Below are 144,179 nucleotides of genomic sequence, written 5' to 3'. Positions count from 1 at the left end.
TAATGCAGCTATTAATTAACAATTTCGCAGAGGGTAATTTTTCGGCAAATTTTCAATATAACGCAGACAATTATTTGGGTTTCCGGCACAGTATTTTGTCGGCTCCCTCAATGAAATCCATGAAATTTCAACAAATGGAAACGCTATTTTTAAATTAATCAGGAACTGTTTGGAAAATTTTAAATTATCCCGTAACCACCTAGCAAGTGTAACAACACTGACGGAGCACCAAATTTAAGAGGGGGAGACATTGTAATGTTGAGAAAATTTAAAGTTGACAACGTCATTTAAATTATAACTAATATTGTTAATTTTATTCGTTCAAGAGGATGATTATCGTGCATTTAGCATTCTTGGTAGAGTTACAAACAGAACATCCTGATGTCTTATTTATACCACAAACATCTTCGTTGGTTAAGTTTAGAAAAGGTCCTTAAAATATGTTATGAATTAGGAGAGGAAATTGCTTTATTTTTAGAAAGGAAAAACTGCTAGTAATTTGCTAAATTTACAAGTTTTGAACGCAAAATGAAACTTATAAAATGAAACTCAAACTATTCATTGATCATATAAAAAAGAAAGAATTAAATTATTTCCCTTATTAAACCATTAAATAATGTACCAGAAAATAAGTTTAAAATTGATGAAGAAAGAATTTGTAATTTGTTAACGGAAGTTGAAAATCTTATTATTTTCCTTATCACTTCTAATAAATAATTTTCAGTTCAAATTGATTGCATACCAGTTTATATTCAACTGGAAATTATAGGTTAATTTGCATATTTTTGCAATATTTTTGCATTTTACAAATCTTTGTATTTAATTCTTTCAAAGAAAACAAAAACAATGAAGAGAATCAAGATGAATCGAAGGGAAATCGAAACGTCAAATAACTTTAATTTCACACTTGTCTTAAATTGTGGCATATTCCCAAATAAAATAGTAAATTGCATAAAATAGCACAAGGAAATAGCTTGAGAACCATATTAGCGAAAAAAGGTTCCTAGATAAACTAAAAATAAATAAATATATAGGTACATATCGTCGGTATACTACGAAAACCAGATAAATGTCGAAATACCGAAATCGAGAAAAAACGGTTTTAAAGTTTAGTGCTTTATTTTGAATTAAGCGTACCAGTTGTGTTTGATATTCGATGTGCTAGTGAAAGATGCATATATCAGAAATAATATTCTATCATTAGTTTGAAATAGTTAAGAGACCTAGCTGATTAAACCTAAATTTAAGATCGAGGTGCGATCACTTACCTGGTTTTACCTGTAAATAAAAATAAATCACACTGTATTAAAGACAAGACACTTATCACCTTTTTACCGAATATGGTAGATTTAAAGCAGTAGAAATATATTGTTGTCCGGCAAATATATATGTGCGCTTAGTTGGTTTTACATACAACAGAACACTGATTTTATGGAAGTAAGTAGCGATATATTGTTTTATTTGAAAATGAAAAGTTGGTTAAGTGTAACTTAATTGTTTATTACACAAATTATCTGCTGAATGACAAGTTGTATCATTTATTGGGTTTTACCTGTATGTAGAGCGTAAAAAGCTGAGAATTTTGGTATACTTAACTCAATATTTTAAAATTTGTCATTTATCTGATTTTCGCAGTATACCGACGATAATAATAATAATAATAATACTTTATTCATCCTTACAGATTATTTACATAATATAGGACATGTCAAAGTAAAGAATATAGACATTTAAAAAATAGAAAAGTTAAAGACTACCTATACAATATAAACATACACATAAACATAGAAACAACATACTAAGACATAAATTCCGAGACACTATAAAAACATGACTCAATGAGATAAGTCTTCAATTTATTCTTAAATATTCTAACATCATCTGCCTCACTTTTTATTTTGGATGGGAGCTGATTAAAAAACCTTATGCCGCTATATTCAGGGCTTTTTTCAAACATGGAAGTGTTATGTTTAGGAGCCCTAAAGAAATATTATATCTATCATATATTTGAGGAAAATAGCATGCTTAAATAAGGGCGAATGTCATTTAGGGGAGAGAGATATGGTTTGAAAATTTCGATTTTTTTTATTATTTTAAATGAAAGTACATAACTTCAGGAACAGTCTCTGAAAATTTTAGTTACCGAAGTAAAATTACCGCAAAAACAGCATGTTTAATATCCCTTCCTTCGACTCGCTTTGCAGCAGCTTGAGCGTAGTGAGAAAGGTTCAACAGATTTCCCTTCTCTTTTGTAAATTACTCCGCGATTCAAAAACATATTCCGATGTGCATCAATTTACGATTTGACACACAAAAAAAATTGAAAATAAAAGTTGTCAAAACTTGAAAGGCGTTTTTCTCAAAACTGCTTTTTTCAAAGGCGGTGGACATTGTAACTCAAAAGCTACTTGACAGATCCACCTGAAATTTTTCATAGATTTCCTTTAGACACTTCGTAAGGTAACTCTGCTGAGATATTTTTTGTTTTAGGCTTATTTTTTGTTTAACGATAATAAATACGTTGATTTTCACCCCTTTTACAAAAAAAATCGTTATTTTGACTTCTGGGTGATATAAATAACTCAAAAATCGTTAAAACTAAAGAACTCGGGAGCGTTACCTCAAGAAAAAACTCATGCTAATAAAATATTTTTGAATTTTTTGTTTCATATGATCCCATTACAAGTTCTGATGTTTACTGCAAAAATATTTTTCTTTTGAGGTGTCTGTAAAAATTTGCCGTTGGGTTATTTGTCAATATTTAGTCTTGAATTTTTTTATGAATAGTCTTTGAATTGTACTAAATAAAAGTTTATTTAATTTAAAAACAAAATTTAAAAAATGGTACATGAAATATTGATTTCAAGCCATACTCCTCCTTAAACAAAACTAGCAGAAAGTTCAAAATTCGAACATTTTAAGGTAACAAATATTGCGGCCCTCGGTAGTAGACGAAAAACATTTTGTGGCCCTTTCTAGAAAAAGTTTGCCCATCCCTGCAATAGACGAAGGAAAGGAACAAGTGGATACCCTTTCTGCAAATTTGCAGGTACTCTACAATTTAAAAATAGTTCTAGTTTTTACAACTTTATATTGGAAAAGATAGAGATTTTAAAATTCTGGATTCCCTTTAGCTGGAGAGTATCGCTCTCAAACCCTCCTTGGATATGTCCTGTTCTTTCAAGTTTATGATTTGGTCACCCTAATCTAGAACTGCTTCAGTGACCTCTATTCACCATTAACCCGCCAGTGGTCGCTATATGAGATTTTCTCTCACGGTTTCAGAAAATTGCGCACAACTTTTTTTCTGGGAAATTATATGCGCTGTAGTTCCTTGCTAGTCTCCTAACTATTCTCCCTCGACAATCTAATAGACTCGTCCACTCAGATAGTGACTCAGTTTACTTAGTATCACCATATTGTTGAGTCAGTGCGCTTCATGTGAGAGATTCTCTCATCGAGCGACCACCAGCGTCACCAACTATGTATAAAAATTAATTTTATTTTTCCCCTTAAAACCTAAAATAATATCCTTTTATGATGTAATAAAAGGCGCCGTGGATGTGGTCAATGATATGAAAATCCTATATTCTGTTTCACGGGTTAGTTGTAGATGGTCACTTACCATTATATTTTTCAATGTTAAATATTGGCGGTATCAATAGTCACATTTTATATAAAGATAATAATAATAAAACAAAAGAATGTCGTGTTTTTTTAAAGCAAATGGCTTTATCGTTGATGAAACCTTATCTTTTTTGTAAAATTTTGTAAAGAAAGGCAAAAGTTGGATATGTGAGAGAAAATCTCACGCGCGACCACTCGCGTAACAACCTACCTAGCGACCAATGCCGGGTTAAAGGATTTCCATTTCCCTATGAAACACCCTGTATAAAGTAGAACCATGCTTTACTATTTTTTTTTTCTTCTTTCATGGCCTTTGGGAACTGCGCCCATTTAGCCAGCAATACTTCTTGAAATCGACGCCTCACCATACACCAAGACCATTACGAATCCATCTCCGAATCCATTACAAAAACAATCCAGGGTAGGTAAGGGAAAAAATACTTTTCGCACCCAGATCATTCAGGGTGACTAATCATAGACTAAGTAGGGATAATATGGGGTATTATTAATTTACACGACTAATTTTGTAATCTAAAGTTTCAATTTACACGACTTAACATAATCTAGAAGGATCCTAAAGATTGACGGTTTGTTTAGTGTTGGAAAATTCTTGAGAATGAAAAATCGGAGAATATTCCTGAGAATATTGTCGATATGGAGAATTTTCTGAGAATGAACCCTATGACATGCTTAGGGATATTGTTAAAGATGAAATAGGGTATTAAGAATCATGAAATTATATGAGACGAAACAACAGTGTTCTTTATATATAAAAAAAAATACAAAACCAAGAGAAAACACAAATTTTATTTGATAAAAAAATGAAATTTTCTTCTTAACAGCAAATAATGGAAGTGGTGATCTAATCTGAAAAAGATTAGCCTCAGATTCAGAATCTGTTTCTATCATTAGCTCATCCTGGTCATCTACATGCTGCATTTCAATGTACATACTGATGAGAAGTTGTGGGATTTTGATTTTCACGACACGCCAGCTCAGTCATGGCTTGGTCTACGTCTAACAATTTCAAATTGTGAGCAATAAAAGTTTCCTTACCAGCCTGTTCAGCAGTAAGCCGGTTTCTTTTAGAGGAGTGGATAAAACCATAAGCACTGAAACTTATTTTAGTTGCTGCACTGGATGAAGGCATATTTAATATATCAACTGCTATTTTGGTTAATTTTGTTCCGAAACATGTACCTGTTCATCATATATGATTTGATTGGGTCTAGTTTTTCAACTGATTTTACAACGTATGGTTTTCCAAAAAAATTTCTCCTTAGATCAATAAAGTGCCAAATCTGCCATTATTTCAGCTGAGTCATCACCATATTTTAAAGTTGCTAAAATTGTCTATAAACTCAGTTATCTCAACTTGTTCCTCTCTGCTTGAATGAACACCATTCTAAATATTTGCACGTTAATACGGTTAATATAGCACCAAAACAATAAAATACTGACACTGTAAACACCTTAGCTAGTGGTTCATGGGATTCTCCAGCCCCGGCTACTTCGATTTTTGGGAATTTCATCTAAAATCGCGTGATTCCCGGGCCGGCCAAAGCGAAAAAGTATTTCATGAGCGGAGCGGCAAGTAGGTGTTTGGCCTTCAAGAACAATAATGTTTGAGATGCAAAAATATACTAGGTGAATTGGCAAAAACAATTAATATACAAACATCTTTTTTAAATTATAATAATTTGACCCATATCTAGTTTTTATTTTTATTTCGGTTTTTGTAAACATAGAAAATTCTCGCCGAGAATTTTCTAGCCAAGAATATTCTCGTTCTCCAGAATATTCTCTTCTTACATTACTAGGTTTGTTCAAAGATAGTAAGTTCATCAGGTTATATTATGGAGGATAAACGTTTTCTTGCAATAGCTGCATCTGCATATTCAATAGATTTCTTTTTGTCACATATTTGTCACATGCAAAAATATATGATCCAAGTCACCTACTGTATTGCAATTTTCACACAAATCCGACTGTATTACATTGATTTTATATAGATGTGCAAGATAACAGGCACGGCCAAATTTTGGTCGAGAGATAGTATCAATATCGTGTCCTGAAAAATCTAAATTTTTATGCCAATAATCTGTCGGGATTTTCGGATGTAAAAGAGTATACTTTGTCTGACAATTTATACAGTATTGATTCCATTGAAGTTTCCAGTTATCATGCAGTCTGGTTTTACTTATGGTTATACATTCTTGAAGTCCAATATCATTCAATGTTTCCTCTCCACTGAAAATGCTGTCTTTTGCCAACGGATCTACTTTTTCATTATTTTCAAGACCAATATGAGCTTTTATCCACGTGAATACTATATTAAACTGCATAGTTGTTAGATTAGATAATAGTATTTTTAATTCTTTGATGTAGGGATTTACGTTAACAGAATTTTCGTCTAGTTGACTAGAGAAACTTTTTAAAACTGATAATGAGTCGGATAATATGTTTATTTGTTTGAGATTTTTATTTTCGGCGTATTGGCATGCTTTTATGATAGCTACGGTTTCTGCAGAAAATATTGGTGTATTCGAATTAAGTTTAAATTTTTCTTTGAAATCTAGTGATGATATATAAAAGGCACAGCCCACACCATCACTTTGTTTTGTTTGAAGCATCGGTATATAGTTGCAGGTAATTAGGGTATTTTGCAGTATAACCATTAATGGTAGTTTTGCCAAGTGTGTGAAGTTCAGAATATGAGGGAATTAGAATTATTGATGTTTCTAAAGCCTGCAAGAAATCCGCTTGAGGTGGCTTTTTAATAATTTTGCTAATATTGCAAGTATTACGAAATGCTGAACATAAGGTGGGAGAGGTTTTTTTTAGAAAAGAGGTTTTGTTTACGCTTTACTATGTTTATCACATTTATTTCTTTTACACTTTGGTTACTTTTTGTTCCTGTTCTACATAAAATTTTCTCTGTAGTAAAATGTTTATAGTTGGTTTATATTTTAGGTTGCCTGCAGAAAAACAACATTCATTCATCTCGCAATGAAGAAGATGTGGGTAGACATGATCAAGAAACAATTAAAAATAAAAATATAAAAGTTAAGATTGGAAAAGGATCTCACAAATGTGAAATTTGTTTCAAGCAATTTTCTCAAACAAATCATTTGAGAAATCATATGATGAGTCACAATAGAAAAAAATCTTACAAGTGCGAACTTTGTTTTAAGCAGTTTACTCTAGCCGGTAGTTTGAAAGTACACATGATGATTCACACTGGTGAAAAGCCTTACAAGTGTGATATTTGTTTGAAGCAGTTTATTGCACGAAGTAATCTGAAATCACATATTATGACCCACACTAGAGAGAAGCCTTATAAGTGCGAGATATGTCTTAAGCAGTTTAAGCAAGCAAGTAATTTAAAAACACATTTGATGGCTCACACTGGAGTATATCCTCACAAATGTGAAATTTGTTTGAAAAAGTTTACTTCAGCTGCTACTCTAAAACAACATACGATGATTCACACTGGAGAAAAACCTCACAAGTGTGAAATTTGTTTGCAACAGTTCGCTGCATCAAATACTCTGAAATTACATATGAGGACTCACACTGGATACAAGCCTTACAAATGTGAATTTTGTTTCAAGCAGTTTACTCAATCAAGTGTATTCAAATACCATTTGAGAAGACACACTAGAGAAAATCTGTACAAGTGTGAAGTTTGTTTTAAGGAGTTTACTCAAGCCGGTTTGTTGAAATCACACATGATGACTCACACTTGTGAAAAACCTAATAAATGTGAAATTTGTTTCAAACAGTTTGCTAAAACATTTCAGGTGAAAAGGCATATGTTGACTCACACTGGAGAAAAACCTTACAAGTGCGAAGTTTGTTTGAAACAATTCACTACAGCACTTAATCTGAAAACACATACGATGACTCACACTGGAGAAAAGCCATACAAATGCAAAATTTGTCAAAAGCAGTTTATTCAAGCCCATCATTTGAAAGCACATATGATGACTCACACTGGAGTAAAACTTCACAAGTGCAAAATTTGTTTGAAACAGTTTACTACAGCAAGTTCTGTGAAAACACATATGATGATTCACACTGGAGGGAAGCCGTTTAAGTGTGAAGTTTGTTTCAAGCAGTTTTCTGTACCAAGTCAATTGAAATTACATATGATGACTCACACCGGAGAAAAACCTCACAAATGTGAAATTTGTTTGAAACAGTTTATTGTACCAAGGGTTCTGAAACTACATATGATGACTCACACTGGAGAAAGAAATTATAAGTGTGATATTTGTTTGAAGCAGTTTACTGCTTCAAGTGGTTTGACAAGACATTTGAGAATACACACTGGAGAAAAGCCTTATAAGTGCGAGATTTGTTTGAAACAGTTTAATGAAAGCGGCCATTTGAAATCACATATGATGACTCACACTGGAGAAAAGCCCTACACCTGCGATATTTGTCTTAAGCAGTTTGTTCAATCTGGTACTTTGAAATCACATGTGAAGACACACCGAAGTAAATCCTCACAAATGAAGACATAAATGGATAAAGGTCATATGCCACTAAATAATGTTTTTGAGTAATGAGCATTCTAGTATCTTTTGTTCCAAATTAATTATTTGTTTTATAAATTTGAATTGCTACACTTTTTTAAACAGAAATCTGTAGGTACTTTTTTACACTTTAAATTTAATTTAAAAAAAGTTACCTTAAGCCAAATATTTCAAAGTTTGTGGACATATTACCTTTATCCACATAGTAAAAATAATTAAAAAATGTTAGGGTTAAGTGGATAAAAGAGTTAAGTATCAAAAATAATCATTTATTTTCAAAAAAATTACAATCCAAGATGTAAAATTAATAAAAATATATTTTTTAGTAGGTTTTCTTTTTTCTTGGATTTTCTTTATTTTCCTTTATCACGTTTTCATAAAACTCTTCGGTAACAAATTTTATTTGGTCTCTTAAATTTTCCAGTTTTTCCAAACTGAAACTACCAGTTTTATCCAGTATTCTTGGTCTATATTAGCCCATATCAATATTTCAATCAACGATATTAGTCAGTTCTTGTCAGATGTGCTGTCCTTTTTTTCTTAAATCTACTTGCTGAAATGGCATGTAGTCATTAATGTATGTCTTATAGAGATAGAAGCCAAATTTGTCCACTCTGATCCATTTTACATTAACATGAAAATTAACCTTTTCATTTGAAGTGTTTTTTTGCTTTTTACATAGAGGTTCGTCAGCAGATCTTTAAAGTCATAGAAAATATCATCCATATTTACACATTTTACATGGATAAAGGTATTATGTCCAAACGCGATTTTGGACATAATATCTTTAATAATGCAACATCCGTAGAACAATTAAAAAAGCATTTCCCTCTATAGAATTAAGATTTGCTTTCACGACTTTGGAAAGGATAGGATCTCGTTTCCATGTGAAAGACATGATTCCTAGTGATCTCGCATCTAACATTATATACCAGTTCAAATGTAGTAGCTGTGCAGCTACGTACGTCGGGAAGACTCGACGTCACTTTAATGTCAGATGTTGCGAATACTTAGGTGTCACTCCTCACTTAGGAAGACGATCAAGAACAGTTCCAAATTCAGCGGTATTCCAACATATGACTGATTCTGACCACCCTATTAGTCGTAAGGACTTCTCAATCATTGGTCATGCAAGTTGTCCAACGGAACTCAGCATCAAGGAGGCATTATCCATATTTCTTTTGAAGCCACCCTTAAACACGCAACAAGACATGGCGTGTTTAAAATTATTGACTTAACCCAATGATTGTCAATGTCATTTTTTACGTTTTCATTAATTATTGTTTGTTCCTTTAAAATTATTTTAAAGCATCCGCTCAAGAAACTTATTATTCTGACGATGATTAAAGTAATAATTAAAACGTCACCATGAATTTTAATTTAGTTATGGGTTTTATCTTTAAGTTTATTATTTTTATCATAATATCTTTATCCACTAGAATTAAAAAATCTATATTGCTTTAATACCTTCCTGTTGTGTTTATTTAGCTAAAAATAGGTAATTTTAAAAGGTTAAACAGCACATTAGAAGAATAAAAACCCAATAAAACAATTTTCTCAAAAAATGTGACATGACCTTTGTTCATTTATGCCTTCAAATGTGAAATTTGTTTGAAACAGTTCACTGCAGCTGCTGCTCTGAAACAACATAATGGCTCACACTGGATATAAGCCTTATAAATGTGAAATTTGTTTCAGGCAGTTTACTCAATCAAGTCTATGCAAATACCATTTGAGAGTACACACTAGAGAAAATCTGTACAAGTGTGAAATTTGTTTTAAGGAGTTGATTCAAGTCGGTTTGTTGAAATCACATATGGTGACTCCCACGTGAAAAACCTCATAAATGTGAAATTTGTTTCAAGCAGTTTGCTAAAACATTTCAAGTGAAAAGGCATATGTTGACTCACACTGGAGGAAAACCTTACAAGTGCGAAGTTTGTTTGGAACAATTCACTACAGCACTTACTCTGAAAACACATACTATGACTCACACGGGAGAAAAGCCATACAAATGCAAAATTTGTCAAAAGCAGTTTATTCAAGCCCATGATTTGAAAGCACATATGATGACTCACACTGGAGTAATACCTCACAAGTGCAAAATTTGTTTGAAACAGTTTACTACAGCAAGTTATTTGATAACACATATGATGATTCACACTGGAGTAAAGCCGTTTAAGTGTGAAGTTTGTTTCAGGCAGTTTTCTGTAACAAGTCAACTGAAATTACATATGATGACTCACACCGGAGAAAAACCTCACAAATGTAAAATTTGTTTGAAACAGTTTATTGTACCAAGGGTTCTGAAACTGCATATGATGACTCACACTGGAGAAAGGCCTCATAAGTGTGATATTTGTTTGAAGCAATTTACTGCTTCAAGTGGTTTGACAAGACATCTGAGAACACACACTTGAGAAAAGCCTTACAAGTGCGAGATTTGTTTGAAACAGTTTACTGAAGACAGTCATTTGAAATCACATATGATGACTCACACTGGAGAAAAGCTCTACACCTGCGATATTTATTGTCTTAAGCAGTTTGTTCAATCTGGTACTTTGAAATCACATGTGAGGACACACCGGAGTTAATCCTCACAAATGTGAAATTTGTTAAAGCTGTTTAGATCTTCGTCGGCTTTTCTTCATTATGGCTTCACTGTATTCGTACTCCACAGCGCTCTATTCTCCTAGTAGTCCAGGGCGCATCTGTGTTGAGATGGACGTTGAGAGGTGACTCATATTTTTTTGCAGAAATTGCTTGGAATTAACTCATATAATAATAATTAAGTTATCCTCCCACTCAAAAAGGTCCGGAACATTGTTTAAATAATCAAAATGTCAAAAAATGAAGGAAAAATTCGATTATTTTCTTCGTTTTTTGATTATAACTTTCAAAGTATTCACTTTCGAGAGAAGTTGTACCAATATAAAAGTTGCGTAATTAAATTTGCTACAATATAGGATTGGTTACAAATTTTAAAAATTGTCACCCTTGTTGCAAAATAGCAATAATTGCGAAAAAAACCATAAAAAAACAAGTATTTGCATTTTACGTTTTTCAACCATTTATGCTAAACTTAGGACCTTCATATTTTACCCAGAAAATCTATATAATATAGTAACACAATACTGTAAATATCATTAATATCGGTGCAATAGATTTTACATAATAAATTTTGCAATCTAGCTTTCGCAAAAAAATCATTTTTTCAAAATTTTGCAGGACTGAAAATAAAGCGGATAGCAAGTTGAAATTTTTTTTACGTATAGAAGAATACCGTACCTTTCATTTGCAATTTTTAAAATTAAAAGCCATTTCACGGCGCCGGCGTCAGGAATTTTTTTAAATAAACATTAATTTTTGGTGCTACGCGCAGGACAGCGGTGTTCGATTCACACAAGTTGATTTCCACCAAAATTTCTTCCAATCTTTATCTAATATATTATTTTCTTACACTAAATTTTGTTGTATTTTAATATTTTAATTCCACAAAAATCAAACCAATTTGATTATTGTTTGTGAAATATTGTTTAAACAGTTGCATATGTTTAAAAATAATAAACTTGTATTCTCTAAGTTAAAATATATGAACAAAGAAAGTTTTTGCCAAAAAAAGTGTTATTTCAAAGGACAGAGCATGTGTTTTTATTTTGCAATAAACAAATTTATTTATTTATCGAAATGTACTAAAAATTAAAATTTGTCAATCATTATCAAAGGTCATTTGAATGTCCAATCAGAGCAAACTATCCGCTGTCCTGCGCGTAGCACCAAAAAAAAATGTGTATTTAAAAAAATTCCTGACGCCGTAGTGGTTAACCGATTTTATTATTGCAAATTGCAAATAAAAGGTACGGTATTCTTCTATATGTAAAAAAAATTAAACTTGCTGTCTGCTTTATATTCAGTCCTGCAAGATTTTGAAAAAATTATTTTTTTTTGTGATAGCTGAATTGCAAAATCTATTCAACCGATCTTAATGAAATTCACAGTATCGTTTTCTTATATCATAAAGTTTTTCTTGGTAAAATATGAAGGTCCTAAGTGTAGCATAAATGGTTGAAAAACGTAAAATGCGAATACTTGTTTTTTTATCTTTTTTTTCGCAATTATTGCTATTTTGCAACAAATGTGACAATTTTTAACGAATTCCATACTGTAGGAAATTTAATTGCGCAACTTTTATGTCAGTACAACTTTCCTCAGAAATGAATACTTTCAAAGTTATTATCAAAAAACGAAGGAAAAAATCGAATTTTTCCTTCATTTTTTGACATTTTGATTATTTAAACAATGTTCCGGATGTTTTTAAGTGGGAGGATAACTCAAATATTATTATATAAGTTATTTTCAAGAAATTTCTGCAAAAAAATATGAGTTACCTCTCAACGTCCAAATGTACTAAATATTTTTACAAATGCGCCCTGGTCTATAGTCACCTTCTCCGAGGTATCTATCTATCTGTCTGAAATTGCTGTTTAATTCTCTGGTTAGGTCATATCTAAAGTACTGTTCTCTTTGGTCATCTTACACTTTGGTTCGTACTGAAATACTTGAGAGAGTTCAGCATAGGTTCGTCTTGTATTGTTCTTTTAAGCTATCCATTCCTTATTCTTACACAGATAAGCTTTTGTTAACTGATTACTGTTCTTTGTCATTCCGTAGAGAAATATTAGATTTTATGTTTGTGTTTTAACTTTTGAAAAACTTAATGGATTGTCCTGAACTCCTTTAAGAGTTAGCGATTTATGTTCCACCTAGATGTCTTGGAGATCATTCCACTTTTGCTGTACAAGCACACCGAACCAATTATGGATCTGGTATTGGCTTGGTGCTTGGTCAGATTGCTTAGGAACACTAACAGTGTAGTGAGATGTAATGTAGATTTTTTAATTCGTCCTTATATTAAGGTTAGCAGTTAGGAGGTTATTTTATAATGTCCTTAGGTATGATACTTTGTGTAATTTGTATTGGTATTTTATGTATTGCTTTTTTTGTAAATGGTTGTAAACGTAAATAAAAAAAAATATCATAGCATTTTCTATGTAGGTTTCCCATCTCATAGTAGGTCTCTGTTTTCCAACTTTTTTGTAATAATTGAGCATTCTGTTCCATATTTCCTCTATTCTTATTCTATCCTCTCTGATGGTTTGTAGACATCTTCTCATAAAGTCTATAATTCAAGTGTTCGTATTTTATCTCATACTAGTGATTTTGCCCGTCGCTATGCGACAGGGAATACAATCAATTGCAGTTTACTCTAGCATTTACTCTGAAATCACATATGATGACTCACACTAGAGAAAAATCTCACAAGTGCGCAATTTGTTTGAAACAGTTCACTATAGCAATAGACCTGGATCCCGCGTACCAAAAAAAGTTGATTAATAGCAAGCTGAACATTTGTTAATAGCTTAACGGTGTCTAGTCGGACAAAAATTTTGATGTATGGGAACACTGGAACAGGGGAAGTTTTAATTGTGGAACAGGCTAAAAATTTGGAACCTCAGACTACGAAAACGTTCCATGTATTTTGTCGGACCGAACTTTCAATTGATTTGTTACCGTTTCATTAAACTCTCATGCAAAAATCAGACTGCTGTTTATCACCAACTGGGCATTTTAATGAGTGGAAGACGAAGAACATATCAAATGACAGGAATCATGTTGGTTAGTAATAGCAGTCTGATTTTTGCATGGGAGTTGACGAGAGGATAACAAATCAATTGGACAAAATACATGGGACGTTTTCGTAATCTGACCTTCCAAATTTTTAAACTGTTCCACAATTAAAACTTCCCATGTTCCAGTGTTCCCGTACATCAAAGTTTGTCCGACTAGACACCGTTAAGCTAGTAACAAATTTTCAGCTTGCTATTAATAAACTTTCTTTTGGTACGCTGGATCCAGACCTATAATCTGAAAACACATATGATGACTCACACTGGAGTAAAACCTCACAAGTGTAAAATTTGTTTGAAACAGTTTACTACAGCAAGTTCTGTGACAACACATATGACGATTCGCACTGGAGGGATGACATTTAAGTGTGAAGTTTGTTTCAAGCAGTTTTCCGTAACATAACAAGTCAAATGAAATTACATATGATGACTCGCACCGAAGAAAAACCTCATAAATGTGAAATTTGTTTGAAACAGTTTATTGTACCAAGGGTTCTGAGGATACATATGATGACTCACACTGGAGAAAGACCTTATAAGTGTGATATTATTGTTTGAAGCAGTTTACTGCTTCAAGTGGTTTGACAAGACATTTGAGAATACACACTGGAGAAAAGATTTACAAGTGTGAGATTTGTTTGAAACAATTTATTCAATCTGGTACTTTGAAATCACATGTGACGACACACCGGATTAAATCCTCACAAATGAAGACATAAGTGGATAAAGGTCATGTTACAAAATATTGTTTTTGAGTAATGAACATTTTAGTGTCTTTTGTTCCAAGTTAATTATTTGTTTTATAAATTTGCATTGCTACACTTTTTTAAACAGGTACCTATCTGAAGGTAATTTTTTACATTTTAAATTGAATTTAAAAAAAGTTATCTTATGCCAAATATTTCAAATTTTGTGGACATATTACCTTTATCCACATAGTAAAAATAATTTAAAAACTTTAGGGATAAATGGATAAAAGAGTTAAGTATCAAAAAAAGGCATTTATTTTCAAAAAAGTCTCAATACAAAATGTAAAATTAATAAAAGCATATTTTTTAGTAGGTTATTCTTTTTTTTTATCACGTTTTCACAAAACTCTTCGGGAACAAATTTTATTTAGTCTCTTAAATTTTCCACTTTTTTCAAACTCAGATCACCAGTTTCAAAGTTGTTGAGAAAATTCTTCATATTTGCACCTTTCACGTGGATAAAAGGTATTATGTCCAAACGCAATTTTGGACATAACACCTTTATCCACTAGAATTAAAAAATCTAGTGTGACATATTGCTTTAATACCTCTCTGTTGTTTTTATTTAGCTAAAAATGGGTAATTTTAAAAGGTTAAACAGCATATTAGAAGAATAAAAACCTAATAAAACAATTTTCTCAAAAAATGTGACATATGACCTTTATTCACTTATGTCTTCAAATGTGAAATTTGTTTGAAACAGTTTACTGAAACTTCATAAGTGTCAAATTTGTTTGAGGCAGTTTGCTCCATCAAATACTCTGAAATTACATATGAGGACTCACCCTGGATATAAGCCTCATAAATGTAAAATTTGTTTCAAGCAGTTTATTCAAACAAGTCTATTCAAATTCCATTTGAGAATACACACTAGAGAAAATATGTACAAGTGCGAACTTTGTTTTAAGCAGTTTATTCAAGCCAGTATGTTGAAATCACATATCGTCCCTTAGCTTACAACACCGCTAAAGTCGAAAATTAACGGTTTTCAGATTTTAATACCATTGGATAGATCTGCTCATTGCGCATCTAACCATTTGTCACATGATTTAGATTTCAGTCAATCAGATGCCGTAATTCAAAAAGTAGTGACACCGCGCAAGTCGTCAACACCTGTATCATGGTCAACACCGCACAAGTCGCTCTGTGATTATTATGTTTGTACGTGAGTTTTACTGCTGAAAAGTCTAGTATCCAAGAAGTTTTTATAGAAGATTAAGAGGTAAGCTATATAATAAAGTAATGTTTATTCATTTACGCGTATTAATATAGAAAGAAATTATAATAAAATAACTTAAGCGGTATTTACTAACGGTATTTTTTTTTAACTTAGGCGGTGTTTCAAAAAGTAGTTTTTTTCGTCTCCTGTAAAGTTGGTAAAAATGACTTATGCGGTGTTGTTAGCTAAGAGACGATATGATGACTCACACTGGTGAAAAACCTCATAAATGTGAAATTTGTTTCAAGCAGTTTGCTAAAACATTTCAGATGAAAAGGCATAATATGCCATATTATGTTGACTCACACTGGAGAAAAACCTCACAAGTGCGAAATTTGTTTGAAACAATTCAGTACAGCACTTAATCTGAAAACACATACGATGACTCACACTGGAGAAAAACCATACAAATGTAAAATTTGTCTAAAGCAACTTATTCAAGCCTGTCATTTGAAACCACATATGATGACTCACATTGTAGTAAAACCTCACAAGTGCGAAATTTGTTTGAAACAGTTTACTACAGCAAGTTATGTGAAAACACATATGATGATTCACACTGGAGGGAAGCCGTTTAAGTGTGAAGATTGTTTCAAGCAGTTTTCCGTAATAAGTCAATTGAAATTACATATGATGACTCACACCGGAGAAAGACCTCACAAATGTAAAATTTGTTTGAAACAGTTGATTGTACCTACCAAGGGTTCTGTAACTACATATGATGACTCACACTGGAGAAAGGCTCTACACCTGCGAAATTTGTTTTAAGCAGTTTATTCAATCTGGTACTTTGAAATCACATGTGAGGACACACCGGTTTAAATCCTTACAAACGTGAAATTTGTTTAAGCAGTTTATTTCTTCTTCGGCTTTTCCCCATTATAAGTTCGCCGTGTTCGTTCTCCACAGCTCTCTATTATCCTAGTCACTTATGGGATAGTAGAGCCGATGTACTTCACTACCATCAGCACTCATTACCGCATTGGATCGAGTTTCAAATGTGGAGCCCCATCATGCTTTCATGCCTTCATTGCACCTAAAAATAAGTTTCATGAAGCAGTTAGTAAAGGGTCTTCGTCAAAGTTCTGTGACTTTCAATTTTTACAACAATTTTTCCTAAACTGTAGATTACAAAGAGCTGATTTCTAATATGCTTGACAGCTTCAAAGTCATCGGATGCGGGATGTCTCTTAAAGTACAAACATGCTCACTGGGATCAATTTAACGACAACTTGGGTGCATATTCAGAATAGCAAGGGGAACGATTTCACCAAAATCTAATGAACTTCATGACAACGATACCAAGGAGAATGTAATAATTATGAGAACATGATGGGTAACTACGTTTGGGGGCTCCTACGAGACACCGAGACAGTCCTTGTTTACACGAAAGAAATACCAAAACCGTTTTTTTGTCTTATTTTTTTATTTAAAGGTTTTATAACGAGCGATCCACAATTATTGGGATCAAAGCTATCCGTGCAAAATATTACGTATGTCTTGTTTTATTCTGAAAGACCGCCGGAATGTGACGTCACGGCTAACTGCGGCTATCCGCTGTGAGCTCGTACGTAGAGGGGATATTTACAAATTTGCGAGCGCCAGTAGTGGCAAGTCTGTAAACGTTTACCGGAAATTTGACATAAATGTCAAAGTGATTAATTTAAAATTAAAATTAAAAACATTAATTATAATAAATATTAGTTGGTCAAAACTGTGGTATATATTTTTACCTTAAATATACTTACGTTTTAAATGCTGAATTTAAGTTTTTTTAATGTTCCGTAATATGTACTTATAAATTAATCTGCGCCATCTACACGATAATTGTGAAAGTATCCGAAGTAAGAAATTCATATTTTATCAATAGAACGTCAAAATGATTAGCAAAATCTTAAAAAAATCGATTACAATTTAATTACTATTTTGCGTTGTAAATATTAAGCGATAACAATTAAATAATAAATTTAAAAATTACCAGTGAAAGTTGAATTAGAAATCCGCCAGGAGCGACACCAGCGAAGCTCAGAGCGTATATTCAGTGATGTTATGATCACTTTTCCAAACAAAGAATTAAGATTAAAAACACGTTGAAAAGATACCCAATCTCAAGGCCTTTTAATTCGTATAAAGTTAAAATTTTGCTTCCTCTGCTACTTTTTATGTTCAATTATAGTGTTTTTTAAGTTGACGTACGTACACTGACAAGTATCTGTCAAAGTTGATGTAAATTGGAAATTATATCTGAATTAATAATATACATGCACTGTATAGCTCTGTCGTTCAAAGTCACCTATGGTGACAATAATTTTGGATCACACGTTATAATATGCCGTGTTTTATAATTCAAGTTAATAAAAATATATAAAACAAAAAGTTGTTTACTTTTAAAAATAATTTAAATTAAAAAATAGAACTTTTTCTTTAAAATTTGAAATTTTTTCTGGTAAGTACAAAAGCAAACTTTATTAGATAAAAATATTTCTTCTTTTAGGCATAAGTAGGTACCTAATCAAAATCAGAGATACAGGACTCAGACTCAAAATTTATGTTGACCTGTGTTATTTGTGACATTGCAATAAAAATTACTTCTATTCACAATACTTTACTTCTAATTTTATACATATCCGCTGTGAGCTCGTACTTAAGTAGAGGGGATATTTAAAAGTTCGTGAGCGCCAGTAGTGACAAATCAGTGAACTTCGGTTGGAAATTTGACATAAATGTCAAAGTGACTATAGTCCGTCCCACCTTGACTTTGCAGTATGGGAGACATAGGCAATGTAGACGTAGACCTTATGAGAGTTTTTAGTGCGGTGATGCCGATTATATCAAAAATAATTTGTAATCGAACATTAGAGAGATTAAATTAAGACTGTTTTAGAAAGACAGTCTGCAATTTTAGGATTCGTATGGTACCTATGCGTTTAAGCTTATTTGATATACTATAGTTATTACGCATATAAATACTAAAATGGTAGATTGCCTTTCTAAAACAGTTTTAATTTAATCTCTCTAGTGTTCGATTACAAATTCTTTTCAATAAAATCGGCATCACAGCGCTAAAAATTCTCATAAGGACTGCATTGCTTATGCGTTCCCTGGACATTAACTTAAATTAAAGACATTAATCGGAAAAAATATTAGTTGGCCAAAGCTGTGGTAGGTATATATTTTTACCTTAAATATACTTACGTTTTAAATACTGAAATTTGGTATTTTATCGTATAATTAATCTGGGTCGCCCATGTTTCTCCTGTCATAAATACGACTAACTTCACGGGTAACTTTGATACGAGAATTATAAAAAAATATGCATTGAAATCCAGATCCCGTAATTTTTTGAGCGTTATAAAGTACAAAGATATACATATTTCTTTTTTTGTAATTACAGCTTCAATTTACCTTACACTTATCGTAGACTCTGTCGATAAGGTAGAGTCGTGTTGGGAAAACCTGGCGCGCCCAATTTATCTATTAATCTAAGCGTCATCTACACGATAATTGTGAAAGTATCAGAAAAAGGAAACAGTCAATAAACGTCAAAACGATAAACAAAATCTTAAAAAAATAATCATAATGAATCAAAAAAGTACTTACTGATATTAACCATTGATTACGATATTATACACGATTACATTTCCAACTGAAGTTGCACTAGAATCCGGTAGTTGGCGATACCAGCGAAGCTCACAGCGTATAGGGCTTTTCATCGATTGTCATTTGTTTCGAGCTTCTGTCAAATGTCGTATAATCCGTGTATAATAAAAATATACACGGAATATACAACATATGACAGAAGCTCGAAACAAATGACCGAATGAAAAGCCCTATACCTACCAATCTATGTGGATAGACACTTTGCCAAACAGCGTAGTCAAAAAATAGAACTTAATTTTCTTTTAGAGTCTATTTTTTGCTCGTGAGAGTATTGTATATTTAATTATAAAATCATGTCAACTTTGAAAAGGGCTTTAATTTAAATTAGACTTAATTTAAAGGAATTTAAAAGGAATATTGGCGATATCATTTTAAAGTCTTCTACTTTAAAATGTATAATATACGTCTGAATTGCCAATATAAATGAGTCAGATTAAATAAATTATTAGAAGAATTTTTTTACTTAGCAACAACATTTTTGTTTATTTTAGTAGTATTTTGTATTTTGACAACGAAACCCGATTTGGGCTTCGAAACGTTAATAATAGTTATTTATGATTTTAACACTTTTTAACACGCATATCATACAATATTTTTTCTACAAACGTAATTACAGGACAATATCTACAAAAACTTTTACTTGAACTTGACTGACATTCCATTTTTATATTTTTTTGACATTACATCAAAATGGCCTACACGGTCAATACGAACTGTAGTGCCTTAAAATTTTTTTAAAGCACTAGTGCCTTAAAGTAGAATTTTTAACGCCTAATTTTTTTAAGTAGAATAGAGCGCCTCACGCTGGCCTGCATTGTTCGGGGTAGGATTTCATATGGGAGTCCGTGTACCCAAGACTCCCATATGATAAGCACTTTGCTGATTGAGAGCCTCTATAGCGCATCAGAGTGCTATCGGGGGGTAAGTGGATGGTCTGGAGCATTGAAGCGGGGTGGAGTGATTCCTGCTTACGGGAGTTAATCCTCCTCGCCCCAATGAATTGTATCACCCGAATGTCATTCTCTAGGGGTGAGCAAGTCTCTCAGGCTGGGTTAAATCACTATGCTTGCTTGCTTGCACGCATGGAGTGCTAAAAATTGCATTTTTAACACGGTTGTAGAAAAAATTATTTTTTCAATTTAATTGTGGCTTATTTCCCACTAAATAGTTAATCATAAAAATGCCACAGTTCAGAACAACATTAGACTTAATAAGTATACAAACGTACATTGTAATATTAGCCATTTTCTTAATTCTTATAACGGACGTACGTTTGGCTCACATATTTTTGGTTTATAGGGCTTTTCATTCACAGTAACTTGTTTCAAGCTTCTGTCATATGTCGTATAATCCGTGTATATTAATAAGATTATACAACATATGACAGAAGCTCGAAACAAATGACAATTGATGAAAAGCCCTATTTCGAAAACACGAATGATGACGATGTGCAAAGATACAGTGGAAGAACTATATCATTTTTTCTAGAGGCAGATTGAACAGTATACAGGTGAGGGACTCTCTGGGAAAGGAATATGTAAATAAAAATGAAAAAAGAAAAAATATTGATGCAATAACTTTAATGAAATTTTACATTTAGTATGTGTTAAAGAGCAAATTGTTTAGAACAAAGGACCCCGCATAAACCTTATGGAAAATGGCTCTCTGTCAAATGCTCTGAAACTTTGGGTTCTGGTAGTCCTTGATGTGTCGTAGAACAAAATACTCAATGGGCGCGTAGCTTCAAAAAATCATGGTTTTAAGATATAAGCATCTGAAGTTATAGGTGCAGTGACGACGCACATACGTTGATTTTAAATAATTAGCCGGCCAAAAGTCAAATTTCAAAAGTGACGTAAAAAATTCAAAACACCTATCCCCGCTCCAGAACTATTCACCGCGCACGTGTGCGCATGTAGCTGTTAGTGAATTTTTGTTCTCTTAGCTTAGTAGTCAACTTTTTAAAAATTGTGACATTTTGTAATATTCACCTTATTTTTCAAAGTGATTGTGATGGAATCGAATAATTCAGGTAAGAATGAATATTTTTGAAATATTTATAGAAAGTTTACTGTTATTTTATATTATTTTTAGAAAGTCAAAAACAAGCCATTTTATAGTGACATTTCTGTTTAGTTTTTATGTTTATATATAAGACATTTAGTTATATCACAGATTAACCCAACATTATCGGTTATATTATCGCCTCCGATCGAGCAATACCATTTATTTTATAGCATACTGCATATATTTGGCTAATTAATAGCGTACAATTTACCTGTGGATGCCCGAAATACGGGGGTTTTTAATTTTGCTATATAGGATGACGTCACAAAAATAAAAGTACCTACTTATTTGTTTTAAGGAGGGGGTATGGTTTGAAATCAACATATCAAGCACATTTTTGTGAATTTTTTTCGAAGCTATGGTACAAATATTTTATTTTTAAATTAAATAAACATATTAAGTACAATTCAAAGAATGATTAGAAAAAAATACAATCCAAAATATTGGAAAATAAGCCATTGGTGACAAATTTTGACAGACAGCTCACAAAAGAATGGATTTTGCGGTGGACATCAGAACTCGTCACTCGATCATACGAAACAAAAAATTCAAAAAAATTTAATAAGCTTATGAGTTTCACGAGGTCACAACGTCGAGTTTTTTTATTTTTAATGATTTTTGAATTTTTGGTATCACTCAGAAATCAAAAAAATGAAATTTTTGGTAAAAATTTTGTGAAAATCAACAGACTTATTGTTGAACAAAAAATAAGCAAAAAAAGAAAAATATCTCGACGTTGTTACCTCATGAAATGTCTAAAGAAAATATTTGCAAAATATCAGATAGATCGGCCCAGTAGTTTTTCAGTTACAATGTCCACCGCATTTGAAAAAGCAGTTTTGAGAAAAATGCGTTTAAAGTTTTGACAACTGCATCTTCATCTTCTTATTTGTCTGCCAGATCGTAAAGTGATGCACATTGGAATATGTTTTTTAAATCGAGGAGTAATCTACAAAAGAGAAGGCGAACAGTTGCTTAACGTTTCTCACTACGCTCAAGCGTGCTGGCGCGAAGCCGCGGCAACGCGAGTCGAAGGTAGGGATATTCAACACCCTGTATCTCTGGTAATTTTACTCCGATTATTTTGAAATTTTCAGAGAGTATTTTGGAAGTATGCACTTTTATTTGAAATAATAAAAAAAAATTAAATATTTCAAACCATACCCCCTCCTTAATTATAATAAGTTACGATTTTTTTTGTTTTAGCTACATCTGGTGACTGCTCTGGCCTAAACATAGTGTTACGTAAATATCTTTGCGACCAAATGGAGCTACAAGATTTTCCTAATCTAGAGGACAAATTAAAATATTTGGAAATTCACTTATTGAACTGTTATATCTGATAATTTAATTATTTTAAAACAAAGATTTCGAGATTTTAAAACGGCGATGATAGAGAAATGGTTAAAGACTCACGAAAATATGCTGTATTTCTACAAGCAAATAAAGATTGGTTAGATGGAACATTTAAAACTGGTAGAAAACAAATAAATGGAGCCAAGTCGGCTTTCCAAATTATTTGAGCACTCCAGTGAAAGGACAAAAAGAAGAAAAACGGAAGAAAAAATACGTTCTTTGCTTGATGGTGAAGTTATCGTTCATGCAGCACAGCCATTACAGGCTCGTGGAAAAAGGAATGCTACAAAAATACCAAAAGAGATCTCAGAGATCCCAGCTAGTGCAAGGAAATACAGAGATGCGTACAGGAAATTAAACTTCTTTTAACTTCTGACCCACTATTGACAATTTTAAGCAGCAAAAAACGTGTACAGAAAAGGATCAAACCAGGCTCATTTTGTTCTGAAATGAGCCCAAATGGGGTGACCCCAAATACCGAGTCCGATATGTCAGATACCAGATGAGGTATAAGTAAAAACCTGCATATTTTGTATTAATTTTAAATTTTGATTTTTTCTATGAAAAATACAAGTCAATTTTTAAAAACAATATTTTTCTTTGATTTGTACCAGTTTTAGTAGAAATATGCTGTAAAATAATTTTGGCCGCGTAAATCCATTAAATCGACGTAGTATGTGCGACGTTTGAGGTGGAATAAATTCATTTTCTCGTGAATGGGCGACTCTGGAGATATTATTACGAATCAGGTCCATTTTTATTTTTAAATTATAATTTTTTGGCATATATATCATACTAGTGACGTCGTCCATCTGGGCGTGATGACACAATCGATGATTTTTTTTTAAATAAGAATAGGGGTCGTGTGATAACTCATTTGAAAGGTTATTCAATTCTCTATTCAATAAACATTAACATAATTATTTATACAGGGTGCCTAAAAGTTTTTTTTGAATTAAATCAATTGAGACAAAAAGAAGAATGTATATAATTTATTTAATTCGAAATACATTTTACTGTTGTCCGAAAACAGGAAAAAATATTTATTTGATAAACAAATATTGTTTTTCGCTTCAAACTGCTTCAGTAAACTGCTTAAAACAAATATCACACTTAAAAGGCTTTTCTCCAGTATTAGTCATCATATGCAATTTTAAATGACTGGTTTGAGTAAACTGCTTGGAACAAATATCACACTTATAAGGCTTTTCTCCAGTATGAGTCATCATGTGTGATTTCAAACTACTAGCTCAAGGATACTGTGTCAAACAAATATGACACGTGTAGATCTGGATTTATAGTTTGACGGTAGATGTAAACGGACTGGAAGAAGATCAATACAGAATTTTGTGTACTTTTGTTTATAAATGAACGTAAACGCATGCATGACGGAACGTAAGAGAAACGTACTGGAACGGAAGAGTTGGCGAACTTTCATCTTTTACAGTGCGTTTCTTACGTTTGACCAATCAAAAGGAAGAATTCTGCTTTCCATTTTGTAAAGTTGTTTATCAACATTTCGAATTTTGTTAATTATTTGTTACAATGGATGTTACGTTAATAATTAATAAAAAGATATCATAATAATGTAATTTCAATATTTCAGTTAAATATGAGTTGCTAATTAGCCTAATTCGGGGTTATCCACACATATACGATAAATCCAATAAACATTTTAAAGACCAAGTAATGAAACAAAATAGTTAGAAATCCCACAGCACCAAGGAGCATACCTTCGTGTATTTCATAATCCATTGTAACACGCAAAATGGATAAATATTTTAAATAATAGTATAAATAAACACAGTTTGTTTATTGTTCCTATAACTTACAGGTTATGAGGTTATGTTGAATTAAACTCTAGCTTAGCTAGTCCAGAGCCACTGTTTCTACTCTCTACTCATGCGTAAAAATTCCACTCCGTCGATTTATAAATTGACATAATAGTTACAGTCCGTTCCTTACGTCGGCGTCGCCAGCGCGTCTACGTCCACAGTCCGTCAAACTATAAATCTAGCTTTTCTCCAGTGTGTGTTCTTAAATAATGTGTTTTCAAATTAATTGCCTGAGTAAAGTGCTTCAAACAAATATCACACTTATAAGGCTTTTCTCCAGTGTGAGTCATCATATGTCGTTTCAAATGACCGGCTCTAATAAACTGCTTAAAACAAATATCACACGTATAAGGCTTTTCTCCAGTGTGTATTCTCAAGTGGTTTTTCAAAGAACCTGCCTCAATAAACTGCTTCAAACAAATTTTACACTTATAAGGCATTTCTCCAGTGTGAGTCATCATGTGTGATTTCAAACTACTGGCTTGAGTAACCTGTTTCAAACAAATATGACACTTGTAAGGCTTTTCTCCAGTGTGAGTTCTCAAATGTCTTCTCAAGTTACCTGCCTCAGTAAACTGCTTCAAACAAATATCACACTTGTAAGGACTTTCTCCAGCGTGAGTGATCATGTGTGATTTCAAACTACTGGATCGAGTAAACTGCTTAAAACAAATTTCACACTTGTAAAGCTTTTCTCCAGTGTGGGTTATCAAATGTTTTTTCAAACTATTTGCCTCAGTAAACTGCTTCAAACAAATTTCACATTTATGAGGATTGATGTGAGCCATCATATGTGATTTAAAATGAGTAGCTTTAGTAAACCGCTTTAAACAAATCTCGCACTTGTAAGGCTTTTCTCCAGTGTGAGTCATCATGTGTGATTTCAAATGACTGGTTTTAGTAAACTGCTTAAAACAAATATCACACTTGTACGGGTTTTCTATAGTGTGAGTCATCATGTGCGACTTCAAACTACTGGCTTGAGTAAACAGCTTCAAACAAATTTCACATTTGTGAGCATTTACTCCAGTATGTATTAACGAATGTTTTTTCAGATTAAATCGACGGGAAAATTGTTTTAAACAAATTGCACACGTGTATGGTATATGTCCAGCTTGAATTTTCATATTTTTACTTAATGTTCTTTCTTCAATGTATCTACCCAAACCTTCTTCCTCACGAAATGAATGTTCAGTTGTTTTCATCATTTTTATTCTGTTCTTATCGCCTGAACAACCTAAAATATAAACCAAATGTACACATTTTCGTATAAATACAAATTTATGCAGAAACTATATTATATAAAACAAGAATAAAACGTGAAAAAAGTGTAGAAGAAGTAAATGTAATAAACAAATTAAATCATTAAAGCAGACTTCCAGTGCTTATGTGGTTATTTAGATTTAAGCCTCGGTTTTTAAAATATTTAATATTTGGTACACTTCGCGTCAAAAAAAAAACTGGTACAACTCTTATAACCGAAAATCGAGTTTTTCAAGTTGTGTAAGTTGATCTTTCCAAATGTGTCATTCTAATTTCTAGGGCAACGTTGCCAGTCATCTCAATTAAGTAAGTCAATTTAATGATAGTTAATAAATCTAGACATAACTTTAAATTCTTATGTTTAATTTAAAATCGAGAAGCGTGATTGGTTTCTCGTAAATTGTACCTACTGTAAATAAAAACTCTATTGAGTTGTGGAATACTAGACTAAACACATGGGAAAAAAATTGATCTGAAATTAATACAATATGAATAACTTTTATAGTTAAGTGTGGAATTTAAATATATGTATTACAATTCGAAACTGCTGAAATATTAATATTTTGTCATAGCTCCATTATTATTAATCACTTCCTGTAATCTTCTGCACACTGAGAAATAAATTTCGTTATAAATTTTCATCTTCGTCCAAGCTTTCCCAGGTTTCTTCAATGATGGTTAATTGCTAGTGATAAAAATAATACCTATCTAAAACCTATATACATTTTTAAACGTCATTTTTTTTGTATTTAGATTTAGTGCAATTCCGTTATCTGTTATGGCAACAACGAAGTGATTCACGAACTATTGTATCCAGTCTGAACACAGGTTTACATTGGGAAAAAAAGTGTACCATTTTTTTATGACGGGAAGTGTACCAAACTTTTCGCGTCTACAAAAATTGCAGAACTTTTATTAATAACATCTTTATATTGAGGTGAAGGAAAATGTAAATAAAGAGGAGAAAAAAATTGATTTAATATCTTTATTGAAATTGTATACTGAATATGAGAGAAACAGCAAATTATTTAGAATAAATTTCACAATTATAAATAGTCGAGGAAATGAAGCATTTTGACTCGCAATTTTTTCATCCAGCATGGATTTACTTGAAATTTTCACAGGAGGTAGGGAATAGTCCAAGGATCATTTTCTATATCATGCCGCTGTACGCTAAAACTTTGGGGGTGGTTGCCACCCCATCTCGTGTGCGGGAATTATTTATTACACTTTAACCATATAATTCGATGTAAAAAGTAATTCTAAGAAAAAAATGTTTTTTACATTTTCTTCGTAAAACTAATATTTTTCGAGTTATTCGCGCTTGAAAGTAACAGTTTTTAGACTAAAAAATCGACTTTTTCACAGGGTTTTTTGAGAATACCTCGAACAATATGCATTTAATCAAAAAAACTGTAGATATGTAAATTGTATCTTTTAGTAACACAAACCAAATTCTTTTTCTGTGATATCTTTAAGACCAATACGAACCGAGATACAGCATGTTAAAAATTAGCTTTTTTCGTCAAATACATAATTTGAAATATTCAAAGCCAAATAACGGAAAAACTTTGCATTTTTCGAGAAAAACTTAAATACTATTTTTTCAAGTATACAGTTAGTCCTTTCAAAAAATAATAATAAAAGTTTCTAGCCCAAAAATTAAGCGACTTATGATCAAAAAAAGGTCGGTACCTGCTTTCCTCTATGAAAAAATCAGTGAAAACAACCACCTAACTATCCTCCTAATTAAAAATTTGTCTTCACCTTTATGTAATTCCTTTTATATTTGTATTATCAATACAACCAAGAAGTTTGACCTATCTAAAAGGCCTAATTTTAGAAAAATTGGAGTTTAAGAAAAATTATTTTTTTGCAATTTCCCATTTTTCACCTTTTACTTAAAAATGTATCCGAAAATACTGGAGATACGAAAAAAATGGCGGACTACTAAATTGTAGCTTTTTTAATAACTAAAATTCCCTTGTACATGGATTTTCATTACAGTGAACAGTTAGCGAGATATAGCTGTTTAAAACCTCTATTTACGAGCAAACACACCCTTATTCAAGCCATTTAAACCCACCCTAATTAAAAACTAAGGGATCTTACGGAATCTAGTTTACAGTCTTATAACTCTTTAAAAATCCTATGAAGTCATTTTTGAAAAAAACTTTTTATCGCCAAAAATGAAGGAGCTATGTTTATAAAACAATTTTTTTTTCGAAAAATTCGAATAGTCCGCTTATGGATAATTTTCAATGTATGTACAGTACCACAGAACCGGTTTGTATACTGGAAGATGACTAAAAAACTATTTGTATTTGTACATATTTGTAAATTCGTATTTTTGTGTAAATAAATGTTTTTGTAATTCTTTAAATCTATTTTATTTCTGTATAAATCTATTAAAATATCTACTTATAAAAACTGTAATGTCATTAAGGGTGGTTTTTAAGGGTTGAAATATTATGATATTATGTATATCCTAAAGTATAAAACAATCATTATTTAAAAAATCAAAACCAAATTTTACTCATATTAAAGTTTACAATATTTTTATATAATTTTTGACAGTAAGGGATAGTTTACACCCCTAAAAATAATCAACGCCCTTAAGCATGATACAGAATATGAAGTAGAGGGTGAGATGATCCTAATCCCAAATTTTTATGTAAATCGATGCAAGCCGAAATTATTCTTTTAGGATAAGTAAATTTTTTATATATAGCTCCAACAAGGGTGGTTTTAAGGGTTGAAATATTATGATAGTATATCTTAAAGCATAAAACAATCATTATGTAAATAATAAGAACCAAATGTTGACAATATTAAAGTTTAAAATGTTATTTTATAATTTTTTACAATTAGGGGTAGTTTTCACCCTTAAAAACCAAAAGCGTACAACGGCTCAATATAGAAAATGATCTAGAGGGTGTAATGAGCCTAATTCCAAATTTTTGTACAAATCGATGCTGGACGAAAAAATTGCGAGGTTTTGCCATTTTTTCAGCTTCATTTCCTCGACTAAAAGGCTATTTACTATTTTTGTTGGGAATAAGTCACAATTTTACTTTAAAATTAAGTTAATTTGAAGAGTACAGGAAAACAAGGAATGTCACTTTTTCGTTAATTTGGACTTTTCTCGCCATGTGGTAGCAAAAACTGAGTGATGGCTATCGATTCAAGACAATAACATAAAGAATAAAGATCAGTCTATATAAAATTTCTAAGAATTTTTATCCATTCGAAGTTTTCGAAGGAACATGATTGTCCGCACGCCACTGAACAAAAATAACGAATGTTAGCAGTTTTTTGGCGCATCATTATAGTTATTAAGGTACCAAGGATATTATAAGGATAATAACGCTCGCGGTCAATGGTGTATAGACCGAGGGCCTTCGGCCCGAGGTATATACGTTGACCGAAAGCGTTATTATTATAATACCCGTGGTGCCTTCAACGTTTAATGTCCGACTAAATTATTCTTTATATGCGAAAAATTTGAATGAATGTTGAATTAATTAGTTTTCAAATAAGTACATTTACCAGAAATAGTCGTAACGTAATTGTGGCAACCATAGTTTTACTTAAAGTTTTATTTGTCAACTTGACAGTATTTAACTCGTTATTTAAATTTAATATGCCCTAGGGCGTTATTTTTCAATAACACGCCCTTGGGCATTATATCGTACTTAACAGACTTCGAAATAATGTCATTATTTGTCAAATAATAGACCAGTCGGACATTAAATTAATAAGTTAATATAGATTCATATTATATTGAGATTATAGAATAAAAATTGCTAGAATTCTGCTAAGAATCTCACCTTAAGTACTTTTTAGGTATCATAAGAATTAAACCTTTATTAGTATTTATCTCAATATGTATAAAATGTGACATTCCTTGTTTTTCCCCTGTACTCTTCATTTGGCGTTTCGATTTCCACTTCTGAGATCGTTCTTAAAATACAAAGCATTAATAAATTACATTAAACAAACACACCAACGTATGTCTTTTCAAACGTGATGTCAAATTTACGTAAATTGATTAAAAGTATCAAACTTGTGAAGCTTATTCCCAGTGTGTTCTCAAATTTCTTGCACCAAGAAGGCCTGGCGCAAATTGAACCCAACCGAGACACAAGCTGCGCCGGCGGGACGGGCGACCTGTGTATTTATTTTTCTAGCGGAGCGCATATTAAACCCAACCGCTGGCTGTCACAAGTAGAAGTAGAGACGAGTAAAATCAGTGCGGACTTGGAACTGTTCCTTTTGATACCGGTTCTCAGCGGTACTGAGTATAAATACTGATGTATTTGATCCTTGCACTAAATTGAGTAGGCAACTTTAAATCGGTATTTCATATTGAATTTGATCACAAGCGGGCGCATAAAAACATATCTTACACCGAGTATTTTATTTCTGCCCATAATACATATTTAAAATAATATCAGAGTTATTTAATAATCCCTCTGCTACTGATCCTCATAAAATAACATTATCTACATATTTTGATTTTAAGCATAAACAAAAATGTAATATGGCGACAAGTTGAATTTGAGGTTCACGATCATACGATGTTCACAGATAATCACTCACGGTTTTAAGTAACATGAATCATTTTTAATGATAATCTGTAGATTTAAGAAATTATACATTTTTATACCTACAGAAAGGGGATATTTCTAATAAAAAATAAAATAAAATTTATTTATCTAATAACGTGTTTTTGGTATCGCCGCATATTTAGTCTACTAGTAATAAGGTTATCAGAATTTAATGACAAAGAAGTGTTTACTCGGGGTTTTGACTATACTAAAATGTTTACTTATCACAATAAATTACTTAAGAGCACACAGTAGTGATCAACAGGTAGCAACAAACGCGGTCCAAGATGGCGAAAGTTCTGTGAACTTTCAAAAGTGAGGCAACAGTGCGTCGGTAATTCGACACTGACAGTGACGTTTATACTATCAAAAACAATAATTTTTATACACATAGGCGCGAAATGTTGCCAAGTCAGTGACGTTCGATTTCTTGTTACAAAAAAATCGATTTTTAGTAGTTCCAATGTGACACAAAATCTAAGCACGGGATAAAAAATTTTATTTGAAAAAAGTGAATTTTTTGTCTTTTTCAATGGCGGTACAGGCTCCTTTTTGCAATATTCTATTTAGTTACACAGTAATTTCCACATACTAACATATTTCTGAAATTGGGCTCTGTACCGCCATTCTTTATTATATTAAAAATTAAGTGTGCCAAATATCTCGACAAAATATTCAAAATTAAAGCCACAATCTTGGAACGCGTTTGTTGCTACCTGTTGATAGCTACTGTTTCTTCTTAAGGTACCATCCGTATTCATTTCATTTCCTATTAGGGCATCAATAAGGGTATTTGGCAAAGGGCCTAGCCGGGTAAGATGATGAAAAGTGCCCCCAACTCGATTCGAATTCCATATAGGTCACCATTTAGCATATATAGTGAAACTAACTTTCTGAAATTTTTAGCCCCCTAGGTGGTCATGTGACCCACCTAGAGCCTAATTAGGCTTTTTATGTTTTTATTTTTTATCTCAACCGCATCGAGAACTAGCGAAAAACTTGAAATAAAAAAGTTGTAAGCTTTAAAAAGTTCTGTCCGATTTTTTTTTTAATTTTTGGCGGGAAATTTAAATTTTAGAACGATTTTAAAATTTTAAATGAGTATAAAAAATAACTAAGACATTCGTTTTCACGAAAAAAATATATAACGTGTATTTTTGCATAATATTTCACCTTGAATTTTTTCAAATTTTTAAAACTGGTGAAACGCACCTTTAAAAATAAAAAACCGCATTTTTTCGGTCGTTTTTTGATACAATTTTATACATATTTTTCAAAAAAGGTAATACTGTCACTAGAGTAGGTAAAAAACTGAAAAATAATTGGGGTTTGCTTAATAAAAATGTTTTGTAATGCCATCCGTTTTCAAGATACAAAAGAAGTTGAAGCGGTTGAAGAAAACAAAATTTTACACATTTTTTACGATTTTGCCGAAACTGCTGGCAACATTGTAATAAAATTTGGCGAGTTTTAAGAGGTAGTTGTGCATTTTTTGACATACAATTAAGAATTTTATATGTATCATTGGCGCGCATACGGGTAATTGTCTGAACTTTTTAAAGAAAAAAGATAGTACGCCACTGACATATTTCAATTTAACAATCCTTTTTAAATTCCTCTTTCAATTTGTGACAAAAAGTCTTTCTTCCTATTTTTTCATACGACGCGCCTTTTTTATTCAAAAAATAAAACATCTTATCCCTTACAAAGTATTCGAACTTCTATTAGTAGTTTCTACATCTACATACATAAACTCGTACATCCATTATAAAAACTATTTCGAACACTTTGGAAGCGTTAAGATATTTTATTTTTTGCAGCAAAACAGCGCCTCGGATGAAAAAATGAGAACATAGTTTTTTATCGCAAATTGAATGAGGAATTCAAAAATGATTGTTAATTTGAAATATATCAATGGCGTACTATCTTTTTTTCTTTGAAAAGTTCAGACCATTACCCCTTTTTTTATTAAGCAAACCCCAATTATTTTTCAGTTTTTTACCTACTCCTGTGACGGCGTTAGCTTTTTTGAAAAATATGTATAAACTTATATCAAAAAACGAAAAAAAAACCGAAAAATTGCGGTTTTTTATTATTAAAGGTGCGTTTCACTAATTTTAAAAATTTGAAAAAATTTAGGGTGAAACATTATGCAAAAATACACGTTATATATTTTTTTCGTGAAAACGAATGTCTTAGTTATTTTTTTATACTCATTTAAAATTTTAAAATCGTTCTAAAATTTAAATTTAAAAAAATATTTTTTTCGCACAGAACTTTTTAAATCTTACAAATTTTTTATTTAAAGTTTTTCGCTAGTTCTCGATGCGGCTGAGATAAAAAATAAAAACATAAAAAGCCTAATTAGGGGCTGTCCATTAATCATGTGAGGCTCGAAAAAGGGGGGAGGGTTCCATAAAAAATCACGAAACATCACAAGGGGAGAGGGGGTCTAGTAATAATATCACGTGTATTTATTTTTTAAGGAAAATCCCCGAAACTCAACTGAAAAGTGGCGTTACATGTATTTATTTTTTCGTCAAATGCACACAAAAATCGAAAGTGGCATTGGTGTGACTGCACGTGTGACTGATAAAAAAAATCATTTCTCATTCGAATATTATATAAACCAACAACACATTAACTTTCTTTGGTTCCACCCAAATTTCTGTAGCGACACGGTATACTTTACATGGTAATTTTTCTAAGTGCTTTATACCTACTATCTGATAAATTGGTAAAATGGTGGGAGTTATTCTGTTGTTTTGGCACTGAATATCTACGAATCTATGTAAGAATCGGAGGCACATTTCTTCTTGGATCTCAACAATAGAGTATTTGACATATTCAAACATAATATGTTTATTGTTACACAATTTTGTACAGGGTGATCAAAATATTATACTATTCTATTGACAAACTCAATATTTTAGCTCATGTATCATCAATACTTCAAAAGTATTGCTCATGCCCTACACAACTTTGTCAAGCATGATCTAGAGCAATATTTATCTTTACAAATGCACTTGGTATAAGCGCGTTCAATCGCGTTGAGAGAAGAATGGCGCCTTTCAGCCCGGAATTATCTGGACTTACACTTCCACATGATTCTTATGGAACCCATTTGGATGAACAAGGGAGAACAAAAGATCATGACCTTGAAAAAAGAACTTTTATTATCACGGTCTATCATTATATAGAATACGGTTATTGACGGTCATGGCGTCGTAGCAGAGAGCAGAGTATGTCAAGCCAGATAACATTGTCAAAAGTTTTATTCCAGATCTGTCTTCCCAGCAGTGGTATAGCAAGCATGTGTGAGAAAGTCAATATTTGCTTTAGGTATATAATATGCGGAGTTCTATAAGATTCATTCTTTCGGAACGATTCGTTATACCTCCTTACCCGATTTTGCACTCGTTCGGTGGCCTATATTATATTCCAGTGCCTCAAGAGCATGATGACAAGATCCATCATGCTCCATTTCTTCTGCGACGTTCTCTCGAAATTACTCCAACGTATGAAGGCTTCGGCAAATTGATTTATGACGTGTATTGCCCTAGCCTGCAGAAGGATCATCAGATACTTTTGAAAGGACATGTCAGCGGTGTGCACTGGACTTCTGTTCAAAGAAAAAAGCTAAAGCGCATGTGAATACTTGTCACAAGCAACTGAATCTGAGCAATAATACTCTACAGATGCACAATGTTCATCCTTCCTGCATCCTCACGAGACGATCGAACAGTAGATCGAGAGAGATTATCTGTGCGCGAAAATACATAATGACGCCGAATGGCTTGATGAAACTGATGTTGATCTTCAACAAAGCACTGTGCCAACAACTGACTTGCTAGATGCTTATCCAGTTATTGGTGTCGTGTTGAAGAAGGTCTTGCTCATTAGTGATCCGAGGATACCGTACATTAAATAATGTTTATGTATAATACATTTAGTATTTAATACTAATTTAGTACAAAAATGTTTTTCGCATTTTTTTCATTATTTTTGTCAGTCAAAAACAACCTGCAACCTTTCTGTCTACCTCTAAACGTTATTATTGTAGTCTTTAATTTTTTATAAAAAAATTTGATGATACTTATCTACCTACTATACGTGTATTTTATAGATATTAAAAAATAGATTTTTTGTAGATCCTAAAAAATACACGTGATATAGGGGGTAGGGGGGGGTAAGTCTTAAACCTCACCATGTATCACCAATGGGGAGGGGGGTTAAAAAATGCCAAAAAAAATATCACGTGATCAATGGACGGCCCCTTAGGCTCTAGGTAGGTCACATGACCACCTAGGGGGCTAAAAATTACAGAAAGTTAGTTTCACTATATATGCTAAACGGTGACCTATATGGAATTCGAATCGAGTTGGGGGCACTTTTCATCATCTTACCCGGCTAGGCCCTTTGGCTCCGAAGTTCATCCTACTACATCGATTTACTATATACATACTTATATACTACATACATATTTTGATAGTAAGTAGAGAATAGCTCAAGAAACAAAGTCTACCCTATGCCAATGTGCGCTGTTATCTTGGGGGGTGGTTCCTACCCCTTCTCGGGGGTGGAGAATTTTTTGGTTAAAATAACCACGGAAATGGCTAAGGAATCCAATTTTAAGGAAAAACTTCTAAAAATTTTTTTTGAAAACTTCTAGAATTTTTTCGAACGATTTTTTGCGAATATCTTAAAAACTATTCATCTAACGAAAAAACTATATAAAAAAACTAGTTCCTTCATAAATCTTCTAGTTATAATAGAAACAGAGATATGGTAGGTGAAAAGAGTTTGTTTTTTTTGGTGAATGCTCAAATCGGTGTATTAAATTTGAAATAAAAGAGAAACGGTCTAATTTAGGTGTATAATGCTACCAATACCTTTTGTAGTGCTTAAAAAGACCTTTAAAATAAGCAACGTTAAATTTCGATTACATTCAAACTAAGCGAGATATGCTGTGAAAAAAATTGATTTTAAGAAAGAATGAGAAGTATCATCCATCAGAATTTAAACGCATCATTTTTCTTCTACAATACTTTTTATTATAGTGTTATTTTTATGTTCAAAAAGTGGGACAGGTTTAAAATGAACGGTTTTTGAAAAAAATAAGACTAATTTATAGATCGCATTTTTAAATTTTCTTAAAAATCTTCCTTTTTCTCCATGTAACTCGAAAATGATGAGATACGAAAAAAAGACACCTCACAAAAATGTGGGGTTTTGTTAGATAAAAATTTTGTTTTTGTTTTTCATTATTGTATCTCTATCTATTATCATTTTCAAGTTACATGTAGAAAAAGGAAGATTTTTAAGAAAGTTTAAAAATGCGTTCTATAAATTAATCTGATTTTTTTTAAAAACCATTTATTTTAAACCCGTCCAACTTTTTGAACATAGAAATAATACTACATATAATCAAAGGTATTGTAGAAGTAAAATGATAAATTTAAAATTCTGGTGCATGAGGGGTTAAATATACTTCTCATTTTTTCTTCAAATACATTAGTCATAAACTTTTTTGCAGCATATCTCGCTTTGTTTGAATGTAATCTACCTTCAACATTTTAAAGGTCTTTTCAAGCACGACAATATGTATTGGCAGCATTATACACCTAAAATCGACCGTTTCTCTGTTATTTTAAGTTGAATACACCGATTTGAGCATTCACCAAAAAAAAAAAACTCTTTTCACCTACCATATCTCTTTTTCTATTATAACTAGATTTATGAAGGATCTAGTTTCTTTGTATTTTTATAAGCTACAAAAATGTTTTATATAATTTTTTTAGTCAGATGCATAGTTTGTAAGATATTCGCAAAAAACCGTTCGAAAAGGTGTTAGGTTTCAATGAAAATGACCAAGTTTCAACCACGAACATCTCAAAAGGTATTGAGTTTTCAAAAAAAAATTGTAAAACAGGTTTTGCTAAGAATTAGGTTCTCTAGCCACTACCGTTTTTACTTTAACCAAGAAATTTTCCACCCCCGAGAAGGGGTGGAAACCACCCCCAAGATAAAAGCGCACATCGGCATAGGGTAGACTTTGAATTAGGAGATAAGTAGAGGCTAGGCCCAAAATTTCATTAAAATCCATGCAGTAGGATAGAATTCGGAGGTAATATCCTATTCTTGCTCCCATTGACAGGCGTACATACTTTCAATTTCGTCCTCATATAGCCCTCGTGGTTGGTATTATACCCAGGGATAATCCCGAACGAGTTAAATTAGTTTCTATATGCCCACCTCGCAAACAAAAACACGTAAAAATAAGCAACTGGCAGTGAGTCACGGGCCACGAAAACTGTACGCCGATGGCAAACGTTCCCAAGTGAGACCTACGAGTGCATGCACTAATCGCAGGGTGGGTTCAATTTGCGGTATCTCGTTTACAAGCGTGTTTCACAAAACTGTCCACGCATATCGTCGACGCAGGTTGTTTCTCGCTTTAAGTTCAATTTGCGCCAGGGCTGAACTGTTTCACACAAATTTCACATCTGCGAGGCTTTTTCCAGTGTAAGTCATCATGTGTGACTTCAAATTACTGCATTTAGTAAACTGCTTCAAACTGCTCTCCAGTGTGTGTTCTTAAATAATGTGTTTTCAAATGAATTGCCTGAGTAAACTGCTTCAAACAAATATCACACTTATAGGGCTTTTGTCCAGTGTGAGTCATCATATGTGATTTCAAATTACCGGCTTGAGTAAATTGCTTAAGACAAATCTCGCACTTGTAAGGCTTTTCTCCAGTGTGTATTCTCAAGTGTTTTTTCAAAGCACTTGCCTCAGTAAACTGCTTCAAACAAATTTTACACTTATAAGACTTTTCTCCAGCGTGAGTCATCATGTGTGATTTTAAACTACAGGCTTGAGTAAACTGTTTCAAACAAATATGACACTTGTAATACTTTTCTCCAGTGTGTACTCTCAAATGTGCTTTCAGATTACTTGCCTGAGTAAAGTGCTTCAAACAAATATCACACCTATAAGGCTTTTGTCCAGTGTGAGTCATCATATGTGGTTTCAAATGACTAGTCTGAGTAAATTGCTTAAGACAAATCTCGCACTTGTAAGGCTTTTTTCCAGTGTGAGTCATCATATGTATTTTCAGACGACTTGGTACAATAAACTGTTTCAAACAAATTTCACATTTATGAGGTTTTTCTCCAGCGTGAGTCATCATATGCAATTTTAAATGACCGGCTTGAATAAACGGCTTTAGACAAATCTCGCATTTATAGCGCTTTTCTTCAGTGTGAGTCATCACGTGTAATTTTAAACTGCTTACTCGAGGAAACTGCTTAAGACAAATCTCGCACTTATAAAGCTTTTCTCCAGTGTGAATCACTATATGTGATTTCAGAGCACTTGGTGCAGTAAACTGTTTCAAACAAGTATCACACTTATAAGGCTTTTCTCCAGTGTGAGTCACCATATGTGATTTCAGAGTACATGCTGCAGTAAATGGTGTTAAAAAAATTGCACATGTGTATGGTTCATTTTCAGCTTGAACTTTCATATTTTTACTTAATGTTCTTTCTTCAATGTTACTACCCAAATCTTCTTCTTCATGAGATGAATGTTCAGGTGTTTTCTTCCTCATTTTTATTCTGTTCTTATTGCCTGAACCACCTAAAATATAAACCAAATGTACACATTTTAGTATAAAGATAAATTTATGCAGGAACTATATTATATAAAACAAGAATAAAACGTGACAAAAGTGTAGAAGAAATAAATGTAATAAACAAACTAAATCATTAAAGCAAACTTCCAGTGTGTGGTTATTTAGATTTGAGCTTCGGTTTTTTAAAATAATTGTAATATTAAAATGTAAAACTGTAATATTAAAATGATTTATGGAAATCGCCATTTATTTTCAATTCATATGAAAAAACAGCTTTGTGAAACACTTGTATTATCATTATTTAATTACGCGGATGTATTGTATGGACCAAATTTAACTCTAGTATATAAAAATAAGATCCAAAAAGTTCAAAATTCGTGTCTTCGTTTAATTTTTGGTATAAGAAAGTGACAAAGAGTATTGCATAAATTAAAAGAAATTAAATGGCTAAATATGGAGAATAGAAGAAAACATCATTTTCTCACTCTTTGTCATAAAGTAATTGTAAATAAAAAACCATCTTACCTACATCGCAAAATAAAATATCGCTCTGATGTTCATAATATAAATATAAGAAATAGGGGATTGTTGACTATTCCTCCTTTTTCAAGTGAGCTTTATCGACGCTCTTATAGTTATCAAATCAGCAGTTTATACAATAAAATTCCATCTACATTAAAAACATGTAACATACCAAAATTTAAATTCTTGCTTAAACGCCATCTCTTAAACATTTAGAATTAAGGTGCCGTGATTTTTTTTCTCTTTCTCATAGTAATCAAAAAGTAAGTGGGTCCGTCTTCCTTGTGAGATGCATTTTTTACTATCTTACTGTTCAATATTATATTCTTTACTACTACTTAGTTAGAGCCATAAAATTACTATTACATTGGGGTTAAGTGGAAGAATATTTTTGTTGTGTCTTAGAACACAGCAAAAATAAACTTCGCTCTCTACTTTAGAGAATGTACAGTTTATTATACTTATTATTTTTTGGAAATAAAGTCGGTTTATAATCATGTTATTTCTAATCCGCAGGATATACCAAAGTCGGTTTATTATTATCCAGATTTAGCCATACGGCTCACACTCCCTCTAAGGGGAAATTTGACTCATCCCAGATAGCTACGGTATCAAAAGGATTGAGCTCTGATGGGACTCTTTCCGTGTTATCGAGCCCTAGGTGATTTGGTATTATTATTATAATCAGATTTAGCCAAACGGCTCACACTCCCTCTAAGGGGAAATTTGACTCATCCCAGATACCTACGGTATCAAAAGGATTGAGCTCTGGTGGGACTCTTTCCGTGTTATCGAGCCCTAGGTGACTTGGTATGCAGGTGTATCTCCCAAAAATTTTCGTACACATCTGGCCGTTGCGAGTAGAACTGCTTTCTGCATGGTCTTATAAAGATGTTCATTAAGACCCAGCTTTGTTATGCTTTCGAGGAGGGTCTTCGGAATGACTCCAGTAGTAGACATAATAATCGGTATCGTCTGGGTACTTTGCATTCTCCATTATCTCCGTATTTGAATTTCCAGATCTCTGTACTTGGCGATCTTTTCAGTAAATTTAGTACGTAGATTATTGTTGTTAGGAATCGCCACATCAATGAGGGTGGTTTGTCTCGTTAATTTATTGACTAATACGAGATCTGGTCTATTATGCGCCACTGTTTGGTCTGTGAGCACAGTGCGGTCCCAGTATAGCTTGTAGTTGCCATCCTCAAGCATACTCTCAGGGAAGTATTGATAATATGGGAGATGGTCGGTTTGGAGAAGTCCCAGCTTGATAGCTATCTCCTGATGAAGGATTTTTCCCACTGCGTCATGTCGTTCCTTGTACTCAGTTGCAGCAAATGCCTGGCAGCACCCTGTAAGATGTTGGATGGTTTCTTGGGCTTGACATCCATATCGGCATCTGTCGTTTTGAACTTGAGGGTCTTTGATGATATATTTCAGGTAATTTCTGGTTGGTATAACCTGATCCTGAATGGCCAATAATGAACCCTCCGTTTCAGGGAACATCTTTCCTGATGTCAACCAGTAGGTCGACGCTATATTGTCGACATAATCTTGCCTGACCTCATTGGGATGTCGCCCGTGCAGAGGTTTACCCATCCAAGCGCGCACTTTTTCGTCAGTGAGGTGGTTTATGCGCAGTTCTGCTTCCCTCAGTTTTATCGGTGTTGTGTCATCTACTGCGCAGATAGCGCGATGTAGAGTAGATGTTTCAACCTGCATCTGAAAATAAGATCTTAAATTAGGAATTTGTTTGTCTAATTGCTCACCTATATCCACAAGTCCTCTTCCTCCTAAATTCCGTGGTAATGTCGTTCTCTCTACTGCACTTTTTGGATGGTGTTTTTGTGCCTTTGTGAGGTGCGTTCTTACTTTTCGCTGAAGATTTTCTATGTCCGTTTTTGTCCACTTAACAATGCCAAATGAATAATGAAATTTCTACTATTAAGGTGTGAGCGAAGCAGCTGTTTTACAGTATTCGATGAAGATTTTCTATGTCCGTTTTTGTCCACTTAACAATGCCAAATGAATAATGAAATTTCTACTATTAAGGTGTGAGCGAAGCAGCTGTTTTACAGTATTCGATGTTATTTTCACCAGGTATTTGAAGGTGAATTCGAGTCTTCCACTCCGTCATTATATGCTCTAAAAAGGTCACTATATTATCATCTACTTTATATATTCTCAATATATCTATAAGCCATTCATGCGGCACTGAATCAAAGGCCTTCTTGTAATCAATGAAGGCAGTAAAAAGATTCCTCTTTTTGGAATATGCCTGGTTAGAAATAACTGAGTCGATGATGAGTTGTTCTTTGCAACCCATGGAACCCTTAGCGCATCCTTTCTGTTGAGGCTCTATGATATTGTTCAGAGCACAGTGTTGGTAGATACGCCGGGCTACACAGGATGTGACCAATTTATACAAAGTTGGAAGACAAGTAATTGGGCGGTATTTGGCTGGATCTTGGGTGTTATTTTGATCCTTCGGAATTAAATAAGTGGTTCCCTGAGTTAGGAATGATGGTATATCCTGCGGATTAGAAATAACATGATTAATTAGCGTTGATAAGCATTCATGAACACTCCAAAACTTCTCGAGCCAAAAGTTTTGAACTCCGTCTGGTCCAGGAGATTTCCAGTTATGAAGCTCTTTGATGGTATTTGAGACTTCTTCAGTAGTGAAGGGTTCGTAAAGGATGGTAATGTAGTGTTGGCAGTTCTGTGTCGTATCTTCTATCCATCCAGCATTGTTGTTAAGAGCAGCTGGCGTGGAAAGTTGATTTCCCCAAAACTCATGAATTTCTTCTTGGCTTGGGTAAGTCTTATCGACACGTTCTACAGTGGAATTGAGTTTTCGATAGAACGCCTTTTCAGAACTTTCAAAAAGAGCATTGTCGCTTTTGCGGTTGTTACTAACTTTGTACCTCCTTAGTCGTCCTGAATAAACGGAGAGCTTTTGTTTTAATGTATCCAGACACTGATAGGCTGTGTTGTTTTCTGGATCATATCTTGAGTGTCTTGCGGTAGTCAACACTATTTCTTCAGCTTTTCTACTTGTTACACCTCGTATGTATTCTGTGACTATACCAATATCCCTACGTAATAATTCGATCTTTCCGAGCAGTCTTTTTTCCCAGGGTGCAATTCTGTTACCAGTTCTTTCGTTATTAGTAACCCGTCGTGTTCTGATCTTAACGCCCATTACATTAGCAATTGCTGTTGCTGCACAGTAGATTAGCATATGCAAATATTCTAACGTATGAGCTTCTACGACATAGTTGGGTAGGACTTCAGTGTTCACAATTTGTAACAGCGCACCTAGTTTCTTACAAGAGTTTATTCGTGGTAGCGGTGGTCTGCTAAGTGGGTTTGTTCCATTAAACTCTTGTACGGCACGAGCCATTTCGTTTGCTAGACTATCGCGCAACTCGTTGTTTTCCTGCTGTGTATTATCAGGTTGAGTTTCTGGCATGGGAATTTCAGGAGTCTGCTCATCGAGGATTTCATTAGGGACTTGATCTAAAACTTGTTCTTGGTTATTAATCTCCCGTTCGACTTCGCTTTTGATCGAATTGCGTCTAGTCTCTGGGATAAGGTTGTTCCTTATGATTACCCGGTATTGATCTGATACTCTTTGCTCCGATACTTGAATATCTGGGTACGTCCTACAAAATTCGGCATACAGCTGTTGTCGGTAGCCGATTGTTTCTTGACCGAGGTTTGTCACCTTGTAATAGAAGCGCAAAATGTTTTCATTAATGGTCACAGTCCATTTCATGCGCTGCCTCAGTCGTCCCGCTTGAGTGAGCGCCGGCTGATGATCCAGCGCAGCACCTTCGGCGGGTGGAGCTCTAGTTGTTGTTTGGCTCGCTTGTGGTTGTAGTTGGGCTGTAGCTGATTGTATGACAGGGGCCCGCCTCCTCAACACCCTGCCACCGACGTCCCGCATGCTGTCACGTCCAGCACCGGCTCCAGACGTGCCCTGGCGATCCCCAGGCAGCGATCCTAAACATAAATTATTTATCTCCATTCTCATGGGTGTGCATTTTATACCTACTGCCAGGTGTCAGTTTTTGTTCCACGGCAAGTATCCCTGCTACTCTCTGGGTATTGGCGCTACGAATACCCAGAAAGCATCCCCCATTCGCAGAAGGCCGCGCCTGATAGAAGAACTGACAAAAAACTCTCACAGGAGAGACCTATTATTATTATTATGTATTTGATCCTTGTACTAAATCGAGTAGGCAACTTTAATATCGGTATTTCCGTACTTGTAACGTTTTAAAAAACGGCGGATCCAGGAACCTTGCAAGGTGGGGGCAATGAAATAAAAATTTTCTCGTGACTGGCGTAAGCAGGATTCTTTTTCGGGATGAGCTGTTATTTTCTTATTCTTCATGTACCATGTCCTTTCAGAACGTTGGTTACCATCATAGATATCTTAATGAAGTTCTTCTTCGTCCTGGACTGCGTTTGCCTGCTATTTTCACTTGAATAATATTTTGTAGCATTCTATATTTGGGACCTCTCATTAAATGTCAGAAATAATCCAGCTATCTCTTCTTGATGCTTTTTATAATCGCAGTAGTCTTGCTGAGACATTCTAGTATTGTGGAGTTTGGTATCTTCTCCCTCCAATAAACTCTTAAAATTCTTCTATTGCACCACATTTCGAGAGCCTCAAGGCGATTTAGATCGATTTTATTCACAATAAAAGACTCGACACCATACAGTAAGACCGAGAGCACATAGCAGCGAAGTAGTCGGATCCTTAATACCAATTTTAGGTCTCTGTTACATAATACTTTGGACATCCTTCTAAAAGCGGCTCTTAGTCGGGGTGTTTTATTAAATGATCAAATTACCATAACATAGCACCGACAATCACTATTTTAATATAACTATAAACAGATAACAGATTGTTAATAATAACAATAAACAAATTTATTGTGGGACTTTTTCATTTATTGCGTTCCAAAGACTATTAATAATTTTCGATTCCAAGGAATTCTGCCATATTTATGTTTCAGTTATTTAGTTATCAACAGGGCACAAAATTCACTATTTATGTTCAATAGTAATCTCTTTCTTAAAAACAGTGTCAGTATCATACCAGGCGAGGTCTGAAGGAGGGGGCAATTGATTCCATTGATCCCCCTTTGGATCCGCGCCTGGTTTTAAATACCTAACACCTCCCTAGTACTCATAGCAGCATGACTTTCGAAAACATTGAATTTGATCATAAGGGGGGGCATAAAAACATATCTTACACTGAGTGTTTTATTTCTGCACATAATACATATTTAAAATAATATCAGTTATTTAATAATCCCTCCGCTACTGATCCTCACAAAATAACATTATCTATAGTCGGAAAAATGAAAGAATACCCATGAACGATCATATCAAGCACATATTTTGGATTTGCTGCCTTTTTCAATAAATAACAAACGAGAGAGATAGATTATTAAGTGTTGTCTACAAAGCAAAAACGTTATCCAAGACATACGCAGTTACATATTTATAATTGACAGAGTGAGACGGCGATACAATTGTTCAACGTAGTTATATTAATTTAGTAGAAAATTTAAACTCACACTTGACTATTTCTGTACTTCTAATGTCATTCTTAGAAAAACACTCAAAATGAGTAGATATAATGATTGTTTAAACTACTATTCGAGTAATCGTGCTTGTCAACTATAATCTGACTGATTCGATTTCTGTCACTTTGACAGTGAAACTGGGTTGGGTTCGGTAGAGTTTATAAATTTTAATAATCAGTCGTATTTACTTGAATTAATTCAGTTCTTTTAAGAGCTATTTTGATATTATATTGTATTTTTGGTTTGGTAAGTATTTATTTAATTAAAATACGTCAATAAAATTTGTAAGTAATCATCTGTCAATATGGTTAACTTCTGTCTATGAGTTCGGCAAACGTGTACATATTACTTTTCAATCATAGTGTATGAAATTACAGATTAGTATATTTTTTCGAATGTACATTTATTTGCAGATAATGTCTGGAAAATGATCTGGATACCTAATGATCTGAATTCATTAAGTTTATTTTCATTTTAATCACTTAATGCAGCTGACATAAACGACATTTTTTAAATTCCTGTTACTATTTATGTCCACTGGCAACTTTAACATGGAGAAATTCATAATATGGTTCTTTTCATGAGCATTTTTCAGTGCGTCACAAATGATAGAAAAAAGGTTAGTCCGTGATAAATACACATTTATGACATTTATTCTAACATGACATTTTAGTTAAATCTGACAGTTGTCACATTTTATTTGCAATTTGGCATACAAACAAATCAATTGTGTTTATTGCTTTTATAAAATGGTATTTTCTTTGATTTGTATAGTCTTATAAATTTTTTTCATATAGAATAATATATTATTTAATATTATATTATTAGCGCCATCTATTGACAACAAGATTAAATGTTATAATGTCACCGACGAAATGTAATCTGCGACGTGCGTTTTTCTCTGTCACATACTTACTGCGTTAGAGAGAAATCGAAAAACTGTGACGCACTGAAAAATGCTCATGAAAAGAACCATACTATATCTGCTTACTCATTATTTTTGTATTATTAATCTATATCAAATAATTAATTACGGTAGTAATAGTAACATTTATCACCAATAAATATATATTATCAGAAAATGAATAACATCACAAAAACTTTTTGACACATTCTTACGTAGCAAAAAATCGTATGGTGGGGTAGTAGTCACATCCGTTTATTTTCAGTATTAACTTAGTTTAGACTTTCTTTTAACTAATAGAAATTTTTGATTTGATTCGTATGCATATCATCGATGACGCATGGGTATTCTTTCATTTTTCCGACTGTACATATTTTGATTTTAAGCATAAACACAAATATAATATGGCGACAAGTTGAATTTGAGGGTAATACTACGATCTTCACAGATAATCACTCAAATAATTTTTTAGTGATAATCTGTAGATTTAAGATATTGGAAAGGGGATATTTCTAATAAACAATAAACTAAAATTTATTTTTCTAATAATGTGTTCTTGTAAAGGCATAACTTTGATTATTAATTTGATATCGCCGCTTATTTAGACTACTAGTAATAAAGTTATCAGAATTTAATGACACAGCAGTGTTTACTCGGGGTTTTGACTATACTAAACTATACTAATATTTTTATTTATCACAATAAATTACTTAAGGTAATTACCATCCGTATTTACTTCATTTTCTATTTTCTCCCATACTTTGTCTTTAAATTTCGTCCTCGTGGTTGGTATTATATCCAGGGATGATCCCGAATGAGTTAAATTAGTTTCTATATGCCCATCTCTCAAACAAAAACACGTAAAAATAAACAACTGTTTATTTTAAATAAACAACTGTTAAAAATAAACAAACGTTCCCAAGTGAGACCTGCGAGAGCATGCACTGATCGCAGTGTGGGTCCAATTTGCGGTATCTAGTTTACAAGCGTGTTTCACAAAACTGTCCACGCATATCGTCGACGCAGATTGATTCTCGCTGTTCAATTTGCGCTAGGGCTAACTATTTCACACAAATTTCACATCTGCGAGGCTTTTTCCAGTGTGAGTCATCATGTGTGACTTCAAATTACTGGAATGAGTAAACTGCTTCAAACAAATATCACACTTATGAGGCTTTTCTCCAGTGTGAGTCATCATGTGTGATTTTAAACTACTGGCTTGAGTAAACTGTTTCAAACAAATATGACACTTGTAAGGCTTTTCTCCAGTGTGAGTCATCATGTGTGATTTTAAACTACTGGCTTGAGTAAACTGTTTCAAACAAATATGACACTTGTAAGGCTTTTCTCCAGTGTGAGTCATCATGTGTGATTTCAAATTACCGGCTTGAGCAAACTGTTTAAAACAAATATCACATTTGTGAGCACTTACTCCGGTGTGAGCCATAATATGTGATTTCAAACTACTGGCTTCAGTAAACTGCTTCAAACAAATATCACACTTATAAGGCTTCTCTCCAGTGTGAGTCATCATGTGTGACTTCAAAATATTGGCATGAGTAAACTTGTTAAGACAAATCTCGCACTTATAAGGCCTTTCTCCAGTGTGTATTCTTAAGTGTCTTTTCAAAGAACTTCCCTTAGTAAACTGATTCAAACAAATTTTACACTTGTACGGCTTTTCTCCAGTATGAGTCATCATGTGTGGTTTTAAATTACTGGCTTGAGTAAACTGTTTAAAACAAATTTCACATTTGTAAGGCTTATCTCCAGTGTGAGTCATCATGTGTGATTTTAAACTACTGGCTTGAGTAAACTGGTTAAGACAAATCTAGCACTTATAAGGCTTTTCTCCAGTGTGTACTCTCAAGTGTCTTTTCAAAGCACTTGCCTCAGTAAACTGCTTAAAACAAATTTTACACTTATAAGGCTTTTCTCCAGTGTGATTCATCATGTGTGATTTTAAACTATTGGCTTGAGTAAACTGTTTCAAACAAATATGACACTTGTAAGGCTTTTCTCCAGTGTGAGTCATCATGTGTGATTTCAAATTAGTAGCATGAGTAAACTGCTTAAGACAAATTTCACATTTGTAAGACTTCTCTCCAGTGTGAGCCATAATATGTGATTTCAAACTACTGGCTATAGTAAACTGCTTCAAACAAATATCCCACTTATAAGGCTTCTCTCCAGTGTGAGTCATCATGTGTGACTTCAAACTATTGGCTTGAGTAAACTTGTTAAGACAAATCTCGCACTTATAAGGCATTTCTCCAGTGTGTATTCTTAAGTGTATTTTCAAAGAACTTCCCTCAGTAAACTGCTTCAAACAAATTTTACACTTGTACGGCTTTTCTCCAGTATGAGTCCTCATGTGTGGTTTTAAACTACTGGCTTGAGTAAACTGTTTAAAACAAATTTCACATTTGTAAGGCTTATCTCCAGTGTGAGTCATTATATGTGATTTCAAATGACCAGAGTGAGTAAACTGCTTAAAACAAATTTGGCACTTATAAGGATTTTCTTGAGTGTGTATTCTTAAGTGTTTTTTCAAAGCACGTGCCTCAATAAACTGCTTCAAACAAATTTTACACTTGTAAGGCTTTTCTCCAGTATGAGTCATCATGTGTGATTTCAAACTACTGGCTTGAGTTAACTGCTTAAAACAAATATCACACTTATACGGACTTTCTCCTGTGTGAGTCATCATATGTGATTTCAAATTACTAGCTTGAGTAAACTGCTTAAAACAAATTTTGCACTTGTAAGGCTTTTCTCCAGTGTGTATTCTCGAGTGTCTATTCAAAGCACTTGCCGCAGTAAACTGCTTCAAACAAATTTCACATCTGTGAAGATTTACTAAAGCGTGAGTCATGATATGTGATTTAAAATGACCGGCTTGAGTAAATGGCTTAAGACAAATCTCGCACTTGTAAGGATTTTCTCCAGTGTGAGTCATCATATGTAATTTCAGAGTACATGCTGCTGTAAATTGTTTTAAACAAATTGCACATTTGTAAGGTCCACTTCCAGTTTGAACTTTCATGTTTTTGCTTAATGTTCTTTCTTCAATGCTACTACCCAAATCTTCTTCTTCATGAGATGAATGTTCAGGTGTTTTCATAATTTTTATTCTGGTGTTATTCACCGAACAACCTAAAATATAAACCAAATGTACACATTTTGGTATACAGACAAATTTATGCAGTAACTACACTAATCACAAAAAGTATCGCGTAATTTTTAAAACAGAAAAAAATCTTAATTTTTTTTTGAATTTTTAGCAGATGTTATAGCAATGACATGTACTCGGATATCTATCGTCTCCTTTAGGTGTCTACAAACCAGAGCTGGGTAGTATCCGGATACTTCTGTATCCGGATACAATATCCGGAAACTTTTTATGTATCCGAAAGCTGTATCCGGATACTTTTTAAATTTTGTATGCGGTATCCGTATCCGTGATCAAATTTTAAAGTATCCGTCATCCGGATACTTTTTTTGATATTCGGATACTTTTAAATATTTATCAAGTGGACAACAGCTGTACTATTAATTATACACAGAATGAACAGGGTTCCAGCATCAATAATAAAACTTCAAAAGTACAGTTGGAGTTGCTAAGATATTTGGAGGACAAAAGAACCAATTTGAACATCTTAAATGAATACCCAATCTTAAAAAGGGTGTCAATAAAGTACAACACATGCTTACCTTCGTCAGCACCAGTTGAAAGACTTTTTTCTTTTGCAACTATGATGGATACGCCTAAAAGAAAAGCTTTAAGCGATGAACACTTTTGAGGTATTGGTACTTTCAAAGGCACTTCACTTCTGACTTCGTCAGCAATTGGAATACTTTCTGTATTAGTACGTTTTTATTTTAATTTAATGTTTCCTTATAAGTTTATGTTCTAGTTTTATTATTCATAAGCAATAAACAATTTTTTGAGTACTTTCTGATTTCTTTCTCACTTTGTCCATCATTTAATGTATTTTTATTATTATATATTACATTAAAAATACATGCATATCACATAGTTCTAATACTAATAATTTATGTCCTTAAAAAAAGTATCCTAGGAAGTACCCGAAAAAAACATCCGGATACTATCCGAATACATTTTTAAATGAAAGTATTCGTACTTTTTTAAAAAGTATCCGGATACATTTTGAGTATCCGTATCCGGTAACCGGATACTTTTTTTCAGTATCCGACCCAACTCTGCTACAAACCCATAACATTTCAAGTTGAAGCGTGTTTTTGCCGAAAAAAAAAAACAATAAACAAAATGATGTCAAAGAAGAATATCTATTTTGTACAGTTGTGTTCGAGAATTTGATCTGTGCACTATGTCTGCTTGAGTTTTCAAAGAGGAAGTGCGGTTTTTTACAAAAAATGAGTAAAATAACGTCAGAACAAGCAGTCCAAATTGTAGCTTTAATTTGAGATGGACGGTTGCGGCGATATCTATGTGAATCCACCAATCCAGTATTTTAAGTACTTTAAGAAGGTATAGAGAAGGTGGAGGATACACAAGAAGACCAGTTCCAAGACTTCCCTGGTTCACGAACCCAGCAGATAAACGCTATTTACATCTTAAGACTTTGCGTACACATCATATTATAGCTAGACAACTGCAAAATGAGCTTTCCATAGCCTGTGGCTCGTAATGTTCGGTTCGTAAAGTGCCAATTTGGTTATAAACAGATTAAGGGAATTTGGAATCAGAGCCAGAATGGCTGCTGCTTCTCTACTGTTAACGAGTCCACACCGTATAACACGTTTAAGTTTTGAACCAGAACATGTCGATTGGGATATTAACGACTGGGCTAATATTCTTTTTATTGATGAGGTCAAGACTTGCACTTTGTGGATCCGACAGTGCAGTGTCTGTCGGATCCACAAAGGATCTTGACTCATCAGTAAAAAGAATACTAGTCCAGTCGATAATATCACAGGTAAAAGGCCAAATAATTAAAGCCAGTAGAACGGCTGGATGCCTAAACGACACAATTTGGAAAAACAAACACCTATGAGTGGAAACAAAGGCCCGAATAACGGCCGAAACAAGACCAGATACAAGCAAAACACGAAGACCTCTGGAAACAAACGAAATGAAGATCTTAAGAAGGATTGCTGGAAAAGGACTACAGGATAGGGTAAGAAGTGAGGAAATCAGATGCATATGTGGTGTAGACAATATAAATATCTGGGAAAAGAACAGAAAAGAAGAGTGGAATCAACACATAAGCAGGATGTCTGAATCAAGAATTGTAAGAATAGCCAGGGACAAGTCACCGTTAGGCAGAAGTATGGGACGCCCAAGGAAAAGATGGAATGACAATTTAGGGACAGAATGAAAGGCACCGTTGAAGAAAAACAGGCAGTACTGCCTATATAAAAGAAAAAGAATAAACTGTTTCACACAAATATCACATCTGTGAGGCTTATCCAGTGTGAGTCATCATGTGTGATTTCAAAAGGTCGGCTCCAGTAAGCTGCTTAAAACAAATTTTGCACTTGCAAGGCTTTTCTCCAGTGTGTATTCTCAAGTGTCTTTTCAAAGTACTTGCCGCAGTAAACTGCTTCATACAAATTTCACATCTGAAAATGTACTCCAGTGTGAGTCAAGATATGTGATTTAAAATGACCGGCTTGAGTAAATTGCTTAAGACAAATTTTGCACTTGTAAGGCTGTAAGCTCCAGTGTGAGTCATCATATCTGATTTCAGAGCACTTGCCGCAGTAAACTGTTACAAACAAATTTCACATCTGTGAGGATTTATCCCAGTGTGAGTCATGATTTGTGATTTAAAAGGACCGGCTTGAGACATTGAGAAATTGCTTAAGACGAATCTCGCACTTGTAAGGATTTATTTTCTCCAGAGTGAATCCTCATATGTGATTTTAAATGACTGGTTTTATTAAACTGCTTAGAACAAATATCACACTTATAAGGCTTTTCTCCAGTATGAGTCATCATGTGTGATTTTAAACTACTGGCTTGAGTAAACTGGTTAAGACAAATCTCGCACTTATAAGGCTTTTCTCCAGTGTGTATTCTCAAGTGTCTTTTCAAAGCACTTGCCTCAGTAAACTGCTTCAAACAAATTTTACACTTATAAGGCTTTTCTCCAGTGTGATTCATCATGTGTGATTTTAAACTACTGGCTTGTGTAAACTGTTTCAAACAAATATGACACTGGTAAGGCTTTTCTCCAGTGTGTGTTCTCAAATGTCTTCTAAAATTACTTGCATCAGTAAAGTGCTTCAAACAAATATCACACTTGTAAGGACTTTCTCCAGTGTGAGTCATCATCATATGTAATTTCAAATGACTGGTTTGAGTAAACTGCTTCAAACAAATTTCACATCTGTGAAGATTTACTAAAGTGTGAGTCATGATATGTGATTTAAAATGACCGGCTTGAGTAAATGGCTTAAGACAAATCTCGCACTTGTAAGGCTTTTCTCCAGGGTGAGTCATCATATGTGATTTCAGAGTACATGCTGCAGTAAATTGTTTTAAACAAATTGCACATTTGTAAGGTCCACTTCCAGTTTGAACTTTCATGTTTTTGCTTAATGTTCTTTCTTCAATTGTACTACCCAAATCTTCTTCTTCATGAGATGAATGTTCAGGTGTTTTCATAATTTTTATTCTGGTGTTATTCACTGAACAACCTAAAATATAAACCAAATGTACACATTTTGGTATACAGACAAATTTATGCAGTAACTACACTAATCACAAAAAGTATCGCATAATTTTTAAAACAGAAAAAAATCTTAATTTTTTTTTTAATTTTTAGCAGATGTTATAGCAATGACATGTACTCGGATATCTATCGTCTCCTTTAGGTGTCTACAAACCCATAACATTTCAAGTTGAAGCGTGTTTTTGCCGAAAAAAAAAAACAATAAACAAAATGTTGTCAAAGAAGAATATCTATTTTGTACAGTTGTGTTCGAGAATTTGATCTGTGCACTATGTCTGCTTGAGTTTTCAAAGAGGAAGTGCGGTTTTTTATAAAAAATGAGTAAAATAACGTCAGAAAAAGCAGTCCAAATTGTAGCTTTAATTTGAGATATACGGTTGCGGCGATATCTATGTGAATCCACCAATCCAGTATTTTAAGTACTTTAAGAAGGTATAGAGAAGGTGGAGGATACACAAGAAGACCAGTTCCAAGACTTCCCTGGTTCACGAACCCAGCAGATAAACGCTATTTACATCTTAAGACTTTGCGTACACATCATATTATAGCTAGACAACTGCAAAATAAGCGTTCCATAGCCTGTGGCTCGTAATGTTCGGTTCGTAAAGTGCCAATTTGGTTATAAACAGATTAAGGGAATTTGGAATCAGAGCCAGAATGGCTGCTACTTCTCTACTGTTAACGAGTCCACACCGTATAACACGTTTAAGTTTTGAACCAGAACATGTCGATTGGGATCTTAACGACTGGGCTAATTTTCTTTTTATTGATGAGGTCAAGATTTGCACTTTGTGTATCCGACAGTGCAAAGTGACTGTCGGATCCACAAAGTGCACATCTTGACTCATCAGTAAAAAGAATATTACAATATTAGTCCAGTGGATAAAATCACAGGTAAAAAGCCAAATAATTAAAGCGAGTAGAACGGCCGGATGCCTAAACGACACAATTTGGAAAAACAAACACCTATGAGTAGAAACAAAGGCTCGAATATAAGTCAGTTATTAGACCAGTTATGACTTACACGGCCGAAACAAGACCAGATACAAGCAAAACACAAAGACATCTGGAAACCAACGAAATGAAGATCTTAAGAAGGATTGCTGGAAAGGGACTACAGGATAGGGTAAGAAGTGAGGAAATCAGCTGCATATGTGATGTAGACAATATAAATATCTGGGAAAAGAACAGAAAAGAAGAGTGGAATCAACACATAAGCAGGATGTCTGAATCAAGAATTGTAAGAATAGCCAGGGACAAGTCACCGTTAGGCAGAAGTATGGGACGCCCAAGGAAAAGATGGAATGACAATTTAGGGACAGAATGAAAGGCACCGTTGAAGAAAAACAGGCAGTACTGCCTATATAAAAGAAAAAGAATAAACTGTTTCACACAAATATCACATCTGTGAGGCTTTTTCCAGTATGAGTCATCATGTGTGATTTCAAAAGGTCGGCTCCAGTAAGCTGCTTAAAACAAACTTTGCACTTGTAAGGCTTTTCTCCAGTGTGTATTCTCAAGTGTCTTTTAAAAGTACTTGCCGCAGTAAACTGCTTCATACAAATTTCACATCTGAAAATTTACTCCAGTGTGAGTCAAGATATGTGATTTAAAATGACCGGCTTGAGTAAATTGCTTAAGACAAATTTTGCACTTATAAGGCTTTTCTCCAGTGTGAGTCATCATATCTGATTTCAGAGCACTTGCGTTGCAGTAAACTGTTTCACAAATTTCACATATGTGAGGATTTATCCCAGTGTGAGTCATGATTTGTGATTTAAAAGGACCGGCTTGAGACATTGAGAAATTGCTTAAGACGAATCTCGCACTTGCAAGGATTTATTTTCTCCAGAGTGAATCATCATATGTGATTTTAAATGACTGGTTTTATTAAACTGCTTAGAACAAATATCACACTTATAAGGCTTTTCTCCAGTATGAGTCATTATGTGTGATTTTAAACTACTGGCTTGAGTAAACTGGTTAAGACAAATCTCGCACTTATAAGGCTTTTCTCCAGTGTGTATTCTCAAGTGTCTTTTCAAAGCACTTGCCTCAGTAAACTGCTTCAAACAAATTTTACACTTATAAGGCTTTTCTCCAGTGTGATTCATCATGTGTGATTTTAAACTACTGGCTTGTGTAAACTGTTTCAAACAAATATGACACTGGTAAGGCTTTTCTCCAGTGTGTGTTCTCAAATGTCTTCTAGAATTACTTGCATCAGGAAAGTGCTTCAAACAAATATCACACTTGTAAGGACTTTCTCCAGTGTGAGTCATCATCATATGTAATTTCAAATGACTGGTTTGAGTAAACTGCTTAGGACAAATGTCACACTTATAGGATTTTTCTCCAGTGTGGGTCATCATGTGTGATTTCAGAGTACATGCTGCAGTAAATGGTGTTAAACAAATTGCACATGTGTAAGGTCCATTTCCAGCTTGAACTTTCATATTTTTACTTAATGTTCTTTCTTCAATGTTACTACCCAAACCTTCTTCTTCATGAGATGACTGTTCAGGTGTTTTCATCATCTTTATTATGTTCTTATTGCCTGAACAACCTAAAATATAAACCAAATGTACACGTTTCAGTATGCAGACAAAATGCAGAAACTATAAAAAAAATAATAAAAAGTAAAAAAGTGTAGAAGAAATTTAATGTTTCCAGTTTATGGTTATTTACACTACACCAAGAAATTGACACACCACCTTCAAAATAGGTCATTTTTGATGTCTCAAATTTCCTAAACCTGTTGTCCGATTTAAGTGATTTTTTTAACATGTACACCGAGAGAAAAAAATTCTTGACATAAAGAAACTTTATTAATATTTAAGAAAGATCGACTTGGCATATTGCCTAAGAAATATATCTTTGTATGTAAGATATAATTTTCTAAAATATTTCAAATAAATTCTACTATAGCCAAAGAAATATATCTTAAACATGATTGAACTATCACTTTCTGGCAAACTTCAAACCCATTCATCAGAAAGAAATTACACTTGATGTTAATTAATTTTATTAGTCATAAAAATATATTTTCTACACATTAGAAAACTATTCTTTCTGAGCAATAATATTTCTTAGTAAGGAATATTATTATTTTACTATTAATAATTAATTTATTTAATATTAAGAAATATATTTCGCAGAGATAAACGTATATTTAGAGTTAAGTTAATATTTCTTGAAAATAAAGTGATATTACATACGGCGAAATAAATCATTGTGTTAAGGTAAAATCGTTATTTATTAATAAAACAAGATATAAAACGTTATTATTACATACAAATATTTTCTCCACTCTTAAACCACTGGCTTCTACACAACAATAAAAGGATGGAGAGGCAAATCCAACTTCCTCAATTTTTTCTTCTTGTGTTAATAGCACTTTGTATATCAGCAATTCACTAAAACAAAATCGTTAGGTATGTAGAAAGAGTAAACTTACTTTAATAAAATTTTTTTATAAAGATATAGATATTTATTTTGACAAATTTACTCTACACATCTTTGTTTATTTTTTTCTTTTTGTTAATGACATATTAATTATTTATCTGTATAATATTAAGTCACACACTAAACATTATTTAGCTAAAACAAGAGAGAAAATACAACCAATGTAAAACATTGAAGCAGACATAATAATATGTAATTTTCTTAATTTTTATAATCTAAAAGAGACAGCATACCTAATCATTAAGAAATTTTATTACGGGAAGGTATTATTAGTTTACATCTAAGTCATTTAATACATATTAACTAATTCACGGTTGTCGGCAATAACATTTCTTAACCACAAACATATATTTCTTTTAGACTAACTGATTTCTTTATCTCAAATAAATTAACAGAAAAAATCCTCAGCGTTGCACCCGCCATGTTTGATATAGCGTTGTATTGTATATTTTTATAGAATACGATACATTCAAGAAACCTATTATAGTTGATACATAAGTATACACATTTTTAAAAAGGTACTTACATATATGAAGTTCTACCATTTCTGGAAGGCCCCGCAGTTGGTTAATAACTCCTTTCTTAATATTGTTCTGAAGCTATATATTATATCATTCTGTCCCAGCTTTAAATTGTGGCATATTTCCCAGTTAGAATAATAAGCTCCTTTATTTCAGAGTCGTCCATCATTATACCTAAAAAGCATATAAAGATACTATTATGTTTCTTTTTTAACCATTCGGATACGCAACAATATTATTATTACATGTTAAATTACTCAATTTACTTTTATTTAATACCTATATGTACGTACCTTCAAAATATCCGTTAATTTTTAAAGTACACCAATAAATCCAACATCATCCATCTATATGAACATGAACATATCACGCCATCTTGACAAACCCTGACGACTAAATCATAAATAGTTAATCTGCGCAATTCTTTTGTGGAAGAAAATCTCTTTGCAAGTAACATTTCGGCATGAATGACAAAGTTTTTATTTTATAACCACAGTTACTACAGAGGGTATTTCTGAAGAATTATTTCTTGTGGTTTAAAATATTTATTTGATTGCAAGAAAATTTCTTGTTCACAAATATAAATATGGATTAACTTAACATTATATTTCTTATACTGCAAAATACTTGTAGTTTTCGATTTAAGAAATAAAAACTTTAGGATAAGAAAATTAAATGTAACCATTAATGCATTTCTTAGTATTGAAGAAATTATCTGTAAGAAATTATTGAGTTGTGTTTAAAAAACTCGTTTCTTTATATGTGAACCGGTATGTTTAAGTTAATAGGATATGTTAACTTTTAAGAAATATTGCTCAAAGAAATCGGTGTTTTAGGAGAAAAGAAATTGTTCTCTCGGTGTAGCTTTATTCTTTACTAATATAGCTGTAATAAAACTGTTGCTAGACAGGTAAATCGTCACTGTATACCGGGTGTACCAATCAAACTGTGTTTCACCTTTTCTCAAAGTTCACCACACCTCATGAAATATTCTAGCATTGATAAAATACTGAAATTAAAACCCAACCATAGCCTCAGGTTTTAAAAACATTCTGATTTTTTAATCATTCGCTTATGTTGGATAATAAAAAAGTTAGGTACTTTAACCTTTTCACTGCGGGAACCGGATATATACGTAAAATGATTTCGTGCCCGTACAACGGGAACCGGATAAATACGCGTAACCTTTTTCGGCATTCGCTGCGGCAAGCGTATGAATCAGATATTGTTTGCGTATTGTACGTTGCCTATAGAAGAGAGTTAGACATATTATATCAAAATTTACAATACTTTTAAAAATTTTATACTTTACTGCGGGAGCCGTATAAATCCGCACCTTTTTATACTAGTCCAGTAAATGAACGGGGAATACGGCGATACCGTGTAATTTTCAGGGGCAGCTCCGAATTGCATGAAAATTTGGATTTAGGTTCTACTTACCCTCCACTTCAAAGTTGAAATTGTGCCGTTGGTTGCTTTTACTTGGGGGGTGACAGTCGCCCCTTCTCGGGGGTGAAAAAACATAGGTTCAAGATCCGACCGGAAATGGATGAATTGACTGATTTTAAGCATTTTTTGTTCTATATAGTTTTTTATGTTAGTCAGTATTTTTCGAGTTATTTGCGATTGAAAATGTTTAGTTTTCGACAAAAAAACTACGTTTTCAGACGGTTTTTTGCAAATAACTCAAAAAGTAAATATCTGATCGAAAAAAATATTCTTAGTAAAAGTGTAGCTTATAGGAACCCGAAAAAAATGGTGTATCAGTAAAGTCTATCAATCGAGTAAAAACAAAGTTGTAGCTCATGAAAAATACATTCTTATTCGTCTAATTCCAAATCGAATATTTCAAGGTGAAATCACCGAAAAATTAAGCACTTTTCGAGAAAACTCTTTTAAACTTTTTTAAAGTGTTTATAGAAAGCTTTATTTTAATTGTTCATAAAAGTTTCTAGCATTGAAAATACGCGAGTTACGCTCAAAATAAAGTTGTCCCTCTTTTTTTTTGGTAAAAAATCATGAAAATCTCCCCGTATTTAGCTCCCCCAATGAAATTAATCGCTACCACTTTACAAACAATTTACTTACTTATCTATCTTTTATTTGATCTGTCAGTCTCGCCGGTTTAAAGTGCTTATTTTTGAAAGGGTTAGTAGTTGAAAAAGCTTGAAATGGTTAACATTTCACGAGTGTATGCAAATTTTGAACAGCCATATCTTAACCAATTTTTGTCTCACGGAAAACAAAATGAAAGTAGCATAGGGGAAACCCGGGCAAAATGGGGTACTTAAGGTTTAAATTAGGATTTAAAACACATCTGTAACTTTTAAGGTCTGGAAATAAGCCAAATACCATTGTTATAGTAGTAACTATTGATTAATATAACTTAAAGTTAAAAAAAGTAAAAGATTTTCTTATCATATAAAAAAACAAAAAATAATGTAAAGTACCCCATTATGCCCGTCATATAGGGTAAAATGGGGTACCAAATTAAAACCAAGAAAAAGTTATTGACAAAATTCGCATACAAGTACTGCTTCGTCATCCTCATCTTCTACACCTGCACATTAATTTTTAGCCCATTTAAGGCAACTGGATCAGCTTATCCATCATTCTGTGGAACTTAAATAAAAGTTTCCGCAGAACCAGTCAGTGTCACTATCTTCGCCTTCTGAATCTGACTCTACTTTTTTAGTTTTATTCAATTGCGATTTCTTACTCGTCTGTGATTTGGTTTGATCATCGGCTATCTTACTTGGTATGGTAAAAAGGGTAAAGACTACCAATAGGTATGGTAAAAAGGGTACCCCATTTTACCCTACCTATTGGTACCCCGTTTTGCCCAAAGAGCAGATTTTGAGATTATGACCTGTTTAAATTATTACAAGTTTTTATTTTTTAACGTAATCACAAACGAATACTCTAGAACACATTCACTGTTAATTGGAAGTAATAATATTAAATAATAAATTGTTTTAGTAATAATAACGATGGATTATTTTTCGGCCGATATTATAACTTGGTTAACTAAAAACGCACATGTACTGTTTACAACAATCGACTAACAGTTAATTATATCTGCTATATGACAGAAGGCGTAAACAGGCGTCTATAATATAATTTCATTAACGTCGTATATATCGAGCGAGTGATATTGAAAAAAAAGGGGGTACCCCGTTTTAGGCAGCTACCCCGTTTTGCCCGCCTTTCCCCTATTTATAATAGCAAAACCTACATTTTTGTACTCTTTAAGATTTTTCTTATCGCTAATACTTTTTAAGTTATTTTAAAAAAATGAAATTTTTCAAAAATTTTTAGAAATTTTTTTTTACTATAAAACCAAAGTATTTTAAAAATAAGCACTTTAAACCAATCAAACTTACAGATCATATAAACAATACACATACAGTTAAAATAAATGATAAAGCGATAACGATTAATTTTATTTAGGGTGTTAAATAGAAGGAGGTTTTCACGATTTTTTTTTACCAAAAAAAGGGGCCAACTTTTTTTTCAGTGTAACTCGTTTGTTTTTGACAATAGAAATTTTTGTAAAAAACATGTATAAAGCTTTTTTTAGATACTTTAAAAATATAAATAAGATTTTCCCGAAAAGTGCTTAATTTTTCGGTCATTTCGCGTTGAATTATTCGATTTGGAATTAGACGAATAAGAACGTATTTTTCATGAGCTACAACTTTGCTTTTACTCAATTTATAGGCTTTACTGATACACCATTTTTTTCGTTTTTTTTATAAGCTACACTTTTGCTAAGAATATTTTTTTCGATAAAATATTTACTTTTTGAGTTATTGGCGAAAAACGGTCTGAAAACGTAGTTTTTTGTCGAAAAATCAATATTTTCAATAGCGAATAACTCAAAAAGTAGGAACTTACGTAAAAAACTTTATAGAACGAAAATTGCTTATAATCTGTCAATTTATCCATTTCCGGGCTTATTTTAAACACGCGTTTTCCATCCACCGAGAAGGGGTGAATGTCACCCCCCAAGTAAAAGCAACCAACGGCACAAATTCAACTTTGAAGTGGAGTGTAAGTAGAACCTAAATCCAAATTGATAGGCAATTCGGAGTTGCCCCTGAAAATTACGCTCCAAAACGGTCATTTATTGGGCTATACAGATACAGGCACGCACTCTGGAGGATTTACTTGTAAAATCTTATGATTTCCCTTCGCTGTATTTATGCAGGATAGTGTTTATCAACTTATTTAAAACTAGTTTAAAAATTCAATTGTGCGAATTACAACTGCAGATAAACCTATTATTGACTTTGAAAAAAGTACAAGAGCGTTATTATCGGTAATTTGATAAATACAACAATAATAGTAAATAATCTGAGATTTTTGTGTTGAATTTTCAAGATTTTGTGTCTGTAGCATCTAGCATCAAAATGATTGCAAATGAGGGCCGAACATTGCAGAACATATTATATCCAGTTTTGCCACTCCTAATAAAAGTGGGAAAAATCTTCAAAAACAAAATTTTGAATCAGTTGTATAAGGTCTATTACATCCACAAATTATTAATTTTCAAGAATATAATAGCAACAGATTAACAGTTACTTCTACAAAATTGCAAATACAGTCCTGAATACATTGAATTTATACACTGCGCGAACCGTATTTATACGCCATAGTACTACATCGACTAACTGCGGCAACCGGATTGATCAGCACAGACATAAAACAGCCGTACCAGAGAACATACTACTTTTATAACTAGCCGCAGTGAAAAAGTTTTAACAACTAGTAGTTATACTTTTCGTCAATACAGGGTGTTTCTAAATAAGTGTGGCAAACTTTAAGGTGTAATTCCGCATGAAAAAATAATAATAGTTTGCATTCTAACCAAATATCAGCAAATGCTTCGTTTCCGAGATAAGGGATGTTGAAATTTTTCTTACAAACTGATGATTTATTTGGTTTTTTAATTTGGTAGGTTTTAAGAGGTAATTATTGCGCATTGTTTGACATACACATAGAAGTAAGAATTTTATATTCTCTATGGGCACACATACCGGTCATATTACCCGTACACGCAAATGGTGGAAATCCAAGTGACTTTTACCTTGAGAAGAGACTAGTGTTCCTCAGTTGTACTTAACATTCACGGACACGACTTCATACGAAGACACTTTACTCCATAAAAAGACTTGTCTACATATGAAGCGTGTCCGTGAATGTGTTAACGATATCCAACTTCCTCAATCCTCTAGCTACTCTAAGTACCAAATACCTAGGAATATATCTTGACTTAAAACTCAATTGGAAAGAACATATTCTTAAGAAGTAGAAACAAATTGACCTAAAAATGAAATATCTAAACTGGCTAGTCATTAAATAAATGAAAACTGGCCCTAGAAAATAAAATTCTTGTTTCTCTCTGAAAACTCTCTTAAATATTTTAGTATGAACCAAAGTGTAAGGTGACCAAACAACCGAATAGTAGTCTAGATATGACCTAACCAGAGAATTAAACAGCAACTTCAATGTCTGTAAGTGATTAAAATCTGATGAGCGTCTTTTAACAAATCCAAGCTACTTCAGTGCTTTAGCAGAGATACAGTCGGACCCGCTTATTGGAATAGCCCTCTTGACAAGTATAAACGTTTCGGGACGTCAAATTTCTATTCCTTAAACCGAGAAATTCCTATAACCGGTATTCTAATAAGCGGCTTCGACTGTATATTCTACATGCTCACCCAAAGATAAATCACACTAAAATATAACACCAAGATCTTTATAACCAGATACTTTTTGTATATGAGGGCCGAGTAACATATACAGTGGAACCTCGATAATCCGTCAGGGCACCATACCAAGTGTATGATGGATAATCGAAAAGACGGTTAACAGAACATTAAAAAAATTGAAAACTGATAGTACAACTCTCAAATTTTATTTACATATATGGTTTGTTTTATAAGATAAGAGGAATTTTTGTTTGTACAATCGAATCAATTTGGTTTAAAATATTCTGAAATATTTGTTTGTTTTACTGATGCTTCACACTTTTCTTAATCCTCGTAAGATCATGCAATCTACTTTATTGGCTTCTTCTTGTCAAGAATACCACTCGATGGTTAGCTGTGGATAGCTTCTTTATGCAAATCTTTGTCAATTGCAATAACATCATCGACATTGCCACCATCAAATTCCGAGTCTGTGTCAGCATCTGAATCTGTTTCGTCCGCCTCTTTTGCCATTTCAATGATATCATCATCTGTCAGCAATCGATAGCCGTTTGCATCCCTGTCACAAATTAACGATTCATTTATGTCATCTTTAGCAAACGAAAACAAAACAGTTGATTCAGCCATAACTTCATTGTTACTGCACTGTACATTTCAGCGAATTTCGTTTGGCTTATCGCAGTGCTCAAACAAAATGAATGAATGACCCAATTTTTGCTTATGTAGTCAATACAACTTATGTACAGACCCTGACGGTTAACAGAGGTGACGGTTAATGGAGAGACGGATAACCGAGGTTCCATTGTATCAGAAAAATAAATTTTATGAAAAGTTTTGCAAAAAGATAGTAGGGAACATTACTTATAGAAGGATGGGGTACAGGTAAAGATCAGAATTTGTTTCCAACTTAAGAAATCTTTTAGGTTTCGAGTCGCTTTTATGTTTTACTATTCATATTTACAAAATTTGATTATTATAAATTAGATTATTACATTAATATTAATAAAAAGATATCTGATAAATCTAAAATATATAATAATTACTCCAACATTTTGACATAACAACATGTGTATCATCAGATCACGTGGTATTGCTGGAGCGAATGGAATTGCTGTGATCTAGGACGCAATCAGCTATCGATATATATTCTTTCTCACACTGCAGCTTACTTATAGCACTTTTCATTTATATACACCCGTAATTTTTTTGAATGCCTTGCAGGTAGAAAATCTCAAAAAAAACCTTGTCTTTTTCGGAATATTTATCTTTAATATTAAAAAATACCCCGTCAAAATAGCAATTTACCTCCTGTCTGGAAAGAAAGTACATAGCTATACATGTATAGTTGTATATGTTATACTGGTTAATAGTTTGTATAGATTCAGATACAACCCCCTGAAGTTCAAATTTATTTATTTATTAAGCGCAACAAGCCTTGTATGCCTAGGGCTAAAATGTTTATTTCTGATTACATAAATAATAAATGACTTAATATAACTTACATAACTTATAAATTTTATTTAATTACACTTCAGTCTTTTTATACACTCCTTCACCACCTCCCTCCATCTCCTTCTGTCCAATGCTAGTTCTTTCCATCTCTCAATGTTACTTTTCTTCAAGTCTTCGTACACACTGTCCTTCCATCTTTTCCTGGGCCTGCCTTTCCTCCTCTTCAGTATTGGTCTTCGTGAGAGTACCATTTTTGGCATTTGTTTACTTCCCATTCTCTCGATGTGCCCCAAATATCGTATTCTCTGTGCTTTGATCGTTGGCTCTTGATATAGTTCTTCCGATTCTTTATTGGTTCTTCTTCTCCACTGACCTTCTATTTTCACACCTCCATATATTGCTCTTTTCATTTTTCTCTCCCATCTTTCTAAAAGGTCTGTTTCTGACTTTTTGAGCACCCATGTTTCGCATATTTTCTTTATATTTGAATATTTAAATTTACTTTAAAGTCACCTCAGATATTTTTTGTAATAACAACGTTTACCTTTTTTAACATTATTGGGGAAAATGACTGCCACCCTCCAGCCAGACTGGCATTTTTGTATTATTGGGCGCTCACAACGGGACACCAACCCTTGCTCCATAGTATTGCTTGTACCATAGTATTGATCCCCAGGTAAAATAATTACATTACTTTAAATGCGTGTTATTACTAACATGAAGAGTATGATTATGATACTATGCTCTACGCAAGGATACAATGGGATGGTCTCCGTTATGAACCTGCCCTTATTAGGGTATCATCGAATAGCTACTGAAAAATTTTCAGATTGCCTCAAATATCTACCCAAAAATGTCTCTCGCGGTATTAACTTAATTTACAGAATGTTTATTATTTCTTTGGATGCCTCACCTGGTTGATTTTCCTCTGGTTCTGGTTCATCCTTTAGGTCTTGAAGATCTATTGATGTGGATAGATTCTCTAGATCTTTTTGGTCATATTCTCCAAACTCATCCTTTTTAACTTTAACTTCCATAGCTAATAAATAAATTGAATGATAGTTGAAAAAGTGCCTATGATCATAAATTATTAAGTAAATGATTTACTTCTCATCTCACCTGGGTAATCTTCCTTTGGTTCATTTTTTAAGTTTCGGAGATCTACTGATGTCCATAGATGACCTTCTGATGTTTGGTCATATTCAGTAAACTCATTCTTAATTTCACTTTTAACTTCCATAATAAAATAAAGGAATTTATGGACAACATAAAGTTTAGGGCAACGGCCATGCAACAGCATGAATTTTGTGAACAGTGTTGCCATATCTGTTTATAATTTAGACATATGAATTTAGACCTTGTTTAAAATGTTTTTTTTTTATAATTTAGATGTTTATTTCATAGGTTAGTTAATTCATTTAAGTTAGTTTCTTTTTATTACTATTTAGTATTTTAGATATTTTATTAGTTAGAGTTTACAGTCTACGGTTTAAGTTAGTTTCTTTTTATTACTATTTAGTATTTTAGATATTTTATTAGTTACAGTTTAGAAATCTTCACATTGTTTAGTGTTTCTATTAACTATTGCCACTATTGATTTTTATATAATTTTAATGCTTTTAATATATTTTCTGATTTATATCTAATGTCCACTTTACATCAACAATAAATTGAACAAGAAATTGACAAAGTTATTCAAGGCCAAATTTAACGTGTACAAAATGTATGGTTTGTAAAAGAGAATAAAGGAATTTGATGAAATAGAACAATTGGATATGTTTTATTTTGTCAAATTTCTTTATTTTCTTTTTATTCACGGCAAAATTGGGTGTTTTGTATAAGTCAAATTTGACCTTGAATAACTTTGTCAATTTATTGTTGATGTAAAGTGCACTTTACATTTGTTTTCGATTTTTAAATTATATATTGTGTTCTATTCAATTTTGAATTTTAGATGTTACAGTAAGAAATATTTTACAACATGGCAACACTGTCAGTGTTTTTAGATTACCTCAAATGTCAACTACAAATTGGTTATGTTTGGTTGCCCTAAACTTGATGTTGTCCGAATTTATTTGTATTTGTAATTAAAAAATTAAAATAAGTACAACAAATAACAAATCAACAAATATATTATTATTCAATCTCTATGCCTCGGCCCTCGGCCCCAAGCCTTCCCCAATCTTCAAGCACAAGCACATAGTTGCCAGGTCAAAAAACTAAAAATCACCAGACAATTGCTTAAAAAGTTGCCAGATTTTGCTCAAAATCACCAGATTGTTATGAGTATGCGGAATTTTCAGTAACGAAAAATGTGTTGCTGCGCAGAATTTTGCGCATGCGCATACCCGTAACCATTCGAGAACGGTAATGTGAAGGGTTGGAACAAACCTAATAAAACAATAATTAAAATACAAATGAAACGATTTTTTTTTTGTAAAATATAATGTAAAATGTAGGTGTTCATTTTTATAAAAGGTACTGATAATCCCGATAATGTAGATTATTTAAAACTTAACGTTTTATGTCTTAAACTTGGCCTGACAGACGACCCTCGTCGAGCGGGGTGTTATACAAAATTGTTTTGTTGGAAACCTAGTAATCCCTAACAACACACAACATTCCAGGAATGTACTACCAAAGTTCTATCAATATTTGAATGTCCTGGACATTTAGGGAACATTCGGTGAACATCTGTTTAAATTATTCCTGGAATGTTACCATAAGACATTCTGTGAACATACTACCAATGTTCCTATATTTTAAGTTGCGAAATAATACATACGTGTAAGAGATACAACATTACTTATAACATACCAGACAAACTAAGTGACATTTTAGGCCTACAGTGCAATAATATGTCAAATTTAAAGAGTTTCCCAAGATTATAAACATACAAATGTAATAAAAATTATTGTTCGCGAATATTCAATTTGGAATGCGATTTTGTTAATAAAAAAAATACTTATAACTTATGCAAAACCCAAGAGGCATTTATATTTATTTCTTTTGCGTTCATTTTCAAATTCGCCGTGCATATATTTTTGTGCATGGCGCTTGAGAGGGCATCACGTGACTAAAAACGACCAACCAACGACCTCGCTTCGGCCATCTTGGCATCTTCATCTTGGCGACCTTGCCTTGCCGTGGATTGTTTTTAGTTGTTTGTATTATTTGTGCTTTTTAAGAATATTTTTTTAATTCGGATACTTTTATAATAGCTTTAATAGTATTATTAACATAGTGCATAAAATGGTGTCCTGTTTTTAACGCAGTTGGAGTAGCAGAAACAAATGTAGATAAAAAAATCTGCAGGAATAACGTTTCAATTATGACAGAAGCTCAAAACAAATGACTGTGAATGAAAAGCCCTATTAAAAGGTTAGTATGCAAATATGTAAACGAAAGCATGCCCTGTATTTCAGAAAATAAATTAATACTATTAATACCCTAATAATACTATTCATAAAAAATCTTTTAAGTAACGTAGATATAACAAAGTGAATAAAAGGCATAAATCAGAAGAATTATTATTTTATTTTATAAGTTAATAATTGGTCATATCCATTTATTATTTTAATAATAATTGTGAATAAGCCACAAACTTCGCTTATTCCTAACTAAAATAGTAAATAGAGATAGGTAATAACAAAAGGATTTGTAAAACTAAAATAATTCTTTTTGCGTTTTTGCTAGTGTATGCGTTTATAAATAGGATGGTAGACCACACACTATAATATGCAGTACCAACTAATGAATACACAGAATATTATAGTCGATTTGCTAAACTCAGTCTCAGTACTAATTACTGTAATTTTGGCAAAATTGGCCAAAAACAAAAAAAATTACCTACTAAAATCACTAGCCAGTTGTGTCTGAGTTTGGGGAACCGACTATACTAATAAACAATTTCTAAGCTGTTTTATAATAATTTTGTGAGTTCATTAATCATATTTTTTATTTAAAACTAAAATTTGTTAATGCTTAGTAATGCATATATTTTGTATTTTTAGCTTTCCAGAAGATCCTGCGAAGAAGACATGAAGTATAGATCAGATTTGTTAATAGAGGAGTATGTTCAAAACACTTTTTAGAAAAAGATATTGACAGAACTTCACTTTCATCTGTTCGTTTGAGAGACTGTGCTGTTCCAATAGCTTATGTCACACAGGTATATGCATAACCTAATTAATAATACAGTCCGTACAATATAGATACTGTTGTAATTCATTATCTACATCGGAGATCTAAGTTGACATTGTTGCCCAACTACAAAAAATTTTTGAATTCATTTTAAGTCAAATATGTCACATAATTATTGCGAAGTAGATTATACAACAAAACAGATTAATATTCAATGTAAATAAATAAAAACATCAGAAATCGAAAACAAGAATTAAGGTATAATCTTATGTTACAGTTATTAAGGTACCAAGGGTATTATAGGGATATACGTTGACCGAAAGCGTTATTATTATAATACCTGTGGTGCCTTCAACGTTTAATGCCCGACTAAATTATTCTTTATATGCGAAAAATTTGAATGAATTTTGAATTGATTAGTTTTTAAATAAGTACATTTACCAGTAACAGTAGTAACGTAATTGTGGTAACCATAGTTTTACTTAGGTTGATATTTGTCAACTTGACAGTATCTAAGTCGTTATTTAAATTTAATGCCCAAGGGCGTTATATCGTACTTAACAGACTTCGAAATGTCATTATTTGTCAAATAATGTACCAGTAGGACATTAAAGTAAATAATAAAAACAATAAATATAATGAATACTAAATACTTATTTGTTTGTGAAAAATCTATTTCTTTGTGGCTTTTTTGTAATTAATTATTCTAATGGGGAAATAAGCCACAATTTACTTGAAAAAATAATTTTATTAAGGTTTGTACTTCCACATCGGATGTCGTTGTCAAAATACAAAATGTTCATTATTATTATTTTATTTATTAAATATTATTTATTATTTATTTAAATATTATTTAATATTTATTTTTTTATTATTATTATTTATGCATATTATTACCTGTAAATAATATTTCTTCTGATTGTTAATTGTAAAGGATAGAAAAATTACCTTTTATTTTATTTTCTTTTAGAATCAGCTGAGAGAAGTGGTCTACAAAAAACCAGAAAGGAAACGGAATATGTGGCTACGAAAAGCAAAAGAAAGGTTTACAAAGCAAATGTGACACATTTTTTTATAATATTTAGGAATGTCAGCAAATTACATTAAAAAATGTATGTAAAGATTTTTTGCAATAAAAATGTTTATATTTATCAAGGATGTATTATTTGGTATGGCCATATATCGTCAGTGATGTGACAGTACCTCCTATCTGTTTTTTTCAAGAGATTTGTAAGATAGACTAAAAACTTGTTTCGGCCACCTCCTGTTTTCATATATTTTTTGACTTGTTTTGCAGTAAATTCAACTATCTATTTACTACAAAAAAAGTCAGAATACATACGAAACCAGAAAGTGACCTTAAAAAATGTTTTTCGTCTCCTGCAAACCTCATGAAAAAACATATAGGAGGTATTGTCACATTACTGACGATATATTTCAGTGAATGTCTAAAAAATATACTGTGAATGTTCAAAGAACGTTCGTAGACATTCATGGAATGTTCTAACAAGACATTCAGACTAAAAATATACTGTGAATGTCCAAAGAACATTCATGGAATGTTCCAACAAGACATTCAGTCTAAAAAATAGACTGTGAATGTCCAAAGAACATTCGTAGACATTCATGGAATGTTCCAACAGAACATTCTAAGAATATTTAAAATGCTGACACAGCACTTTCCTGGTACTTTCCAGGGACATTCGTGTGCATTTGGGGACATTCCAGGAATGTTTTCAATGTCCTGTGTGTACATTCTAGGAACATTCATGGAATGTTTTGTGTTATTAGGGATTTTGCTCATGCTAATAAATTTTTAATACAAATTAAAATTGAAAAAATAGTTCCTAAGAACCTTTGAGATTTTAGTTTAGATGACCAAACCAACACAAAACGTGACAAAACTACAAAATATGAAGAACAGTAATCACTTAAAACTCTACAGCTGACAGGCTGACACAAGAAAGATAAAACTGATAAACTGAAAATTGATATGTTGATATTAACTGAACTGGTTTGTTTATAAAACCAAGACATAAATTATTTGAAGTGCATGAACACTTGTAAGAGTAGCGTAAATTTCGGTGGATCCCCAGTTGAGCACCACAGAGGCGGATCATTTTATATTACAAAATTAGACTTTTTGTATTATATGAATATTAGGCAATTCTTAATAACGAATAAAAAACATATAATCGTACTTTTTAAATAAAAAAATATAATATAGATAAGGTCAAAAAATCACCAGATATTAAGTTTTTTAAAAAAGTTTTCACCATATCACCAAATGGGTTAGAAAATCACCAAATCTGGTGAATTTTCACCAGACCTGGCAACCTTGCACAAGCACTCAAGCCAAACGTCAAAAGTGGGAATTTTTAAGCTAAGGTAAATTAAGTTGGAAAGCCTGGTTGAGTGTGAGCAGCGTTGCCACATTTTATTTAGGAAATAAAATGTTTAGCTAAAGGCTATTCGCGGTGTCAGTGGGTGCATTCAGCAGATGCAATCGCTAACTAATCGATTTGTGATTTACATGCTGCATGCCACAATTTATGTGGCATTCAGCAGAAAATCACTAATCGATTAGTTAGCGATTGCGTCTGCTGAATGCACCCATAGCCACCTTTACTTTACAAGCCATGAAGAGAAAAAGGCAACATCGCAATTGATGACGTGCGTAGTCCGACTTTCGGACTACCGCTTTTGAAAACACAATTTTAAAGTAGAAATTCTGGTAAAATTTATAGTATTTTTTGAGTCGAACAAGAAAATAACGTGTGATCCAAAATTATTGTCACCATAGGTGGCTCTGAACGACAGAGATAGCTATACATATACAGTGCATGTCCATTCTTAATTCAGATATATTTACACTTGCGGTTAGCGAAAACCAAATACTTTGGCTTCGGAGCTTCTAGACAATTGACAGTTAGAATTATTGGGGACTTAGAAATTTTACACCCGTATTTTGAATTTCTCTGATAGATGGTTTGTTTAAACCCTAAATTTTCCTTGAAGGTTTTTCTTATTAATTGAAAACAATCATTTTTGTTTAAGAATATTTTTATTATGTGAAATATTTATGTTTTTCTTTGGTAGTAGGTACCCACTGTTTTTGATGTGGTAATAATATAACTTTTATAATATGGTTAATTATTTGACTGTAATTTATAACTTTCCTATGGTTAATTATTTTATAGAGAAATTTTCAAAATACTGGTAAAATTATTAAGTCCCCAAGAGGTACCGAACTTAACATATCCTTAAGTACATTATAAGGTACCTACATGACAAAGTTTTTTATTTAAAATGTTGCTAATATGTACTATATAATTAGGTTAATAAGTATATTTTGAATTTCATTTACATTTATATAGATAATCTACCAAGCGAAGTGAGGTTTTTCGTATAAGTAGTATGTATAGGTACAATATATATACTTTTAAAATTTCCCGCCAAATCCAGAGAACTGTCAATTGTCTAGAAGCTCCGAAGCAAAGTATTTGGTTTTCTCTAGACGCAAGTATATATTTACCAGCTTACGTCAACTTTGCAGTGTACGTAAACTTCAAGAAAAGTTAGGTTATGTAGAGATGTTGGTTGTTTGATTTTATTTATTATTCTTACTTATAATTTTGTTAATTCTTTTTATTTTTGATTAAAGTTCTGTGTTAAAGGTTTTGACTGATTTTTTATGTTTTATAATGTTAATCAAAATTAATTGATAAACCAATTAGGCAATCCAAACCACGTGACCTCTGGTTGGCACACAAACTAAAGAAGAGGTTATGTTTGTATCTATTTTTCAATGATTTTTCATTGTTTATCGTCGTATTTTGGATTCATTTGGATTTCGTTTCCTGTTTTTGTGAACTTTATAAACTTTACCACAATGCGAACTGATTATTTAAGGAAATTATTATTGGAAACTCCAGATGTTGCGAGAAAGGTAGGCGAAACAATGTTTATTTACTGTTCATTTTGCCCCGATATTTATCAATAATGATGAATTTTGCAAGCAATAACATTATTTCTTTTATTCTTTTAGATATTTATTGAAGCTGAAAATAATTGGGGATTTAGATCCATACGGAATTCAGTCAGAATTGGATTTTACAGTAAAGTGCAGTCCATCAAGTTACTATTATAGATATGTATTTATACAGATCTGGTGGGGTCTCACAGTTGCTACTCTAAGCAGCAGATGAAAGCATACAAAAGCCTTCAGGCACATAAATATTTTACAGCTGGATTTGTTTTGAATGGAGTAAAAATTGTTAATGATTTCCTGATTTCCATATTATTGTTGGAAAGGTATGCCTTTATTTTATTTATTCACCATTAAGAAATATATGGATAACAGTATTAGTGTCTTTTGGATAAATTGGTTCTAAATATTAGATTTATTTACGTTTATATATCTGTATGAAACCAGACATATTGTCGTCCTAATCTGTAAACTGCGAACTCCATAATTCTCTGAAAATGATTTATTACTGCCATCTATTTGAATTGTCATGATTGTTCTAAAATTATATTATATGAATGTCTGATTTTAAATAAAGTATTCTCAATCATTGTAAAGAACGCAAATACTCTAATAAAAATAAATTTAGGTAGTTGAAGAATTTCCAAAAAAAATAAAATATTTTTTTTAGGTGAAGCATTTCCAAAAAGCTAATGCTAAACGACTAAATGCTTGGGTGGGGTGATAGCCAGTTCTGATGACATAGCAAATGCACATTGTATGCGTATGGCCGGTAATAGTGAAGTCTGCAGCCATATTGCAGCAATCCTATTTTTAGCTGAGTATGCCCAGAGCAAGACAGACGAAGAAGAACCCAATGCATGTACATATGTTACAGCTACATGGTTTGGAGATAGCAACATATGCATTCTCTGATGAAAAACTAATGAGTTTTGAAACTGTTCGGTCAGAGTGCTTGTTGCGCTCACTAAACGAACTGAAATATAAGAAGTCTTTGGCATTGTGTTGCAGCGATATGAAAATGGTTATTCATTTTTAATTATAATGTACTTCTTCATCATGAGTAATTATGTATTGGTCTTTTAGATGTGTATTTATTTTTGTAATTAGTATCAACTTGTAATGATAATATACATTTATCGTTTAAGGTACGACTATGTTTTGACTCTAAAATAAATGTTTTAAAAATCGAATTCTGCCTCTTTCTGTTAGTAACTACCCATGGATATCACAAATTGTGCTTACTGATAGGTTTGTTCGTAGAACGATCAGCAACTCTTGCCGACCATCAGACACATGCGCATTCGTAGTCTATGAATGCTAACTATTAACTGCACAACGCTAACTGTTAACTGCTCATGCATCTGATGGTTGGCAGCAGTTGCTAATCGTTTGTGTCGTACTACAAACAAACCTATTAGGTCTGGATCCTGTGTACCAAAAAAATTGATTAATAGCAAGCTGAAAATTTGTTAATAGTTTAACGGTGTCCAGTTGGACAAACTTTGATGTATTGTGACACTGGAACAGGGGTAGTTTTAATTGTGAAACAGTTTGGAAACTCAGATTTGGAACATCAGATTACGAAAACATCCCATAAATTTTGTCGGACAGAACATCCAATTGATCTGTTACCCTTTCATTAAATTCTCATGCAAAAATCAGACTGCTATTGCTAACCAACATGATTCCTGTAGTATGACATGGTCTTCGTGTTCTACTCATTAAAATGCCCAGTTGGTGATTTTTTCACCAGTCTGGTTTTTGCATGAGAGTTTAATGAATTGGTAGCAAATCAATTGGAAGTTTTATCTGACAAATTACATAAACATTTTCGTAGTTTGACGTTCCAAATTTTTAACCTGTTCTACAGTTAAAACTTCTAGTGTTCCCATACATCAAAGTTTGTCGGACTAGACACTGTTAAGCTATTAATAAATTTTCAGCTTGCTATTAATCAACTTTTTTTTGTTACGCGGGATCCAGGTCTATATGGAATAAATAAATAACAAAACAAATTCCCTGTCAAAACTGCATTTATTTTGAATAGAATGAAAAACAAAATAATATTGTTTTAACAAAATAGGGGATAAATGTTAAAATTTAGTATTAATAAAGTTTGTCACATTGGCCTAAAATTAATGTCACTAGTTACGTTAGTGTCACATATAAATAATTGTAATAATATTAATAAAAACCATAATTCCTAGCATGAGTGCGTCCTGTTTTTTGATAATTTAGTTAGGCGAGGAAACATAAATGAGTTTCTAATAGGGCTTTTCATTGATTGTCATTTGTTTCGAGCTTCCGTTAGATGTTGTATAATTCGTGTATAATATTACTATACACGGATTATAGGACATATGACAGAAGCTCAAAACAAATGACTGTGAATGAAAAGCCCTATAGAGGGAACACGAAAAAAATTAACATTATCCGATCAGCTCGACTTTCACAGTTCACTACTATACAAGTTACAGGCATGTTTTCAGCACTTTTTTTTTATTAATGGCTTTGACATAGCCAATTAGCCATTTTCAGCACTTAAAATCACCAAAAACGAAAAGTTTATAAAATAATCAATCTAATGAATGTCTTTAAATACTATATTAAGCTCAAAATCACGATAAAAAACAAATTAAAATTAACATTATTCTGATCAGTTGGACTTCCACAGTTCACTACTATACAAGTCACAGGCATGTTGTCAGCACTCAAAATCACCAAAAACGTAAAGTTTATAAAATAATTAATCCAATGAATGTCTTTAAATACTATATTAAGCTCAAAATCACGACAAAAAACAAATTAAAATTAACATTATTCTGATCAGTTGGACTTCCACAGTTCACTACTATACAAGTCACAGGCATGTTGTCAGCACTCAAGATCACCAAAAACGTAAAGTTTATAAACTAATTAATCTAATGAATGTCTTTTAATACTAAATTAGCTAAAAAATCACGACGAAAAACAAATACGAAAAATCAAAAATTACATTGAGTTTAGGTTAAGAACGGTTTTGTGTGCCAACCAAAGATCACGTGATTTAACTTTGACAGGTCGATGGATTCCCTAATGATATAAATTCAGATTCAAAGAGGACATACGTAATTTTTTGCACGGCTAGCTTTGATCCCAATAATTTTGGATCGCTCGTTATTATTAATTAGAAGTTTGTACAAAATAAAATTAAAAGTACTTCCTTGTAAGTAACGTTTATTATACAAAAAAAAACCAATAACAAGAATATACATGGGATTAATTTTTTTCGAATCCTAAGAAAACTAATGAGTATTTTTCAAAAATTTAAACGCAGAATGAAAGATTACGTTAGGACCGAGGGCCGAAAGTCCCTGAAAACTTCTATGTTTATTTTAATAAGTTACAGGGGCGAAAAATTAAGAAAATTTAGTGTGATTTTTAGTTTCAAATATGTCATTCAAAAACAACCTTTCATTCATTCTAAGGGACTTTCGGCCCTCGGTAATAAAGTAATCTTTCATTCAGCGTTTCAATTTTTCAAAAATACTTATTAGTTTTCTCAGAATTCGAAAAAAATGATTGCATTTAAAATACACTGAAAATTTTGACAGGCGTCAAAATTTTGCATTTTGTTCCTTTCCCTTTAAAGTTTTTCGCACTTATTTAGAAACATCCTGAATTGGAAAAATGCGAGGAACTGCAGAAGGTTTTAACTTAGGATTCGTTAATTTCTCTACATGTTTGTTGCCTTCCTTATCTACCCATTCTCTAACTCTCTCGATGTCATCAGAATAAAAATGTTTGGCACATACTACGCTGATGTTCCAGTAACAAAATTTTTCCTGTGGATACATTGTAACCAAAGTTCTCGCAGCTTTGGATCCTTTGGAAATAAAAAAGTGCTTTCTGGTTGTTCATTCTTTTTAAGACTGCTATCGTAATTGCTTTTGCACTCTGGCACACAGCAACGGCTTGGCATCTACAAAAACAAAAATTATAAGTAGGTATGCCGTATGTAAAATACCAAACTTAAAGAAATTTATATAAACTTGCGTGCATAGAAATCAGCCCACTCAAAAATTTGGTCATTTTTGATGTCTCGTATTTCCCGAACCTGTTGGCCGATTTAAATTGATTTTTTAATATGTTATACCTATGTTATGCCTGATTCTTTAACAATACCCCTGTAATAATATTGTTGCTAAATAAGTAAATTTTCATTGTATATATATACCGGGTGTACGAATTAAACTGTCTTTTTTTTCTCAAAGTTCGCATCACCCTATGGAATATTCATTCTAAGGGACTTTCGGCCCTCGGTGATAAAGTAATCTTTCATTCTGCGTTTAAATTTTTCAAAAATACTTATTAGATTTTTCAAGATTCGAAAAAAATGATTACATTTAAAATACATTGAAAATTTTGACAGGGGTCAAAATTTTGCATTTTGTTACTTTCCCTTGAAAGTTTGTCGCACTTATTTAGAAACACCCTGTATTGATAAAAGACATATTATCTAGTTGTTAAAGTAGCTAACTTTTTTTTATTATCCAACATAAGCGAATGAATAAAAAACAGAATGTTAAGAAAACCTGAGGCTATAGTTGAGTTTTAATTTCACTATTTTATAAATGCCCGTTATACAATAAAAAATTAACTGCTTAGCAACAATATTATTACAGCGGTATAGGGCTTTTCATTCACAGTCATTTGTTTCGAGCTTCTGTCATGTGTCACATAATATTAATATATTTACGACATACGTTATTGGTATATACAATAATACAAACCAAAGACGTATGACGTAGATATATTAATATTATGTGACATATGACAGAAGCTCGAAACAAATGACAATCGATGAAAAGCCCTATTGTTAAAGAATCAGGCTATAACATATTAAAAAAATCACTTGAATCGGCCAACAGGTTTAGTAAATATAAGACATCAAAAATGACAAAAATTTAAGTGGACGCATTTCTATATGCACGTAAGTTTATATAAAAATATATTATACTATAAAATATATTATATAAAAATATATTATATTGAACTAAAATCATCTTAATACATACCTTTTAATATTCTTTATAATTTGGAGCACGAAATATTGTAAAATGTTTGAGTTTTTCTGTAAATACAGTGAATATTATTTAAAAACATTTAAAAATAAATGAGAACTGTGAGAATTAACCGGTCTACGCTTAGATGTTGCCAAGTTTCAACTTCATGGCTTGTAAAGTAAAGGTGGCTATGGCGGTGTGCAAGTACTTGGAAGGGGAAACGAGAAACGACCCTGCGCGAGTCGCGGAGAAATATTGCAACTATCTTAAATAATTCATATTTAAGATATGCAACTATCTTAAATAATTCATATTTATAAATAATTCATCAGTCAATTGAAATTGTCAAATTGACGTATATTTCATACCTTCTGTCAATGAAGCAGAAAAATTATATATTGCTCCACAATATTGATATGATATGCAATTATTACGTAAAGGTAAATTAGTTAATTTTATTTTGCTTGCAGTACTGCATTTTAATAACTAATTTTATTTACTTCATACAATTGTTGACGTTTTCATAACATAACCTGAATCTTATTTTTTCTCATTATTTTTTTGGACTATGGCCTTGACAATTATCCAGTAACCAGGACTAATATAATTGGCCAATATAATTAAAAGTGCGAATTTTAGTATAGAGCGTAGAAATAGGGGTCGCTTTGCCGAACTTGCACGGTCCTAATACTAAGTTTTGTTTTTAAACCAAGAGGAGTAATTCAAATTTACCGCGCCGTAATGCTTGTTTGTAATTAATTGGGTCCAACCTCAGGCAAGTTTACTCCACTGTTATGAAATTTTGACACTTCTGTCATTATATAGGTTAATTACAGTCGGAAAAATGAATGAAAAGGGCTTTTCATTCAGTCATTTGTTTCGAGCTTCTGGCATATGTTATATAATCCGTGTATATTAATATTATACACAGATCATACAACATATGACAGAAGCTCGAAACAAATGATAATCGATGAAAAGCCCTATTAAGTTAAATCAGAGATTTTTTGTGTTATCTGCGTTATTCCTTTAATTTTCAGATTGCTATAGTCTGTCTTTAAACCAAGAGGAGTACATAATTCAAATTTCCATCCATCCAATGGCACTACTGCCCAAATCGAGCCTTGGCCTCCTTCAACAAGCTTCTCCAATCATTTCGATTTACCGCTGTTCTTTTCCATGAGCGCGTTCCCAGGAATAAGTTCCTGGCATCCTCATCGACTTCGTCTTCCCATCTCTTTTCAGGTCTTCCAACAGGTCTTTTTTCCTGCAATCTTGCATTTAGCAATTTTCTGGGGATTCTATTCTCATGCATGCGGACCACGTGCCCTGCCCACCGTAATCTCTGCAGTTTAGTGTATTGTGCTAGAGTTGGTTCGCTATATTGCTCGTATATTTCTCTATTATACCTAATTCGCCAGTTATTTTCACTTATTGGGCCCAGTATCCTACGTAATATTTTCCTTTCAAACACATCTAATGCATTGGCAGATTTCTGTGTCACCAGTCACCACCCATGTTTCGCAGCCATAACTTACTATGGGCCTGATTATTGTTTTATATACCCGGAGTTTTGTTTTCCGGTGTACGTCTCGCGATTTGAATATGTGGCCCATCGCGAAATAGGTTTTATTTGCCAGCACAAGCCTTCTATTTATTTCCGGTTCTTCTTCATTGCTTGCAACCAGATCCATTCCTAGGTAGGTCAATCTATTCACATGTTCTATATCGTCCATAAAGTGTTGTTGCGCCGGTCTATTTGATCTGGTTTGTATGAGTAGTTTTGTTTTATTTGTATTTATTGCTAGCCCTATATACTGCTTCTGCACTCTGTTTCAACTCAACGTAGGTTTCTTCCGCTGCATTCATTGTTCTGCTCATTATGTTTATATCATCTGCGTATGCTGCTAATTGGGTAGATTTGTTTGTAAGTATGTTATTTCCGCTCACCGTCAACCGTCTAATTACATATTCAAGAACAAGATTAAAAAGCGTTGGAGCCAGTCCGTCGCCTTGTTTCAGTCCTTGCGTTATCGTAAACGCATCAGTGATCTGTCCTTGAATACATACCTGTGCTTCTGTTTCTGTCATTGTCATTTGCACTAGTCGTGTTAATTTTGATGGTATGCCAAATTCTTCCAATATATTAGGTAGAGATTAAAAAGGGTTCAAGGCAGGTTTTGTTTATATTCGATTCAGAGTTGGACTACCATCTCCATATAGCAACTATTTCAGCATCCTTATGCATCATCAGTGAAGTTTATGCAGTCACAACTCTGAAGAGAATATAAACATTCTGCCTCTTTTAAGGCAAACCATCGCGATGCAATGAACCCACCTTTTGAGACGCAAATAAGCGACATCTCTCTTATTACGAGGAAAACAACGAAAAGCCCCAGATACAAAGTTTACTACTTTGTAAACAATTAGAATAATTGAAATAAAAATATAATAAACAATATTTTAAATCTAAGACTTTTCGTTAATAAACTGCTTTCTGGCTGCATCCCATATCTCCGGATTTTACAATATATAATCACGTAGAGACGACGAAAAATAGGAGAAAGCAAATAGAGGACACTTAGGCCACGCATTTACCTTCTCTTCGTCTAGGAAAAGGACCGAAAGACAGTTTCTAAATATTCAAAAACTGAGTAAAATGAAAAATATTAAAAAGGGTTCAAGGCAGGTTTTGTTTATATTCGATTCAGAGTTGGACTACCATCTCCATATAGCAACTATTTCAGCATCCTTATGCATCATCAGTGAAGTTTATGCAGTCACAACTCTGAAGGGAATATAAACATTCTGCCTCTTTTAAGGCAAACCATCGCGATGCAATGAACCCACCTTTTGAGACGCAAATAAGCGACATCTCTCGTATTACGAGGAAAACAACGAAAAGCCCCAGATACAAAGTTTACTACTTTTTAAACAATTAGAATAATTGAAATAAAAATATAATAAACAATATTTTAAATCTAAGACTTTTCGTTAATAAACTACTTTCTGGCTGCATCCCATATCTCCGGATTTTACAATATATAATCACGTAGAGACGACGAAAAATAGGAGAAAGCAAATAGAGGACACTTAGGCCACGCATTTACCTTCTCTTCGTCTAGGAAAAGGACCGAAAGACAGTTTCTAAATACTCAAAAATTGAGTAAAATGAAAAAGATTAAAAAGGGGGGGGGTAGAATTGTTCTATCTATTGAATCATAGGCTTGTTAAAAATCTACAAAGAGATTGTAAACGTCAATGTCATATCTTCCCATGCTTTGGCTAGTATTTGTTTAACTGTAAATAGTTGGTCAATGGTAGATCTATTTTGCCTAAACCCTGCTTGATATTCCCCGATGATTTTTTCCGTGAGAGGTTGAAGACTTCGATTAAGGATGTTTGTGAATATTTTGTATCCCGAACAAAGTAAAGAGATGCCTCTATAATTCTGACACAACAGTTTGTCTCCTTTTTTATGAATAGGGCAGATTATACTTTTCTTCCATTGTTGGGGGATTTCTTCTTCTATCCATATCTCTCGTATTAGCTGGTACATCTGTTGTGTCAAATTCATTCCTCCTTGCTTGAGTAGTTCTGCCGGTATTTTATCTATTCCCGGTGCTTTATGGCTTTTTTTGTATATGGATTGCCGTTTGGACCTCCTCTAGCGTTGGGGGTCTAGTTAATTCATTTTCTTCTCCATCTTCTCCCAGCTCTTGTTGTTGTATCTCCTGCCGTGCCTGCTGCTGCCTCTATTGTTGTAATGGTGATTGTGCCCCTTTGTTTAATACTTCCTTAAAATATGTCATCCAGGTTATCTTAATTTTGTCCATATCGCTAATGATTTCACCCTTCTTATTTTTGCAGAGGCTAGTCTTCGGTTTATATCCCTGTCTAAAATGTTTAATAAGTTGGTATGCACTACGTGTTTCGTTTTCCTTAAACTCCCTCTCTATGTTTAGTATCCGTTGGTTTTCGTACTTTCTCTTTTTCTGCCTGCACAGGTTATCTGCTCTTCGTCTTTTGTTCTCATTTTACCAAAAATGTCGTTTTATTTTTTTCAAAAAAAAATTCTCCTGATAGACCACCGTTGTTCATTTATGCGCATGCACATATTATGGTGCCATCGCATGTACCAAGAATAGAAATGTATCACTGGTTTCATCATTTCATCACACTGATACAACAGCAGACTGAATAGACGAAACTACCCACATAACAATGATGTTCGCATCATGTTCAAAGCATATACTACCAACATTCGTCGGAGTATATTCTTTTTAGTATATGCGTAGTACAAGCGTAGCATGTACCATAAAAAACATTCTAAATTTCATGTTCTTTGCATATACTTTAAGGAATATTCTCGTACCGAATATACTGAGTACATTCGTGTAAGTAGTATCTCGGAATATTCAAAAAAGTTTATTCTTAGAATATACCTTTATCGAATATTCCATAAAAGTATATACTTGACACATACTTATAAGTACTTTTAAAATATCTTAAAAGGAATATGTGTATGGATAAGAAGAATAATGTTAGCCTATAGATTATAAACTTCGTTATGAATAATTAATAAAATTTAAAAATTTATGTAGGCAGTACTATTGAACTACCGAATTCATTATTTAAAATTGTTTTTAATTGTATGGTAAAAATGTTTAAAAATTAATTGTATTAACGAAAAAGGAGAAATTCTCGTTTCGCTTTCATCATTGAAATGCATTTACTATTTTGATTTAATAAGTTTATCATGAGTATTCTTAGAATTTCATTTTTACATGGAATTGACAAAGCTGAACCAAAACCCACAAACAATGAGGAAACGACCGGTGCATACCTGCATAAGGGGTAAGGGGTTGGGAACAAAGGCAAAATACAAAATATGAAAAACAGTTAGGCATTTGGCATTTGTATCTACAGTCAACACTATCACTGTCTATGCGGGACTCGGGACTGTGGGATGTGTATTTTGGTCTGTGCTGTGTTATGAGGAAGACCCAGTATTTCTACAAGGAATAGGAAGGAACATGCATAATTAACCTTTTTATTTTGTTTGCGGTCAACTTACAAATAAAAAATTCATTTTGGTACTTCAATATTACTTAAATAGTAAGTATGTATATAGGTACATATAAACAAAATATAAATTTTAGTTATTTACATACATATTTTACATAATATATATTTGGGTATTATAGGTATTTATATATTCAGCATTTTTATTTTTATATGCAAATAAACTAAACATATATATACCTACTTACCTATATAATATTTATATAACTAACTAAAATTTATATATTTCATATTTACTTTTTAAGTAATATTGTAGAATGTACAAACTGCATTCCCATATGTAATATGTAAATTTAGTAGAAAGTAGAACCTAGGATGGAGATTCGGTGATGCTGAAAACATACTTCTGAGCAATATATAGCACTTCCTTGGAATATTCTTCCCATATACTAAAAAGTACATTCTTCCTATATACTAAAAATATGTGCCGTAGTACATTCTAAGTATATAAATAGAAGGTTTACAGCACCTCCTTAGAATGTTCTAAAACGGATATTCTTGGTATATACTGAAAAGAAGTGCGGTAGTACATTCTAAGTATATACATAGAACGTTTAAGTACTGTAATGTAGTATATACTCAGCATCTGTGTAGCATAATGGTAATTACGCATATTCTCAGCATATACTTTTTCTGAAAAGTATGTTCTATGAATATACTAAGAACATGAAATTGTTATGTGGGTAGCAACACGCAAGAGATGATTTTATTCTAAAGTGATACCAAATGTGGAGTCACAAAATGGCGTCACCTTACAATGTGTCTAGAAATATTAAACGATGGCCGACTTGTAATTTTTTATGGGGTCCTAAATATCGCCAGTATAAAGGCTTACTAGGTAATAACCCTAATAGGGAATATACTAAACAACGAAGTCAATTTATTAAAAAATTAGGAATAGACCTAGTAAAAAGTTATTCGCAAATTAGGGCTGCATCCTGCATCCTCAAAATTACTTTCTCATATTCGATAAGCAGTTATGAAATACTCTGGAATGCCTACACAAAACCGACCTAATCCACCACCAGGTAAAAAGGCATTGCGAATACTGTAAGAAAAGGAAAACCAGATATTTTGCACACTTTGCAAATGTTGGTTATGCATGGATCCTATGGTAGCCTGCTGTGAGAAGTGTATTCAGCAAAAACTTGTGTTTTGTTAAATAGAAGAATAATTCGATATTTTGTAAGTGTGGTAAGCAGCCAAAATTATGATGTGAAATATATCACTTGTTTTTTATCTACATATTTTAATTTAATATACGTTAGGCATAAACAAACAAAATATTTTAATCAGGAGGACGAAAACAGCCTATAAGTAAGTAGGTTTACTCAAAAACAAATAATCAAAAATCCACAGAGAACGGCAGTTCTCACCAGTGGCGCACAACACCCCTACAAGCGACACTATAAATACACGAAATTTTCGATTTTCTAAACCTTTTTACCTGTTTTTTTTTAGTGAAATTTTTGAATATTTGCCACGGACACCAAAAATGATTTTATACCACAAGAGCGCTGCAATAGTTCTGTTGCACTCTTTATCCTATTATCCAGTTGAATATACATTTTCTTTCGTTTCTTATTTTCTAGGTTTAAGTCCATTCTATTTAATATGAAATCGAAATATTCTGCTTTTCTTAAATTTTTTATGAGAATGTATATATTTGGATGAGGTTTCTTTAACATTCTGTTTAACCGGTTGTTCCATCCTTCCACGGCATTATTTGTTCGGTGTCGGAGGCCATGGCAGTTCCACATGCTAATCACTGGATTTTCTAGCCATTCGTTAACGAAGTAATCATAAAATTTTGTCTTTTCATCGTCCGGAGAATCAGATTGAATAATTAGCCACCCGTCTTCTATTTGCTCCAAAGGTAAGTATGCCAATGCAGAACACATTCTTAAATGAAGTCTAACGTTATCGTCGTTAATGTATTGTGTTGTCAGTCCGATCGACTGAATGTTCCTCCAAAGAGACTGATTAAAATGGTAGTTGCATCCATGCAGTCTAACATCTGGGAAAACAGTTTTGAGAGCTTGGATAACAGCATCTTCAAAATCAAGCGTCACTGTTGTTGGTTTCCATCCGCCTAGTTTTTTGTCAGTATTGTAAACAGCCTTCTATACGTTTTCATTTTTTTGTTTGGTAGCAGCGCATACAACACAGGAACAATTCTTGTTTCGTCGTCAGTGCTGCCCATATCAGCATGCATGGTATATCTTTGTGTAAACTGTTTGGAGGAGCTCTTAAATGTATCGTCGACAAAAAAATCTGTTTTTGTTGCTAACGTTTCCTTTGCTTTCGAAGTCGAAAAACATAAAATTCTTTCTCCTTCTTCAGTGTCGTCAAAACACAAAAAACTCTGACCATCTTCTAATGTCAACATTTCCAGTGGGATATCTATTTCAATAGACGACGCTGGTTTTGATCCGACACCAGTTTGTAAATGTCTTGAACGACAAAGGGTAGACTTACGTGAGGCATACAAAGGAATTTCACTTACAAAATCGAGTCCTTTTGTAAATAGTTTTTCGAACTCTTCCCTGTAAATGTCCGGGGATGGAGTGTCTTCTCGAGTTTTCTTTTTTGAAATGTACGTAGCCTTTTTTACTTCTAAGAGAGCTACATCGGGGACACAAGTGTGTTGGTTGACTTCGAGTAATTCAGTCAGTTTTGTCTTCATCCTCCCTTTACAGTTGTGGTGACGTTCCTTTACACATACCCAAGCTACAATATCTTCCTTATTCTTCCTATATTTTCGATACTGATATCCAGCGTGAAGAGCAGAAGGTTTTCCCTTGTTGGTTTCAATCACTTCAAAATTTTCCATTATTAAATGTTGTTACGTACTGCACTAAACAATCTCTCAAACTAACAATATACAAATAATATGCATTTGTTTTTATATTTAGATTTTGGTAATTCTCCCCCCAACCTTTATAATTGGGCAAATACAAATTTTCCAAAACTCCGTAATGAGGGGATTATTCTGGTTTAGGCCGATGCCACATTATGCGTTTTGACCGGATGCGTTTCCGACGCATCCGGTGAAAACGCATAGTGTGACAGATCGGTTTTGAGTCATCGGTACGCGCTTACTACCTGCACCAGACTAAACGCATAGTGTGACAGGTCGGTCCGGTTGCGTTGGAAACGGATGCGTTTTCACCGCATCCGTTCAAAACGCATAATGTGGCATCGGCCTTAGTCATTACTGTTTTCATTACCTATTGTTCGAAATAGAGATAAGCGGATTAAAATATTTCAATAGGGTCGACCGGGCCTGCTAATAACTCGGGTGGTTACTAATTTACGACCTTCTTACATTTCTAGCTTTTAAGTAAAATGTCTGATCGCAAGTGCAACGTTACCTGTTACAAAATATTTTAGATTGACCGCTTTTACAACGAAAATTACCTTCACCGCATATGCAACGACCGCATCTGGACCTATTTCCTTACGGTGACACACGCGCGAAAAAGGTCGTCGAGCCATAAGTTCGCGTACTTACTCGCGTGTCTGTTTATGGCCTTTATGGCCTTTCTCGAATGTGTGTTCTCAAATGTGTTTTTAAATTATTTGTCCGTGTAAACTGTTTCAAACAAATATCACACTTATAAGGCTTTTCTCCAGTGTGAGTCATCATGTGTGATTTCAAATGACCGGTTTGAGTAAACTGTTTGAGACAAATGTCACACCTATAGGGCTTTTCTCCAGTGTGGGTCATCATGTGTGATTTCAAACTAGTGGCATGAGTAAACTGCTTAAGACAAATCTCGCACTTGTAAGGCCTTTCTCCAGTGTGGGTTATCAAATGTTTTTTCAAGCCATTTGCCTCAGTAAACTGCTTCAAACAAATTTCACATTTATGAGGATTTACTCCGATGTGAGCCATCATATGTGATTTCAAATGATTGGTTTTAGTAAACCGCTTTAAACAAATATCACACTTATAAGGCTTTTCTCCAGTGTGAGTCATCATATGTGATTTCAAATGATTGGTTTTAGTAAACTGCTTAAAACAAATTTCACATTTGTGAGCATGTACTCCGGTGTGAGCCATCATGTGTGATTTCAAACTACTGGCTTTAGTAAACTGCTTAAGACAAATCTCGCACTTGTAAGGCTTTTCTCCAGGGTGAGTCATCATATGTGATTTCAAATGACCGGCTTGAGTAAACTGTTTACAACAAATATCACATTTGTAAGGCTTTTCTCCAGTGTGAGTCATCATATGTGATTTCAAATGACCGGCTTGAGTAAACTGCTTACAACAAATATCACACTTGTAAGGCCTTTCTCCAGTGTGAGTCACCATATGTGATTTCAGAGCACTGGGTGCAGTAAACTGTTTCAAACAAGTATCACACTTATAAGGCTTTTCTGCAGTGCGAGTCACCATATGTGATTTTAGGGTACAAGTTGCAGTAAATGGCGTTAAACAAATTGCACATGTGTAAGGTCCATTTCCAGCTTGAACTGTCATATTTTTACTTAATGTTCTTTCTTCAATGTATCTACCCAAATCTTCTTCTTCATGAGATGACTGTTCAGGTGTTTTCATCATCTTTATTATGTTCTTATTGCCTGAACAACCTAAAATATAAATCAAATGTACACATTTTAGTATAAAGATAAATTTATGCAGAAACTATAGGTATTATATTCGCGGTATGCAAGTACTTGGAAGGGAGAAATATTGCAACTATCTTAAATAATTCATATTGTCAATTGAAATTGTCAAATTGACGTATATTTCATACCTTCTGTCATTGAAGCAGAAAAATTATATATTGCTCCACAATATTGATATGATATGCAATTATTACATAAGGTAACTTTAATTAATTGTATTTTGCTTGCAGTACTGCACTTTAATAACCAATTTTATTTACTACATACAATTGTTTACGTTTGCATAACATAACCTGAATCTTATTTTTTCTTCTAATTATTTTTTTGGACTATGGCCTTGACAATTATCCAGCAACCAGGACTAATATAATTGGCCAATATAATTAAAAGTGCGAATAAAAGTACAGAGCGTAGAAATAGAGGTCGCTTTGCCAAACTTGCACGGTCCCAATAGATAAATAGATAGATAGATACGTTTATTGACAATTTTAATAGTAAACACTACATGTCATGTCACAATATAAATAAGTCACTTTTGTATACATATTAAATAACTAAGAAATAATTAAGAAATAATACAAGAACGCATAATATAACGTGAAAAATAGAAATATAAAAATCTAAAAAAAATCAGTTTGGTGTAATATAGTTTTCATAAAAACGACCACACTAGGAGCTCAAACAAACAAATTCCTGTATACTATAGAAACAGTGTTCCAGCAGGAAGTGTTTTGCTAATTTATAAAATTGTTTAGAATTCATTGCCTTAATATCAATATTTTTGTTTAGGTTTAAAAAACAATTATACAGATTATAATCTATTGTATTAAGTTGTGTAACACAGAATCTAGAATATGGTATAATTATATGACTTTTGTTTCTTGTATTATACTGATGTTGATCAGCATGTATTTTTAGATCTTGTATATTATTATGAACAGTTAAAAAAGTTTCCAATATATATATATATATATATATATATATATATATATATATATATATATATATATATATATATATATATATATATTGAAGGTAAAGGAAGAATGCCATACTTTTTAAACAAGGGTTTACAGCTGGCGCGATATTCCGCTGAGTCAATAATTCGGATTGCTGCTTTTTGAAAAGTGAAAACTTTATATGCAAAGGACGAGTTTCCCCAAAGAAGTATGCAATATGTCAGGATACTATGAACCATTCCAAAATAAACTGACCTAAGAATATCTCGACTCACAGAAGTAGCCAACCTGCGCATAGCAAAAATCTGTGAGGCGAGCTTCTTACACAGTTTTTCAATATGGTGCGACCAGTTCAACCTTGTATCCATAGTAACACCTAGTAACTTTACTGGTTCAGATGGTTTAACCCATCTATCAGAACTAAATACTATGATCTGGGTTTTCTGCTCGTTTAACTTAAGTTTGTTACAGTTAAACCAGGATTTAGATTTTTCTAATATTTCCTGACTGTAATCATTTTACCTCTACATAATAAGGTTGTGTTATCTGCAAAAAGAACACAGTTAGTGTTATCCAAGGCACTTGGTAAATCATTTATATACATCAAGAATAGCAGAGGTCCCAAAACTGATCCTTGTGGTACTCTAGTTGAAACTGGTAAAGGATTAGATTCTTGATTATTAAATGCAACTATCTGTGTTCTGTAAGATATGATTTTAAAAGGTCGTGTATGGTACCCCTTATTCCATAGTACTCCAATTTTATCAATAGTGTTTGAATATCCACACAATCAAAAGCTTTTGTAAGGTCACACATTAAACCTTTAGTAGGTTCACCTGCATCAAGACCGTGAACAATATGTTCTATTACTTCTAATAAAGCTTTAGTTGTTGAGTATTTTTTTCTAAAACCAAATTGAGAGCTAGATATAATTTATTTGTTATCCAAATAATTTGCTATACGATCTTTAATTAAGATTTCAAAAATTTTACTTATTGTTGGTACTATGGTAATAGATCTGTAATTGTCTGGAGCATTTTTATTTCCTTTTTTATGAAGTGGAATTACTTTTGATATTTTTAATACATCAGGCCAGTAACCCTCGTTAATACATTTGTTAAATATTATTGTGAGTGGTTCAATAATTGTATCTAGCGATATAAAACAAGAATATAGCTATATAAAACAAGAATAAAACTCGACAAAAGTGTAGAAGAAATAAATGTAATAAACAAACTAAATCATTAAAGCAAACTTCCAGTTTGTGGTTATTTAGATTTGAGCCTCGGTTTTTTAAAATAATCAATATTTGGTACGAAACTTTTCGCGTCTGCAAAAATCTGCACAACTTTTATTAAACATTTTTTTATTGAAGTGAAGGAAAATGTAAATAATGAAGAGAAAAAAATTGATTTAATACCTTTATTGAAATCTTATACTGAATATGAGAGAAGCAGCAAATTGTTTAGAACAAATTTCACAATTATAAAGGCTATTTACTATTTTTGTTGGGAATAAGTCACAATTTTACTTTAAAATTAAGTTAATTTGACGTTTCGATTTCCACTTCTGAGATAGTTCTCAAAGCAATAATAAAATTTATTATTTTAAATTTGATTTAATTATATTAAACAAACACACCCACATGTGTCTTTTCAAACGTGATTTCAAATTTACGTAAATTGATTAAAAGAAGTGCAATCACACTTGTGAGGCTTTTTTCCCAGTGTGTTCTCAAATTTCTTGCACCAAGAAGGCCTGGCGCAAATTGAACCCAACCGAGACACAACCTGCGCCGGCGGGACGGGCGACCTGTGTATTTATTTTTCTAGCGGAGCGCATATTAAACCCAACCGCTGGCTGTCACAAGTAGAAGTAGAGACGAGCACAATCAGTGCGGACTTGTTACTGTTACTTTTGATACCGGTTCTCAGCTGTACTGAGTAGGTACCTACAAATACTGATTGCAAAATAGTGATGTATTTGATCCTTGTACTAAATTGAGTAGGCAACTTTAAATCGGTATTTCCGTACTTGTAACGTTTTAAAAGACGGCGGATCCAGGAACCTTGCAAGGTGGGGGCAATGAAATAAAATTTTTCTCGTGACTGGCGTAAACAGGATTCTTTTTCGGGATGGGCTGTTATTTTCTTATTCTTCATGTACCATGTCCTTTCAGAACGTTGGTTACCATCATAGGTATCTTAATTTTATTTATTGCCACCCCAAATCAACAATGCGACGTTCTTCTTCGTCCTGGACTGCGTTTTCCTGCTATTGTCACTTGAATATTTTGTAGCAACCTATATTTGGGACATCCCATTAAATGTCAGAAATAATCCAGCTATCTCTTCTTGATGCTTTTTATAATCGCAGTAGTCTTGCTGAGACATTCTAGTATTGTGGAGTTTGGAATCTTCTCCATCCAATAAACTCTTAAAATTCTTCTATTGCACCACATTTCGAGAGCCTCAAGGCGATTTAGATCGATTTTATTCACAGTAAAAGACTCGACACCATACAGTAAGACCGAGAACACATAGCAGCGAAGTAGTCGGATCCTTAATACCAATTTTAGGTCTCTGTTACATAATACTTTGAACATCCTTCTAAAAGCGGTTCTTATTCGGGGTGTTTTATTAAATGATCAAATTACCATAACATAGCACCGGCAATCACTATTTTAATATAACTATAAACAGATAACAGATTGTTAATAATAACAATAAACAAATTTATTGTGGGACTTTTTCATTTATTACGTTTCAAAGACTTTTAATAATTTTCGATTCCAAGGAATTCTGCCATATTTATGTTTCAGTTATTCAGTTATCAACAGGGCACAAAATTCACTATTTATGTTCAATCGTAACCTCTTTCTTAAAAACAGTGTCAGTATCATACCAGGTGAGGTCTGAAGGAGGGGGCAATTGATTCCATTGACCCCCTTTGGATCCGCGCCTGGTTTTAAATACCTAACACCTCCCTAGTACTCATAGCGGCATGACTTTCGCAAACATTGAATTTGATCATAAGCGGGCGCATAAAAACCTATCTTACACTGAGTATTTTATTCTGCACATAATACATATTTAAAATAAAATCAGAGTTATTTAATAATCCCTCCGCTACTGATCCTCATAAAATAACATTATCTACATATTTTGATTTTAAGCATAAACAAAAATGTAATATGGCGACAAGTTGAATTTGAAGGTAATACGATCTTCACAGATAATCACTCACGGTTTTAAGTAACATGAATCATTTTTTAATGATAATCTGTAGATTTAACGACGTTCTACACCTTCGTTGCGGGGTATGCCTCTCAGAGGAAAGGGGGGAAACTTATATGCAAGCGAAAGTTGGTAACAATGCATTTATAGCAGAATACTCAAATCATATGTTTCAGTATTGAATACTTTATAAAAATAAATTATAATAAATTACGGAATTAATTATAATAAAAAAATTAAAAATAAATGGTACGGTAAACAATCCTCATTTTTTAATATGTTATTCCTTACAAAAAAACCTTTAATTTAAGCACAAATAATTAAAAATCGTAAATTTGGGTCAAAAGTTATTAACTTTTTAAGAATTCCCATAAGAGCCCATGTTAAAACGTAACTTTGACCCTTAATAATAATTAAACGGCACGGTAAAACAATTTTTTAAAAATAAAGTCTTAGTTTTTTGAAGTAAACTATAACATACTAAAATTTCATGCAAATCTTTAATTCTTTGCCGAAGGTGTAGAACGTCGTTAAGAAATTATACATTTCTATGCCTATAGAAAGGGGATATTTCTAATAAAAAATAAAATAATAGTTATTTATGTACCAAGTCGGTAAAGTCACTCTTTATCGAACGAGTCTGATATCACGAGCAGAGGGAGCGAAGCGAGCGAGGCGAGTAACAGAGGAGTTCGATAAAGAGTCTTTACTGACGTGGTGCATACACAATTTTATCGCCAATCATAAAAAACATTAACACTTACGCTCGGTTTCATAATCAGTTAATGTGGACTTTAAATTTTAAGTTGGTACCTTTATCAATGCATTTCATATGGGTAAATGTCAACGTTGAAGTGAACTTTAGTTAATGTTCACTTTAAGTTTATTATGAAACCGGGCGTAAGTACTTAACCCTTACTTAATTACATCCTTCTAATGAAAAAGGAGTGTGTGTACTTTGTACGCACGTAAGAAGTTATACTTCTATTATTATGATTCAACGAAATAAATATATTTTAAACAGTTTAATCGTATGTTTATTTAAATATTTAACTAATTTTTATACTTAAAATAAAATACCAAAATTTAAAAATACGGTTAGTAATGTATTATGTCATTGTTTATGAAGTGTAGCCTCCCGCAGCGCAGTTGCTTTTCCCTTGATGGATAGTACAAAATCTAAATATATTTGCTAACAAATTATCAGTAAATATATATTACCGTCCTACATATAATCGAATTAACAAAAACATCATTTCATACTATATGTATTAGCATTAATACAAAACTTAAAAGATTTAAGAATTTTTTTAAACTTTAGACGAAGTAAAAATTTCGTATGACAGTAATGACAATGACAGTGACAGTGACAGAATGCTTTGTCATGATGGCCGATTCCGATGTTTAATCGATAGTTGTTATCAATATTGTTTCTAAATCTGTAAAGTTTTGATTTATGTTTTATGAATATAATTGGAAAATACTACAGAGTTTCACTTTCCGACATAAATTTAATTAATAATAACGTAAATTTTATACAATATTTCTAATAAGTAAAGTAAATCAATTTTAAGTTCACTCAAATAAATAATCGATTACTGCCATCGACCACTTACATTCAATCTCAGTTAATTTGATTAATCGCGGCAGGTAAAGTAAAATTCTTCATTCAGTACAATAAAGTGTTACTTTACTGCCGCAAATGGCGGAAAATGAGTACAATAATGAATGACTTTAGTGACGGTTGGCGATAAAATTTATTTTTTAATAATGTGTTCTTGTAAAGGTATATGGATTATTAATTTGGTATCGCCGCTTATCTAGTCTACTAGTAATAAAGTTATCAGCATTTAATGACAGTGTTTACTCGGGATTTTGAATATACTATTTTCATTTATCACAATAAATTACTTAAGGTACCATCCGTATTCATTTCATTTCCTATTTTCTCCCATACTTTGTCTTTTAATTTCGTCCTCATATAGTCCTCGTGGCTGGTATTATACCCAGGAGGGATGATCCCAAATGAGTTAAATTAGTTTCTATATGCCCATCTCGCAAACAAAAACACGTAAAAATAAACAACTGGCAGTGAGTCACGCATGCCACGGGCCACGAAAACTGTACGCCGATGAAAAACGTTTCCAAGTGAAACCTGCGAGAGCATCCAATGATCGTAGGGTGGGTTCAATTTGCGGTATCTCGTTTACAAGCGTGTTTCACAAAACTTTCCACTCATTTCGTCGACGTTGGTTATGTCTGGCTAAGGTTTAATTTGCGCCACAAAATTTCACATTCGCGAGGCTTTTTCCAGTGTGAGTCATCATGTGTGACTTCAAATTACTGGATTGAGTAAACTGCTTCAAACAAATATCACACTTATAAGGCTTCTCTCCAGTGTGAGTCATCATGTGTGATTTCAAACTAATGGCGTGAGTAAACTGCTTAAGACAAATCTCGCAGTTGTAAGGCTTTTCTCCAGTGTGGGTCATCATGTGTGATTTCAAATTACTGGCTTGAGTAAACCGTTTAAAACAAATATCACATTTGTACAGGGTTTCTCCTGTGTGAGTCATCATATGTGATTTCAAATTACCAGCCTGAGTAAACTGCTTAGAACAAATGTTGCACTTGTAAGACTTTTCTCCAATGTGAGTCACCATATGCGATTTCAAAAGACCAGCCTGAGTAGACTGCTTAAAACAAATTTTGCACTTGGGATTTTCTCCAGTGTGAGTCATCATGTGCGACTTAAAATTACTGGATTGAGTAAACTGCTTCAAACAAATATCACACTTATAAGGCTTCTCTCCAGTGTGAGTCATCATGTGTGATTTCAAACTACTGGCGTGAGTAAACTGCTTAAGACAAATCTCGCAGTTGTAAGGCTTTTCTCCAGTGTGAGTCACCATATGTGATTTCAAATGACCAGCCTGAGTTAATTGCTTAGAACAAATTTTGCACTTGTAAGGCTTTTCTCCAGTGTGAGTGATGTGATTTCAAATGACCAGCCTGAGTAAACTGCTTAAAACAAATTTTGCACTTGTAAGGCTTTTCTGCAGTGTGAGTCATCATATGTGATTTCAAATTATTTGTTTTAGCAAACCGCTTAAAACAAATTTTGCACTTGCAAGGCTTTTCTCCAGTGTGAGTCATGTGATTTCAAATGACCAGCCTGAGTAAACTGCTTAAAACAAATTTTGCACTTGTAAGGCTTTTCTCCAGTGTGAGTCACCATATGTGATTTCAGAGCACTTTGTGCAGTAAACTGTTTCAAGTCTTGGTAAGATAGAATAAGGTTTGAACTTGAATTTAGGTAACTCGCAATTTAAAAAATTATATTTTATACTTATGTTTTTGAGCCTTGAAAATCGTAGTTTTTCGTTCTTTTTTCAGTTTTAAATTGTTTATAAATAGAAAACGATCAACTTAAGAGAAAAATTACAAAAGATCTTTTTTGTTTAGAATGACCTAAAAATCTGAAATATCTGCCGGGTCGAATTTTTTTTTAATTTATAAAAAAATGTCATTTTTTAATTATTAATTAATTATAGTTAGACAAGATTAGATCGGGCAATCCTTGTTTTTTGTAATTGTTCACATGCTAAATTGTATATCCAATATTTTTTATCCATTTAAACAGATCGGTGCAAATCGACCTTATATCGTGTCTTAGACTATAACAAAAGTGTAGAAGAAATAAATCATTAAAGCAGACCAGTTTTTGGTTACTTAGATTTAAGCCTCCGTTTTTTTAAATTTCCAATATTTGGTACCCCAAAATTTTCGTAACATAAATCTGCACATTTTTCTTATAATGCAATAAAAACCTGGGCTACTGTTCTTAATAACATCTTTTATTGGGGCGAAGGAAAATGTAACTAAAGAGGAAAAAGCAAACATTTTGATTTAATATCTTTAATGACATTTTATATTTAGTATGTGATAAACAGCAAATTTTTTATAACAAATTTCACCCTTATAAAAGGCTATTTACTATTTTTGTGTTTATGAGCCGCAATTTTACTTTAAAAAAGTTTACTCTAAAAAATTAAGTTTATCGTTCTCAAAAATAAAAAACTTTAATAAATTAAACAGTCGCGTAACCAGGGAGGGGTTTTGGGGGTTGTAACCCCCCCATTGGTATGTACTTTGAGCTCTATACGCCTAACACCATTACTATTCCATACCCCCTAGAGACCCTCCAGTAGTTGTAACCCCCCTCCCACCTTAGGATCACGCTGGTTACACAGTTGAAATTAAACAAATTTTAATTTTCTTGCTTGGTAAAAAATTTCTTCTAATAATTTAATTTTACCTGACCCATTCATATTGACAAGACAATTCAGACATAATATTTTACATTTTAAATTAGATGATTTTAAAATATTGCCAATATTTTTTGAACTATGTTTCCAACAACTTTATTGGAAGAATCTCCCTCAGAAAAATCATACCATATGATTCGTCTTTAAAAAGATAACCATATGCAATGATGACAGTAAAATACTCTCGTAAGTGATCCCATAGTAAATCATGAGGAAAAAACCTTCCTTAGTACTAAGTATTTGGTCTTACATTTATTTTACTCGCAAAATTAATCAAATATAGGCAATATCACTTTAAAATAATCTACTTTAAAATGTATAAAATATGTAAAAAAACTAGAATACAAAGATCGCAATGGGCCGGACATGTGATAAGAATGGGAGAGGATAGGCTACCAAAACGAACACTGAATGCTAGAATGCAAGGAAAGAGACCGGTTAGAAAGCCAAGAAGGCGTTTAGAAGACACAGTAAACAGCGACGCACAAGCGCCTTTAGGAGTCCGTGTATGGAGAAGAGCATCCATACACAAGCAAGGGTGGAGGCAAAAAATAAAGGAGGCCAAGGCTCAATTTGGGCTGTAGTGCCGTAGAAGATGTAAAAAAACAAAAACGATAAAATCTTTTATAAAAGGTATATTTGTTAAAATCCCTAAAAAGGGCTACATCACAGAACTAGTTTTCGATCGGATGACCGATCATCATCAGTGCTTATCTAAAATGTGTATAACCTGATAAGATAATGCAAAGTTTTTAAAATTTTGACTACGGTTTTAAAAAGTTATAGGTTATACTCACGTGAATCTAACATACTAACCACCAAAATACAAAAATATGTGGGTAAAAACCCTTTACAATTAACCCTTCATGGGAACATAGATGAATAATGTGAACTTAAACATGGATGTCTAAAATATCCAATGTATTATGCTCTAGGTACCATTGAGCTCGAAATTGACTTGTTTCACATGATGACTATTGGCGAGGAACCGCAAAGTGGGCGACGCCTGGTGGCAAATTTGAAAAGCATCCACTCAAGGAAAACATTGACTTTGCCATTAACTTGTGTACATATTTGCGGTCAGTTTATGTTGTAATTAACAATAATTTCGACTTAAAAAAACTATTGCAGTGTTCCTCAGTATTCATTTCTATTATACTCTACGTAATGACCTAAATTAACCAATGCCAAATCACACATTTTGTTAATTTAACGTTTGTATTAAACGAAGTATTTTTTAATGTTTAAGCGACTGCAAAATTAAATAAATGAATAAAATGTAGTATATATTCTGTACATAGAATGTACATTGTTATGAGAAATATCCCGACCACTTCGTAATTTCCAGAACACAATTATTATAAAATAAATTCACCTACTTAGTTTCCAGTTTTTATTTAATTAAAAATTGTTATCTGTCGGTGTAAAATAAGCTGTAGTGCACCGATTAATTAAATTAAAAACAAAATTAGAAATCCTAAGATAGATTAATAATTTTTAGAACGCTGTGTGATTATCGGGGGCCAGATTTTTTTATGAAAAAAAGGTAAAAACAAATCAGTAGTTAGAATCAAATTTTAATGAATGCATACAGATTAAACATAATTTTGAGTCGTCTTTACGTTATAAGATGTCTTAGTTGCAAAACTTAGTGGTTACTTTGGCAAAACACTCCTGTAAATGATTTTAATTTAACGTTTTAGAACTGTGAATTCAAATGACAAAATGAATTGTTTTCCTAGCGTTGTCGTCCATCTTTGAAATTTTGAGCGCCCTCTGTTGGAATTTAATTTTGCGAATATGGTAGCAAGTGGCAGTGACAGCGAAAATTCCGAACGATGACATGACAGAAATGACAGTTCCACAAGAAGTAAAAAATTTCCCTGTTAGTTATGTAGAATATATCGATACATTTTTTGCAAAGTAACGTAAGTGACATTTACGATATTATTGTTTAGAAGGTCTGCCAAAGTGTAGTAAGCCTAGAATTGCTTTAAACCTTTTTTTAACTATTTTAAAAACGTATGTCCAGAATTGTTTTAATCATACCCACAAAAGAAACACATGAAAAGAAATAACATGCTTTTTATACAAAATCGTTTTTGGTGACTTACGTTATTATGCCAAAAATGTATCGATATTGTAAAGCTTGTTAAATTGAGAACAGTAACTGCAATCACTCCACTGCGATAAATAATCAATTAAAATGAAAATAAACTTGATGTTATAGTTAGAATGTTTTTAATGAGGGTGGTAGGCAAACCAGTTTACACATGAAATCGATATTGAACCCTCTTGTGATTACACCTGGGGTTAAGACAAGCAATTTTATGTTGATTTCAAGTTATCAAGTTTATGTAAGCACTGATGATGATCGGTCATCCTGTCGAAAACTAGTTCTGTGATGTAGACCTTTTTAGGGATTTTAACAAATATACTCTTTATAAAGGATTTTATCGTTTTTGTAATATATGGTATACAGCCAACTACAGAAAAACTTTTTCCTCGTGGATTTTTATAAAATATGTCTTAATTGTCAATATGAATAAGTGAGATAAAATTACATTAATAGAAGTTTTTTTTGAAAGCAAAAAATAATTTGTTTAATTTATTAATCTTTTGTTTTTGAGAACAATTTCGAACATGGTAATCAAAACGTCAAATAAACTTAATTTTAAGGTAAACTTGTTGCTTATTCCCAACAAAATAGTAAAGTACATTAAAATATCACAACAAAATAATTTAAGAATAATACTTATAAAGTTGTATCTGCAGTGTCTTTTCAAATGAATTGTTTGCGTAAATTTATTAAAAGAAATGTCACACTTCGCAAGAATTTTCCTCAGTGTATCTTATCAACTGTTTCATACATCTGTGAGGTTTTCTTTAGTATGAGTCGTCATATGTGATTTCAAATGACCGGTTTGACTAAACTGTTTGAGACAAATGTCACACGTATAGGCCTTTTCTCCAGTGTGTGTTCTCAAATGTGTTTTCAAATTAATTGCCTGAGCAAAGTGTTTCAAACAAATATCACACTTATAAGGCTTTTCTCCAGTGTGAGTCATCATATGTGATTTTAAATTATTGGTTTTAGTAAACGGCTTAAAACAAATATCACACTTGTACGGACTTTCTCCTGTGTGAGTCATCACATGTGATTTCAAATTACTAGATTGAGTAAACTGCTTAAAACAAATTTTGCACTTGTAAGGCTTTTCTCCAGTGTGTATTCTCGAGTGTCTTTTCAAAGCACTTGCCGCAGTAAACTGCTTCAAACAAATTTCACATCTGTGAAGATTTACTCCAGTGTGAGTCATGATATGTGATTTAAAATGACCGGCTTGAGTAAATGGCTTAAGACAAATCTCGCACTTGTAAGGGTTTTCTCCAGTGTGAGTCATCGTGTGTGACTTCAAAAGACCGGGTTGAGTAAACTGCTTAAAACAAATATCACACTTATAAGGCTTTTCTCCAGTGTGACTCATCATGTGTGATTTCAAACTACTGGCATAAGTAAACTGCTTAAGACAAATATCGCACTTGTAAGGTTTTTCTCCAGTGTGAGTCATCATGTGTGATTTCAAAGGAACGGCTTGAGTAAACTGCTTAAAACAAATATCACACTCATAAGGCTTTTCTCCAGTGTGAGTCATCATATGTAGTTTCAAATGATTGGCGTGAGTAAACTGCTTAAAACAAATCTCGCACTTGTAAGGCTTTAGTCCAGTGTGTGTTATCACATGTCTTCTCAAATTACTTGCATCATTAAACTGCTTTAAACAAATATCACACTTGTAAGGCTTTTCTCCTGTGTGAGTCACCATATGTGATTTCAGACCACTTGGTGCAGTAAACTGTTTCAAACAAGTATCACACTTATAAGGCTTTTCTCCAGTGTGAGTCACCATATGTAATTTCAGAGTACATGCTGCTGTAAATTGTTTTAAACAAATTGCACATGTGTAAGGTGCTGTTCCAGTTTGAACGTTTATGTTTTTACTTAATGTTCTTTCTTCAATGTATCTACCCAAATCTTCTTCAGGTGTTTTCATCATTTTTATTCTGTTCTTACTGCCTGAACAACCTAAAATATAAACCAAATGTACACATTTTGGTATACAAATTTATGCAGAAACTACACTAATCAAAAAAAGTATCGCATAATTTTTGAAACAGAAAAAACATCTTAAATATTTTTTTAATTAATACTAGGATGTCTATCGTCTCCTTTACGTGTCTACAAACCCATAATATTTCAAGTTGAAGCGTGCCTTTGCGAAAAAAAAAACAATAAAAAATCGTTGTTAAAGAAGAATATCTATTTTGTACAGTTGTGTTCGAGAATTTGATCTGTGCACTGTCTGCTTGAATTTTTAAAGAGGAAGTGCAGTCTTTCCAAAAAATGAGTAATATAACGTCAGAACAAGCAGTCCAAATTGTAGCTTTAATTTGAGATGGACGGTCGCAGAGATATCTATGGGAATCCACCAATCCAGTGTGTTAAGTGCTTTAAGAAGGTATAGAGAAGGTGTGGGATACACAAGAAGACCAGTTCCAAGACTTCCCAGGTGCACGAACCCAGCAGATGAACGCTATTTACATTTGAAGTCTTTGCGTACACATCATATTACAGCTTAACAACTGCAAAATGAGCTTTCCATAGCGAGTGGCTCGTAATAATTGGTTCGTAAAGTGCCAATTTGGTTATAAACAGATTAAGGGAATTTGGAATCAGAGTCAGAATGGCTGCTACTTCTCTACTTTTAACGAGTGCACACCGTATAACACGTTTAAGTTTTGCACCAGAACATGTCGATTGGAATATTAACGACTGGGCTAATATTCTTTTTATTGATGTGATCAAGATTTGCACTTTGTGGATCCGACAGTGCAAAGTGTCTGACGGATCCAAAAAGGATCTTGACTCATCAGTAGAAAGAATATTAGTCCAGTCCATAATATCACAAGTAAAAGGCCAAATAATTAAAGCCAATAGAATGGCCGGATGCCTAAACGACACAATTTGGAAAAAAAACACCTAAGAGTGGAAACAAAGGCCCGAATATAATCATTTATATTTTTACATTAATAGTTTTTATAATAATTTTTTCGTATCTAACCTCCAAATCTCTACCCATGTGCTTTGTTACGATAATCTTTTTACATAGTAACATGCACGTGGTAATCAAATAATTTAACTATGTAGTAATCATTGCTATTAATTTTGTTTTATTCCTTTGCCATTAATTTGCTACTTTTACGATTATTTGGCAAGGAAAGGTTTCAATATTTCTTGATGTCACTAATATATGGCTTGTCTTCTAGTTTTTGGGAATAAAAATCACTCTTCTCCCTTCGGGAACCTGAAGAATCATCCATCGCCGGCGATACAACCATGAGGACCATATATTGACCATCTAGACTGCAACGACCAACCAACGTCCGTAGGCCTAGTGGAATGCAACATTTAGGACCTCAGAGCCAGTCGCAGAAACAGCACTACCATTCGACATCAAGGAGTTACCATTGAACCAATACCAAAAGCCATAAGTATAATCCAAGAATTGTTAGTTTTTGGCAAGAATCTGAATATAAATTATGTTATTGAATTTAATAAATTATATTTTATTATATGTATCTTTATTGAGGAATAAACATGATTAGTTAAAATATTGTTTTGTTTGCTTCCAATCCAGATGTTCATTGCTCATATTTTTGATTAGGACAAAACGAAGACACAACTTGAACTTGGGAATCTGAGCTAGGCTAGGGTGAACTGAGTTGATTGAAATATTATTTTTCAATGGTATTTCGGTTATCTGGGGTAGTTTATTGTGACATGTGTTCTCAAATTCTTTGCATATAACTGTTTCACATCAGTGAGGCTTTTTCCAGTGTGAGTCATCAAATGGTCGGCTCGAGTAAGCTGCTTAAAACAGATTTCGCACTTGTAAGGCTTTTCTCCAATGTTTGTTGTCAAATGTATATTGACTTTCTAAACCGCATATATAAATTAATGGTCAATATATGGGAAAAGGAATACATGCCTGAAGAATGGAAGAACGGACTCTTTATACCAGTTTTTAACTCTATTAAATACAACATGTAATATCAGGACATTTATGAGGAATCGGCTAACCAGATACACAGAGAAAAACCTAGGACCGTATCAACAGAAATTCAGAAAAACAATAGATGCAATCCACGTATTGACGCAAACAATCGAAAAAAGTTACGACAATGGCATAGAATTGCACATATTGTTTATTGATTTCCTCCAACATGCTTTCGACAGTATCTATAGAAAACAGCTATTAAAAGAAATGAAAAATATGAATATACCTGCAAAATGAATAAGATTGACCAGAATTACAATGAAGGACCCAAGAGCAAAAGGTTAAAAAAGTGGATGGTGAAACAAAGAATATCAACATAGAAAATGGGGTAAGACAAGGTGATAGCCTATCGACAACTCTCTTTAATATAGTCTTGGAGGGAGTAATTAGAAACACAGGGCTAACAAAAAAGACAATAATCCAAAGCTTGACACAAATAATAGGACATGCAGATAACCTAGGATTGATAGCCCGTGGCAAGAGAAGTCTAGACTAGAAGATACACTGCTAACATCGACAACATAGGCAAAATTTGGGTGTTAATAATCAGAAAAAAAAATACTTAGTAAGTACGAGAAGTCAAGACCAAATAAATAGAATAAAAGAAATAAGAATAAATGATAATGTATACCAAAGGATTGACTGCTTTAAATACTTAGGAGTGATAGTAGATAGTCAAAACAAAAGAAGCATAGAGATAAATTAAAGAATTAAAGCAGGGGATAAGGCATTCTGCAAATACCACAAGCTAGTTAAAGATAAAAACCTGAGCAAGAAAAGAAAGAAATATATGTAGAGCGGCAATTAAACCAGTCATCACCTATGGAGCAGAAGCAATGTGCCTTACAAAAAAAGATGAAGAAAAACTGAGAATAATAGAAAGAAAAATTATGAGGAGGATACATGGTCCAATTAAGACAGATCAAGGAGAAATACGAATTCTGATGAATCACGAAATAAGCAATCTAATGTAAGGAGAAGACAGTGAAACAGAGGCTAAAATGGTTTGGCCACTTCCAAAGGAGATGATGCGGCTGTAAATAAGGCAATGATTTTTAATAGGGGCAACATGAGAGCCAACGGTCGAAAGCGGCCTCAGCACCTTAAGAAGAAGAAAAGAAGAGGAGCGGATGAACTAGTTAGGCAGATATCAAATTGGACGCTAGTAATAAACAGACCTAGAGAAAGACCGAAAATAAGATGGGAAGATCAACTGCGAGAGGACATATCCAATATTGAAATTACAGGCTGGGCAGAAAAAATACAGAATAGGAAAGAATGGAAACAGATTACAGGGAAAGCAAAAAAACACGAAAATCTATAAAGGATAATCAGCCCTGTGATGGATGACCGAAGTTATCTTTAACGTAAAGTTATCCTGTATTTAAGTTATAATCCTCGAATTGGTGTGATGTATCATATTTAACTTAACTATTTGCGTTATTTCTTGACAGTTCTTGGGTTACCTGATATATCAACCAACTTTCACTTCATAGCGCGACGTTAAACCTCAAGTTATGAAATAACTCTATAGGTAGTTATGTAAAGGATTGTAAGGTTAGGTTTATGTTTAATTTTTTTTTAGATAGAAATCAAGTGAATATTTAACGTAGAACGCTGCTTCAGGTTGTCCCAGGACCTCGTGCGGCATTTTATTAATTTAATAAATCAAATTTCATATCAAATATAAAGCAGCACAAAATTATCAAAAACATAGACCTAAGATAACAATTAAACACACGTAGGTAATATAATTAAAACAATAATAAAAATGAAAAAGAAAGCTAATAATTTAAAAATAGAAGGGTAATGCAATTTTAAAAATTATTGTTACGCGGTTGACTCTACTATTTTATTTATTTATATCTTTAGGCACTAAGTTTAATTTAAATAAAGGAAGACTTACTTTTATTATTTTATTTACATCACTTTTTGATTTTAATAATTACAAATAACACCAACTAACACATCTAATTTATTTACAACTCAAATTTATGATTTAATTAACTAAACATAATAATTCCGATACTTAATAAATACATTTCACTAAATCCGATTCGAATACAATTATATCACGCGTCACGGCTCGTTCATTGACTGACTGGCCTGTGCTCGAATTCCTGTTCTTAAATACTCTGACGGTCGTCTCGAATGCCGTGGAAGGTCTGGCCTGGCCTTTACTCGTAACGCCGAGAAGCATCGAGATTAATTAGGCCGGGTTGTGAGCAGCATTATAAATAATGTGACATTATACAAAAATCAAATCGACAGATAGAAGCTGAAATTTTTATTTATAAACATCCAAGGCCAAGGGTTTTAAGTACTTCTTTCTATCTACTTTTACGATTCACCACCGAATTGCGAACAGCTGTTCGGTTATTGGAGGCCGGTAGGTAGGTATACCAACTTCTCGTGATTCTCTTTCTCCTTCCAACTTGTACTGATTCTACATAAGGTTCTCTTTTTAGACAACTTAATATTTTCTTCCTCGTAATAACGTCGAAGAAATATATCCATAATGGTGGATGATCCTATGATCCATCACATGGAATTTACCTTTTACAGTTATGGAGATAGTTATATGTCGTAGTTATGTTAACTTTAACGCCAACTTAAAAATAACTTCGGTCATCCATCAAAGGGCTGAATGAAGAGGACTTATGCGGATCAATCCATCGCATCAAATGGATTAAAAGAGCTCACGAATCTGAGCGACCTATACTCTAGTAGAGTGACCGGTGTACATATATAAGGCTTTTATCGAGTGTGTGTTCTCAAATTTTTTGCATCAATAAACTGTTTCACACAAATTTCACATCTGTGAGGCTGTTTCCAGTGTGAGTCATCATGTGTGATTTCAAATGGTCGGCTCGAGTAAGCTGCTTAAAACAGATTTCGCACCTGTAAGGCTTTTCTCGAGTGTGTGTTCTCAAATGTGCTTTCAAATTACTTGCCTGAGTAAAGTGCTTCAAACAAATATAACACCTATAAGGCTTTTCTCCAGTGTGAGTCATCATATGTGATTTCAAATGACCGGCTTGAGTAAATTGCTTAAGACAAATCTCGCACTTGTAAGCGTTTTCTCCAGTGTGAGTCATCATGTGTGACCTCAAAGGACCGGCTTGAGTAAACTGCTTTAAACAAATTTCACACTTGTAAGGCTTATCTCCAGTGTGAGTCATCATATGTAATTTCAAATGACCAGCCTGACTAAACTGCTTAAAACAAATTTTGCACTTGTAAGGCTTTTCTCCAGTGTGAGTCATCATATGTGATTTCAGAGCACTTGCCGCAGTAAACTGCTTCAAACAAATTTCACATCTGTGAGGATTTACTCCAGTGTGAGTCATGATATGTGATTTAAAATGACCGGCTTGAGTAAATCGCTTAAGACAAATCTCGCACTTGTAAGGCTTCTCTCCAGTGTGAGTCATCATATGTGATTTCACAATATTGGCATGAGTAAACTGCTTAAAACAAATATCACACTTATAAGGCTTTTCTCCAGTGTGAGTCATTATATGTAATTTCAAATTACCGGCATGAGTAAACTGCTTAAGACAAATGTCACATTTGTAAGACTTTTCTCCAGTGTGAGTCATCATATGTGATTTCAAATAACTGGCTTCAGTAAACTGCTTAAGACAAATCTCGCACTTGTAAGGTTTTTCTTCAGTATGTATTCTCAAATGTCTTTTCAAAACACTTGGTGCAGTAAACTGTTTCAAACAAGTATCACACTTATAAGGCTTTTCTCCAGTGTGAGTCATTATATGTAATTTCAAATTACCGGCATGAGTAAACTGCTTAAGACAAATGTCACATTTGTAAGACTTTTCTCCAGTGTGAGTCATCATATGTGATTTCAAATAACTGGCTTCAGTAAACTGCTTAAGACAAATCTCGCACTTGTAAGGCTTTTCTCCAGTGTGTATTCTCAAATGTCTTTTCAAAACACTTGGTGCAGTAAACTGTTTCAAACAAGTATCACACTTATAAGGCCTTTCTCCAGTGTGAGTCATCATATGTGATTTCAGGGTACATGCTGCAGTAAATGGTGTTAAACAAATTGCACATGTGTATGGTCCATTTCCAGCTTGAACTTTCATATTTTTACTTAATGTTCTTTCTTCAATGTATCTACCCAAATCTTCTTCTTCATGAGATGAATGTTCAGGTGTTTTCATCATTTTTATTCTGGTGTTATTGCCTGAACAACCTAAAATATAAACCAAATGTACACATTTTGGTATACAGACAAATTTATGCAGAAACTACACTAATCATAAAAAGTATCGCATAATTTTTGAAACAGAAAAAAACCTTAAAATGTTGTTAAATTTTAACAGTGTTATAAGTCTATCGTCTCCTTTAGGTGTCTACAAACCCATAACATTTCAAGTTTAAGCGTGCTTTTGCCGAAAAAAAAAACAATAAAAAAAAACAATAAAAAAAAAACGTTTTTAAAGAAGAATATTTATTTTGTACAGTTGTGTTCGAGAATTTGATCTGTGCACTATGTCTGCTTGAGTTTTCAATGAAGAAGTGCGGTCTTTTACAAAAAATGAGTAATATAACGTCAGAACAAGCAGTCCAAATTGTAGCTTTAATTTGAGATGGACGGTCGCAGAGATATCTATGGGAATCCAAACAATCCAGTGTTTTAAGAAGGTATAGAGAAGGTGGAGGATACACAAGACCAGTTCCAGGACTTCCCAGGTTCACGAACCCAGCAGATGAACGCTATTTACATCTGAAGACTTTACGTACACATCATATTACAGCTAGACAAAGTGCCAATTTGGTTATAAACAGATTAAGGGAATTTGGAATCAGAGACAGAATGGCTTCTACTTCTCTATTGTTAACGAGTGCACACCGTATAACACTTTAAGTTTTGCACCAGAACATGTCGATTGGGATATTAACGAGTGGGCTGATATTCTTTTTATTGATGAGGTCAAGATTTGCACTTTGTGGATCCGACAGTGCAAAGTGTCTGTCGGATCCACGAAGGATCTTGACTTAGCAGTAAAAAGAATATTAGTTCAGTCGATAATATCACAGGTAAAAGGCCAAATAATTAAAGCCAGTAGAACGGCCGGATGCCTAAACGACACAATTTGGAAAAACAAACACCTAAGAGTGGAAACAAAGGCCCGAATATATTAATTTATATTTCTACATTAATAGTTTTTATAATAATTTTTTCGTACCTAACCTCCAACTCTCTACCCATGTGCTTTGTTACGATAATCTTTTTACCTAGTAACATGGACGTGATAATCTAATAATTTAACTAGTAATCACTGCTATTAATTTTGTTTTATTCCTTTGCCATTTGCTACTTTTACGATTATTTGGCAAGGAAAGGTTTCAATACATCTTGATGTCACTAATATATGGCCTAGTTTTTGGAAATAAAAATCACCCTTCTCCTTTCGGGAGCCTCAAGCATCCTCCATCGCCGGCGATACAACCATGAGGACCATATAATGGCCATCTAGACCGCAACGACCAACCAACATCCGTAGGCCTGGTGGAATGCAACATTTAGGATCCCAGTGCCAGTCGCAGAAACAGTACTACCATTCGACATAAAGGAGTTACCATCGAACTAATACCAAAAGCCTTAAGTATATTCCAAGAATTGTTAGTTTCTGGCAAGAATCTGAATATATATTATGTTATTGAATTTGATAAATCATATTTTATTATATCTTTATTGAGGAATATACATGACTAGTTAAAATACTGTTTTGTTTGCTTTCAATCTAGATGTTCATTGCTCATGTTTTTTATTAGGACAAGACGAACACAACTTGGGAATCTGAGCTAGGCTAGGGTGAATGATAACTATCATGGTTGATTGAAATATTATTTTTCAATGGTATTTCGGTTATCTGGGGCAGTTTATTGTGACGTGTGTTTTCAAATTCCTTGCATATAACTGTTTCATACAAATTTCACATCTGTGAGGCTTTTTCCAGTGTGAGTCATCATGTGTGATTTCAAATGTTCGGCTCGAGTAAGCTGCTTAAAACAGATTTCGCACTTGTAAGGCTTTTCTCCAGTGTGTATTCTCAAGTGTCTTTTCAAAGTACTTAACGCAGTAAACTGCTTCAAACAAATTTCACATCTGTGAAGATTTACTCCAGTGTGAGTCATGATATGTGATTTAAAATGACCGGCTTGAGTAAATTGCTTACGACAAATCTCGCACTTGTAAGGTTTTTCTCCAGTGTGAGTCATCATATGTAGTTCCAAATGACTGGCGTGAGTAATCTGCTTAAGACAAATCTCGCACTTGTAAGGCTTTTCTCCAGTGAGTCATTCTCCATGTGTGACTTCAAAGGACCGGCTTGAGTAAACTGCTTAAAACAAATATCACACTTATAAGAATTTTCTCCAGTATTAATCATCATGTGTGATTTTAAATGACTGGCTTGAATAAACTGCTTAAGACAAATATCACACTTATAAGGTTTTTCTCCAGTGTGAGTCATCATATGTAGTTCCAAATGACTGGCGTGAGTAATCTGCTTAAGACAAATCTCGCACTTGTAAGGGTTTTCTCCAGTGTGAGTCATCATATGTGATTTCAAATTATTGGTTTTAGTAAACTGCTTAAAACAAATATCACACTTGTACGGGTTTTCTCCTGTGTGAGTCATCACATGTGATTTCAAATTACTAGCTTGAGTAAATTGCTTAAAACAAATTTTGCACTTGTAAGGCTTTTCTCCAGTGTGAGTCACCATATGTGATTTCAGAGCACTTGGTGCACTAAACTGTTTTAAACAAGTATCACACTTATAAGGCTTTTCTCCAGTGTGACTCATCATGTGTAATTTTAAATGACCGGCTTGAATAAACTGCTTAAGACAAATATCACACTTATAAGGTTTTTCTCCAGTGTGAGTCATCCTGTGTGATTTCAAAGGACCGGCTTGAGTAAACTGCCTTAAACAAATATCACACTTATAAGGCTTTTCTCCAGTGTGAGTCATCACATGTGATTTCAGTGTACATGCTGCAGTAAATGGTGTTAAACAAATTGCACATGTGTAAGGTCCATTTCCAGCTTGAACTTTCATATTTTTACGTATTGTTTTTTCTTCAATGTATCTACCCAAATCTTCTTCATGAGATGAATGTTCAGGTATTTTCATCATTTTTATTCTGTTCTTATTGCCTGAACAACCTAAAATATAAACCAAATGTACACTACACGTTTCAGTATGCAGACAAAATGCAGAAACTACACTAAGCATCAAAATTAACGCACCACCTTAAAAATGGGACATTTTTGACGTTTCGTATTTCCTAAACCTGTTGTCCGATTTGAGTGATTTTTTTAGTATATTATAGCTTTGTTCTTCAAGAACATCGATGTAATAATATTATTGCTAAAGAGATAAGTGTCATTGTATACCGGGTGTAACAATGATAGTGTGTTATTTCCTCAAAGTTTGGAACTGGAACACCCTGTGGAATATTGTAGCGTATATAAAATATTGAAATTAAAACTAAACTGTAGCCTTCTTAACATTTTGCTTTTTGATTCATTCGATTATGTTGGATGATAAAAAAGTTAGGTACTTTAACAAACAGCAATGTTATTCATCAATACAGGGTGTTTCTAAATAAGTGCGACAAACTTTAAGGGGTAATTCTGCATGAAAAAATAATGACCGTTTGCTTTATACATATGTCCGCAAATGCTTTGTTTCCGAGATACGGGATGTTGAATTTTTTCTTACAAACTGACGATTTGTTTATTGCTCTAAAACTGGTTGAGATCTGCAAATGAAATTTGGTAGGTTTTAAGGAGTAGTTACTGAGCATTTTTTGATATACAATTAAGAATCGTATATTCACTTCACAATCGTATATTTAGATACATTCCGTATGCACGCCAATGGTGAATATAAAACTCTTGATGGTATGTCAAAAAAATGCACAATAAGTACCCCTTAAAACCCACCAAATTTAATTTGTATATCTCAACCGGTTTTAGAACAAGAAATAAATCGTCAGTTTGTAAGAAAAAATTCAACATGCCGTATCTCGGAAACAAAGCATACATGTGCGGACATATGATTATAAAGCAAACGGTCATTATTTGTTCATGCAGAATTACCCCTTAAAGTTTGTCGCACTTATTTAGAAACACCCTGTATTGATGAATAACATGGCTAGTTGTTAAAGTACCTAACTTTTTTTTATTATCCCACATAAGCGAATGAATCAAAAAGCAAAATGTTAAAGAAGCATAAGGGTACAGTTCAGTTTTAATTTCAATATTTTATATACGCTAGAATCTAGAATATTCCACAGGGTGTTCTAAACTTTGAGGAAAAAACACACTATCATTGTTACACCCGGTATACAATGATACTTACCTGTTTAGCAACAATATTATTCCATCGATATTCTTGAAAAATAAAGCTATAATGTACTAAAAAAATCACTAAAATCGGATAACAGGTTTAGGAAATACAAGCCATCAAAAATGTCCCATTTTTAAGGTGGTGCGTTAATTTTGATGCTTAGTGTATAACAAAAAGAATAAAAAGTAAAAAAAGTGTAGAAGAAATAAATGAAGACATTAGTGGAAGAAGGAGGTATATGACATTCTCTAAAATTTTGAGTTTCCTACTGAATGAAGGTGATATGTGACTGCTCTATTATATGAAACTTACACTGTACCTCTAAAAAGCTTAATGACATTGTTATTAATCTTTTTAGAGCATTAGAGTTTAATAATGTTATTACTAAGCTTTATAGAGGTACAGTGTAAGTTTCATATGATGGAGAAGTCACAGATTACCTTCATTCAATAGGAAACTTAGGGCGAAACCAGACGGACCACTCTGCAGCGCTACTCTGTGGATCCACAAAGCAGCTTCCGATGAACCTTGTTTGTTTATTTATGTCCAATAGTGGGGTCCCATCCTAGGCCAGAAAAGGTTTTATTGTTTGTTGTTGAAAACAAAACGATAAGATATCAGTTAAAAGGGGGTTGCAGGCTAACATGTTTAGATATTATTCAATGTCATCATCTCCTTAAGGGCCTCTTTCACTCAGTTGTCAGGTTGTATCAAACTATTTTACTCCTGTAGGATACCAGATGTACTGGTTGATTTTTTATGTGCTTCTTTCTGTGATACAGCTGTTTTCTCTGGCTCTTCTTAATTCCATTTATGGAGTTTATTGGTATTTTTTCAAAAGCGTTGAATTTTTATAAAATATTTAAAACTATGGACATTACAAACACTGATTTTGACGAGCACACTTTTTAAAAAATATTAGCCGCCAAGTTTTTAATCGTTTGAACGAAATTACTATTTTTTTCACCCATTACATTAAACGCCGCACCCTTCCAAACGATTTACTTCGCAGCGTAGTCGCCGGCGCTAGAAAATCGCCTGTTTCAGCAGAGTCCACAGAGTAGCGCTGCAGAGTGGCCCGTCTGGTTTCGCCCTTAAAATTTTAAAGAATGTCACATACCTCCTTCTTCCACTTAGGTCTTCAAATGTTTCCAGTTTATAGTTATTTACACTACACCAAGAAATTAACGCACCACCTTCAAAATGGGTCATTTTTGATGTCTTAAATTTCCTAAACCTGTTGTCCGATTTAAGTGATTTTTGAAGATATTCTTCTTTAGGCGCGATTCGATTGAGGGTAAAATTGTACATAAATCTGCGCGCCTGCGCACACAGACAGTATGTAGTTCCTTGCTACTCTTTCAAGATAGGTATTTATGTATCTGTATCCGTGCAAATAAGTCATTAAAAGAATATATTAGTGTTTTTAGTAAATGTATTATTTATTATAATTCTTGTGTTTTTGGATTTGTGTTTCTCCGTAGTAAAATAATAACATATTATGTAGGCATAACATTTTATGTGTTGTGTAATTATATCCGAAACTTACATGTCAATTAGAAGCACCTCGCTAGTGTAGTTGGAAAGGCGTTAGCTCCGTGATTGGAATGACGCGGGATCGAATCCTGGGCGGTTCATACTTTTTTTTATTTTTGGTTGTTTTAATAAAATTTTTTTGAAAGTGGTAGATAAGAAAGTTAGTTTAATTTTTAAATAAAATACAAATAACCTGTTAAGTATATTTACTTCGTTGAAATTACCTATATAATAGAAGAATATCTTCTTACGTGCGTACAAAGTACACACACATTCTTTTTTTTAGTATGTATTATTCTTTAATAATATAACTGTATTAAAATTGTTGTTGGACAGGTAAATTATCATTGTATACCGGGTGTACCAATCAAACTGTGTTTCACCTTTTCTCAAAGTTCAGCACACCCTGTGGAATATTGTAGCATTTATAAAATACTGAAATTAAAACCCAACCATAGACCCAGATTCTCTAAACATTCTGTTTTTTGAAGTTATAATACCTCTTTAGGCGCGATTGAGGGTGAAATTTTATAAATCTGCGCGCATGCGCACACAGACAGTATGGAGTTCGTTACTAAATGTTTTAATTTATGTATGTATCAGTCCAGAAAAGGTGTGGACAGTGGAAAGGATATATTAGTGTTTTTAAATATATTTTTCTATATAAACGTGTTAAAAATGTAAATTATAGCACTCCATAGGAGCGTTAAAAATGCTACTTTAAAGCACCAGTGCTTTAAAAAATTTAAGGCACTGCAGTTAAAAGTGAATTGTCAAATTGTGAAACGTCAAAATATTTATATTTCATTTATTAACATTAATATTAATAATACAACTTGGGCAATTTGAAAAAGGTGGTTTAAAAGGTTTTTTAAAATTTAATTTAAAGTGTATTATTGCATTTTTAACACGTTTGTAGAAAAAAACTATTAAAATTTGTTAGAATATACAAAAATAAAAGTAGATGTTATTCTATAGTTGTTACGATTTACGTATTGACAGTATAGGCAGTTTAGATGTAATGCCAAGAAAAATATAAAAAAATGGAATGAATTCTAAATAATTTAACTTCATGCAATGTAGATCCCTGGTTTAAACTTCTGAGCCCTAGCAATGGAACTGTTGAGCAAATAACCTACACTGAGTACACTAATATAATATACTCAAAAAAGATAAGGCCACTGGTATGGATAGGTATCTTATTCGATGTTAAAAAACATACCCACAATAGCAGAATCCCATTTGATAAAAATTTTCAATAATATATTAAAAACAAGTAAGATACCATGGCAGTGGAAACAAACACTAATATTACCTTTCCTAAAACCTACTAAATGTCCAAACAGTCCAGAAAGTTACCGACCAATCGCCTTAACGTCATGTGTAGGTAAAATTCTAGAAAACATAATTAAAAATAGAATAGAATGGTTCGTAGAGCATAATAGTATTTTACCCAGCTATCAGCTGGGCTTTCGCAAAGAAAGTGGATGTAGTAATGCGCATGTAGCGCTTTCCCACATAGTACTTAATGCTTTTACTGAGAGAAAAGCGGTTTTAATCGTCTTCCTTGATCTAAAAGCTGCTTATGATAATATAGATATCTACCTTTTATATAGAAAAATGGCGGATTTAAAAATACCATATATATATATATATATATATATATATATATATATATATATATATATATATATATATATATATATATATATATATATATATAATAACCTAATTTTTGAATTCTTAAATAACAGAAATATTTATATCCGAGATAGGGAATACCAAATAATTGGGACCCAACATCACTGATAAAGGGCTGTCTCAGGGATCGCCCCTGAGCCCACTACTATTCAACATATATACCAAAGCGCTACATGATATTATTCCATCTAATTTCAGGCTAATTCAATATGCAGATGATCTAGCCCTCATAACAGTTGGTGAAGATATAAATAATCTTATAAGATGAACTAATATGTCTTACTCACATAACTCAATGGTTAACAGAAAATAAACTACCCTTGTCCCATGGTAAATCCTCTGATGTAATCTTTAACAAAAAGAAAAACATCACCAATAATATTCCGTTAAAAATAGAGGGAGAGATAATTCCTATTAGAGAATCAATTAAATATTTAGGGACAATATTCAATAATCGACTTAACTGGATTGAAAATATTAAACGTATCGAAACACAAGCTCAAAAAGGTTTGAATATAATGAGGGCAATATGTAGAACCTGGTGGGGAGCAAACCCCCATACACTCATTAATTTATAAAGGAATCGTAAGAACCCATTTGGATTTTTCATGTGCAATATTAAAACCCTGTAGTAAGTCCCCACTCTTAATATTAGATAAAATTCAGTTTAAAGCTTTACGAATCATCACGGGCTGTATGAGATCTACCCCCACTAATGCTTTGTTAGCAGAAAGTGGAGAAATTTCATTAGGTGCAAGAAGGAAAATACTGTGCGCTAAGTTCTATCTGAAAATCCTAGCTGATCTGAAAAATCCACTGAACGAAATCCTGTCAGAGTTGGGAACCAAAGTAAATTATAAAATAGGATTTTGGAAATCACAAGAGCCACCATATTTGATTGAAATCAAAAATAATTTTGACAAATACCTCATTAATCTATATAAAGAGAATATTAAATCCTGCTTTCAGATCGAACTGAATTATCTTACGGGAACATTTCAGACAATTTTCTCAACCCACAAAAAAATGGAAACCTATACTCATCAGGAATTTCTTAATGAATTTTCAGCTTCATATGGAAATTATACATGGGTATTTACAGATGGTTCTTTAGATCCCGAGTCGAGGACAGTAGGTTTTGGGGTACACATACCTTCAGTCAATTATAACTATGCATCCAGATTACATGAGCACACTCAAATATGCACTGCAGAAATTATTGCAATTAACAAGGCAGTATCTGTTTGTATTGAAAAAAATATTAAAGAAGGAATAATTTTTTCTGATGCTAAAAGTGCTATCCAAAAATTATATAACACCACCTGGGGGACAAACAACCATATTGTAAACCTAACTAAAAGACTTATTATTGAGTCAATGGAAGCAGGATTTAATATAATCTTAGCTTGGATTCCAGGCCATACTGGAGTAAAGGGGAATACAGAGGCTGATAAATTGGCAAATATAGGCAAGACTTTAAATGTTCCTGCAGACATTAAAATAGATAAATTTGACTTTTTGCTTTTCATTAAACAAAAAATTGTAAACGAGTTTAAAGTTGAAAGGACAAAGCAGTTTAAAACTAAAGGGAAATGGTATCAACAATGCCAAAGTGATTTTTCTATAAACCCTTGGTTCCACAAATTCACATTTGTGGATCGAAGGCACTTGACATCTATTATTAGAATGCGAACGGGCCATTGTCACACACCAGACCATTTGTTTAAAATTAATTGTAGTGATACTCCTTTTTGTGAATGTGGACAAATAGGAAGTATAACTCATATGTTACTTGAATGCCCAATTAACAAAACAAATCAATTTGACCTGTATCAGGAACTAGTTAATATAGGAAGTCCAACCCCCATTTCAATACAAAATCTCCTACATAATATTAATGACCAAACCTTAAGAAAGATCAATCAATTTTTTACAATATTTCAAATTAAAATATAAAATAAAAATAGTTATTTGAAAATCATATCACAATGAATTTAAAGAAGGGAATATGGAAAAATCCAGACCCTTTGAAAAGAGGATTCCCTTCCAGTTAGTCTAAATACGAGGACTGGCCAAGTACCTAAGAGGTGGCTTCTTGTTAGTATGTATGACGTAAATTCTTAAATATTACTTGTCTGAGCAAAAAAATCACGTTTCAAGTAAAACCAATAAAATAAATTAATTATAATCTCTTTATTTGGATATTTACTGATTAGTTACAATTTATATCCACCTAACCAAAGAAACATACTGTGTTGCAATATAATTGTATGAACCACTTACAATGATTTTCACCTAAAATTCTGAAAAAATTTGCTATTGTAACTGGACCTAAATCAGGACCAGTAATGTTGACAACAATGTGATATGTAAAAGTGAAAAGCTGAGAAAAAGTTATAAAATATGGATTAAGAACATAACAAAAAATGTAAAAACTGACCCAGTAAAAAAATAAAATGTTTTGGAAATTTCTTTAAATCGCTCTCCTGTAAACTAAGCAAAAGTGAGTTACAATGTTTTTCATATCAGGTGTCGATATCACCTTCGTTCGATTATAGTTACAGTGTATTCCGAACAAATGTGCTTCATAAAAACGCTTTATAATCCATTTATACAAATTAAATGAAACATGTTATTGTAATATTATTTGTAATTATAACTTGTTATTGTGTATGTCGTTAAGTTAACATTAATAGAATTCTTTCAACATTATTTCTACGCGTATATAATAAAATATGTCTAGTGGCTGTAATGCCAGTGTACTCGACAAAGTGATTCTAAAAAAGAACACACCTACCGCCTAAATATTTCGTGTTGGTATCATGTGACGTCACGGGCTATGACGCGGATGACGTGCAACGGTAAGTAAATTAGATGGAGTATAGTTTACGGCATTATCTATAGTTTACGGACCGCTTGGCTTATTTAGGGTATTCTGCGCGTTTGCACTGTAAACAGTTGGCTTTGTGCGGGCAGTCAGTGTTAAACTTCGTCTCATTTACTGCGTAAAGTTTGAGATTGTCAAATGCTAAATTGAACTGACAAATAAGGGTCGAAAGAAACTCACAAAAGAGGAGAAGGTTCATGGTTTAACATTACTGGAGAAAGGAGACTCTGTAATTATCACAGCACGTGATATTGGTGCTTCAAGAGAGCACCACGTTTGGCTGCATCGTCTCAGTTGATAAATAGCCTCTCTTGAAGCACCAATATCACGTGCTATGGTAATTACAGAGTCTCGTTTCTCCAGTAATGTTAAAGCATGAACCTTCTCCTCTTTTGTGAGTTTCTTTCGACCAATATTTGTCAGTTCAATTTAGAATTTGACGATCTCAAACTTTATGACATAAATAAGACGAAGTTTAACACCGACTACCCGCACAAAGCCAACTGTTTACAGTGCAAACGCGCAGAATACCCTAAATAAACCAAGCTGTCCGTAAACTTAAGATAATTGCCGTCGCAAATACGCTATCCCCGTCCCCTACCCTCCCCTCCAGGCGCAAACAGAACGCATGAAAATTGTCTTCAAATTTGGTGATTTATTTGGCAATGTAAAATTTTTTTTGCCCGCACTGTACATTGTATAATTGTATATTTTTTTTATACTGGTTAATAGTTTATATAGATTCGGATACAATCCCCTGAAGTTAAAATCTCTCCCAAATCACCTGGTTTGTTTATTTTCTTTATATTTGAATGTTTAAATTTACTTTAAAGTCACCTCAAAGATATTTTTTGTAATAACAATTTTTACCTTTTTTTAACATTTTTGGGGAAAATGACTAGGTACCACCCTCTAGCCAGACCGGCATTTTTGTATTAGTGGAAGTGGCGTAGCTAGGGTGGGGTGAAGGGAGCGGTCCGCTCCGGGTGTCACCCGTTTTGGGGTGACACCCGAGAGAGACGATCACAAAAGAATGAATCGTTAATTTGTAATTTTACTCACTTGACACTCAAAATAAAATTCGATATTAATTTGTGAACACACGAAACCGAGAAAAGTCAAGGTCAAAGAGGCATTTCTTGGATTTTTTCCGTTAAAAAGAAAAAAGCAGCTGATCTAAGTAACGAAATTCTCAAGAAGCTTGAAATTGATGGTTTAGATAATTATGAAGTGCCGTTCACAGGGATACGATAATGGAGCTGGTATGAGCGGAGGACATGGATGAATAAAAGCTATTATTAAAGCAATAAACAAAAAGGATATTTTTGTTGGATGTATTGATCATTTAGTTAATTTATGTGGCCAGCACTCTTTTACACAAAATATATCTTGTGTAACATTTTTCGGAACTGTAAAAGCAATTTTTTTCTGCTACCACTAGTTGCTGGGAAGTGCTTATTAAACACAGCAAAGCATATGTTAAACGACTTTCCGCAATGCGTTGAAGTGCTCACTATGCTGAAGTTAAAGTATGTGCAGAACATTTTGATAGTTTTGTTGCTGCAATTGAAAAATTATATCATCAATAAGAAAATTTATACACCAGAAGTGCTGCACATAACCATACGCCCGATGTGTGTAATTCTACATTTATTTGTTATAATTTCTTTTGGAATGATGTACTAAGAGATATAAATTTTTGTCAGATTAAATTGCAAAGTAAAGGCATAACCGTTGATCAATCAGCGAAATAGGTGCACTTTATATTGAAGAAAAACGTAGTCATATTATAGCTGAAGCAATAGATATCGCCACGAAAATATGAGAACGACGGCCTTCCTACCGAAAAACGAATTCAGGACTCGCATTTAGAGACGAACTTCAAAGGATATGATGGAATATTTTGACCTATTGAATTTTGAACTTCAAACCAGTTCAAAGTCCATTCATGATGTGGCTTCATTGTTCGAGGTTGTGCAAATACACACTTTGCTTTTCACGAAGAGTGAACAGTTGGAAATAGCTGTTTCAACATTTTGTAACTTTTACCATGAAGAGGTATCAGAAACAGACCTCCTGCTAGAAATACCAACGCCAGAAGAGATTTACAAGCGGCCAATATTACAGCCTCTAAATATAAATGGTTAGCTGTAGATTTTTAAAAAATTCATTGTGGAATGGGATTTCATGGAATCCCTCCCAAACTTAATGGTCGCATTAAAATCGTATATGACCACTTGTATATCGGTTGCTTCATGTTAGAGAAGTTTTAGTAAGCTAAAATTAATCAATAATTACTTGCGGGTAGGAATGGCGCCAACAAGGCTTAATAACGTCAGCTTATTAACTATGATTCTTAATTTTTCAGGCAGTCTTATACAATCCAGAAAAACATGGAAGATGGGTAAAGAAAATCCTCCACGAATAAACAACCCTCTTAATAACTGCATTCATGTCTCATTTCCTTTTAAAGACTCCAAATTACATATTTTCGTAGTCTATATTCACAATTCCTCACTAATTGAAGAAACTATCTTCATTAAGGCATCCCTTTATCATTATTCAATAATCATTGGCGATTTTAATCCAAAATCAAGCCCCTCGCGAATGAAGCAAATCAAAGGTTTTCTTCAAAATTCTAATTTTTGTCAAATACCTACTCCTCCTACGTTTATAATGGCAGGTAACCCAAGCACAACTCCAGATATATTATTTTGTTCTAAAAATATTATAAATAATATCACAAATATACTTGTAAATCCTGATCTGGGAAGTGATCACTTGGCTTTGCAATTTGATTTTAATCTACATCATGATCCTGACCACATTAATGAAATTAATCTTCCCAATATAGCAAAATGTAATGTACAAAATGTAAATAGTAGAATGAAAGAATTTTTGAATATAAGGCATGACATTTGCCCAAATTACATTAAAAATTTCAACACTATGTTGTCTAAATTAATAATAGAAAATTCGCCCAAACAGAAGAAATAACCCTTTAATTACAATCTTCCACCCTTCATTTTGTCTCTGATTAAATTGAAGAGACAGTTACTCAGGCAGATCCAAAAAAATGAGACACATGCATTAAAATCACAATTTAATGAACTAAACAAAGATATTCACAAACTTATATCACAATTTAAACAACATAAATGGATCCTAGCATGTAAAAGTATAAACTCCATGAAAGGAAAAACATACTGGAATGAAATAAAAAAACTGTCTAAATATAAATCGTTTAGACAACAGATTTCAGAACTGATTCATGATGGCCAGACATATAGTACAGATGAAGAAAAATGTAGTGCTTTTGCTAGATACTTTGAAGAAACCTACAAATTTGATGAGGATGACAATTTTGATAGATATACCTTAGAGGAGGTGGATAGTTGGTTTGGAAGTTTTTATGAAAATAGTCGTAATCTGAATGCTCTTCAGGACATCACAGAAGATGAATATGACGAGGCTCTATATAAAGGAAAAAATACAGCTCCAGGCGAAGATTCCATCAATCATAAAATCCTTAGACAACTAGATCCAGATATTCATAAGGAGATAATGAGCATATTATATAACTATTGTATCATGAATCATTTCTTCCCTGATGAGTGGAAGACAGGCATTGTAATAGTTATCCCTAAACCTTATTCGCGGTGTGCAAGTACTTGGAAGGGAAACGAGAAACGACCGTGCGCGAGTCGCGGAGAAATATTGCAACTATCTTAAATAATTCATATTGTCAATTGAAATTGTCAAATTGACGTATATTTCATACCTTCTGTCAGTGAAGCAGAAAAATTATATATTGCTCCACATATTGATATGATATGCAATTATTATATAAAGGTAAATTTAATTAATTGTATTTTGCTTGCAGTACTGCATTTTAATAACTAATTTTATTTACTACATACAATTGTTTACGTTTGCATAACATAACCTGCATCTTATTTTTTCTTCTTATTATTTTTTTTTGGACTATGGCCTTGACAATTATCCAGCAACCAGGACTATAATTGGCCAATATAATTAAAAGTGCGAATAAAAGTACAGAGCGTAGAAATAGAGGTCGCTTTGCCGAACTTGCACGGTCCCAATACTGACCATCAACTACCCCAAAATTACTGTCCAATCACCCTTCTCCCAGTAATTGGAAAAAATTTTGAGAAAATTATCCAAGGAAGATTATATAATGAATTAAACCAACAGATTCCAGCACACCAGTTTGGATTTAGAGAAAAATCATCTACAATCCTTCCTCTTTCAATAGTAACATCCAATATACATACAGCAAGATTGCAAGGACTAAAGGCCGCTGGAGTTTTCTTGGACATCAAGAAGGCTTTTGACTCCGTTTGGGATAGAGGATTGTTATATAAACTTCACAGAATGAAATGCTCCCCTTCTCTAATATGGATTATTGACGAATTTCTTAGAAGATGCAGGTGTATAGTTAAGATCAATGAAACATATTCCCATTCATTTTCAGTGCAACAAGGAGTTTCACAAGGTTCACCACTCTCCCCTCTATTGTATAATCTCTATTGCAGTGACATATGCGACAATAGACTAACCAACACTAATATGCTACAATTTGCTGATGACACTGCAGTGATATCATATGGAAAAAATGTAATAGACAATGGACTTATTGCAGAGGCAGGTGAATGACACAATATCTTGGATGAATAAATGGAGATTAACAATAAATCCTTCTAAAACAAAACTAATAATATTTAACCATAGAATCCAAGGTCACCCACCAACTATAAACATATGCGACAATATTATTAAACCCTCCCAAACTGTTAAGTATTTGGAAATAGAAATAGATAACAAATTGAAGTTCAACCACCACACAGCAGTTATAAAAAGGAAAATTATAACTAGAGCAAAACACTTCAGAAGTTTAACATACAAGAATGAGGGAATTACGATTGAAACAGCAGCCAATATTTATAAAATGATTTGCAGGCCCATGCTGGAGTATGGTTCTACAATTTTCTATAATTCTAAAGGTCCTGCCAAAAATAATATAAAAGTGGCTGAAACAACTAGCCTTCGACAAATTACTAGAATGTGTCATCCTGATAATCCATCCAACAGAATGCTGTACGAGAAAACTGGAATTGAACCTATTAATGAGAGACTCAATAAGCTGTTTAAATATCTCTTTATTAATGACAATAACAAAAATTTGATTGAGCCCCACATTGTGAAGATACCAGAGGACAGTGCCCGTAGATATCCAGGAAAAACTCTTTTTGAAGAAATCTGCTACACATCAAGACAATAAAAAACTCTATTCAAATCATAATCTGTATTGTAACTAATTGTCAGTGATATTGTGATTACCGCCACATACACATATTTTTTTTTAATTATTGTATTGTATTAATATTAACAAAAAACATATCGAGGGTATACCAGCAGAACGCACTAAGTCAATTTTTTTAGTTTTTCAACTATTAATGTAGTCGTATATAAAAAGGTATGCTCTATATACTGCAAAGACACTAAGTCGTACTTATTATAATAACAGAAAAAAATTTAAGACTAAGTCAGTTTGATTGTTTCATTTACTAGCAGAATGCATTAAGTACTCTTAATGCAGTCTGCTTGTACTATTTTTGCGAAAACCGAACTTACAACACTATATTAACTTTGACTTAGAACATTCTGGTTGTACAATCTGTATACCTATCGTTAGGTTTAATCAAAAGGTTAATGTACGAAAAAATAAAAACCTTTTTAAGAGAAAGTAAATAGATTTTAAATACAGCATCTAGAGACTTTCAACTTTTTGCATTGTGTTCAGGATGATGTAGGGAAAAAGTCTACAATAGAAAAATGAATTGAAATGTATAATTGCATTTTAAACTGCATAAAATGTATCCAAAAGTGCATAGATCATCATCATCATGGCTTATTCACTCCTGGCGGAGTGTTTGCCACCCTTTTGGGCTCTCTGATTCATTTGTTGCGGAGAATCAGTCCGCTGTTGTCTTTTATTATTATAGCAGCGTGTGTGACTTGGCTTTGTCTACAACTTTTCTCCATTCTTTCCAGTCCTTACAACGCTCCTTCCAATTGTAGATTCTCAGCTTCTTTATGTCTCCTAAGACTTGATCTCTCCATCTTGTTTTGGGTCTTCCCTTTGGTCTCCCTGTTGTTGGTCTCCAGCCAGTTATTCTCTTTAGCGTAGAGTCTGGGTTAGCTCTTTCTGTGTGTCCCAGCCACCTGAGCCTCTGCGCCTTCACGAACTTGATTATGTCTTCACCCTGGATGACTTCTTTAACTTCTTCATTTGTTAATCTTCTAAATTCGCCTACACTTATCCTCACCGGTCCCATTATTCGTCGAATTATCTTTCTCTCTAAGATTTCTAATCTCATTTCATCTTTTTGTGTTAGGCACATCGTCTCTGCACCATAGGTGATCACTGGCCTGATTGCAGTCTTGTAAATTTTTAATTTGGTTGTCTTACTAATGTGTTTTTCTTTTAAAAGTGCATAGATATGTCAAGATAATTAAGGGCCAGATTTTGTCACTCGGAGGCTTTTGGGGTCGCTGAATACGAATTCGCCATCAACACCGACCCTCGTGGTACCTAGGGCGCAGTGTCACTGCTAAGGCACATCATCTTCTGGAGTTTAGAGGGTTTTTGGCATTAAATTGATGCAAATAGATTACTCAGGGAGTCTTTGGGTATGCTGAAGACGAATACACTTTCAGAACGGACACCTGGTGTCTATGGTCACGCCATCTTCGAAGTTTCGAGGGATTTCGGCACTTAATGCAAGCAAATAGATTACTAGGCGGTTTTTGGGGTCACTTAATACGAATACGCCATCAGAGACGAATCCGGACCACCTGGCGCCCAAAGTCACTGCTAAGGCATGTTACCTTATCGAGTTTGGAGGGTGTTTGTTCATCGGGGGTCGGTTCTAATGTTGTATTCTTATTCAGCGGTCCAAAAAACCCTCGAGTAATCGTTTGCGTCAATTTGCCGAGAACCCACGAAACTCCAGATCATGTGCCTTAGCAGTGAGCCTGGGCACCATGTGCTCCGGTGGTCGGTTCTGATGGCGTTAGCGACAAAAGAACCATCGAGTGACAAAAACTGACCCTCAATACACTTATTTGGATATGTTTATGCACCTTTGGATGCATTCTTTGCACTTTTAAAATGCAAGTATGCATTTTCATCCATTTTTCTATTGTAGATTTTTTTCTGACATCATCTTGAACACAGTTCAAAAAGTTACAAGTTTCTATGTGCAGTATTTAAAAATCCTAAATGCTCTGGTCTAGATAAAGAAGACTAATCATCTATTTGCTTTTTGTATTTTTTGTATCTAGTAATTAAATTTCTGAAAATTTCTATTGTTCTTTTTTATTTTTATTTTTCAAGAGGATTTTTTTAATGCCGAAATTCTAGTTGTCTAAGATTATAGGATAAAACATTATTATGGTAAAATTGATACAAATAAAATTACCATTAAAATCTTTAAAATTAAATTCTTCAAAATACCATTACTATTTCTATACAAGTAATAGAATTAAACTAAAAGTAATACTTTTTGTGTAATTTTGATTTATATTTAAAAATTTTACTAAAACTTGATTTTCTCAAAACAGTGATTTTTGACTTAGTGCAATCTGCTCGTATACCCTCGATGTATTGTAATAATGTATATTAATTGTGTAAATTGGCTGAAAGACTTCGGTCGATGGCCTTTTGGTACATTGTATCAATAAAGTATGTATCTCTCTCTCTCTCTCTCTCTTAATTTTTCATTACTCAGAATATACGTTTATCAGATTTTCGTTGATTTTACCAATCTTTATTTTTTGGATTTGGGGTGACACCATAGATTACCGCTCCAGGTGTCACCCATGTTAGCTACTCCACTGATTAGTGGGCGCTCACAACGAGGCACCGACCCTCGCACAATGAACTGTCAATACGGATGGAATGGCCATGTCCCATTCAAATAGTGAAGCAAGATTGACACCAACATACAAGAGAGAGGTCCTAGAGAGAGACAGACAAGGTGGTGGAGAATTTGACAGGCCGTGTAATTTGAGTTGCCTATATAAATGGACCCGATTGAATCAGTATTTACAGTTCGTTGAATATTTTAACTTATATTTTAACTTGGCTAAGGCCTAATGCTGATTGGCAGTACATATTTCAAAATTTAACCACTTTTTTGTATTTAGGGGATAAATAGAGTACACAGTGCCATACTTGGTGTTTAGATACTTTTCAGAATTGTTATTTGTATTTATCAAAACAAATACCTACTTTCCTAAAGTATTTGGGAGTTAAATAATTTTAAAACTATTTAAATACTAAATTAGTGACTGTTTTATACAAAGTGAAGAAGTCCTTGATTATGTTTTTATGTTACTTTTATATTAAAGGCCCCGTCTCACCATCAAATAATTTGATCAAACAGTTTAAGCAAACTGCGGAAGTACGTCAAAGTGACGTCACAATTGCAGTTTTTTTGAAATTCTAAAAATCTGTGCTCTCACTATCAGTCTAGTTTGATCAAATTTTTTGTATTGAGTTGTCTAACTTGTTTGTATTTTATTTAGAATTAAAATTTTTCATTATTATCCACAATGAACACTCAGGATGTGACGTCACTAGCTGTCACTTTCAGTTTGCTCAAACCAGTTTGATCAAATTATTTGATGGTGGGCCGCGGCCTTTAGACTTTCATATTTCCCCGATTTAAGTTGATATAGGCAACTCAAATTACACGGCCTGTCAAAGTTTCCACCACCTTGTCTGTCTCTCTCTAGGACCTCTCTCTTGTATCGTGGCTGCATTAGTTGTCTTTGTGCCTATTCCATCGGTATTGACAGTTCATTGCCCTCGCATCATAGTATCACTTCTTGTGCCGTAGTATTGATCCCCAGGTGAAATAAATACATCATTTTAAATGTGTGTGATTACTAACATGAAGAGTACAATTATGATACTATGCTCTAGGCAAGGATACAATGGGATGGGCTCCATTATGAACCTACCCTTATTACAGTATCATTGAATAGTTACTGAAAAATTTTCAGATTGCCTCAAATATCTACCCAAAAATGTATCTCGCGCTATTAACTTCATTTACAGAATGTTTTATTATTTATTTGGATGCCTCACCTGGTTGATTTTCCTCTGGTTCTGGTTCATCCTTCAGGTCTTGAAGATCTATTACTGATGTGGATAGATTCTCTAGACCTTTTTGGTCGTATCCTCCAAACTCTTCCTTTTTAACTTTAACTTCCAGAGCTAATAAGTAAGTTGAACGGTAATTGAAAAAATGCCTATGATCATAAATTATGAAGTAAAGGATTATTATATTTACTCCTCATCTCACCTGGGTAATCTTCCTTTGGTTCATTTTTTAAGTTTCGGAGATCTACTGATGTCCTTACATGACCTTCTGATGTTTGGTCATATTCAGTAAACTCTTTCTTAATTTCACTTTTAACTTCCATAACTAATAAAGGAATTTATTTGTATTTGTAATTAGAATAAGTACAACTCTACAACAAAACAAATATTCAATGCCACGGGTGTCGGGTGGCCTCGGCCTCAAGCGTCAAAAGTGGGAATTTTTAAGTTAAGGTAAATTAAGTTGGAAAGACTGTTTAAGTGTGAGCAGCGTTGCCACATTTATTTAGGAAATAAAATGTTTAGCTAAAATCTAGTTTTGTTTTTAAACCAAGAGGAGTAATTCAAATTTAGAGCGCCGTAATGCTTGTTTGTAATTGGTCCAACCTCAGGCAAGTTTACTCCATCGTTATAAAATTTTGACACTTCTGTCATTATCAGTGATGTGGGAGGGAGACAAAGTGTCAAAGCGTGGTCAAAGCAAAATCGACCGACCTGCGACCTGCTCATGGTGGCGGTTTTTTGAAATTTTATCAGGACGCTTTGTGTATGTTTAAATGAGACATTTAAAAAAAAATGCCGTGTCACGCTAGTTATATTATGTATTAATATAAACAGAAAATAAAAACGCACATCTGATATAAATTCTTCTATTTCCAATATTGATTATGAGTTTGATTTTGTATACATAACCTCACTATCGCAGTTTATGTCAATAAATCTTTTTTAACGAAAAAGAAAATATTTTTGTTGCACTATAAATTAGAGTATAAATTAATAAATAATGAATTCTAACAATTGTATTCGGTTATTATCACTACAAAATAAAATATTCAAGTTTAACAAAATAATCCCATAAGATTCAATGTTAAAAGGTCCTGACAAAATCTGACAGCGTGTCATGTGACTGTAAGTAGAGGGGAGACGCACGGAGCCACACTGTCCCTGTCCATTAGCCCGATCAGAGAACACAAAATTTTACAAAAACCTCCAAAAAATAAAGGAAAGATGAAAATTTGCGAATAGGTAGTTGAAATTGTCTATTATTATATAAGAAAAAGTTTACAATTCAATAACGTCCCCTCCAATTTACAAAAATTGGGTTACGGGTGAAAAAAATTTACTCAGCAGTGAAAAAATATACGTTCAAAATAGGCCCGGAATTGGATAAAATGACTAATTCTAAGCAACTTTTGTTCTATAGAGTTTTTTCACTAAGTCAATACTTTTCGAGTTATTTGCGAGTGAATATGTTCATTTTTAACAAAAAAAAAACATGTTTTTGGACGGTTTTTCGCAGATATCTCAAAACAGTAAGTAATCTAGCGAAAAAATATTCTTAGTAAAAATATAGCTTATAAAAAATTAATGGTGTATGCGCGAGGTCCGCAGACCCATAGTAGAAGCAGAGTTGTAGTTAATGAAAAGTAGGTTCTTCTTCGTCAAATTCCAAATCGAATATTTCAATGTGAAATAACCAGAAAACAGAGCATTTTTCTGGGAAAGTTCATTACAACTTTTTTAAAGTGTTTAAAAAAAGGTTTATTTTTGTTTAAAAAAAAACTTCTAACAATAAAAATAAGTGAATTACGCTCAAAATATTGTTGGTCTCTTTTATTTTTTGGTACAAAAATCGCGAAAATCACCCTCTAATTAGTTTCCCAAATAAAATTAATCGTTACCGCTTCACAATAAGTTGAAGGGCACTTTAGTGCCCATGAACTTAAAAAAAATTGGGTTTAAAATAAAACATTTTTTTTTAATTTGAAAAAAAAAATGGAATTGTTCATGGAGTTAACTTAAAAATTATAATACCAAAAATCTTAAAGAGTAATCAAATGTACGTTTTGCTTTTCTGAATATTTTTACTGTTTTGTTTTCTTGTTAGACAAAAATTGGTTATGCTATGGCTGTTCAAAATTTGCCTAAACTCGTGATTAGTTACTCGTTCAAGCCATTTTAACTACAGCTTTTTCAAAAATAAGCACTTTGAACCGATGAAACCTACAGATCATATAAATAATACATAAGTAAAGATACTTGTGAAGTGGTAATACTAAAATTTATTTGTGATGCTAATTAGGAAGTGATTTTCGCGATTTTTTTACCAAAAAATAAAAGGGACCAACCATATTTTGAGCGCAAAAACTGGCGAAGCGTCCATGTCACCATTGTTACCATTGGTAACAGTTAAAAATCTTGCAATAAATATTTTATTACTGTTATGAAATAATTCCATTTATAGTTTTTACCAACAGAAATATTTGTTAAAATAGTACCTATTCAGTAAATAGCCAACTAGACGCACGAAAATATTGGCGAGATATGTGAATCCATTGCACGTTATTATATGCCGTTACCAATACTGGCAGTGGTAACGCAGGAGAAACCTCGCTATCGCTCGGGACTAGCTCGTTTCTGAAAATTTTGAAGGAGCGACGGCTCTGTTTAGAGACAGCGCGGGCACGCTGTGTATATCAGTATTGTCACCATTTTGAGGATTGGTAACATTAGTTTAGTACCTATTACAGATTACAGTGTGCGTGCATTTAAACATGCAAGAGTGTTACTACGTATTGCGTAATTGATCAACTACTTGAAAAGTTATTCTCCTTGTATAACTTTGAAGAAAAAAAAATCATATTATTGAAAGTGAAAGAATTAAAATATGAATAAAAAATAGTTTTCAAAATCTATGCTTTTTCCTACTTGTTCATTTTTTATGTTAATTTTATGGTAGAATAATATGTTTAGTTTGTTTATTATTTATTGTTATACCTGTTACATATACATAATTACATACATATAATTTGGGAATAGTAATTTGTTTAATTTTATCCCACAGAATTGAAAACAAAAACTTATATTTGGGAGGTTCAAAATAATTTTTTTACACTTTAGAAAAAGTCACGCGTCGCCACTGAGCGCAACTCACTTAGTTTTAATGTTACAAGTTTTTTTAAAAAACAAAAATAAACCTTTTTTAAACACTTTAAAAAAGTTGAAATGAATTTTACCCGAAAAGTGCTTCGTTTTTGGGTTATTTCACAGTGAAATATTCAATTTGGAATTTGATGAAGAAGAACCTACTTTTCATTAGCTACAACTCTGCTTCTACTGGGTCTACATACCTCAAGCATACACCATTTTTTTCAGTTTTTTATAGGCTATATTTTTGCTAAGAATATTTTTTTTGAGTTATCTCCGAAAAACCGTCCAAAACATGTTTTTTTCTGTTAAAAATGAACATATTACCTTGCAAATAACTCGAAAAGTATTGACTTAAGAAAAAAGAATTTTTAAAAGACAGCAAATTATCATTATAATTCCCTTAAACATTTTTAATTAATACCTTTGGTAGTTAGTTATTTTAGCTGTTAAGCTTAGTGTTACTTAATATTTTTTAGTTGTTATCTTTGTTTTAAACCTGTTTTGTATAACTTGATAACTTGTATTCCTTATGTGTCTGCCAGTATGACGGTAAGTCTAAGCAAAAAAAAAAAAAAGAAAAAAGAATGTGTGTGTACTTTGTAAGCACGTAAGAAGATATTATTCTATTATATAATAGGTAATTTAAACGAAGTAAATATACTTAACATGTTATTTGTATTTTATTTAAAAATCAAACTAACTTTCTTATCTACCACTTTCAAAATATTTTTATTAAAACATCCAAAAATAAAAAAAAGAATGGGTGTGTACTTTGTACGCACGTAAGAAGATATTCTTCTATTATATAATAGGTAATTTAAACGAAGTAAATATACTTAAAAGATTATTTGTATTTTATTTAAAAATCAAACTATCTTTCTTATCTACCACTTTCAAAAATTTTTTATTAAAACAACCAAAAATAAAAAAAAATATATGAATCGCCCAGGAATTGAACCCGCGTCATTCCAATATCAGAGCTAACGCATTACACACTACTCCAGCGAGGCCCTAGGAATTGAGATGTAAGTTTCGGATATAATTTCACAACACGGCGACATATAGTGTAAAAATGTTATGCTTACATAATATTTTATTATTTTACTACAGAGAAACACAAATCCAAAAACACAAGAATTATAATAAATAATACATTTCCTAAAAACACTAATATATTCTTTTAATGACTTATTTGCACGGTTACAGATACCTATCTTGAAAGATTAGCAATGAACTACATACTGTCACAACTACATACTGTCAGTGTGCGCAGGCGCGCAGATTTATGTACAATTTTACCCTCAATCGATTCGCCGCTAAAAAAGAATATCTTCAAAAAATATGAATTGCCCAGGATTTGAACCCGCGTCATTCCAATCTCAGAGCTAACGCATTACCAACTACTCCAGCGAGGCCCTAGGAATTGACATGTAAGTTTCGGATACAATTACACAACACGGCGACATATAGTGTAAAAATGTTATGCTTACATAATATTTTATTATTTTACTACAGAGAAACACAAATCCAAAAACACAAGAATTATAATAAATAATACATTTCCTAAAAACACTAATATATTCTTTTAATGACTTATTTGCACGGTTACAGATACCTATCTTGAAAGATTAGCAATGAACTACATACTGTCACAACTACATACTGTCAGTGTGCGCAGGCGCGCAGATTTATGTACAATTTTACCCTCAATCGATTCGCCGCTAAAGAAGAATATCTTCAAAAAATATGAATTGCCCAGGATTTGAACCCGCGTCATTCCAATCTCAGAGCTAACGCATTACCAACTACTCCAGCGAGGCCCTAGGAATTGACATGTAAGTTTCGGATACAATTACACAACACGGCGACATATAGTGTAAAAATTTTATGCTTACATAATATTTTATTATTTTACTACAGAGAAACACAAATCCAAAAACACAAGAATTATAATAAATAATACATTTCCTAAAAACACTAATATATTCTTTTAATGACTTATTTGCACGGTTACAAATACATACATTCCTATCTTGAAAGATTAGCAATGAACTACATACTGTCTGTGTACATACTGTCTGCGCAGGCGCACAGATTTATGTACAATTTTACCCTCAATCGAATCGCGCCTAAAGAAGAATATCTTCAAAAACTCCATAGAACAAAAGTTGCTTAGAATTAGTCATTTTATTCAATTCCGGACTTATTTTAAATGTATATTTTTCACCTTCGAGAGGGGGGTTTTCCCCTCCATTTATGCATCTCGGGCAGCCAATTTTAAGTTAGAATTTTTAAATTTTGTCATGAAATTTGGTATGTGAGGTATAGAATAATAAATATCTAATATTTAGAACAACTTTTTCAATAGGGCTTTTCATCGATTGTCATTTGTTTCGAGCTTCTGTCATGTGTTGTATAATCTGTGTATAATATTAATACACACGGAGTATACGACATATGACAGCAGCTCGAAACAAATGACTGTGAATGAAAAGCCCTATTATATAACTACTTTTTCCGATATCTCTAATGTGAAGCAAAACATCTAAAATTGACCCTGTTTGTGGAGTCGCAGTAGGCTGCGTTTAAAATTTAAATTTCAGCTGAGTATCTTAAAAAAATGTGAACATTCAGCAAGTATGACTGTGCAAAACTTCAAATCTGTATTTATTTGGATAGCCAAAATATAGGGCTGTCTTCATCTTAAATGCGAAACACTGTATATATCAGTGGCGGCTCGTGGCTTTAGGGACAGGGTCGGCAAGGTTTTGTCTCCTCAGATAGGTATACCATCTGATTAAAAGGCTTCAATTTCATAGAAGATTTTTGGTTTTTGTTTTTTTTTATTTTTTTTTGTAAACCTGTTTATAAATTAACTCTAGTCTATGTTGTTTCGAAGTAGCAAAATGGGTTATAACGTCATTGTAAAATATATTATTGTTTTGGGGAGGTTTTAAAAGTTTTTTTCTATTGACATTTGAGACAAGTTTGACATTCTCTCTTGTTTCATGGTGTTTCGACTCTTTTGAGACAAGAGAAATCCCGTTCATTTGAGGCAGAATTTGCCCACATTTGAGCACAATAATTTATTAAATTCGGTAACAGTTTGTTATACCTACCTAATGAATTGCAGTACCTATATAAAATTAAACATATTTTGTAACTTATCCCACCTTCTGAAAATATTTAGATCAGCATATAAAACTGATTTTCTTATTTTATTTGATTGAAGAATGATGGATAATTTTTAATGAACTTGTCTAATAGATATTTTGAAAATTCTTTGGAAATAATAATTGAGTTATCCTTCCACTCAAAAAGGTCCGTAACACTGTTTAAATAATCAAAATGTCAAAAAAATTAAGAAAAACTTGGATTTTTTTCCTTCTACCCAAAAAGTTGAGTAATTAAATTTCCTACAATATAGGATTGGTTAAAAATTTTAAAAAGTGTCATTCTTGTTGCAAAACAGCAATAATTGCGAAAAAACATAAAAAATAAGTATTCGCATTTTACGTTTTTCAACCATTTATGCTACACTTACGACCTTCATATGTTAACCAGAAAACCTTTATGATGTAATAAAACAATACTGTAAATTTCATTAAGATCGATTCAATACATTTTGCAATCCAGCTTTTGCAAAAAAAAATTAATTTTTTCAAAATGTTGGAGTACTGACAATAAAACAGACAGCAAGTTGAATTTTTTTTATATATAGAAGAAAGGTACAGTATTCTTCTATACCTAAGTAAAAATAAATTCAACTTGCTGTCTGCTTTATTTTCAGTTCTGCAACATTTTGAAAAAATACATTTTTTTGGGAAAGCTGGATTGCAAAATTTATCTTGCAATATCTATTAAACCGATCTTAATGAAATTCACAGTATTGTTTTATTATATGATAAAGATTTTCTGGGTAAAATTATGAAGGTCCTAAGTGTAGCATAAACGGTTGAAAAACGTAAAATGCGAATACTTGTTTTTTATGATTTTTCCGCAGTTTTTGCTATTTTGCAACAAGGGTGACAATTTTTAAAATTTTTAGCTAATCCTATATTGTAGGAAATTTAATTACGCAACTTTTATGTCAGTGCAACTTTTCTCGAAAATGAATACTTTTAAAGTTATAATCAAAAAATGAAGAAAAAAATCGAATTTTTTGACATTTTGATTATTTAAACAATGTTCCGGACCTTTTTGAGTGGGAGGATAACTCAAATATTATTATATGAGTTATTTTCAAGCAATTTCTGCAAACAAATATGAGTCACCTCTCAACGCAACGTCAACGTTCAAATTAATGTTACTAATATTTTTACAGATGCGCCCTGGTCTAGAAGTACGTGTCTTGTTGCCGTTTGCAGATCACCGCTGCGCTCGGCAGATTGTTTTTCTGCCGTACTTGTCATTCAAATAAATACGGGGAATGTATAATTGGTTGCCTATCGGCTAATATTCCATAGCGTCTTATTACAAGCATATGGTCAATCTGGGTACGGCTTGCCGAAGCGGGCCTTGAATTCACACAATCGCAGTCGGGTGTATGGCTGGCTAGGATCATTCATTTGAAAAGTCTTACGCACAGAGCACAGGGATCACTTAACGTATCGGATCGATCGAATTCTCTTAAAAACAATGAATAAAATTTAGTCTGCATTATCTCACAGATTTTTTTTTATTTCACAGAAACGAATATCATCAACTCTGATTAACTCATATATTTAAAAAAATCAATAATGTGTCCATAAATGTCCATATATATATATATATATATATATATATATATATATATATATATATATATATATATTGTTATATTTCTATTTGATATAAAAATTAAAATTTGATAATTATAAACAAAATTCACTTTAATATAAAATATTTTTAATTTTCTCAACCACGGGCATATAAATTTAGAACAACCTGTATACAACAAATTGTTATATTTAATTTTAAGGAGTGATTAAAACGATACTCGGAACAATGCGCTTAAAATAAAACTAAAGTGAAATCGAAAATAGGTCATTATCGTTGTTCGCGGAAGGTTCCATCATTAGCCGATGCTAAAGAAGACTTAGTGAAAGTAGATAATAGATCATTAAATTTTGTAATTAGTAGAAAGTAATTTTAGAATGGGAATTAACTATTTTCTTTGAAATCCATTAAGCATATTTAGAAAGTTTAAAAATTGGTTTTGAGGAATACTGCGAATGAGAGTTGGTGGTGGAAGTTTGATTTGTGAATCTGGAAGGGATATTTAGAAAGTAGGGGAATGAATGACAAATAGAGAGCGGAATGTTTTGAACTGTCGAGAAGTGAAGTCGAGTCGTAGACGGTAGTGTACGGAGAGTGAGAAAGCTGGTGTAGTTCCGTGAGTGTGGAGTATCTATCGTAGAACGAGAGGTAGGCCAAGTTGAGAGTAAAAGAACCTCCTTGAGCCAAGAGTTCCCGGTAGCTGATTGCAGTTTCGAAAAAGGTAGAACACAGCATCACGACAGAAGCAGGAAACGAGAGCTATACGAGCTAGTTTTGGAGGAGAACATTACTGGAAGCCAGGACGAGGTTTTGATTGCAGCCGAGGATAGCAGGAAACGGGTCTTGTGTGAAGACATTCTCAGTGCACCAGAAAAAGGTCAGTCTCATTTGTTTGGACATGAATGTATGGGTTTTTCGTAGTAAATACCACATTTAAAATTGAAATAACATAATCAATAATATCAGAAAAGCTTCATCAAACTTAAATAGAGTTGTTAATAATAACTCCTAATAGTTAAATGTTAATAAAAACTTTCAATTGATTTACAAAAGGAAATAAGGTTCCCATTTTCAAATGTTATGTTTAAGAATAATAAGAAATAGCAAATATTAAGCATTGATTGCCTTTTAAATAAAATAAAAATAATTTTTGATTGTAATTGTAACCCATATGTGTATTTTTTTTTTCTCTTTTCTTTTCTATCCCGATTAGGAACCATTAAGAAATACTAGAAGCCACGAAAGTAAGTAATTAATTTATAATTCGCCCTGAGATTGAAAACATATTGATATGTGATCTGGTTAATTAATTGGATTAGTATTAATACATTGATTAAATTAAGTGACATAAAAAATTATTATCTCATATCAATAATCAAGATCACAACAACTGTCGTCCAACGTGGAGGGCATTTGAAAAGTATTTCTAGTGGCAAATTTGAAGGATAGAAAGAGTAAAGCCGGTATTTGAAAATTTATATGCCTGTGGTAAAAAGTGAGATACTTACATTTGATAACATAAAATTTTAGATCTCTTTAGGTACAAATTTTACATAACTGATTTAATATTTTATTTTTACGATATTACATTTGATATATTTATTGACAATTTATAATATTTGGGTGAGAAAAAGTCGTCTTGGTAACATACTAGTAAAATTTCATATTTGGCGGGGACAGTACTTCTTGAAAACAAATGTCTGTGACAAGAAGCCAAAGCAAAGACAACAAAAAACAAAAAGAACATTCAAATCAAGAGAATAATTCAGACCAAGAAGACATTTTAGACACGACAATCATGGCATCAGAACAGCAAGAATTATCAGGAATAGATAAAATATTACAAATGATGCAACTCCAGTCACAAAGAATGGAACAAAAACTGGATGAAAATCAACGTGAAACGAAACAAGCCATGGAAGAAACATCAAAGAAAATGGATAAAAATCAGGAAGAAACATCAAAGAAAATGGATAAAGTGGATCAAAAAATGGATGAAACACAACAAAAAATGGATGAAACACAAAAAAAAATAGATGAAACACAACAAAAATTGGATCAAAAAATGGATGAAACACAACAAAAAATGAAACAAGCAATAGAAGAGAACAACAAGAAAATGGAGGAACGCATAGAAAAGTATGAAATGAAAATTAAAGATCACATGCAAGAACAAGAAATAAAAATGAAGGAGTTAACGAATTGCCAGAAAAAAGAAATGGAAAGTTTGGAAAACAAGTTGGAAAATGCTATTCAAGTAGACAGAGAAGAAGTGGAAAAAAGAATCACAGAAATAGAAAAACAAGTCACCGAAAACAGGACGCAACAGAATGTCGGAGAAAGAAGAGAAATGGTTATACATAGCACAGATGACGTGAAGATAAGGTTTGGCGGGGATGTAAGAAGATTACACCCAGTGCCGTTCATAAATAGCCTGAAAAAGAAAATACAACACATCGGAAATTTCGAAACAGCAAAAGAAACTATTAGAAACCATCTCAAATATGAAGCAAGCCTATGGTTCGATAGTAAAGAAGAAGAATTCGGCAATTGGCAACAATTTGAACAAAAATTTGCAGGAGTTCTGTCTCAAATACAAAACGACCAAGAAGTGCCGATATGTTTTATATCGCGAGTGACTAAAACACATGAGAGAAAATATAGTGTTACAGAATTGGAGTTTGCCAGTGTACTATATTGCGTAAACAAATTGAGGTTTTACTTATTGGGAGCAAAATTCACAATCGAAACAGACCATGCAGCTTTAGTACATATCATGAAGAATAGATTAGTAAATAATAGAATACATAGAGGCATTCTACTATTACAGGAGTATGATTTTGAGTTCCGATATATAAAAGGAAAAGACAACATAATAGCCGACGCTCTAACACGGGATGAGGACACGGGAAAAAAGGAAACAATTACTCTACAGGTGGGACTAAATAGATTAATACAAGAAGAAGGGATATATTCGTTAAATGAGATAAGGACAAACCAAGAAGACCTAGAGGAAAGAGAGAAAAGAAGAGCGGAAGTAGAAAATGACATATATTTTAAGAGAATAGACGGAAAGGAACTATATTTAGTGACACAGACATTGGCCGAAAAGATAATAAAGAAATTACATGAGGACAAGGGGCATATCGGTAGCAGAAAAGTTTGGCTCGTTTTTAGGGAAAATTACATCAGCCGACAGGATTACCGCATTGCAAAAGAAATTACCCAGAAGTGCGATGTATGTCAAAAATATAAGAGTCGGAATTTCAAAAACGAAAATGTTGCCAAAAATATTGAAGCCCGAAACAAACTAGACATTGTAGCAATAGATATGTTAAGCGATCTAATTATGACCACTAAAAGGAACAAACATATTCTGGTAATGGTGGATGTGTTTTCAAAATACGTAAAATTATATAGTTGCCGCACCACAAAGGGGGAGGAAATATTAAGAAAAATCGACAATTTTATAGCCATAGTAGGAACACCAAAAAAGATTCTACTGGACAATGCAACGTATTTCCGAAATGATCGTTTCAAGGGACAACTTCGAGAACGAGGAATAGAGACAAATTTTGTCAGCATCAGGCATCCACAGAGTAATCCTTCGGAACGATTCATACAGGAAGTGACGAAATTTCTTCGCATTGCAACAGATGGTCAACATCGCCACTGGGACAGGAAAATGGCGGAAATAGAAAGGTATCTAAATACAATTCCGAGCACAGTAACAAAAGAGACCCCAGAATACATCATGAAGGGTGTATTGCCGATAAGGCCATGGGAAGACCAAGAGCCAAAAGAATATCAACAGGTGATTGAAACCGTACAGAGAAGATTACGGCGAAGCAACGAAAAATATATCCAAAGACAGGAACAAAATAGAAAAAGAAGACCAGTGACTTTCCAAAAGGGTGAAAAAGTACTCGTGAGGGCATTACGAGTATCAAATCTTCCTGGGGGCATTTGCGCAAAGTTGATGCCTGTTTTCGAAGGCCCGTATATCGTGAATAATGAAAATGGGATAAATAGTTATGAGTTGAGGCACAGGAACTCGGAAAAGATCCGAGGAATTTATAATATTCACGATGTATACAAATATCACGAATAAAAGATAGAATTGCATGAAGTAGATAGTAAGTTAGGATATAAGAAGTAGATTCAAGTAAGGAAATATACAGGGAGTTGGTTTTGCCTCGAGAAAATTTATTTAAAATTGCAGATAAATTTTATCGAATACAAGGCGGGAATTTGTTATATTTCTATTTGATATAAAAATTAAAATTTGATAATTATAAACAAAATTCACTTTAATATAAAATATTTTTAATTTTCTCAACCACGGGCATATAAATTTAGAACAACCTGTATACAACAAATTGTTATATTTAATTTTAAGGAGTGATTAAAACGATACTCGGAACAATGCGCTTAAAATAAAACTAAAGTGAAATCGAAAATAGGTCATTATCGTTGTTCGCGGAAGGTTCCATCATTAGCCGATGCTAAAGAAGACTTAGTGAAAGTAGATAATAGATCATTAAATTTTGTAATTAGTAGAAAGTAATTTTAGAATGGGAATTAACTATTTTCTTTGAAATCCATTAAGCATATTTAGAAAGTTTAAAAATTGGTTTTGAGGAATACTGCGAATGAGAGTTGGTGGTGGAAGTTTGATTTGTGAATCTGGAAGGGATATTTAGAAAGTAGGGGAATGAATGACAAATAGAGAGCGGAATGTTTTGAACTGTCGAGAAGTGAAGTCGAGTCGTAGACGGTAGTGTACGGAGAGTGAGAAAGCTGGTGTAGTTCCGTGAGTGTGGAGTATCTATCGTAGAACGAGAGGTAGGCCAAGTTGAGAGTAAAAGAACCTCCTTGAGCCAAGAGTTCCCGGTAGCTGATTGCAGTTTCGAAAAAGGTAGAACACAGCATCACGACAGAAGCAGGAAACGAGAGCTATACGAGCTAGTTTTGGAGGAGAACATTACTGGAAGCCAGGACGAGGTTTTGATTGCAGCCGAGGATAGCAGGAAACGGGTCTTGTGTGAAGACATTCTCAGTGCACCAGAAAAAGGTCAGTCTCATTTGTTTGGACATGAATGTATGGGTTTTTCGTAGTAAATACCACATTTAAAATTGAAATAACATAATCAATAATATCAGAAAAGCTTCATCAAACTTAAATAGAGTTGTTAATAATAACTCCTAATAGTTAAATGTTAATAAAAACTTTCAATTGATTTACAAAAGGAAATAAGGTTCCCATTTTCAAATGTTATGTTTAAGAATAATAAGAAATAGCAAATATTAAGCATTGATTGCCTTTTAAATAAAATAAAAATAATTTTTGATTGTAATTGTAACCCATATGTGTATTTTTTTTTTCTCTTTTCTTTTCTATCCCGATTAGGAACCATTAAGAAATACTAGAAGCCACGAAAGTAAGTAATTAATTTATAATTCGCCCTGAGATTGAAAACATATTGATATGTGATCTGGTTAATTAATTGGATTAGTATTAATACATTGATTAAATTAAGTGACATAAAAAATTATTATCTCATATCAATAATCAAGATCACAACAATATATATATATATATATACTATATATATATTTTATTTTATATATATATATATATATATATATATATATATATATATGTATATATACATATATATATATATATATATATATATATATATATATATATATATATATATATATATATATATAGTTATATTCCTATTTGATAGGAGAATTAAAATTTATAATTATAAGCAAAATTCAAATTAATATAAAAGATCTTCAATTTTCTCAACCACGGGCATGTAAATTTAGAACAACCTGTATACAACAAATTATTATACTTAGTTTTTAAGAAAGTGATTCGAAGAAGCGGACGAAACTCGGTAACAATGCGCCTAAGATAAACAAGTTTGAGTGACGCGGACCATTATAGTGTTCGCGGAAGATTCGATCATTAGCCTACGCTAAATAAGACTCAGTGAAATAGATAATAGGTCATTAAGTTTTGTAAAAAGTAGAAAGTAAGTTTAAATTGGGAAATGATTATTTTTTCTTGAAATCCATTAAACATATTTAGAAAGATTAAAAGTTGGTATTGAGGAATACGGCGAATTAAAATTTGTGGTGGAATGTTGATTTTGAATCTGGAAGGGATATTTAGAAAGTAGGGGAATGAATGAGGATGAGAGATCAGAATGTTTTGAGCGGTCGAGAGGTGAAGTCCAGTGGTAGACGGTAGTGTACGAAGAGTGAAAAAGCCGGTGTAGTTCCGTGAGTGTTGAGTACCCATCGGAACGAGAGGTAGGCCGAGTCGAGAGAAAAGAATCTCCTTGAGCAAAGAGTGTCCCGGTAGCTGATTGAAGTGGTTCGAAAAAGGTAGAACACGGCATCACGAGAAAAGCAGGAACGAGAGCTATACGAGGTAGATTTCAAAGGAGAACATTACTGGAGGCCAGGACGAGTTTTTGATCGCAACCAAGGGTAGGAGGAAACGGGTCTTGTGTGAGGACATTCGCAGCTCACCAGATAAAGGTCAGTCTCATTTGTCAGGACATGAATGTATGGGTTTTTGTATTAAATACCACATTAAAAATTGAAGAACATAATCGCTAATATCAGAAGATTTTCATCAAACTTAAATCAATTTGTTACTAATAAATCCTAATAGTTCATTATTAATAAAAATTTTAAATTGGAAACCAAAAGGAAATAAGATTCCCATTTTTAAATGTTTGTATTAAATAAATATAAGATCTAACAAATATTAAGCAGTGATTGTCATTTATATAAAATAAACAAATTTTTGATTTATAATTGTAATCCATATGTGTGTATTATTTTATTTTTTTCCTATCCCGATTAGGAACCACTGAGAAATACTTAGAAGTCACGAAAGTAAGTAAATCATTTTATAATTCGCCCTGAGATTGAAAACATATTGATATGTGATCTGGTTGATTAATTAGATTATCATTAATGCATTAATTAAATTAAATTACATATAAGAATATCATCACATATAAATAAATAAGATCACAACAATATATATATATATATATATATATATATATATATATATATATATATATATATATATATATATATAAATAAATAAGCAAAATCATTGGCTAATACTCGTAAAGTGAAAGCGAATTTAGTTGGAAATATATAAAATGATGAAAGGTCATCATTCCATACATTTCTGTGCAACTATATACTCGATTATCCAACATCATTTTATTTAATAATGTTATGGCTTTTCATTTCCTCAGGTAGCTTTACCTCCTTGGCAATGTTAGTTGTAGCCTTGCGACTGCGGGTCTTCTAACAACCTGACCAAAATTGGTAACCTTGCTCCTGTAGTAATCCTTTTACAAGTTAACAAACAACTTTTTTAACTTGCTACACTATACTGACAAAGCCCAAATAGGCCGAAACACCGGTGTATATAGTTGCACAGAAATGTATGGAATGATGACCTTTCATCATTTTATATATTTCCAACTAAATTCGCATTCACTTTACGAGTATTAGCCAATGATTTTGCTTATTTATTTTTATATTTGTACTCGATATATTTGTACTACTATATATATATATATATATATATATATATATATATATATATATATATATATATATATATATATATATATATAAAAAATGATGTTGGATAATCGAGTACAAATATAAAAATAAATAAGCAAAATCATTGGCTAATACTCGTAAAGTGAATGCGAATTTAGTTGGAAATATATAAAATGATGAAAGGTCATCATTCCATACATTTCTGTGCAACTATATACACCGGTGTTTCGGCCTATTTGGGCTTCGTCAGTATAGTGTAGCAAGTTAAAAAAGTTGTTTGTAAACTTGTAAAAGGATTACTACAGGAGCAAGGTTACCATTTTTGGTCAGATTGTTAGAAGACCCGCAGTCGCAAGGCTACAACTAACATTGTAATATTTCATCATTTTATATATTTCCAACTAAATTCACATTCACTTTACGAGTATTAGCCAATGATTTTGATTATTTATTTATTTATATATATATATATATATATATATATATATATATATATATATATATATATATATATATATATATATATTGTTATATTTCTATTTGATATAAAAATTAAAATTTGATAATTATAAACAAAATTCACTTTAATATAAAATATTTTCAATTTTCTCAACCACGGGCATATAAATTTAAAACAACCTGTATACAACAAATTGTTATATTTAATTTTAAGAAGTGATTAAATAAGACTCAAGTGAAATCGATAATAGGTAATTATGTTTGTTCGCGGAAGGATCGATCATTAGCCGATGCTAAATAAGACTAAGTGGAAATAGAGAATAGGTCATTAAAATTTGTATATAGTAGAAAGTAATTTTAGAATGGGAATTAACTATTTTCTTTGAAATCCATTAAGCATATTTAGAAAGTTTAAAAATTGGTTTTGAGGAATACTGCGAATGAGAGTTGGTGGTGGAATTTTGATTTGTGAATCTGGAAGGGATATTTAGAAAGTAGGGGAATGAATGACAAATAGAGAGCAGAATGTTTTGAGCTGTCGAGAAGTGAAGTCGAGTAGTAGACGGTAGTGTTCGAGGAGTGAGAAAGCCGGTGTAGTTCCGTGAGTGTGGAGTATCTATCGTGGAACGAGAAGTAGGCCAGGTCGAGAGTAAAAGAACCTCCTTGAGCCCAGAGTGTCCCGGTAGCTGATAGCAGTTTCGAAAAAGGTAGAACACAGCATCACGACAAAAGCAGGAACGAGAGCTATTCGAGCTAGTTTTTCAAAGGAGAACATCACTGGAAGCCAGGACGAGGTTTGATCGCAGCCAAGGATAGCAGGAAAGGGTCTTGTGTGAGGACATTTTCAGTTCACCAGGAAAAGGTCAGTCTCATTTGTTTGGACATGAATGTATGGGTTTTTCGTATTAAATTCCACATAAAAAAATTGAATAACATAATCAATAATATCAGAAAAGCTTCATCAAACTTAAATAGAGTTGTTCCTAATAACTCCTAATAGTTAAATGTTAATAAAAACTTTCAATTGAAAACCAAAAGGAAGTAAGATTCCCATTTGTAAATGTTATGTTTAAGAATAATAAGAAATAGCAAATATTAAGCATTGATTGCCTTATAAATAAAATAAAAAATATTTTGATTATAATTGTAACCCATATGTGTATTTTTTTTACTCTTTTCTTTTCTATCCCGATTAGGAACCATTAAGAAATATTTAGAAGCCACGGAAGTAAGTAATTAATTTATAATTCGCCCTGAGATTGAAAACATATTGATATGTGATCTGGTTAATTAATTAGATTAGTATTAATACATTGATTAAATTAAGTAACATATAAGAATATTATCTCATATCAATAATCAAGATCACAACAACTGTCGTCCAACGTGGAAAGCATTTTGAAAGTATTTCTAGTGGCAAATTTGAAGGATAGAAAGAGTAAAGCCGGTATTTGAAAATTTATATGCCTGTGGTAAAAAGTGAGATACTTACATTTGATAACATAAAATTTTAGATCTCTTTAGGTACAAATTTTACATAACTGATTTAATATTTTATTTTTACGATATTTACATTTGATATATTTATTGACAATTTATAATATTTGGGTGAGAAAAAGTCGTCTTGGTAACATACTAGTAAAATTTCATATTTGGCGGGGACAGTACTTCTTGAAAACAAATGTCTGTGACAAGAAGCCAAAGCAAAGACAACAAAAAACAAAAAGAACATTCAGACCAAGAAGATATTTTAGACACGACAATCATGGCATCAGAACAGCAAGAATTATCAGGAATAGATAAACTATTACAACTTATGCAACTCCAGTCACAAAAAATGGATGAAACACAACAAAAACTGGATGACAATCAAAGAGAAACAAAACAAGCAATAGATGAAACAAAAAGAATAATGCAAGAAAATCAGAAGGAAACAAAACAAGCAATAGAAGAGAACAACAAGAAAATGGAGGAACGCATAGGAAAGTATGAAAAGGAAGTAAAAGGATGTTTGACAACAATGAAAAACGAGATGAAAGAACAAGAAATGAAAATTCAAAATAAAATAAAGGAGATAACGAATTGCCAGAAAAAAGAAATGGAAAGTTTGGAAAACAAGTTGCAAAACGCTATTCAAGCAGACATAGAAGAAGTGGAAAGAAAGATTGCGGAAATCAATACTCAACAAAATGTCGGAGAAAGAAGAGAAATGGTTATACATAGCACAGATGACGTGAAGATAAGGTTTGGCGGGGACGTAAGAAGATTACACCCAGTGCCGTTCATAAATAGCCTGAAAAAGAAAATACAGCGCATCGGAAATTTCGAAACAGCAAAAGAAACTATCAGAAACCATCTCAAATATGAAGCAAGCCTATGGTTCGATAGTAAAGAAGAAGAATTCGGCAATTGGCAACAATTTGAACAAAAATTTTTGAATTATTTCTGGGGAAAAGTCCAACAATTGGAAATTAACAAGGAATTGCAAAATGGGAAATACAATGATAGGATGGGTGTATCAGAAAGGACATATGCTTTGCAAATTTACAATAATGCAAAACATTTACAATATAATTACTCATCGGAACAATTAGTCGAACTGATTGCAAGACATTTCGAGGAAACGCTGGAAGACCATATCACATTGCAAAACTACAAAGACATAGATAGTTTATGCCAATTCCTACAAATAAGAGAATCACGTCTAAGAGAAAGAAAATCAAGAAAGTCGCGAGAAGATTACAGGCCCCGAGAAACACAAGATTACAGAGATAGAAATCAAAATAGGAGGGACTATACAAGACGAGATTTTAATCCCAGAAGGGAAAACGAAAATAGAGACAACGGAAGAGGAAATTATGAACAAAGAAATAGGCAATGGAATGAGGACAGAAATCGAGAATACCAGAATAGAAACACCACACGCTCAAATCAAGAAAACAGAAATAATGGTAGACAAAATGAACAGGGATATCGAGAAAACCGAAACAGATCCGACAGACCAAGAGAAAATAGAAGAGAGGTAAATAATACCCAGACAGAAGAATATGACGGAGAGAGAAATTATGACGAAAATATAAACAACAATGAGCAACCGGCCTCTTTTCACGACGGCGCTCACTAAAAACAAAAAAACAAACAGGAATCTTTTGTCACCCCAAGGAGTTTATTAAATTGGCAGGAAACAACGAAAAGAAAAATGGAATTAATTTAAAATTTGTGGATGGATTTATCAACGAGACACCAATTAAAATTATGATAGATACTGGATCGGAAATAACATTGGTCAACAGAAAACTAATAGAAGAAGTTAACTTAACAAATTTAATTTACAAAATACCTAGGGTAAATTTAGTGGGCGCAAACAAACGGACATTGGCAACTATAAATGAAGGCATACGAGTAATGGTACGACTGGGTAAGAATATGTATGCACTACAATGTGTAATAATGCCAAATCTGTCACATGACATGATAGTAGGAGTTGACGAATTGGCAGAAAAACATGTAGTGATAGATTTTAAAAATAATACGATGAAACTAACAGAAGAAAAAGAAAAGGAACAGGACAAGGAACAGGAGAAACAAAATATGGACGAATCAGGTAAAGAACAAACAGTGGAAATGAATTTGGCAGCGAAGCAAGGACAAAGAAGAAAAAGGAGAAAAGGTCAGAAAAAGATAAAAGAAAATGAAACCTGTGGCTCCTCAAAAGAAGAGTTGAGCCCAGAAGAAGAAAATTTGAGAGTATCAGAAACAAAGGAAACCTGGGATTCCTCAAA

At 32.8% G+C, this 144,179-nt stretch overlaps 5 protein-coding genes, 3 long non-coding RNA genes and 2 pseudogenes across 11 annotated transcripts in view; 4 read left to right on the top strand and 6 right to left on the bottom strand.

Moving 5' to 3' along the window:
• The window catches only part of LOC126887280 (zinc finger protein 726-like), a 10,383-nt gene extending 1,882 nt beyond the window's left edge, over nt 1-8,501 (top strand). The window contains exons 2-3 of one of the 2 annotated variants that reach the window (XM_050654691.1): nt 3,962-4,048; nt 6,601-8,501. In XM_050654691.1, the coding sequence (XP_050510648.1) occupies nt 6,771-8,156 (1,386 nt within the window). In that variant the 5' untranslated portion in view covers nt 3,962-4,048; nt 6,601-6,770 and the 3' untranslated portion in view covers nt 8,157-8,501. The remainder of the gene's footprint in view (nt 1-3,961; nt 4,049-6,600) is intronic. The other variant, XM_050654690.1, reaches the window with a different exon arrangement.
• A 1,565-nt stretch (nt 8,502-10,066) lies between these two features.
• Nucleotides 10,067-10,588, top strand: LOC126886306 (zinc finger protein 559-like). Its single transcript, XM_050653179.1, has one exon. It carries the CDS (start codon nt 10,067-10,069, stop codon nt 10,586-10,588), a length of 522 nt encoding a protein of 173 aa, XP_050509136.1.
• A 13,297-nt stretch (nt 10,589-23,885) lies between these two features.
• On the bottom strand, nt 23,886-51,026 carry LOC126887269 (zinc finger protein 239-like). Its single transcript, XM_050654686.1, has 2 exons — nt 49,000-51,026; nt 23,886-25,978 (listed from the first exon to the last, which is right to left on the bottom strand). Exon 2 carries the CDS (start codon nt 25,947-25,949, stop codon nt 24,912-24,914), a length of 1,038 nt encoding a protein of 345 aa, XP_050510643.1. The 5' UTR covers nt 25,950-25,978; nt 49,000-51,026; the 3' UTR covers nt 23,886-24,911.
• Nucleotides 37,174-38,226, bottom strand: LOC126886305 (zinc finger protein 239-like). The gene has a single exon (XM_050653178.1). It carries the CDS (start codon nt 38,224-38,226, stop codon nt 37,174-37,176), a length of 1,053 nt encoding a protein of 350 aa, XP_050509135.1.
• Nucleotides 44,042-124,826, bottom strand: LOC126887261 (zinc finger protein 665-like; annotated as a pseudogene).
• Nucleotides 66,016-68,453, top strand: LOC114334964 (uncharacterized). The gene is made up of 3 exons (XR_007699001.1): nt 66,016-66,540; nt 67,173-67,330; nt 68,273-68,453. It is a non-coding gene; the product is annotated as an uncharacterized LOC114334964 (long non-coding RNA).
• On the top strand, nt 70,834-72,483 carry LOC126887274 (uncharacterized). The gene is made up of 3 exons (XR_007698999.1): nt 70,834-71,251; nt 71,351-71,616; nt 71,961-72,483. It is a non-coding gene; the product is annotated as an uncharacterized LOC126887274 (long non-coding RNA).
• Nucleotides 73,309-79,023, bottom strand: LOC126887277 (uncharacterized). The gene is made up of 2 exons (XR_007699003.1): nt 76,351-79,023; nt 73,309-75,254 (listed from the first exon to the last, which is right to left on the bottom strand). It is a non-coding gene; the product is annotated as an uncharacterized LOC126887277 (long non-coding RNA).
• Nucleotides 84,520-124,622, bottom strand: LOC126887265 (zinc finger protein 235-like). 3 transcript variants are annotated; one of them, XM_050654682.1, is made up of 2 exons: nt 124,399-124,622; nt 84,520-86,022 (listed from the first exon to the last, which is right to left on the bottom strand). In XM_050654682.1, exon 2 carries the CDS (start codon nt 85,991-85,993, stop codon nt 84,959-84,961), a length of 1,035 nt encoding a protein of 344 aa, XP_050510639.1. In that variant the 5' UTR covers nt 85,994-86,022; nt 124,399-124,622; the 3' UTR covers nt 84,520-84,958. The 3 variants fall into 3 exon arrangements, with proteins under 3 accessions (XP_050510639.1, XP_050510638.1, XP_050510637.1); XM_050654681.1 differs by lacking the exon at nt 84,520-86,022 and adding an exon at nt 95,732-98,671; XM_050654680.1 differs by lacking the exon at nt 84,520-86,022 and adding an exon at nt 102,606-104,922.
• LOC126887270 (zinc finger protein 235-like) lies at nt 87,101-93,641 on the bottom strand (annotated as a pseudogene).
• Nucleotides 124,827-144,179: the final 19,353 nt, after the last annotated feature.

This window comes from Diabrotica virgifera, chromosome 6 (genome assembly GCF_917563875.1).
Source record: "Diabrotica virgifera virgifera chromosome 6, PGI_DIABVI_V3a".
Taxonomy (NCBI): Eukaryota; Metazoa; Arthropoda; class Insecta; order Coleoptera; family Chrysomelidae; genus Diabrotica; species Diabrotica virgifera.
Note: the sequence above shows the minus strand (reverse complement) of the source record. Positions and strands in the feature narration are given on the sequence as shown.

Bases quoted from the DNA above. Each gene is read 5' to 3' on its own strand.
- LOC126886306 (XM_050653179.1), top strand. From the start codon at position 10,067: ATGTTGACTCACACTGGAGGAAAACCTTACAAGTGCGAAGTTTGTTTG.
- LOC126887269 (XM_050654686.1), bottom strand. From the start codon at position 25,949: ATGATGAAAACAACTGAACATTCATTTCGTGAGGAAGAAGGTTTGGGT.
- LOC126886305 (XM_050653178.1), bottom strand. From the start codon at position 38,226: ATGAGGAAGAAAACACCTGAACATTCATCTCATGAAGAAGAAGATTTG.
- LOC126887265 (XM_050654680.1), bottom strand. From the start codon at position 104,893: ATGATGAAAACACCTGAACATTCATCTCATGAAGAAGAAGATTTGGGT.